Genomic DNA, 121,896 nt, shown 5'->3' on the forward strand with positions numbered 1-121,896 from the left:
CTTTCCCTCTAGACACACACACTTCAGAGGGTTTGAACCAACAAAAACCTGAGGTAAAATTAAACTGTTATTTGGGTGCCCCCCCCATACATGCACACAGTAAAGGCAGTCGAAGGGATAGTAGGCAGAAGGAGGGTGTGGAGTGTATTCACTGCCAGTAGCATGTTACATTCTGGAAACCATGCTCCATACAAGTCAAGCTGTAGAGGGGATGTCCAGAGCCATGGCATCAGCCTTGTAGTGTTCCTGACTTTACTGTAAAGAGGATTAGAGAGCCAGTGAGTGAGCGTTGATTAAAGGTCTCACTTCAGTTCAGTGGAATCTTACTAGATTAAAAGGTGCTTATATATTGAGAGTTGGGCTAAGAATGTGTTTATTTTTTGTCATAACATTGTAGATCATAGAGATTGTATCAAGACAAGGTGGGCAACAGTTAAAATGCTCATTTGCTGTTACTAATTTTTTTAAATCAATAAGTGTTAAGGATCTAGGCATGTGGAACTGAAAAGACAAAAATGGGCATTGGAGACTAAAAAAATTACCTAGGAAATAAAGATGTGGTGAGAGAAATAGTCCTATGAATTAAATTTTAGAAAAATGATTGGCATTCCTGATATGATGCTAAAGGTATGTATATAGTTATATATACAGTTGCATATATATAACTTTCTATAGGAGATGAGATGATAACTTAATATCTGAATTAAAATTCAAATTGGAGACAATAAAAGACAGATTTGACACTTCAGAAAGTGAATCAGTACTGTGGAAAACAATGAGTACCTCTCTCAGAGTGCGTGGAAAAAGGGAAAGTGATGGAGAAATGGGGGCAATCATAGACATGAAAAGCCAAAAATGTAAAGGCAATCTCCACATTCCACATGATATGAGGAAGAGACTAGAATAATCAGATCAGAGTCACCAATCAAACATAACTGGTGAAACATGTCCTGGGTTAATAATGCTGCTTGAAAGGAGCCTCTAAGTTCCAGGTGAAAATCAACACAAATAAATCTATAGGCAGGCACATCTTGGTGATTTTAAAAGAGTTTCAATCCCATTGCAAAATATTTAAAAAGAATTGAAGCCATAGAAAGCACCTTTTTTTGGTAACAAAATAAAAATCATGATGAAACAGATGGCTCCTCTGCAATATACAAGTATGTGCAGAAAGATAATAGAACAACGAATCTGTGCTAATTTTCTATAAAATTTAGAGGGAAAAAAGTTGTAACTCAAGGATTTTATATAAAACCAATTCTTCCATGAATAAAGACAGCAAAGATAATTTATACATAAGAAAATTCTCTGAAAATACATCACTCATATACTTTATAAAGTAACATGAAAATCAGCACTAGTGAAACAAAAGACAAACCAAAATTGAGAATTCAAAAATGACAGGGTCACATAAAAATATTTATGGTCCTGTGCTTAATTTTTTTGGACCTCAAATTTAGTAATTCCATGGAATTAAGTGTTTGCATGTGAATTTAGAATATAGGTTACCAGATTAGCTTTTCTACAATTCCCTTAGTTCTTCACAGTCCTTTCACAGTACCAAGAAATTGGAAGTGCTTACAATATTTATTGATAAGTAGTTTTAAAGGGCTGTCTTAACAACACAGCTTAACAACACTGAATAAAGCCAGCTTGTCTTGGTTAATCGAGTTTGGTTGCTAAAAATTTGTTTCCATGGAAAAGTTACTTTATCTGTGCCTTAGTTTACTTATCTGTAAAATGAGAATATTAATATCACCTATGTCACATAATTATAAGAAATAAATCAACATAACATTGATGTTAACTATTATTATTTCAGATTTTGAAACCATACTTCATAGTATATATTTTACATGTGTAAATTGGAGAAATAAATGAAAAACCAACATAACAATCTTCTCTGATGGGAAGAGAGTTTATTACTCTGTTTAAACTATATAACACAGATCAAACACAACTGATTGCCTTCTTGCCACCTTTTACAAGTGGAAATTTGCATGTTACTGAATCTCTCTGAGCCTCATTTTTTTTTTATTTGTAGAATAAGGCATATTGTATTTAATGAATAGATATGGTGACCAGTTCATTAGTGTTTTCTCTGGATGTTTTCAGATTTTGCACCTAAAGTCCCATATTCTATAAACCTATCGGTCCAGAAAAACTGGGACCAGTGGTCAATCTATTACAACGTTGTTAAAAAGATCAATTGCTTGACAGATGATCTTAAAACATAAGTGTTCAACAAATACTTTCTATTATTTACATTCTTTTTGTAATGTCCTCAAAATCTATTGTCTGTCTTACACTTAGCAGCACATAATTTATACTTACCACATTTCAAGAACTCAATAGCCACAAATGACTAGTCACTACAGCATTGGACTGCACAGCTTTAGACTGATGCTAGAATAATTTGAATAAGAGATAGGTACCTCCCCCAAACTGGTTCTTTTTCTATCTACCACAAAGATGACTTTTTTTCATTTTACTTCACATACTCACTCAAAATTTCCAAATCCATGACTCCTTTTGGGAAGTCAGATATTGTAGTTAGATGATGAAGTAAAAGGATGTTTATCTCATATTTAGAATTATACACAACAATGATCAATATCTTGATATGTGTGCAAGGTTTTATTCGATCAAAGCAGCCAGGACCAAAATGTGTAGGTTAAGAAAGCCTGTGGCTTATTCCATTTTATCACCCAGTTATTTTTAAATGGTATAAACTTAACCTATATTTACAAATAACGGGTTATAGAACAACTTTAAATCTTTAGTCATTCTCTTTTTATCTAAAAATGTTTGCTCAAGATATTGTTGATAATATACAAAATGGTGATAGCTAAAATTTAATGTTTCCAAAATTTTATATTAGTAGTTTACACCCCAGACAATTATAAGTAGGTCATAAGAGAGAGTTGTTTTGTGATCTTAATGGATATGAAAAATTTGTCAAACTTTTCCTTAGTGATTGCTAAATTTTAGACATATGGACTCTACATAGATTATATAGTTAATAATATTATATCTAGAAAATAAAATGAAAGCAATTCTTCCTATAATACTGAGTCCTGGTTAGAAAACAAAAGGAATATAGACTTTAAAAAGTTTCTTAATATCCTGTAATTTCTAATTATACCCATTTAATAAAACCAGGAGAATTAGCTTAAACTAGACTTTGTCTTTCTACATAATATTTCTGGACATTCAGTAAAAGCTAATGTTATATGACAATCCTAAATCTATTCTCTGGTTATTTTAGATAAAAACTAGGGGGAGATGCTGAAACCATCTGGCCCACGGTGACAAGTTACAATGTGTATGCCAACCCTAATTGATTATTAGTGGTTGTATGTAAAAATCTGCTAAGGAGGACCGTGAGGTCCAGTACATTTCTCTGTAAAAGATGAATCAAAGATGTCAGCAATGGCTGTGGGAAGTGGAAGCACGTATGCACATCCTTACCTCTCATTAATGGCAATCTTCAGAGAAAGGGAGAGCCTTGCCTAGGAGGGCAAAGGTGACAAAGGTGCAGTCATTATTTCAGCAGACCGTCTGGAGCTGCTGGCAGTGAAAAACTGGGTCAGCTGGATGCTAAGCCTAAAGAAAAATTCTCCTATTGGGATTTTGCAAAAAGAGGTAGAATACTGTGCAAATGCTCACAGGGGCCATTCTGAGGGAAACAGCTTTCCTGAGGGCACCGAAGTGCCAGAGCGTTTGTGAATGTGGAAACCAGTGGGCATTCGCAGAGTGTAGATTGACAGTGACAAGATTAATTTTCAAAAATGAAAAAAACCCCAGAACCTTTGAAAATATCATACATTTGTATGAGACCGTATTGAAATATTTTAAAATCAGTTTTATCAGCGTTTTAGTGGAGATTAAGTTATAATTAGATCTCCTTACAAAAAATAATCTTTACAATTATAGACTATGAGAACTTGTAGTAATTTCACTTATTTCAACTCACCATTTAACAAATAGACAAACACTCCAAGGAAGGTGGGTGAACTCCAGGGTCCAAGGCTTTGTGTGTCTCAGATCTCTGTCCAGAATAAGGTCTTCTGGCTCTAACAGGGTATGTGATTTCTGTAAGGGATCAGGATCTTAGTTTTATAGGCCTGCTAAAGGTTATCAGAGGACCCTTTAAGTGTTATTTATTTAATTATGCTTTCTATAAGTAGTAGTTTCTAAAATTATTTTTGACAGGTACCTTTTTATTGTCTTTAAAGACCCCTAGGATATTCTGTTATTTCTATCACTTAAATATAAAGGAAATAATTTTCCTTATCTGTTACCTAAATGTCTCCCACTTCACACTTTTCCTTGAAACACTATTTTTAAGGAAGGACATATATTAACATCTTTTATAAATAGATAAATAGTTTTAAGAGTCATATTTTATGTAAGGAAAATCTGTAACTAGTAAAAATTGTCCATTTGTAACATAATTTAGAAGTCTCTATATTCTATTGCATCTTAACTTCTAGTGACTAGATGACTCAGTCAAAAAAAGATCAACATTAATCAAATATTATGTTAAATCAGTTTTGGGAAAGCTATAAAATATGTTGATTTCAGTCAAAAGATAATATGTTTATTCATTCACTAAATATTTTAAGCACTATGTACTATACATGAGGTACAGCAAAAAATTAATAATGAAATTCCCATAAATACTCATATTTTGAGGGTAAAAGTGCACAAGTAAAACTTTAAAATGGTATATGTTATATACATAACAGATAAAATACCACTGGAGTACAGAAAACATAGTCCAGGAGGACTTCATGGATGAAATGTTTTTTGAGGCTTGCAGAGGATTCCTAAGGAAGGTAAGACATTGTAGAGAAAGGGCATAAACAAAAGCAAGGAGACGTAATGCTACATGCCATTGTACGTGTAGCAAGGAACAGTGAACATCTTGGTATGACTAAAGTACAGAGTATATGGGATGAAGTGACAGATTATTCTACAAAAGTGTATTGTATACTGGGAGTATAATCCTTAAAGATATTGGGACTATTTCCTTAAGACATGGACAGCACCAGAGGTTTTAAACAGGAAAGTGGTAGAATAAGATCTGTATTTACAAAAATAGCACTAATGCAGCATGGAGGGTGGGGTGGAGCGGAGAGAGAGGCTGCACACTGCACGGAACTTAAGCCAGGAAATTTAAGAAATGAGGCATTGCTCAGGGCCCCATGTTCTCTCATACTTGCTTCATTCTTTCTTATTCTTTTTTCGACTGATTCACTTTACTTATATAGCACCTCAATTCCTTAACACAGCTAATAAGGTTTGTCATGATCTGACCCCTGCCTGCCTTTCAAGGCTTAATCCACCCTAACCTTCTGATTCCCCCCTATACCGCAGCATGCTGTTCTTCCTTCTAATTTACTCTTGTTGCAAACTTCTTCCCATCCCAGAGATTTTACATATCTAGTATCTCCTGCCTAAACTGTTCATTCCCTCTCTTTTTGTATGGCCAACTAATTATTTTTTAAGCTCAAACTTGGAGTTGCTTCCTTGAAGGATCTCTTCCCTCTAAATACACAGGCATGTGTGCAAAAATACACCACCTTCCCTCCAGCCCTTTTATGTCCCTTAATAGTCCTCTCCTTTGGTGTGAGATCATAAAAAACAAAAGCATAGCCTAGACTTTTAAAATAAATGCTCATAAAATTGTTTTTTTTTTGTTATCATTCTTCTTCACTAGAAAATGTTTTGAATTTTGTGTGCTTTGTTTATTGCTTTCTATGCTCACTAGTTTTTTTTTAAAATAAATAAATGTGGTTACCAGTATAGGGGCTACACATTATTGCTCAACACTGGCTAGATGTAGTCTTTGTATCTGTGAGACAGAGGGAGAGAGAAAAGAAAGGTTTTGATTGATTTGGTTGTTCATGCATTACGTTTTCTTATCCTAAAATGGAGGTGTCAGGGTTACTGGGTGTGATGTTCAGCAGGAGTGACAATCACTCAGCAGATTGAGTGACACTCAGGGTGGCATGGCAGGTACCCCAGAGTATGTTTAACATGTTAGTAACCAGTTAAGAGGAGCTAAGAAATCTGGTAGATAGACATGGGACATTTAAGACAATAAGCAAACTATACAGATGGAGAATGACTGACCAGGTAAAAATATAGGCTCAAGATTAGCTGGGTGTTACACAGTGACTAACTGTGAATCAATAATATAAGGCCGTCATTTGAAATTTTAGTAACTGAACTGTTTTAATAGGAGATTATGTAACTACTTCACATAATCACTGTTACCATCGTGCATCTCTCCTAGGCTCTGCTCCTTTACCTTCAAATGGCAGGACAGAAAAATGATTGGTGTAGAGATGAATAAAAGAACTGTAGAGATGAATACAGTGAAAACTGGACTTATTAGAATAGTTTGTTAGAATAAATTGTACTTATTAAAAGAATGTTGAGGAGATGTAATCTTTTTTTGATTAAAAAAGTTATGAATAGAGTACCAATCCAACAATTGTCATTACTAATAAAGAACAAGAGGAAATAGGGTTAAATCATTATTATTATTAACACTGTCATAAGCATGTAGATAATTATCACATTCTGTATTCACTGTTCTTGCCAGAGATGATGTTGGGTTTTTGGTTTGTTTTGTTTAGGATAAGAAGAAAGATAGCCTTCCGAACACAACGAAGGCTAAATTTACATCTTCTGAAGTACTTACTACATTACCTTGTGATTTCATTTTACATGAGCTTCCCATGTTAGACACTGGCCACATATGTCAGAATCTATCTTCTTTACCTTAGCATCTGCTCAATACCTGCCATGTGATATGAATTGTACCATGATGTGTTAAATATTGATACCCTGGTGGTAGTTCTGTGGATGGATAGATGACGACATGATGATAGATATACATACAGAAATATATTACATTTGCAGGGTTTTTTAAGATAGTGCCTGGCCTGGGTTGCTATTACTTAACTGTGTATTTGAAACCCAAATTTCTTTTTTATATAATAGCTTTGAAAGTATTATCAGAATGAAATAGGCACTTAGAGAGCCTGAGAAGACCTCCTGATTGCACTTTGGGTATTCAGTAATGCAACACACTCCCCAGATCATTGTTCTCCGGGTCTTTATTCATCGGTTATACAACTGGGAGCTAACAGATCGAGTGGCCCAGCTGTGCTGTGGCCAAGCTCAAAGAACTCAGAATAATCATGATGGGAGACAGTTAAATATTTAAAGGTAATGAGAGGGACAAGGATTCGTATCGTAATAAAATGCCATTAAACTTACAAAAAATGAAGTCAGCATATTTCTGTGAAAGATTGGTTTATTTTACATCTTTTGATCTGTAGGATGAGATTTGTTTCTCATGGGAGAACACTTCACCAAGCATACCAGAGTTAATTGCATTTAGCTATTCTGGATTGTAAAATGAATGCACATTGAATATGAGACTGTTCCTACCACAGTCTCTTGCAGAAAGTGAAAAGCAAAAGGACATATTTCCACATATTTGTTTATATTTTAATTGCATTTTGAAGAAACCCAGAAGCCTGTTGCCAAGATTTGCCAGTATGAGAGTCTAGGTCATCATAGCAGTGCACTAATTCTATTCCTGGGACCATACAATGATGTTTACAAGAAATGATTTAAATATATTTTTCCTATTGCTTGGCAAGTCAACAAAAACATTTCAGATAATTATCATGCTAGATAAAATGGGCTAACCCTATTGATCATATTCTATGGTTTATTTCTTTTTGGTGCCTGCTTTGGTCTAGGTGGTTTATAAAACTTGTTTCGTGCATAATTGCTAGAGCTATTAATTGAAAATGGGGGCTTTGGAATCATTTCCCTTATATTACCCTGCAGAAAGCTTCCAGCTTTCTGCTTTATAGCAAACTAACCCAATTGAATTGACCATCATTATTTAATAAATATTTATGAGGCAGGAAGAGAACAAAATCAGTTTTCTTTCTTTTTGTGACCTATGTTAGACCGAACTGGACATGACCTATATTTTTATTATGTATTAGTTTTAAATATTTCTTTGCCTGTTTTTATTTATTCTTGCATAAATGCCACAGCAATGACAGGTGGGTGTGAATTTGGCCTGAGTCTCCTGTTTACTGGGTCAGATCTTTTTAGCAGGTAGCTAGACAAAGTTGCACTCATTTATTTAAAATATTTGAACTTGTATATGTCCCTTCACAGAGAATTTCAAAAAAAGCAGGGCACAATTAGCTAGCTAAATATATATTTTAAAAATTTTGTCAGAAAATTTTCTAATTTATACTGGTAATTTAATTTGAAAACTATTAAGCACCTACTATGTGACTGCCCTGTGCTAACACTAGGCTTACTAATATGAATAACAAGTATGCTTTACTTCCAAGGAAAGGCTGATGAAGTTAGAAATTTTATTTTTAGTTACTGAATTTTATAAATGAGAAATATGAGCTGTATAAATCCTAATGATTATAAAAGTTTGAAAATTTCTAGAGCCATATATCTAGATCTTATAGTTGAAGATTCAACAACCTAATACTTCTGTTTCTAGATAATAGAAATATATCTTGTAAGGAAATTTTGTAAAAATAACTTCATTATTTCTAGACTTTTTTTCTTCTGGTAATACCTTCTCACCTGGTAGCTTTTCATTGTTCTTGAAGGCAGACCTAGCTTAAAGTAAAAGAGAAAAACATTTTAAAGATGTCTGCTAGGGCCAGATGTTAAAGAAAGCCTTTTGTTGATAGAAGTCATCAAAAGTTGGCTTTGAGCAGAAGAAACACAGTCTTAAAGTTTTGAGGATTTACAGCCTCTTACTTTTAAGAACAATTACAGGAAACTTTCAAAAAGCTAGTCTTCCTAACTCTATACTAAATTCATTATACTCTTTAACACATTTAATCCTCAAACCCATAAGATATATGGCTGAGTTTAGGGATTACAAGCATACCCTGTGGAGCTAGTTAGTATGGGTTTGAATTTACCAGGATATCCTAATAATATCCCATATACATTTCCAAAATGGAATCTATTGCTTTCGCCCACTGGGATGCCCCATTACTTCTATTTGCTACATTGAACAATGGCACTTCCATTTTTATCCAGTCACCAGTTTTGCAATCTGTAACTCGTCATCGAGCCTTTGTTTCTTTATCTCCCAGTTTTTAATGCTGTTTATTCACAATCAATACTTCCTTCCTCCACTCTTGCCATTGCATTTATTGCAGTTTGCAACACTTTTATGCATGCACTTCCACTAACCTTGTCCCTTGTTTTCAATCTTGTCCAACTCCAATCTACAACTACAAAACCATCTCACAAATCGATTTATGTCCGTTCCAGCTCAATTATTTTTTACTTGTCCTTGCCTTCCATTCATTTCTTTTCTTTTTTATTTTTGAATTAGTCTTTATTGTGTTTTTTTCCCATTACCATTTAGTCCTCTTATATCCACTTTCCCCCAGCAATCACCACACTGTTGTCTATGTCCATGAGTCCTTTTTCCCTTTTTGCTCAATCCCTCCACCTTCTAACCTCCCCACTATGATAGCTGTAATCTGCTTTCCATCTATGAGTCTGTCTCTATTTTGCTTTCTAGTGCAGTTTGTTTATTAAATTTCACATATGAGTGAAATCGTATGGTATTTGTCATTTTCTGAGTGGCTTATTTCACTTAGCATAATGTTCTCTAGGTCCATTCATACTGTTGCAATGGGTAAAATTTTCTTCTTTTTTATGGCCAAGTAGTATTCATTGTGTAAATGCCCGATAGTTGTTTTATCCACTCATCTACTGATGAACACTTGGGCTGCTTCCATATCTTGAAGATTATAAATACTGCTTCAATAAACATAGGGGTGCTTATGTTCTTTCAAATTAGTGTTTTGGGTTCCTTTGGATGTACTCCTAGAAGTGGGATCATGGGTCAAAAGGGAGACCCATTTTTAATACTTTGAGGTATTTCCATACTGCTTTCCACAGTGGCTGAACCAGTTTGCATTCCCACCAACAGTGCAAAACAGTGCAAAACTTTCCCCTTTCTCCGCATCCTTGCCAGCACTTGGTGTTTGTTGATTTATTGATGATAGATAGCTATTCTGACAGGTGTGAGATGGTATCTCATTGTGGTTTTAATTTGCATTTCTCTGATGATTAGTGACATTGAGCTTCTTTTCATATATGTATTAGCCATCTGAATGTCCTCTTTGGAGAAGCGTTTATTCAGGTCCTTTGACCATTTTTTAATTGGGTTGTTGTTTTTTTGGTGTTGAGTTTTGTAAGTATCCAAAATGTATAAATTTTTAGCCCCTTATCAAATGTATAGGTGAATATGTTCTCCCATTCTGTGGGTTCTTTTTATTTTGTTGATGACATCTTTCGCTACACAAAAACTTTTTAGTTTGATATAGTCAAATTTGTTTATTGTTTTCTTTTGTTTCCTTTCTCTGGGGAGATATACTTGACAAAAAATTTCTATGGGTAATGTGTGAGATTTTGCTGTCTGTGTATTCTACTACAGTTTTTATGGTTTCAGGTCCAATATTTAAGTCTTTGATCCATTTTGAATTTATTGTTGTGTGTGGTGTATGGAGGTGGTCTAGTTTAATATTTCTGCATGTATCTGTCCAATTTTCCCAGCATCATTTATTGAATAAACTATCTTTAACCCATCACATGTGTTCGTTTCCTCTGTCAAATATCAATTGACTGTAAAGGTATGGGTTTATTTCTGGGCTCTCTATTCTGTTCTGTTGACCTATGTGTCTGTTCTTATGCCAGTACCAGGCTGTTTTGATTACTATGGCCCTGTAGTATAGTTTGATATTAGGTAACGTGATTCCTCTAAATTTTCTCTTTCTCAGGATCTCTGTTGCTATGTGGGGCCTTTTGTGGTTTCATATAAATTCTTGAAAGATTTATTCTAGTTCTGTAAAATATATCATTGGAACCTTAATAGAAATTGGATTGAATCTATAGATTGCTTTGGGTAGTATGGACACTTTAATGATGTTAATTCTTCCTATCCATGAACATGATATGTACTTCCAATTTTTTGTATCTTCCTCAATTTCTTTCTTTAGTGTCTTACAATTTTATGAGTACAAGTCTTTTACATCCTTGGTTAAGTTTATTTTTAGGTATTTTATTTTTTGAAACAGTTGTGAATGGGATTGTTTTCTTAATTTCCCTTTTTGTTCATTCATTGTTGGCATATAAAAATACAACTGATTTCTGGATATTAATTTTGTATCCTGCTACTTGGCTGAATTTATCAGCTCTAGTAGTTTCTTAATGTAATCTTTGGGATTCTCTATGTACAGTATCATGTCATCTGCAAATAAAGACAATTTTACTTTTTCCTTTCCAATTTGGATGCCTTTTTTTTCTTCTTCTTGTCTGATTGCTGTGGTTAGGACTTCCTGTACTACACTGAATAAGAGAGGTGAAAGCAGACACCCCTGTCTTGTTCCTGACCTTAAGAGGAGCACTTGTATTTTTTGCCCATTGAGTATGATGCTGGCAGTGGGTTAGTCATATATGGACTTTATTATATTTAGGTAGATTCCTTCTCTTCCCACTCTGCTGAAACTTCTATCATAAACAGTGCTGGGTTTTATCAAAAGCTTTTTCTGCATCTATTGATGTGATCATGTGTCTTCTATCCTTCATTTTGTTTATGTGATGAATCATATTTATTGATTTGTGAGCATTGTACCAACCTTGCATTTCCAGAGTAAATCCCACTTGATCATGGAGTATGATCTTTTTGATGCATTGCTGTATTCAGTTTGCTAATATTTTGTTGAGGATTTTAGCATCTATTTTTATCAGCGATATTGGCCTGTAAGTTTTGTAGTGTCTTTATCTGTTTTTGGAATTAGGATAATGCCTGCCTTGTAAAATGAGTTTGGGAGTCTTCCCTCCTCTTGAATTTTAAGAAATAGTTTGAGAAGGAGAATTGTTGTTCTCAGAATGTTTGGTAAAAATCACCTGTGAAGCCATCTGGACCAGGGCTTTTGATTGTTGGGAGTTTTTTGATTACTGCTTCAATTTCACCAGGTGTAATCTGTCTATTCAGATTCTCTGATTCTTCCTGTTTTAGGTTTGGAAGATTGTATTTTTCTAGAAATTTATCCATTTCATCCATATATCTGTCTAACAATGTAATATATGATTAAATTGATGTATCAAATCAACGGGGAAGGTAATGCTTATTCAACAAATAAGGTGCATGAACCTCTATTACTTGAAATAAAACAGATTCACAGAGCCCTATTTCACACATTGTACAAAAAATATTCAGAGTAGTTAAAAATCAATATGTAAAATTTAAGGAGTTTTAGGAGAAAATACTTTCCTTATATTTTTCTTACCCCAAAGTAACATATTCAAACTCAGAAGCTATGAAGTAAAATATTGACAATATGACTATATTAAACATTGAAGACTATATAGTAATATACATATAAAAAATTAAAGGACAAGTAATAGAATAGGAAAGTATGCGGAACACATCTAAAAAAAAGTTAAGTTTTTTTTAGGGAAAAAAATACAAACATTTAATCAAAAAATGGATAAAGAATACCAAAAGTCACTTAAAGCTTTTAAAAGATAATAGAAATAGGTAAGAAATATACAAAAACAGGCTTAGTTTCAACAAATAATAAAGGAACAATTAAATAACACATCATTGTCACAATCAGATTAATATGTATTAAAAATATTGGTAATATCAAGTATTGGTGACTCTGAAAGGAGGTGGGTATACATAGACTCATTTTATTCATCTTCTTAAAGTAGTCCCTTTAGCCATATCTTGCAATGCTACTTTGGTGGAAATGTATTCTCATAGCCTTCTTTTGTCTAGGATACTCCTTATTTCACCTATTTTAAGCCTTGCTGGGTAGAGCAGTCTTGGTTGTAGGTCTTTGTTTTTCATTACTTGGAATTATCCTTGCCATTCCCTTCTGGTTTGCAGTGTGTCTGTTGAGAAGTCAGCTGCTAGCCGTACCAGGGCTCCCTTTTATGCTACTATCTCTTTCCCTTGCTTCCTTTAGGATTCTCTGTCTTTGATATTTGCCATTTTAATTGTGATGTGCCTTGGAGTGGACCTCATTGGGTTCCCCTTGAATGGGACCCTTTGTGCTTCCTGAACTTGTGTGACTTTTTCTCTCCTCCAATGAGGGAAGTTTTCCATCATTACTTTTTCAGACAGGTTCTCTATCCCTTGCTCCTCCTCTTCTCCTTCTCGTGTCCGTAACATATGGGTATTATTTTGTTTCAGGTTGTCCTGTATTTCCCTCAATGCCTCTTCATTCTTTCTGAGTCTTTTTTCATCTTCTTGCTCTTTCTGGGAGCTCTTTTATACCTTGTCCTCTGGCTCTCATATTTGATCCTCTGTTTCATCTAGCCTGCTTTTGATTCCTTCTGTGGTGTTCCTCAATTCAGAAATTGTATTCTTCATTTCCTTTTGTCTCTTACTGATAGTTTCTATGCCCTTTTTCATGCTGATATATTTTGCAGTAAGTTCCTCGTAGATTCCCTGTAGTTTTTTGTAATTCTATCTGAGCTTAGTGAGCTCATTGAACTTCTTAGAATCATTGTTTTGAACTCAATATCTGATAGTTTACTTGCCTCTACTTCATTTAGTTCTCCTTCTGGGGATTTCTCCTTTCCCTGTGACTGGTGGGCGTTTCTTGGTCTTCCCATTATTGATGAAGCTCTTCCTTTTTTGCTTCTGTTTCTTAAATTGATATGTCTTGACTTCCCAACTTTGTGGTGTGAACTTCTGTGGTAGGAGACCATTGTTTTTTCTTTCTGGATCTGCCTCTGATGGTGTCAGATGTTGACCCTGTCTGACCTTAGGCAGTCTGTTCGAGACTTGCAGGAATCTACTGTCTGTGGCTGTCTCCTTCAGCTGTTAATCAAGTCACTCTGCACTCAGCAGGTGGCTTAGACACCACAGGGTGGGGCAGCGTCCCTCCTGGGGGCAGGGTTATTGGGCCCTATCACACTATTGCTGCTCAGGGGAGTGGTCTGCTTGAGCAAGATGGCTGCTGCCATAAGGGGGATGAGTCCTCACCAGGATCCTGCTGGCTACTCTTTCAGATCTCTCTCCAAAGCTTCCTTCCCCAGTCTCTCCACAGGCATCTTCTGCCCACTCTGTCCCCACATTTACCTGAGACTAGGGTAAGTCGCTGTAAATAAAAATTTATGCATTGGCCCTTTAAACTGCTCTTTGCGTCTCCAGCCACCTGTCTCTGGCAGAGAGCAACCCCGCTGTTTTTGCAACTGGCTGTAATCTCTACATTTTGGGCTCTGGTGCTGTAGGCTGGAGACCCGCACTTATGGTTTAGATCTTGCTCTTCTCAAGGGGATCCAACTGGCCGTTTCAATATCCTTCTGGTACTGCCACACGTGGGCACCCCACTCACCTTCTGTAGTCTCTGCCGCACTCCTTACCAGTAAGGTTGTGCTAAAGCTGATTCTTCTGTCTGTCTGAGGTTATAAGGCTCCTTTTTCACTATTGTTCAGTTGTTTGTTCCAGGAGATTTCTCCACAATTTAGCTGTAAGTGCAGATTGGTCCTGGGAGGAGGTCAGTGTGACTTCCACTCATTGCTCTGCCCTCTTGATTCTCTCCCCTCCTCCTTTGATTTTAAATGATAGCCTTAATGGGTAAAGTAGCCTTGTTTGTAGTTCCTTGCTTTCTATCACCTTGAAAATTTCACGTTACTCCCTTCTGGCCTGAAATGTTTCTGCTGAGTAATCAGATTCCAGCCTAATTGGTGCTCCCTTGCAGGTAACTACCTACTTTTCTCTTGGCTTTTAGGATTCTCTCCTTGTCTTTAAGTCTTATCATTTTAATTTCGATATGTCTCATGTAGGCTTCTTTTGGTCCAACTTGTTTGGAACTCTCTGAACTTTCTGGACTTGTATGTCTTTTTCTTTCACCAAATTATTGAAGTTTTTGGTCATTATGTCTTGAAATAGGTTCTTGATCTTTTGCTCGCTCTATTCTCCTTCTGGTATTCCCATGTTGTAGATGTTTTTATGCTTCTTGTCTAAAATTTTCTTAAGCTCTCCTCATTTTTTAAAAATTCTTTTTTCCTTTAGCTGCTCTACCTGGGTTGTTTTTTTTTTTCTACCTTGTCTTCCAAAATGCTGATTTATGCCTCCTGGTGTATTATTTATTTCGGATATTGCATCCTTTATTTCTGACTGGTCCTCTTTTTATAGTTTCTATGTCTTTTTTCATGCTGTTGAGTATCCTTGTAATCATTAAATTATATGATATACTGCTTGCCTCCATTTCTTTCTTTTAAATTATTTATATTTTAAGTATAATTGATGTTTAATATTATTTTAGTTTCAAGTGTATAACTTACAAAGTGTTTCCCCCACCCCCAATAAGTCTAGCACCCATCTGACACTGTACATAGTTATTACAATATTATATCCCCATGACTATTTTGTAACTGCCAATTTGTAGTTTTTCTTTTTAATATATATTTTATTGATTATACTATTACAGTTGTCCCATATTTTTCTCCCCTTTATTCCCCTTCACCCTGAATCCTCTCTCCCACCAGCATTCCCTCCACTTAGTTCATGTCCATGGATTGTACATATAAGTTCTTTGGCTTCTCCATTCCCTATACTATTCTTACCCTCCCCCTGTCTGTTTTGTACCTACTACATATGCTTCTTATTCCCTGTACCTTTTTCCCAATCACCGCCCTCCCCTTTCCTTTTGATCTCCATGTCTATGATTCTGTTCTTGTTTTAGTTGTTTGCTAAGTTTCTTTTTGTTTTTCTTTGTTTTTAGGTTCAGCTTCTTTTTCTTAAATAAGTAAGTGCCTTTAACATTTCATATAATAAGGGCTTGGTGATGATGAACTCCTTTAACTTTACCTTATGTGGGAAGCACTCTATCTGCCCTTCCATACTAAATGATAGCTTTGCTGGAGAGAGTAATCTTGGATGTAGACCCTTGCCTTTAATGACTTTGAATACTCTTCCCAGCCCCTGCTTGCCTTCAAAGTTTCTTTGGAAAAATCAGCCGATGGTCTTACGGGAACTGCCTTGCAGAGAACTGTCTCCTTTTCTCTTGCTGCTTTTAAGATTCTCTCCTTATCTTTAATCTTGGGTAATGTAATGATGGTGTGCCTTTGTGTGTGCTTCCTTTTGTCCAACTTCTTTGGACCTCTCTGAGCTTCCTGGACCTCCTGGAAGTCTATTTCCTTCACCAGATTGGGGAAGTTCTCCTCCATTATTTTTACTAATAAGTTTTCAATTTCTTGCTCTTCCTCTTCTCCTTCTGACACCTCTATGATTCAGATGTTGGAATATTTAAAGTTGTCCCAGTGGTTCTTAAGCCTCTCCTCACTTTTCTGAATTCTTGTTTCTTCATTTTGTTCTGGTTGACTGTTTATCTCTTCCTTCTGCTCCAGATAATTTATCTGAGTCCCAGTTTCCTTCCCATCACTTTTGGTTCCCTGTATGTTTTTCTTTATTTCACTTTGCATAACCTTCACTTTTTCCTCCATTTTGTTACCATACTCAACCATTTTTGTGCATGCTGATTACCACTGTTTTGAACTGTGCATCTGATAGGTTTGCTATCTGTTCATCACTTGGGCCATATTTCTTTGTCTTAGCATGCCTTTTATGTTGGAAGGAGTGGAGCCTTAGGCATTTACCAGGGCTAGGCAACCCAGGAAGCTGTGTTGTGACACTGTATGTGCAGGATGGATCTGTGAGGAAACAATGCTGCTTTGCTCTGCTCTCAACCAGCATTTCAGTTACTTCCCCTGGTACCCACAAGCAAATTGGGTCCTTCTGGTGCTGATTTCCAGGTGGATTGGTTTGTGTACGTTCTAGGACCCTGTGGGTCTTTCCTGTGTACTCTCCTGTGAAGCTGGGAGTTTCTCCCACTGCCACATCCCCCATAGAATTTTACAGCCAGAAGTTTTGAGGCTTTCTTTTCCCACACTGGAACCCTGGATTGCTTAGTCTGTCTCACTCCCCAGCTGTCCCTCCTGGTTTCTCAGCATGCAAATGTGGGATGGCAAGCTGCCATCTTGCCCACCAAGTCCTCCGGCTGTCACCTTGCTGCGTGTCCTCTCCTCCCCGGCTGCCCATACTCGCCCCTCCTACTGTTCTGGATGAATGTTTCTTTTTTAACTCCTTGGTTGTCAGACTTCCATAAAGTTTTATTTTGTGAAAGTTCAGGTTATTTTTTTGTTTTTAAATTTGTTGTTGTCCTTCTCTGGTTTGTGCGAGGAGGCAAAGTGTATCTACCTATGCCTCCATCTTGGCCGGAAGTCACCTGTCTCCATTTCAAGTCTGGAAAATTCACTTGTTCTTTCATTTGGGGCCTGTTTCTTTGTTTTCTCATTTTGGCTGCTGTTTGTATTTTCTACCTTAGTTCTTAATTTAATCAGCCATTGATCTGATCAGCTGTTAATCTAATCAAGTTGTAAATGGCAGCCGCCCTTTACCTCCACAGGGCAGGGCAGAGTAATTCTTGTGGGTGAGGATATTTTTTCCTCTTAAGCTGATGCCACTTGCAGAGGAGTGCTTTGCCTGAGAGAGATGACTCCTGCAGTATGGGGAATAATTCAGCACTTGGACTCTGGAAGCTGTTTCTTCAATTCTCTGCCCAGTGTCATCAACCCCAGACTCTCCTCAAGCATCTCTAGTCCACATTTCCCCTCCTTTGCCGGCACTCAAGGTAAGTGGCTGCAGAAGAAATTTTGTGCTTTCACCCTTTGAAAGGCTCTCTGCATCTCCAGCCATCTCTCCCTGGCTGACAGAACCCCTGCTGTTTTTCACAGCTGGATGTTATCTGGGTTCCCTTCTGGTTCTGGTGCTGTAGGCTGGGGAGAGCAGTCTGGGGTTTAGACTCCACTCTTCTCAGAGGGAACCCGCTGGCTGATGAAATATCCCCCTGGCATTTCGATGGCTCTCTGTGGGAGCCCAGCCTGCCCTCTTGCATCTCCTCTGCCCTCCCTACCAGGCTCGTTGTGGTGAAGTGGTTCCTTCTGTCTGTCTGTCTGTGGTTATAAAGTTTCTCTCCAGCTAGTGTTCAGTTGGTTATTCTGGATGATTTGTCTACAATTTAGTTTTAATTCCAGATTGGTCCTGGGGAGGTTACTGTAGCTTCCTCTTACTCCTCTGCCATCCTGGATCCTCACACCAATTCATTTATTAAAAAAACAAATACAAAAAAATTTTAAGTGGGTTCCTCTGTATCCCAGGTTAAGTTAGATGCTGAGCCATTGACACAGCTATAATTTACTATGATAAAAACATAAAATTACAACAATATAATGTGGTAAATGCAATCAACGGTGTGAATAATGTACAGAGGTAGCATATTGCTTATCTTTGAAGGCATTACACTTTAGAGGGATTTTATCCTGGGTATTCTAAGATCAGCTAGGGTTTACCAAAATGATGGGATCAGGGGCCAGAAGTATATACGACACAATGCACTAGGATGTGCAAATAAAATTTAGACTCCCTTCATAGCATTCCAAATTCTCGCTTTTAATAATCTCCCAACTTATTAAATATTTATTCTTCTGTGTAAACAGCATGAAACAAGTTTTCCCAGACAAGCTGTATTTTTTTCATTTTCTCAACATTGTTTTCCTATATCATGAACCACCTAACTACTACTATGCAACCAGTGATATTTCAAACTCAGTGGTTTTACTATTTTCACCACCCCTAGCCCCTACTCCCAAAATGAGTTATTTGTGTCCCCTCTCTCACTGTTAAGTTTTGCCCAAGAGTTAGTTCTTATGATCTTAAAGGGGCTACTTCACATGTGGTATCCTCCAGATGAGACTTCAAGAGCTGTGCTTGTTACTTGACCTGTCCACTCAAATAAGATAATTAAATCTCTCTCCTGGAAATGAGATAGTGTCGACTATGAGAGGCAGAGGCAGCTAATTCAAAGGGAGATCTACAAATTTCTGCTGTGGAGGCTATTCAGATGTCCTGACTTCTCTATTTTCTAAAGTTTGCTTTTTCAACACTTTTCAATTTTATAAGACACTTCACCATGCTTCTAATCAATACCCTTTTTTGCTTAAGCTTTCTTCGTTTGATTGTTATTTTTCACAAACAAACAAACAAAACAAACAAAAACTCCAAACTCTTAAATATGACACAAGCTGTATTACCTGAAATGGTTGATTGTCTTTTGTGGGTCCCTTATTTACCTATGAATTTACTGAATGATTTTAAAACCAATGTAATAGGCCTTCAATAAATGCTAGATGAACTAGAATGGACTACTTTTGGTTCAACTTCAGTTATCTAGGAACACACTAAAAACCAAATTCATCGATGAATTACAATGTATCTTTTAACTGAAACAATAAGTGGTCAAGAAATGCTGTAGTAGGTCTGTTGCAACACAGGCTTGTCATTCTCTGGCAGGTCAAATTGGTAGCACCTCAGTAACTCCTCTCTTCCAGTGTTCAGTAAGAGAGGGCCTTGGACTGGCTGCATGGTGAAGGCAAAAGAGAGCTTGTGTTACTGAGAAAATGAACCTGGCAAAGTCAGAGTAGACGATTTAGACTCTAGAGAAAAGATTCAGGAAAGATAATTTACCTGAGACTAAGGTGGAACACATGAGGAAAAAAATAAAAACAGCTAAAAAAGTGAACAATAGTGACAGAATATTTTTGAAAGATATTACATTTTTGGCCATGTTTGAAGTAACTTATGTAATATTCAGTGTTCTTAAACTACTATGTTATTTTTACTTTTTGATGTGATGTTTACAGAGCTGTAAAAGCATTCTGAAATATTATATTTCATTTTAACTGAATATATTTACATTAAATCTATCTTTATCTGAGCTCTGATTTAGTCTTAAATATACCTTCTTACCCCATCACTCTTCCACAGTCCTTACCCCAGTGAATCAAAGTGATGTTACTTTTCTAATTTTTGATAAAATTAAATATTTATCAATTTTATTTAAAATTAATATTTTTAATCAGTAAAGTTAGTCTTTGGGATTTTATTATTTCAGGTGTTACCTCCTTATATAATCTGAGTCATGTCATTATTAGAGTTATTTAACATTTCTAGGAAACCAAATTTAATTTGTAGTGTCTGTGTATATATGTGTAGGGGGAGTAGATGTGAAAGAAGGAGGAACTAACACAATATGAACTCAGAGAAACATTAGAGTTATATAGAGTAACATTGAAAAAATATTAATATGCAGTTCTTTTTGAGTACAAATCTAAACTACTTACTCATAAACAACATTCTTCCATTGGGGAAAAAAAGGGAAAACACTTTATAAATTAGTATAACTTGGCCTAAAGCCTTATGTTCTTTATGTAAGTACATGTACACATTTGAAACAGAGTTGGTGATATAGATATGGGAATTTTTAAGAAACATAAACTATTTAAAGGTATGTTTTGCCCCATATCTGTGAAAGTGCCATTAGTAAGATATATCTTTCACTTGCCAGAGGAAGTTAGGAAAAAACATTTAACATATTGTATTTTATATATTTTTGGAAACCAGCTGATATTCTTTATATAACCAGAAAAAAAACTGGTATCAAAGCATTTCCTACAAACCTTAGAGAAAGAAGACATACCTCCAGTAGCATTTGAATTAACATGCATATATGCATTCATAGTGGTATAACTGCATACACACTTGAAGTGTTAATTCTTTCCCCCCGGATTTACACAGAACTTGATAAAATGCTTTGTCAAAATGAGTCATGTAGTGACAATATGACTCTCTTCTCAGAGCACGGGAGCAACCGATTTCTGTGTTAGGAAAAGAGGGAATGTTTCATGAATGTGTGGGCTGTAAACAGAACAAAAGGGTTATCTGTAATTCAGATTAAAAATAAATTGCAGATTTAGCAACCGTATTCTCACCAAGGACCCTACTCCAGAAAAGCTTCAGATGAAAAATTTGTTTGAAAAATTTTTAAAGAAGAATTTAAGCATAACACAGAATAGCACCTTTTTTAATACCTTTCCTTATTTACTTGAGACTTTGTTTTTTCATTCAACTCAGGCCATTATTGATAGGCTTATTCTTGCCTCTCACTTAATAATAAGATTGTAAAAAGGTTCGAAGGATATTTTTACAGAACATTAAGTGTCAGAACTCAGGGAATAATAAATCCCCTCTCCAGTCAGGGACTAACAGTGACACCTTTTTTTAGAAGACATGCTGTCAACCCAAGAATGACATAGCTGTAAATGTGAAGTGGGGGTTTATCATCCAGCTTTCTTGCTTAGTGACAATAGGGTGCAACAACAGATAAAATGTGTATGTTAACATCTGATAACAAATGCATGACATAATGTGTGTTTCTGTGTATAAATATAAATTGTGAATTTCTTGTGTGTACTTAGAATTAAGAGCTTGTCATCCATCCATAAATAGCATTGTTAGATGCAACAATACAAAGCACTACTACAGGCGAGCCTCTGGTATAGGAACATCAGATCATTCTTCATTGAATACACTTGTAATTCCTCTTACGATGCCATCTGCCGATAATTTTCAATAGGTTTGTTTCTGATTCTGGGCCTACTTCTTTGCTGCCCTGGCCATGTGATCTCTTACTGCATAGTAAATGTATAATCAGACCAATGATTGTGTGTGTGTGGCATGGGAAGTGGTGTTTTCTTTTAGAGCTGGCGCTCATGCTTTCTGACCTCAGGACTCCTTTATAGTCTTACAAATTATTGAGAACCCTAATAAGTTTTTGTTTATGTGGGTTATATCTTTTGCTATTTACTGTATTGAAATTAAAACTAAGAAATTTTAAATATGTATTCATTTATTTTAAAATAACAAAGATAAAACCATTACAGGGTAAAATAACACATTTGTGTGTGTGTGTGTGTGAAAAACAACTCTAATTTTCAAAACAAAAGAATTTAGAGAGAAGAATGCACTGTTTTAAGTTTTTGCAAGTCTTTTTAATGCCTGAATAACAGAAGACAGAGAGGTTCCCATACCTACTTCTGTATTATTCAACTTATAGTAATATGTTATTGTGGATAAAGTGTATGAAGGGAACATGGCATCGTATAGATACATAATTGGAAAAGAAGTATTTTAATAGCTTTTCAGATAATTGTGGATATCATTCTTTAATACTTACTCTAAAACTGAACAAATGGGTATTTCTTTAAAGTTAGTTGCAATGTGGAATCTGAAACCAAATTAATGAACTTTAGATACTTCTAGGACATTTAAAATCTATTGACCTATCTTGCACTTCAAATGGATCTTAAATCCCACATGACTTTTCTTTTTATTTTTTTTTACTATCATGGATTGAACAACGGGAAAATATTGTTTCATTGAGTTACCAGATCCTCCCAATGTTAACATATTTCATTATACAATTCAAAAAATTACATTTGTTAGTACCATCAGAAAAGTGTTTAAGTATTGAAAAGCTGTCAAGTTCACTGATGCAGTTACAAATTTTCCAAAATTTTAGTTTTCTCTTGAAAGTTCAAATTTTATCACTGACAAAAATAGTGTCAGTTTTTCCACTTGAAGTGATATGCTTATTTTATTTATTTCCTGTCAAATACCTAAGTCTGAATAAACATAGCTTGCCTGTCCGTTGTTCTTTCAAGTAAAAATGGTGTTCCATGGGAAAGGCAGCTAGTTTAACTCCAAGTTCAACAGTAATTGCTTTTCCTTAGAATGGCAGGTATAAAGCAGAAAGGTCTGTTGTGCATTCCCATTTTGTTAACAATCCTCAAAGTATGTGTACACATGGTCAAAATTTTATAGTTAATAATTTTTACTGCTTTATCTATCACATTTTAAAGTAAAATTGTTTTTTGAAAAGAGCATGGCATTAAGAATATAATGACTATTCATATCGTTTACTGTCACTGCCTTTCAGCCTAAGATATCCCCAATCTTATCTATCAATCAGTGCAAATATCAACATAGTGAAAAAAGAAAATATTATCTTGTACTAGGTACAATGTAGAATTATTTTGAAAACAGTAGACCTCCTGCAGAAATCTTGTGTGCTACTGTCTGAATCCTGGCTTGACCACTTCATAACATTGTTCTTGTTATCTATGGCCATTTAATCACCAGCTCAAAAATTAGTTGCTTACACAACAATTTATTATTTCCTCTCATAATTCTGTGAACTGATCTAGTTCAGAAGGGCAGTTTTACTTAAGGTTTCCAATGCAGTTGAGGTCAACAGCTGAGACAGAGTCATCTAAAGGCTTCCTCCCTGTAACAGTCAGTGTGCCCCAGAGGAACCAGTGGCATATGAATAGATATAAATAAGATATTTACCATAGGAATTTGCCCCCATGGTTATGGAGGCTGAGAAGTCCCATGATCTGCCATCTGCAAACTGGAAAACCAGCAAATCAGTACTGTAATTCAGTTGGAGACCATGAAAATGGGAGGAGGTCAGGGGCTGTTGACACATGTTGTGGTCTCTGAGGCCGACAGGTCAAGAACCTAGAGCCTAGATGTCTGAGGGCAGGGGTAGAGGGATGTCTCAGCTCAAGCAAAAAGAGGGAATTCGCCTTTCCCTCATCTTTTCGCTCTATTCAAGCCCTGAATAAATTGAGGGATGCCACTCAAATTGGTGAGGGGATCTTCATTACTCAGTCTACTGCTTCAAATGCTAATCTCTTCCAGAGACACTCACAGCACAGACACACTGAGAAATAGTGTTCTACCAGCTATTTGGACACTCTGTCAAGTTGACACACAGAATTAACCATCACCCTGCCTCATGTGTCTGCCTGGGATGATAGGCCTGGGAGAGCTGAGGGATGACTGGGCATCTAACGATCATTTTGGCCTTTCCACTCTTCTGTACTGGGGCTATTACACAGCATGATGGTCTTGAGGTAGTCTGTTTTCTTACAAAACAGCTGGTTTTCTCCAGAGAGAGTTTCCTAAGAGACGGAAATGAGAACCCCAGTTTAGAAATTGGCATACTATCGCTTCTGCTGTAATCTATCAGCCTAAGCAGTCACGGAACCCAACCAGATTCAAAGGGAGAGAACACAGACTCACTTCTCTATCGGAGAAGTGAAAAGAATTTGCCACCATCTTTAATCTGTACAAAGTGTTATCTTGGAGACGTCACTTTCTTAGACTTCTCTGAATCTCATTTTCCTTGTATGTAAAATGCAAATCGCAATATCCTATCTTATAGGGTCTATAATGGTATTAGATATTATTATCATCTTTACTGTTATTGTTTTATACTATTATTTTAAAGTAGGCAAAAATTAGCCAACATTCCCTATGGTTTCAGTTCAGTTTATCCTTTTAGAATTTCACCAGTTTGAGCTTCTTGGGATTAAACTTTGTCTTTCTTTGCTTAGCTGTCATATTTATATTGGTTGTCTACACCAGTTATTCCAGTGAAGATACAGAAGAGCACTGTGGTTTTAGAGATGAGGCTTCTCTGCAGCCTGCGTTTCACCGGTAGTGACCTTGTATTGACATTCAGTAACAAATGAGTTTCAATCCAGGAACTGTGCCTGGGTCACATCTCAAATCTTAAACTCTGTATATATTGCTTCACTAGATGGCTAGAACTTGTGTGTGATGCCTCTTGCTCTCTTAGGACAACTTTCCCCAAAATGCCCTTGCCATATATATTTTTTTTAATCCTGACTTTATTTTACTTATTGGTATACCATTTCAAAATGTAGTGTTAACATACCACCTTCAGCAGTTCCCTTCTACTCTTTAAATTTTACTGCAGAGTTCCAAAGTCAAGTGTGAAAAAAAGTCTTGTACCACATGTGAATGACATTCAGACTGATAAAACATCTTTTCAAAACTGACAAACATAGGAAATGACCCATATAAATTTCCTTTCTAGATAAGCCATTTTTATAACTTTAACTGGTAGATTTGAATACTTCATTTCTAAGTATGGTAAGCTTATACATTTTTTTTCATGAAAAGACAAAGGTGGACATAAATGCTGACAAAATGTTTAAAACCAAGTTTGTAATTTATAGGCATTTAAGAACCTGTGTAGAATAGAAGTATATTGCTACTTTTTAAAAAATATGCTTCGTTGTAATTCCACTAACCTTGGTCTAAATGGTAGGGACTAGTGTGGCTTAACACGCACCATCCCCCTCAGATCTCATTCAATACTTACTCCCAGAGCTAAGATGTTTGACTTCTTGCCACCTGGCAAGAGAACACCCAGCCTCTACTTTAAAATTCTCTTTCCCAGAATACAATTTTAATGGAAATGTGATTTGTGTGTATTAGTAGCAATAAGTAGTTCTAATTTTCAAATTTGCCTCCATTTAGGTAGTAAGACAACGACAAAGTTAAGAAAACTTCCCCATCAGGTAAAGGGCCTTCTAAATGTGTTTCCAGAATATATAATCTTAGTTTCTTTTTAACAGTCTCACATTTATAATACTGTTTCCCACTGTTTAAAATGTAGCTAATCAATCTTTTCCTATTTAGTTACCCTCTTGATGTTCAGAATGAGCCAGGTGTGTATACCACTTCTGTTGCCATCTCACACTCTTGGGCACTTAAGTATTACCAAGAGGTCCCTCACACTCGGGAAGTTGTTGATTAGGATAAGAGAGGAAATGAACTTGGGCAAATGAAAGAATTCTATTAGAAGACTGGTTTCCACTTCCCTAGTAACATGGGGTGGATTTAGCTGCCTTTTAAAAATATAGTTTAGGGGGAGGAGGGATGGGAAAGTGGTGGCAGGAAGGTGGAGGCAAATGTATTTGAACAAAAAATAAAAATTAAAAAAAAATATATAGTTTGGCCTCCACTTAAAATATAAGCCTTTAAGTGACTTTATTTTCTAAAACTAAGTTCTAATAAACAACCAAGAGAAGAGTATTGTTTGGTTGACATAGTAACCTCATATGTATACTGTATATATAGGGATAATCTGAATAAACAAAATTAATCCAATCAAAATTTAAGTCTGTACAAATACTAAATTTTATCTTATTTTCCCCTTACAATTGTATTTGATTAGCACTATCTTAATATATATTCATTACTGCACAGAGATAAAAGTAGATGTTATCTTAGATAGCATAAACTCTGTACTTAGAAGGATACTTTGTTTTACTTTGTATCATGTTAAATTAGTTTTACAGCGTTATGAGAAAGCTGAAAATAAGTTTACTCTGGTTGTTAAAACCAACCATGGGCTCAGAAATCACCTGGGCTTAAATACCTGCCCTCTAGTGGTTATGTGACCTTGTTTTGTTTCTAACCCTAAGTCTCAGTCTAGATATCTGTGAAATGTTGATGAAAATAGTGCCTCTCTCATAAGGTTGGTGTGAGAATTAACTGACATAATTTATGCAAAGTGCCCACTATGGATTTTAGGCCTATAAATGGTAGCTATTCATACTTCAAAAATTAAACCACTAAGATATTTTGAAGTTGAAAGTGGAATACCTTCAATTCTATAAACTTATTGGGGATAATTTTTCCTTTCTTGTATATGATTACAATAATCATTGTCAAACAACAGGAATTTATATTACTTAATTTAACTAAAGCCACAAACTTAAGTATCCTGAGTATATTTCTTTAGCAAATTGTACATGATGATTCATCAAAATCAGCATGGATATTTGAATACACAATCTGTGAGTATGGTTTGAGGAGCCTCATTATTGAATTTTTTAAAAAAAGTATAAACATCAAAAAATAAAATGAAAAACCATTGTAAACTCATTGGTGCTAATAGTACCCCTGCCTTTTGAATCTGTACACATAAATCCCTTCCCATATATGTATGGGCCTATATGTGTTTCAATGACACAAAGGCATAAATTACTTGTGCATTTGTTTGCCAGACACTGATCACACAGTAATATTATTTTATATCCTGCCTTTTCATATTGAACAATATATATACTGCCAGGAAGTTATCCTACAGATGTCTTGAAAAAGAACATTACATATGTACGAGATTAATCATTGAGGTATCATTTGTAATAGGAGAAAGACAGCTAATTATTCTGAGTTTAAATATCAAAAGTAGAGTTAAAAAATACACAATACAATATACAGATGATGTTGCACAGAATTGTACACCTAAAACCTATATAATTTTCTTAATCAATGTCACCTCAATAAATTCAGTAAAAAACTTAAAAAGAAATTAAAAAGTAATCTTTTAGCAGCCTCTCCTCAAAATGAGCTCTTACACTGGCTTATCATTCTTCCTTTGGCTGGATTCAAGATTGTCTCCCTTTTTATTTGTTTATTTGGTCAGTTTGGTGAGTCACAAAATATTTATTTTACACTCTTTGCCAGGAATCTGCTGGGTCTCATGGTTTAAATGATCTGTTCCCTCAGGTGACTTACAGCCTTGATCGCTAGTTAACTCCTTTCTTTATTTCTCAGGTTCACTTAGATATCCCTTTGTATAAGAAAGTAGTGAAGACTGGATTAAGTACCACCCTTCTGTTCCCATAGCAGCTTGTATATTGCCCCCTTTTTTAACCTTATCTGTTTTTCTGTGCCCCTCACTAGTTGGTAAATTCCATGAGAGCAGAGAATATAATGTATCCTCAGCATTTAGCATAGTGCCAGGTGCAGTTGGTGCTCAATTAATATCTTAACTGAATCAATGATCTTCTTGCCTATATTTTGCTTTGACTTTCCACTGTCCCTATTTATTCTTTGCTTCATTTTTTAATGTCTGTGTTTAATTACTTCTTCTGTTTGTGTGTGCACACGCGTGTGTGCCGCCTGACCCTAACTGGGTGAGACGCTGCCTATTTCATCAATCTTTTTCCATGTCCAGAACAAAACACTTCATGTGATCAAGCCTTTAAACTCAGAACAACTTATTCTGAAATTAAATTATTTTAAGCTCAAGGGCAGGAACTACAGCATTTCTGTTTCTATTCTCTCACATCTTTTGATTCTCTACATAAAATGTTATTCAATAAATATTAAGTAATATCAAGTGCAATTTCAGAGAAAATATTGACTAAGCAGTGAAATAGCTGACATGTCTAATAGTTTTAGAGAGTCAATATATGGCATAGACATTGAATTTTAGCAGGTTTGGTATCAGTGACATATAAATTTGAATGTGGGCTCTGCCACTGACTTTGTGGTCCTGAGCGTCGGTTTCTTCATCTTTAAAATAGAATTAGTAAAACTTACCTCGTTGGGGTCTTATGTGATATAAATAGAATAAAATTTTATAAATACCAAGCACATAGTGTAATCATCTATAATTGTTGTTTTCCTATATTCTTTCTGACCAATGTACTGTCTTTATTAAAATAAAATAAGAGGTTCTTTACATTTGTATATTATACCTATATATTTATTGGCTTATTTTCTCCTACAAAAAAGATATTCTTAAATAAATTTAAAAGTCTCTGGGTCTTCATAATTCTGGGCATATAAGACTGCATGCAGTAAACAAAAGAATTTTGTGTTGCAGCTTCTAAAGATGGAGAAATCTGGAGACAGGACAAGAGTGTCAGGGGGTCTAATCTGCTCTGGATCTAATCTGCTTTCAATTAGCTGGCCACTAAAAAGTTCCAGTTCCAAAATGAGATGTAGAAAGTACTACTCAAGTGAAGAAGAGTCAACCACTGTAAACTGGAATGCAGGATATGATTGCTCCTGTGATACACTTTTCAAAGTACACTATTAAAATGGAAAATGAAATCATAAATATGTATTTTTATGTTTTAAAAGCACTATTAAAATAATGTTATTTGTTGTGGTGACCAGAGTGGAAATGAGCTACCTTAAAACCTGGACTTTGAACTCTGGAGTTTGAACTCTGCTGTTCTATTCTCTGTATGATAGCTACAAATTGAGAAATTAAATTGAAGCTGGATGAATTTCTTGAAGTAAAATTTGAAAATTAAGAGGAGGAAAATTATACACACACATATGTATATATTTGAGATTTGAGAGAGGCCAAATTTATTTTCCTCAATCACAAACAAAGCCAATTGCAAGCCTTCTTTGCTGGAGCCAAGCTAGCCTGCAATGCTCACTACATCTCTCTGCAGGCAGGGAGACCCTAAAATAGAACTCAGGAGGTGAAAGCCAAGTTCTCCTGGTTTCTTCCTCTAAAACTCCTATCAGGGACATTACTCCTCCATTGGGAGGTGTAAGTTGATGAACAGAAACTAAAGATATTCTTTCCACATTTTCCCCCATGGGAGAATGGGTTAGAAATTTCCTCTCTGAGAACATGAGTAGTGAGTGTGTGTGTGTACAGAAACACATGTATTTTATCCTGAAATCAAATATTCAAACCCAAAAGCTATAAAGTAAAATATTGACAATATGACTATATTAAACATTTAAGACTATATAGTAATATACATATCAAATAGTTAAAGGACAAGTAATAGAATAGGAAAGTATTTGCCACACATCTAAAATAAGGTTAGTTTTTTTTTAGTTTTTTTTTAGGTTTTTTTTTAGGGAAAAAAAATTCTACAAACTTCTAATCCTAAAACTCCTTAGATTCTACATATAGATGTTTAACTACCTGAGTATTTTTTGTGCAATGTGTGAAATAGGGCTCTATACTTTTTTTTATTTCAAGTAATTGTGGTCCATGAACCTTATTTGTTGAATAAGCCTTATTTTACCTATTGATGTGAAATATCAATTTAATCATTTATTACATTGTTAGACATATATACATATATATGTTTGTTTCTAGAATGCTCATTATATTTCATTGATCTACTTGATTATTTCTGTGCTGGTGGCATGTTGTTTTAATTGCTGAGACTTTATAACGGATTTAAATTTTTTAATATTTTATAATGCATTTTGACATTTGAAAAAATAAAACAATCTGCATTTAAGAAAGAAAGAAAGAAAGAAAGAAAAAAGACAGAAGGAACTCCTGCTTTTTGCAACAACATGGATGGAACTGCAGAATATTATACTAAGTGAAATAAACCAGTTGGTGAAAGACAAATACCATATAATCTCACCTATAAGTGGACTCTATTCAACAAAACAAGCTAACGAACAAAATAAACCACAGACATGGAGACGTGGAGCAGACTGAAAGTGATTAGAGGGGATGGGGAAAGAGGACAATGGTGGAAAGATGGGGAATGACCCACGGACATGGACAACAGAGTGGGAATTGACCGTGGGAGCGGGAGAGTGGAGGTGGGATGGATGGAGGGGGGTAAAGGAGGAAAAACTGAGACAATGTTTCCTTATTTAAAGGTCAAAAATTCCATCCATATTATCCATCATCTAAATTTTAAAAGAACGCATTGGGAACTTTAATGTTGATATAGAGTTCATGAGTAAGATATAAACCAAGACATTCACAGCATTTTTATATAAGGTCTTTAAAAAAAACTCCAGAAATATACTTGTGTTTATTTTCTTTTGGAGTTTTTTTAAAAATAAGGTTTTGGGTTTTTTTCTTTCTTTTTTTTTTTTTTTGATTTTATTTATTTATTTTTACAGAGAAGAGAAGGAACGGAGAGATGGAAACATCAATGTGTGGTTGCCCCTACCACGCCCCCTACTGGTGATGTGGCCCTCAATCCAGGCATTTGCCCTGACTGGGAATTGTACCGGCAACCTTTTGGTTACAATCAGTGCTCACTCCACTTAGCCACACCAGCCAGGACTCTTTTGGAATTTTTTTCAAGGAAAGTTGCTTGCAGCAATTAAATAATAAAAATAGTTTACTTGTAAACTTATTGCTTAATTTATAAATTTTTCATTTACATACTGCTTTTTCTTGTTTGCATTCTATTCTAAAGGATACAGGATGTCAACATAACTTAAGGAGGTAACCATAGATTTTCTAGACAAAGTAGCTGTGCTTTGAATTTAACAGGACTATAGACTAAAGGAAGAAATTCTATTTATACTTGTCCAGAAAATTGAAATAGAAAGAATATTATTAAATATCACTGACTCACATTTTCTGTGTCTAAATTTCAGTTGAATTAATTTGCTCCGTTTTATAATATAAATAAAGCATTTTTAGAAAATAGAAATTCTTTATAAGTACTAATAGATCCCATATTTCTATTTGTGCTTGTTTTAGACATTTTTAATATTAGGAAATTTGGTAGTTTGTGCTTATCTTTTTGTACACATTGCTTGTATTTAATGAAAGCTTCCCATACCTAAACTGGCATGTAACTGTTAAAAAATGTATATATTCTTGATACAACATTATTTATTCTTTCTACTAAAAACTATTGCTATTACATAGAAAGACTAAATTATATTGGAGCAGTAAGAGCCTTGTCTTTATTGAGCTTTAGAGGAAATAAATGGCTTTTCTTAAAACAGCTTTTTGATTTATTTAAATTTTAGCTAATTAAATAGATGATCAGAGTCTCCTTTAATATTGTGCTGTGTGTGGCGTGCGGGACGGGTTGTTTGTATTCTTTTTTCTTTTCTCACTTTCCACGTAGTAGGTCATTGTTTGACGTCCAGCGCCGCAGCGAAAGGGCTGACCATGTGCTCCGCTGTTTGCGCCACCAGCCCTGCCGTTTCTGCTCCCAGAGCAGAGGAGGAAGTCTCTCCTGTCTCCATAACAACCGAGTGTCCCCGGGAAAGCTGCAGCTAAAGACCTTCAGAGAGCTGGGGGAGGGGCCGTTTCCGAGGAAAATCTCACCTCATTTCCCCTCTTTCCAGTAAAATTTGCTTAACTGTGTCTGTTTTTTATTGTTTCTACACAATGCTGTTACCCCAAACCCGCAGACTCATATACAAAAAAAGCCACGTCACCAGGATTTTGTAGCATCTGGCACATAGTTTCTCATCCATCCCTATCCTTTTGTTAACTTTAACTTTGTCTCTAGTTCTAATCCCTGAAATGATTTAAATATTAATGATCACTGAAAACGCAAACACTGCCTTAACCTGGGAATATTGTTGCTGTGCATTACGAATATTTCAAAGGAATAAAATTTCTTTCCTTTCTTTTTGTTTAATCAGACTTACTATTACAATTTAAAATTACACCCCCCACCAAATAACGTTTTATCTTTGGGCACCTTAGATGTATGCCATATATATTGATAATTTATACAAACCTAAATTTCCCAAGTTAATTCATTTGGGGTGAGCATTTGATTTAACCTTTATCACAAATTCTAGGCCATATAAATACATATATTACATATGTATTTATTCCTTTATACAACCTCTATTATCAGAAAATACATATATTTTTGCCTTGTGGCTATACCTGGTGATGGTAGTGGGCTAGTACAGTAATCTTCCTTCTATTCTTCATACTTTTTTGCAAGGCCATGTCTTCCAGACTTGTGGATTCAAGTAGCATCCTGAACCAAATGAATTACAATTTGTGTCAAGGATGTCTGGGGCCCTGGACCTTTTCTTAACCTGGAGTGGTAGCCTATGTGGAATGAATTTAGATAAGCTGGAACTATATTTCCCAGAAATCCTTTTGACTATGGCTTCTGTTTAGCATTGCTGCTTGTGGAAGCAGCCGCCATGTTATTTTATGTTCTGAGTTATGCTTGTGGCTCCAAGCAATGTGCTAAATTGTGCCTGTTGCTTTTCATCTTGAGGGGTTAGTTAGGGCAACATTGACCCTGCCACTCCTCCACCGCCATAGTTCATCTCCTTCACCTTCTCTAAGTCCTAGATCAGGCATTGCTAGGAACCAGCTTCTACCGCAGGTCACCCTCTGGGTCTACTCTTTTGGCTTCTCTGACTTCTGGCCTAGGTGCATATGCAGCCGAGAGTTGACTAAATTTAAAGGAGAAATAGACAAATCCACAATTACATAGGAGATTTTTAACACACTTTTCTCAGTGACTAACAGAATAAGCAGACAAAAATTCAGTAAGTACAGAGATGCTGAAACATTAAATATGTAGATTACTGTACTCACAATTGCAGAATAGACATTGTTTTGAAATGTATACATACCATTTCCTGACAAAGCATGTCATCTATGAAGTACATCCAGATAATATTTTGTTGCATTTATTTTTAAAATCTTATTTTATAGTGGTAAGAACACTCAACATGAGATTTACTCTCAACAAGTTTAAATGCATAATACATTATTGTTGCCTATAGGTACAATGCTGCACAGCAGCAGGTCTTTAGAGCTTATTTATGTTGCTTAAGGAAACGTGATGCTTGTTCATTCGTGACCCTCCCATTTTTTCCTTCCCCAGACCCTGACAACCACCATTTCAATGTTTGAGTCTATGATCGACTGTTTTAGATATCTGGTATAGGTAGAATTATACAGTATTTGTCTTTCTGTGTCCTCAAGTGTCATCTATGTTGTCTCAAATTGCAGAACTTCTCTCCTGAATAATATTCCTTTGTGTGTACTTCCCAGCTCTCTTTATCCATTCATTGTAGATAGACTTTTAGGTTGTTTCCACATCTTGTTTGTTTTGACTAGGGCTGCGGTGAAAATGGGAATGTTGATATCTCTTTGAGATCCTGATTTCAGTTTTGGATACATAACTAGAAGTGGGATTGGTGGATCTTATAGTAGTTCTTTCTGAAATTTTTTGAGGAATCTTTGTACTGTTTTCCATAGCAGCTGCACTATTTTTATTTTGCACTCCTGCCAATAACGTGCAAGAATTTCATTCTCTCCATATGCTTGCCAACACTTGTCTTCTTGGATGTGCAGATTAATGTTTTTCATAAAATTTGGGAAGTTTTTAGCCATTATTTCTTCAAATGTTCTTTCTTTTTCTTCCTCTTCTCTCATTTTGGTACTGCCATTACACATATGTTCATATGCTTAATGCTGTCTCACATTTTTCTGAGGCAGTTTGTCTTTATCTTTTCTCTTTCTGTTCTTCAGATAGTGTAAACTCTATCAGTCAGCCTCTTCTCAATTTTGCTGACTTTTTGTTCTACCAGCTCAAATTCACTGTTGAACTCCTCTAAAGAATTTTTCACTGTAGTTATTGTAGTTTTCAACTCTAAAGTTTCTGATGTTACCTCCTTTCCAAGATTATTATTGTTAGCTTGTTTTTTTTTAAAAAAAAATATTTGTTTAGTGTTTTGGCTGAACTAATTTGGTTAGTTCAAATTAGTGTCTCTATAGTGTTTAGCCTCTGATTTCCCTACTCAGATTGTTTTCATTTTTTTTTTTTTTCTCTTTAAGGCTGGATGCCCTTGGGTCAGCATTGGCCACTTAATGGTTAGTGGTCGTGCTTAAGCCCCCTTCTGAAGTTAGATTTATACATTTTTGCCATTGGATGTTTGTGTGACTTGGAGGTCATTATCATGGTCCAGGGTGTTGGGTTTTGGGCCCTAGGTCCACCCAGGGACTAGTAGCTTTGAATTTTCTTTACTCCTGAAGGAGTACAACCTTGGACGTGTACAAAATCTTTCACACTGCCAGAAATGACTCTGAACTTATTTTTAATCCTGGCCTCCTAAGAGTCACTCCTGGATTAGAAGAGTTGGTTATTTTGTCAGTGTTTGGCAGAAGTCATGTTTAAGCCTCTTACGCAAGTGAGCCTCAAGCCATTCTATGTGATAGGTTTGTGTGCTTTTGGGAAGTGTGTTCATGTCTGCCCCTTGTCTTTTTCTGAATTCTCCTGAGTGAATGAAGGCTAGTCCATGAATTGGCTGTGACCTTGAGAGGGCTCTTTTTGGTTTTCTCTCTCCTTGGTTCACTCCATTAGACCTCTGGCTGCTATGTTGTTTTGCTTGTAGCATGGAGCTACGAGCTTCCTCTTAATGTCTACCAAAATCTTTGTTGTTTTAGACATGGAGTTCTATACTTTCTGTTCCAAATCAAGTCAGTCACCTCAAGAACCGCTCTAAAGCTCTTTGTCTGTATCCACAATTAGAACTAAGATTCCAAAGATATTCCAAAAAGTTTGATTTTTAATTTAATTACATTCAAATCAGAGAATATGGTATGGTACACATGGATACCAGTTCTTTGAAATTTTTTGACGCATGCTTTTTGGTCTGTCATTTAATGCATTTTAATAAATGTGACATGTGCATTTGAAAAAAATCATGATACTTTTTCAAATGTTGCTGCAGAGTTCTTTATGTGTCTAGTAGGTGAAACTTAATTATAATAAAACAACACATGTCCTTTTAGGTTTTTCTGTCTAGACGTTACATTTTGGCTATTGTTAATTTTCACCAGGTTATTTTGTACTTTTATTTATGTTAATTTTCTATTTTACTTTTCCTTCTTGTGCTTTTGAATTTATTAAATATTAAATTATTTAATTTTATTTTTTGTATGTCTTAACATTTTTATTTAATTTTCTATTCTTTGTATATCTTTGAAATTCAAACAAGCATTTTAAGCAAAATTTAAAGTTATTATTTTTATCATCCTCCTGAACAATACAAAGACTTTTAAGTTGAACTCCAACACCTCTCCTAGCTTACATGAAAATATTTTACTCTTTTATCCCTATTTTTTTAGTTTTAACAATAGAAGTAAAAATTATTATTGCTTTTTGCTATCAGTGTTTTTTAACTTTATCCTTTTAATCACACGTTTTGTTTTGTTTTGTTTTTGTCTCAACATTCCTTTCTGCACCTTAGAACTTTCTGAAGAAAAAATTTTTCTTCTTCTTGAAGTATATCTTTTAGACGTTTGTTTGTGAAAATATATTGATAATAAAATATATCCATTTTTGCTTATCTGAAAATTTTTTAATTTGCTCTTTATTCTTGATAGTTTTCTTGTGTATAAAATATCAACTTAACAGGCATTGACTTGTAATATTTTTATTGGTGCTGTTATATTCAAACTGTTCTGTTTTTCTTTTCTTTTTACCTTGAAGATTTTCTTTTGGTCTTTATTGTTGTGAAATTTATTAAGCTGTGCCTGAGTATGGCTCTCTTTTGTTTATCCTGATTAGGACTTTTTGTGATTCCTGAATGTTAGGATTTTTGTCTATTATCAATAGTGGTCATTATGTAATCATATATTGGATTCCCTTATATTTTAATTTTCCTTTTGGAATTCCAATTATGTTATACCTTGTCACGACTTGCTTAATTTCTCTCAAGGCTTTTTATATATTTTATACCTTTGCCTCTGCTATTTTGTTTGTAATTTTTTCAGATTCTAATTCACTATTTCTCTCTTTACTCCCATGTAAAGTGCTATTTAAATTTTCCATTTTGTTTTAATTTCAATTATTATATTCTTTATTTCTAGAAGTGGCATAGTATTCTTCAAGTGTGTCTCATAATTTTTATCCCATTATTCGTATTTTAATTCCTCATTTTTAATACTGTTAAACATACCTATGTCTCTTTTCTGAAGATTGTAGGTATACTCTCCTGCTCTCATTCTGCTGGTTTGTTTTCTCATTGTTTACTTTGTTATTTCTCTTATTATGAGTTCATGTTTCTAGAACTTTATTTGTGGGATATCTTTGAGGCCTGGGCTGAGCTGTAGTCTTTCAGAAAGGATTTCAGTGTTTTTCTACCAGGAGCCTTGAACCACTAGCAACTATTGTCTACTTTAAATTGAATTTTTACCTTGCAGTATTTTGTACTAGGCCAAAAGTATGAATTTAAGCCAAATCCAGGTGATTTCTGGGCCTCTGATTATGACTTTCAAGAGATTTCCTCCTCATAAACCCAGAGATTAGATTATACACAGAAGTTTGCTTGTCAAGTTGCTTTTCTATCTGCTTTTGCAAGGTTTTTAAAATTTTTTTCGTTAACTGTGTGGCTTTTTGTGAGTCTTGAATTTATTCAAGATTTCTGAACTTAATTGGATCCAAATAAAATATTTGTCTTCTACTCCCTGTACACAGGTAATTAAAACCAAGCTATAGGTCACTGGGAGCCATAGAAACCCTAAGAGCTCAGTGCTTGTTTACCTTTCTCTAACAGCCCTAGGGAATTTCCTCTGCTTTCTTGTAAGTCCAACCATACATTAAAAATGGCCTTTTAAAAGTATTTTATTGTTTTTATATATTTTATGATAGGAATATTTTAAGATGGTTGTCTAAAGTATACTCGTAAATTATCAATAGTGAATAATATCTACATGATTAAGGTACTGAAATATATGTTTTTATGCATGCAACATATTTCTGATAGAAGACAACTCAATAAAACTATTCTTTCACCCAGAAAATTAATGAAATGAAGTTTTTGTTTTAGTAGTGTTTGTTAGGGAATAGGTATTACTTGTAAACCACACTTAAAGGATAGTATTTCCAATATATTTGTATATATTTAATTAATTATAAAGATGGGTTATCCAAATTTAGATGCCAATAAATTTGAGAATCATCCTCAGTTGGGACTGAAAAAAAATGTACTGGTATTATTGTTTGGCACTTAAATATTTTTGTGTGTTTGTGCAAGAATCAATTATACTAGTAATATATCTGAATACTGATAGTCACTGAATCTCTTCTAGTCACTGCTGATAAAGGGAAGATGGGTAAAAAAATTAATGAGATATGCCCCATACCTTGGAAATATACAATCTATTAGAAAAGATAAATGCAAAGGAGATAATACAACACATTATGATATACACCATCACTGATGCACATTAGGAAGTCTGAGGAGAAGTTACATATTCTACTTCAGGAAATCTGAGAAAGGGTTCCTAAAATATGATGATATTTGAGCCAGTCTTGAAAGATGAACAGTGATTTACCAGGGGAAAAAAGAGAGAGAAAGGCACTTGAGGCAAAGAGAATAGCATATGCCGAGACAGGAGAGATACCAAAACATTGTGTAATGTGACTCCGGAGGGGAGAGAGCATGAGCTGTGGAGTGGTGGCCAATGATAGATGATAGTAGTGGGATATGGGAGAGGAAGGTTATCCAGATATTTTTTTGTTACTCCATAATAACAAGGGAAAATTGATCTCTCAGTAATGGGGTGCTGTCTGGTTTAGAAGGTTTCAGATATGTGATCCAGTACGTTAACTGGCATATTTACAGAGCTGGAGATTGTGGAGAGTGGAGGAGATACACTGCCAACAAAAGTGAGGAGAGAGTAACAGCAAATGTTTGGATGCATCAAATCATGAATGCTTTTCTCTATGAAAAGAATAAAACATTTAGATATTATAGGAGAACTATGTACATTTTTTATCTTTTGTGATTAAAATGAATACTTTAGGAATACAAAACTTAAGCCTGACTTAAATTTTGTGACAAATGTTAATCATTGATCAAGAAGTAACTTGGTTCCAGACGATTTTACAAATGACTAATGATATCTTTGTTTTTATCTCTTTGGTTATAGATTGGGTGTTATCTTTTAGAAATTTGTAAGGTCACAAAGAAGAAATAATAGCCATCCTTTGAATTATTTGAAACATTCTTCAACTTTGTGCTATAAAATATTTGAGAGCAAGAAGACTTTTAATGGGGCTAAAGTCAAGGCCAAATGTCATGTTTTTGTCTATTTAAAGTTGAGTAATGTTTTAGAATATATATTGACCCTTCTGACTATTTTGGAAGATGATCATTTAGATATAATTCATATCAATTAATAGATTGCTTGGCTAATTACAAAATAAGATACATAAAAATGCTATGGATTTTGCAAAGTAATATTTTGCGTGGCTTCGGCAAGATCTGAAAATTGAACAGAAAGAAGCCAATGAATTTCAATTATCTCCTTATGTAATTTATGTTGGAGTTAGGGTTAAACATGAAATACATACTTAAATCTAATTTATCTTTAAAAGTATACATTATAACTGAAGTTTTCCATTGAGGTTAAATATTTGGTTTTGACATGACATTAATCCAAGGGACCTGAAAAAAAAAGTTAATATAAATCCTTAATCAACTGCATCATTAATACTTTAAATAGGAGTTCATAAAATGCATTTAATAACAAAGCATGTAAGATTTATCAACTACCAAGAAATTTGGAGATGGTATCAGTTACACTGAGAGGAGTTGAGATTAAAATAGGTTTAGCCAAGGGTATTAATTGTGGTTGATAATCATAGAGGGCTACTATTATTGTTATGGTACCTAAGCTAGAATCATGTGCATTTGACCCTTTGCACACAAAAAGCTCACAAAACTGCTTTTAATAATCTTTATTTTGTAGAACTGCTTGGTGGATGATGCACTAGGTTGTTATCAAATTTATGTGAATTTTTATGTATACAGATGTCGGATCAAGTACAGGTTTTATTAATATATATTTTAAACTTCCAACAATAAAAAAAGAGGCCAAGAAATTAAATACAATAAAAAATGAAATATTTATTCTTTTGGCTCAATAATGACATAGCTCACCATTCTTTTTAGTAATAGCAATTCCCTGCATGCAGTTCATCAATACACTACAAGTAAATAGTTTTGTAAAATGAGTTAACATTAAATTTTTGGTTTGTGCAAAAAGATTATATCATTTTAGGTAATTGCACAACTTTGCCACTTTGTTTATGGCTAGAAAAGACACAACCCAAGTTATATCTCTAATAGCTTTAGTGCAGCAGGAATTAAAAAAATAAGACTAGTCTGCATAAGCAAATACTACAAAAGTTGAGTAAAAAAAACCTTCCATGAATAAAGGGTTATATTGAGCAACCATAGTTGGTAGAAAATGATCTAGGATTGAGTTTTTGACCAATGTATCTACTATTGGTATGGTAGAAAATATATTATAACAAAGAAATTCACAAAACCCAGTGTCTAACTTTTATCTTAGGAAATTATCCTTTGAAAAGTCTTATGAATTCAAAAGTTTGGAGTTGTGATTAAAAATAAAAAGCAAAAGCATAAAGTAAAATAAATTGCCATGTCATCAACCTGAAAATAATTTTCTTATGTACAAAATGTGACAAATAAAATTGATCATATTTTTACATTATTTATATTTAAACAAGTTTTGGACATATTTTTAGCAAAATATGAAATATAGGTTTTGACACTAGGCAGGATGTCGTGTGTTTCCTTGAAATTTAGAGAGGTACCACACAACACTCAAGTTAAATTAAAGATGCAAAAGTAAAAGTGCTTTTTAATAACTGCAAGCTATTCTGCTAGACAGAGAGCTCGTGGAATTCACTCTACCACCAACATATGACTTCTTCTTACCAAGACTTATGAAGAATGGATTGAGTAAAATAGAGCAGCATAGGCAATATTAACATGCATCAGTGATAGTCTTCAAACTATTTATGTTTAATGAATGGTACAGAATACATCCCTGTTGGAAGCTCGCAAAAGACACATACACTGTGGTACATATTTGGTTTAATAGAAGATTTTTTATCAGGCTGTATATATACATACATACATATATATATATATATATATATATATATATATATGTATATATTTATATTTGCCCAAACATGCACCACAGGAAAAAGTAACTATTTACATAACAGAGGGTATTTAATTGACATAAAATGTCAGCTTTGCTAAGAGCAGCGGATGGCAAAGCAATACTTCAGCAGAAAATGGAACAACTATTCTAAAACAATACTTTAGATATTCTATACCTTTCTAGAACAGATTATTAGATTACTTTTTTTGAAAGCATTTAACCGAAATTAAATATAGAGCTCTGGAACTTGGAATAAAATTTGCACTTGCTGAAACAGAGTACTTTACATAAAAATAATCCTTTAAAATTAGAGGAGAATTTACAGGCACATAACTGTTCAAATATAAACAAACATAGGCTGAAACACTTTTAAAATTAAAGTCATCTAAAAAATAATAGAAATACCTGAAATGGTTGACATTAGAATTTTGTTTCTGGTTTTGAGCTAGAATTTCATTTTTCAGACAAAACACTTTTGGCTGATTATTTGAGAAACTTTTGGGACAGGAACACAAGGATTATATACTTTCTTCTCAACTCAAACCTCATTTACAAAAATAGTGACATAGTATTATGAATAAACTATGAATTAGGGACCAGGGACAAATTTTGTAAAAATATGGCAGATATGGAAGTTAAAAATAGAGTGGATGCAAGTACTGTACTAAAGGTGTTTGGTGTAGTTACAATGATCACTTTGCACAACTATCCCTACAGTCTAGGTAGCCATTGAGTTTCTCCTCAGCAGTGTCAGCTGGTAATGAGAACAGCAACCTTTTGTCAATGTTGATACCCTGACTCACAGAGTTGTAGTGACAGAGCGGCCACTGTCTTGTTATAGGCACTGACCATGGGTATTTAGTCAGTTTGGCATAGACCTCCTCTGGGAGTGCAGTTGACACATAGACTTTACCTTCATAGGCTGTAAACAATTGATTACAAAGATAATTCTTTGTTTCTTTTTACTTTTGATTTTCTCTGACCTCTCTCCCTTTGCTTTCTTTTTCTGGTTTGTCTTTCTCAAACTTTTCTTTGTCCGGCTTTGTTACACTATCATAGGAAGGAGGAGAGGTGGTAGAGGAATTTCCATCTGTTTTTTCTGGGGTGGAGTTCCCATTTAATTTGTCCATAATCATGTCTTCTTTTATAGGTAAGTCAACTCTCCCTTTGATTGCCTCTTTATTATATTTACTTGATACTTTTTTTAACCTTTGCTTTAAAAGATAACATCTGAAATTACGCTGAATGATAGCAGCAGACACCTCCTCTTGTTTGCGTTTCAAAGTGGTTGTGATGGGCTCATAGGAGACTTTGGATGGGTTCGATGCCATGAACCGGTCTTCCATCTGTATTCGAAGGGCATCCATCTCTCCACTCTCACCCAAAACACGCTTTGTAAAGGCAAATAAAATGTCGAGGCAGTGGATCCGGTCTCCACTGACCATGGGCAGATCCATGGCAATGAGCTGGACTTTGTTTGGTTTTGCTATGAGAAGAGGAGGATCCAGGGCAGCTGCAAAATCAGAGAGCTTGGAGAACTCTATAAACTGGGTGGCATCGGGATCAAACTTCTCCCAAACCTCATAGAACATCTCAAAGTCGTCCTCACTCAGGGGCTCTGCGCTTTCCTCAGTAGCAACACTGAAGTTCTCCAGGATGACAGCGATGTACATGTTCACCACAACCAGAAAGGATATGATGATGTAACTGACAAAAAAGAAAATCCCAACAGAGGGGTTCCCACAGTCTCCCTTTACTGAGCTTCCAGGGTGAATTGCATCAGGGTCACAGTCAGGAGGTGCACTGTTGAGGATAGGTGCTAGCAACCCGTCCCAGCCGGCAGAGGTGGTAATCTGGAACAGGCAGATCATGCTGTTGCCAAAAGTTTCAAAGTTGAACATGTCATCAATTCCAGCTTCCTTTTTTACATAGGCAAAGTTGGACATTCCAAAGATGGCGTAGATGAACATGACCAGGAAGAGCAGGAGGCCGATGTTAAACAACGCAGGAAGGGACATCATCAGAGCAAAGAGCAGCGTGCGGATCCCCTTGGCCCCTTTGATCAGCCGTAGGATTCGGCCAATCCTGGCAAGACGGATCACTCGGAACAGGGTCGGGGACACGAAATATTTTTCTATCATCTCAGCCAGAAACATGCCTATGGAAAAATACAGAAAACAGCTAAACAGTGAATATCTTACGCTTACATGAATACTTTATCTTTGCAAGGTCTGTGAAAACAATAAATTTGTTATGAATATAAACTTTTGCTAAATATTTGGATCTACTCCTTAATTTAGCAATTAAAGATTATAGTTTTATACAATTCTTCCAAAATGTTGTAAGCCAATATGGATTTTTGCAAAATCCAATGAATTAAATAATCTCAGATAGTGATATGGCAATTTAAGTTTGTACACACACAACTGCTATGAACAGGTATCCTCATGTATGAAATGTACCAGTTGCAAGGATTGTTTCTGAAAACCCCAAATACATTGTTTTCTATTTTTGAATACCAACATTTTTCAGTTAGAGGAAAATGAACAAGATTGTTAAACTTTAGATCTACACACATTATAATTCTCAGATCTGATTTCCATATTACATAGCTCTCAGGCCTTGAGGGACCTTCTTACAACAGCACTGTCTCTGTAATGAAAGCATTCTTACCTACAATGGAGAGAATAACCACCACAAAATCAAAGATGTTCCAGCCTATGGTGAAGTAGTAGTATCTGAGGGAGATGAGCTTTAGTACAAATTCTCCAGTGAACAGGATAATGAACACAAGGTTGATTCGGTACAAAACTTGAGTCATGTATTTGCTTTGATCATCAGTCTCCACCATCATGGTGACCATGTTCAGGCAGATGAGGATCATGATACTGATGTCAAAGACTTGTCTGGTTACAAAATCGAAGACCATTCCTTGGAATTTGTTCTAGAAAAAGAGAGAGGAGAGAAAAGGTTAATATGCATATTCATAAATGATCTAGTAAATTTGCAGTGGAAGGTCTTCCACAAGATGTGTACCCTTCTCACATACCCCAAACAATTCTGTGTGTTCCATTTCTCTTTGTGTTTAAAAAAGAGAAAGAAATAAAAAAAAATTCATATGAGGAGAAAAAGAAAGCATAATTGGTTTATTTAGTTTCTATGGGAAAATAAAGCTGAATACACCATAAACTGGTAGCAGTTCTCTGATAATATGTATGGGCTTTGCTTGACTTTAAAAATTATGATTATTTCTACAAATATAATGATAACTAGTAATGATGATTTAAAAAGTAGGTTAATATAGACAGACTTGTAAATGAATGAATACCCCAGTTCATTTTTCAGTACTTTAGGCCTGATAGTATCTTCTTTCCATCTATCCCGCAAAATATGTCAATCCTTTTCTATTTAATTCTACCTCTTCTAACTGCGATATTTAAATGACCTTCAGTAAAGCAGGATCATGCCCTTTTGTATGCCAAGTATCTCCTCCTTTCATCTCCTATTCAGCTGTAACTACTCTTAAAACATGAAGTGAAGTCATTTATAGGATTCGTGAGAACTTGTCAAGTTCTAGAAATGATAGGTTTTATGATTTTGGGTATCATATTTACCTTCTTTGGGCCTCAGTTTTCCTACTACTTATTCATCTAAGAGGATAGAAGAGTACAGTTCTGTGAACATAATACATCATTATTATGCCTTCCTATAATTACAAAGCTCTACAAAGTATGCATTCAAATATGTCCTTTTTTGTGTATTTCATGAAACTATTTTGATGACATCTTTTTCCTTTCCAAAAAAGTCAAGTACATTTTAGTCATGAAAATAAAGAGAAGGGTCATGGGTGTCAGGTGGGAAATCTGAAAAACTCCATCTACTTAAAAGGCCAAGCAGGTACCTATAAAAATATCAGAGGAGCAGGCCCCGGCACATTATTGGCGGTAGGTGGGAGGGGTTGCAGGAGCATTAAGCCTGCTTGGGAAGCAGTTATAGGGAACCCTTAGAGGCTTTCAACTGACAAACTGCAGAAAATATTCCCCCATTTTAAAGAACTTAGCAATTCTTATTGAGCGTATTGAGTACGGCAGTTGTGAATTGTGTTATACAATATGGACTTCACAATTAAGCCATATTACGTTATTGGTGATACCACACAATATGTTCTCATCCAGAGCACTGGCCAGTTTCATCATATGGAAATAAAGCTTTGGAATGTTAAAGGAAATGAGTCATTCTTACTGCTGGCCGAGGTATGGGTTTTTGAGGTTTCTTAGACCCAAGTTTCTTCATTGCATTGTAGTATTTTTTCTGTTCCTCTGTCATAAAAATGTCCTGACCTCCAAAGTGAAGACATAGAATAAAATTGGTTACAATCTCAACACATGTTACAGCACACTTTTACCACAATATTCCTGGGTCTTTCTTTGAATCCTTTCTCAGTTTTTAAATGGATTATAATTCTGTTTCATACAGATTTATTCTACTTTTTCCACTTATGTGAAATTCTGAGTACTTTAATATGATGTAAAACCCGTAAATCACATAAAACTCTGATTAGTATAGGATCTTAATTTGATTATATTATGTTTAGAAGGAGCATCAGAGATCTCAAATATATTTTCATGAAGGAAAATGTTTTCTTAGACCATTTCACTGGTGAGAGTTTTACTTCTTTATTCAACAGTTTTTAAGTGTCTCTTGTGTGCTAGACAGTGTATCTGGTGCCAGAATTACATAACTATGTAAGACACAGTGTCTAAATGCAAAAACAAAAGCAAAAAACAAACAAAGAAACAGTGTAGGCACTGCAGAGATAATACATTCCAAGGCTCAGAAACGGACTTTATGTAGGAGGCTACCCTTAAGCTAGACCTTAAAGGATGGTTAAGGTTTTGCTAAACAAAGCACTCTGGGAAGAGAAAATATTCTGTGTAAACTCAGGAAGGTAGAAGAGCATGACTGGCTCAACAAAGGGCAGAAAATCCATGCAGCCGTGTATGTAGCAAGTGATAATGTTGATGGTGGGTGGACAGTGACTAAAGAGTAGGGAAGTGGATATACGTGTTATGGGAGTAAAGGAAGCTGAAAAAGTAGGTGGAGATAATCCCTGACAGGCGCCAGAAGCACGGGTAAAGCACTGGAGGCCCACTGGACGTTTTGAAGTTGAGGTTACACTTTTTTGGTCAGAAAGACACTATGACAGATTTGCAGAGGATGAACCTGGAGAGAAGGCACTGATTAGAGCTGGAATCCTCTGCAGCTGAACTGACAATATAGTGAATGGAAAAGAATATCAAAATGATCTAAGTCTATCATGACTATGAGTGTCCAGATATAACAGACCCTTAGATTGGAGAAAGGTGAGAGTTGAGGAATACTTATCTTCTTTTTCTGTTGGTTGAAGTTATCTATGATGACACCAATGAATAGATTCAGAGTGAAGAATGACCCAAAGATGATAAAGATGACAAAGTATAAATACATATACAGATTTTCTTCATATACAGGCTGAAGTTGAACCTAAATAATATGGAAAATATTAAATATTTAAAAACACAAAAAAATGCTTAAACTAAAATGACAATTTAGTGAGTGTTGTTATTTAAGATAGAGCTATTTTTTACCTTGCACTCAGAGAGTATTCTGCAAAAACAATTCTTTTTTTCAAATTTGTATGATGTAGTATAATGAAAGTTTGTAATTTTTATGATTGTTTTTATATCTGTTTTCCCATTGTGGCTTATTCGTACATGTTATTTAGTACGAGTAAATCACAGTCATACAAATAAGGAAAACATTTTGAGCCTATTATTAGTCATATATATTTTTTTCAGTAAATTTTCAATTTGGGTTTAGAAATACTGTCTCTTGGAGATATGGCTTTAGTAACAGAACATCAACTTCTACACAGAAAATTGAGCATAAACAAATATGTTCTGAGGAATTATTTTTATTCCTATTTTTAAAATTGAGTTTCCCTGAAACTTGCTTGCTTTTATGATGGTATTTTTAGAAGCTGCTTCCCAGGCTCTGGTTTATCATATTCTCCAGGGATAGAGAGAGACAAGTTACTTCCCCACTGAGCATCTTTCTTAATCTTATGAGTTTCATTTACTGGATCAATTTTATGTCTTCTCATTTATGCAATGAGATAATTTTTCATGTTAGATATATATTATACAATAGACAGGTCAACAAAAAATTATCTATATTAAAGTGTATTGTCTTATAAAGATCATTTCTACAATTGTAAGCATTCTGATAACATCTAAGATAAAATTCTGGACATTTCAGTTAAATTAGCATGAGTGTTCACCCTGAAAACTCTAGTAGCTCTAAATAGCATTTGAGTGATACTTACATCTCGTGAGTCAACAGCTGCATACATAATGTCCATCCAGCCTTTAAATGTGGCCTGTAAACAACATATATTTGAATTCTGTATAGAAACTTAAATCAAAGAATGTGCATTATAGTATGTGAAAATATGATAGTGTTATTATAAATAACTTTTTGTACAATATTATGAAATGTTCTATAAAGAAATTGAAGTGAATTGAATGAATAAATGAAACTGAAATAGAACAAGATTTTATTTTGAGTCTGGAACTGTTTTCATTGTTTTTCTTGGAAAGTTTTCCTTTTTTTCTACACTAAAATTGAACTAGATGCTTGACTCATAAAACTCCTATCTCAGTCTCAAATCCCTTTCATGCCAAAAGGCAAACTCTATGACTCAAACCTATGGCATGTTTAAACACAACTCAGTCATTTTCATTAATAATTATTGATTACTGTCAATTAAGTCAAAATTATGAAACATTATACATGTTGAAATTCATTCCATAAAATTTTCATTTCCACACATTTTAGAACCATGCTCTTTAGAGGTTGGTATAATTAATTACATAGCTAATAATCCATGCATTTAATTCACTACGATAATACACACATTATATTTTAATACATTAAATTGCTCCTTTGACAATGATTTCTGCAAAAAACTAGAAATGCTAATATCACAGTAGTGCTCAATAATATAACAAGAAAAAACAAGACGCAGAAATATAAAACTACATTAAAACATACTAAAACCAGAATACTGCGGAAAATACATTATAAAATAACTGCAAAACATCTTCCTTACAGTTGAATCAAGCTTATGGTATAGGTGTTAATCAACCACTTTTGTCACATACTAATCATTCAAACAAAAGAACATCAGAGAAATGATCTTACTTGAAACATTTTGAAAATGCTTTCAAATCTCATGCAGTAGCCACTTACCACTTGAAGCAATGCAAGATATCCAGCACCAACATTATCAAAGTTTACTTTCACATTTTTCCACCGAGCTTGTTTGCCAAGAGCCTGGCAGTCGCTCAAATTGTTGACCTCACTAACTTCAAACATGTTACCCGTAGTTGTGTTAACACAATGGTAGAACTTGCCAGCAAACAAATTCACACCCATGATGCTAAAGATCAACCAGAAGATGAGACAAACCAACAGCACGTTCATGATAGAGGGAATTGCTCCAACAAGAGCATTCACAACCACCTAGAAGAGGAAATGAGAATAAGAAAGCTTACAAATCATTAAAACAGAAAGCATTCCTTTCATTTATTTAGTACTAAAATGGGTGTGAAAAGAGTTTAAAAAAATCTACGTGGACAAGTTGTGTCCTCTGCTCTTTTCTATGACGTATTTGTAAGGGAAAACAAATAGTCATACAACAAAAAAGCTAGTTAAGAAAAGCAATATATGTCAAAGCATGAAAAGAAAGAAACAAAACCTGGCAAAGTAAGATGGAGTCAGAAAATATTTGTATGCTGGGGAAAAAAGGAAAAAAAAGATACATTAAATATCCACAGAAGAAATAATCATCATTCAGTGACACTCTTTTCAAGTGTTAATGAATCATTGATGATTTGAAAATGTGATTAAACAAACCCTTTAAAAATAAGCAAATTATTAATAATGTATTAAGTCTGTATCCTCAGAACAAGTTAAGTTTTCATGGTTATGAGAAAAGGATTATGAGTTTGCAAGGTCCTTTTTTGTCCCTATTAGTAAATCTCAATTTTAGAAGTATATTAAGTTAGGAAAGGAGATGGAATTTATCTCTGGACATAAAAGTACTGCATATGACCACATTATTATTATTCTAACTCTTTTAAATGTTCATTTTGGAGCACACATTATTTCTCCGGCCCCACCTATTTCATTAAGGAGAAATTAAGTCACATTTCCTTTAATTAAATTCAGAAGAGATTAAGATGCATTTTGAAATATCTAGGACTGTCAGCAGTATCTCTTCTTATCTAACTGAATCTGGTTTATATTGTACTACTTTGTTAAGAATTTATACTAAATGAAACTATTTATTTTAAAATATTCAAATATTAGTCAAATATTATTTTAGAAATCAACACCAAGGAATTTTAAATGGAAATCACAACCTGAAATCTAAAATGCTAAGAATTTCTTGGGTTACTTAAATTTTATTTTTTTTAGAAATTTGGTAAAATGTATTATACTTAAGTCAGGTTTTTTGCTACTAAAATTTTTTTAAAGATTTTATTTATTTATTTTAAAGAGACAGAAGAGAGGGAGAGAAACATCGATGTGTGAGAGATATATTGGTTGCCTCTCACACGTCCTGAGCCAGGGACCTGGCCTGTAACTCAAGCATGTACCCTAATCAGGAAGTGAACCAGTGACCTTTCGGTCCACAGGCCAGGGCTCAATCCACATGCCAGCCAGGGTGCCACTAACATATTTATTAAATGACCTTCACAAGTTCTCTTGACATCAAATAAATTCATGACACATTTTACCATATTTTATAGCTGGAATGTTAATTCTGCCGTATGACTAAACTGAAAATGACAGAATATTTTTTCAGATTAGAACAAATATGCTTTTTGTTTTGTTTAATTGCTGTATCCCCTCAAAAAGAAATTATTAATTTGAAACCATATAACCAGATGACGGCTTAAGTAATATCAGCAATGGTAAAAAGTCGGTGTGAAAAGAACCTGAAATTTTGTAATTTTATACGTTTCATCTTGTGACATTATCAACTAGCAGTGGAATAAAATTACGATGTAAAACCAAGTATTTCTTCACTTGCAGTGATTTGAAAAGTCTGGAGAGTGGTTTCATTCTCCCTCATGAATAGATCTCAAAGCCAAGGCTGAAGTGTTTTTATTGCCCAAACTACCTCCTAAGATAAAAGAAAACCCTATGACCTACAACAAATTCAATAGCCATGTTCATTTGCAAGCTGGATTAAACAAAGCTGACCTTTGTGCTAAATAGTATTTTGAGGGCTGTTGCAAGTCAGTATGTGTAGAAGTGTGTATTTTATGTTTAGATTCATAAAATACACACTAACGAAGGGACCTGGAGAGGAAAAATACAAGTGCTATAAAAAAAGCGAACCTCATTCAGAATGCTCACCTAAAAGGGAGGTCCATAAAACAGGGGTTGCCTGCAGTGTTTAATTACCTTAACCCCTTACTTTGTTTGCTTAAGAAAAATAGATTTTGTCAGAGGCTACAATTTAGTGTTATTTTCTTGTACAACAGCTATTTTTGTGATATTAATTGGAGAAGTAAAAGCACATAAAAACCATTTTACTTTCATTCATTACAAGTAAACTTTGAAGGATCAAACTACCTATTGAAGAAGGAAAAAAAAAACCCTCTAGAACAAATGTCACTCGTAAACAGTCATTTCAAAGTGTATAAGCAATGAGAAGAAAGAAATAGTGGCACACAGTTTATGGATGTTGTGGAAACATCCTTGAACTTGCATCAGAAGACCTGAACTCCAGTCCTCGCTCTGCCACAACTTTCTGAATGCTTGTTTCAATTTCAGAAGGCTAGGTTTAGTGATGTCTGAGAGTTCTTCTCTGGAATTTTGTAATTCTATGAAATAAATTTCAAGAGTATGGCATCCCTCTGTATCTAAATCATTACCTACATTTAATTTTCATATGAATCATCAGAGAGTTTTTATTCTTCTTACCCTCATGCCTTCAAACCGAGATAAAGCTCTTAGCGGTCTCAAAGCTCTTAGTGTCCGGAGGGATTTGATGGCACCAAGTTCTGAGTAGCCCAGAGCAGTGGCTACCAAGCTAACCAAAGAAACCTACAAAAAAAAATAATTAATTAGTCTAACAAGAAGTAAACTGTTGACTGAAGGCATAGGGTATGGCGTTTAGTCTTTAATGACAACCATATAAAACTTCAGACATATCTTGACAGTTTTCATCTTCCACATAGTGGGGTCGTCTCACATGGGGAGCCTCATCTCATACTATTGCTTTTCTTACCAGTGAAACAGGAGTCCTTGTCCACATTTATAAACATTTTGTAAACTTCTCCAGTTAGATATTTCACCCATGCAGCCCTTTTTAACCTGTGTATTTAGACCACTAATGATTCAGGATTTGGTTCAAAAGCCATATCGTCCAGGTGCCATAGATCTGTGCTTAATATCATTGATTAGAAATCATGCTTCTCTCCTGAATTTATGCAGTATCTTGGTTTTGCATAGTGGAGACATTTGCCGTGTATGAGAGTCAATACATCCATTGGATGGCTTAAGGGCTTAACTTCTTCAGAAATGGGCTGTTGAAAATGGAGCTAAGTGATTCCTCCCCAACAATCTTTTGAGAGCGGATGAAAAAAATGATCTACTCAAGAACACATGGCATAAAGGGTGACACCCAAACCAGAAGAGACGCTTTAAAGGCAATTGGAGCCACTGTCCCCTCATTTTTTTGGATTCATCTCATTTATTGAGCTATTCATTTCCACCTAGCGTTTTCTGTCACAGGAGACTGGAAAGATAGGAAATGTTATTAGAGAACACACAGGCTTCTATATCCTGGCCTCCTTTGCCTTGGGAGGCATTAACAACTTCTTTATATTTCTGAAGCTTCTTACTGAAGACTTTCCTCATCCTCCCAACCAAGTCCTTTATTTAAATTTAAATGGCTGCAAATTTTCAAGACCTTAAAGTAAGGAGGTTCATGCTTTTAATGGGAAAGAAAAAGATAATGGCCAGAGCCCGAAGGTGCTGGCAGGTTAGGAAGTCATGGGTCCAAAGGCTACGAGGCACCCACCGCTTGCATATACCTACCTCAAACTGAGTGACTGTGATGTTGCCAGAGAAACTGGGCATTACTGAGTTTCCCTTTTTGCAGTGGACCTCACGTCATTTTGCGCAGTTCAAAAACTCATTTTATTGAGTTAACTATTGTGAAAACTTAATATTCTTTAAAGGCAAGTTTGAAGTAAATAATTTTAATGGCTTGCAATATAATTAAAATTTGAAAATAATGTCTGCTATGGGTAGCATGCTTTAGAGCTTGCAATGCTGTATTTCACTCATTTTCTCTGTCTCAAAGAAGTCAAATAACTAGTTCAAGAAAAGGTAGCAAGGGGCAAGATCATAACTGGAATTTAGGTCTTTTGTTTTCAAGTTCAGTGTTTTCCACATCAGCAACTTTGTCTCCAGTCTTTCAATACATAGTGTTTTAACCTTCATCTCTTTTGTGCGAAGCATAAAAGGTACTCTTGGTAATATATACAAAGTGTAACAGAAACCCTATGCCAAAAACTGAATTTTTAGTACAAATTTACATGATTTTAGGTACATCACTACACAGAAAATACTGTGTAAAACTGTCTGTGCTAGGTGTTTCAAGGATGGTTTAGTTGGCATCCACATTTTTTTACATTCTTATGAAGCTAAGCTGAGAAGGAAGAAGTAACACAGGAAGGATTGATGGTTCTGAAGAAGATGCTGGAGGTTGTGTGATTGGTTAATGAAACAAATGATATGAATTAAATTTATTTATTTGGAGGAGGGCAAAGGGGGAAAAATTGAGACAACTGTAATAGAATAAGCATGATTTTAAAGAAAAGAACTCTTACAAATCAGCGATAAAAAGGTCATTAAACAAATGTGCAGACTTTTAAACTTTCATTTTAATCTGTGTTTGAACAATACATTTAAACTCCCTATTGAAATTCAACTTGAATGCAAGCAAAGGAATACAAAAATGTGAGAACAAAGAGGAGAGTTAAAAAAATTATGGATATTAATATTCGAAATACGTAAAGAACTTATACAACTCAACAAGCAAATAACTGTCCAATTAAAAAATGTGCAGAAGAGCTGAACAGACATATCTCCCAAGAAGACATACAAATGGTCAAGAGATTTTGAAAAGATGCTCAACTTCATTAGCTATTAGGGAACTGCAAATCAAAAATACAATGAAATATCACTTCACACTTGTTAAAGTGGCTATTATCAACAAAACAAGTAATAGGTGTTGGAGAGGTTGTGGAGAAAAATGAACCCTCATTCACTGCTGGTGAGACTGTAAACTGGTACAGACACTGTGGAGAACAATATGGAGGTTCCCCAACCCCAAAGAATTAAGAATAAAGTTACCACCTGACCCAGCAATCCCTCTTCTGGATATTTTTCCCCAAAACTTGAAAACATTTATTCACAAAGGCATACGCACTCCTGAGTTCATAGAAGCATTATTCATGGTGGCCAAGACACGGACACAACCCAAGTGTCTTTTGATGGCTGATTGGATAAAGATGTGGTAATTTATACAAGGGAATACTACCCAACCATAGAAAGGAAGAAATACTGCCATTTGCAACAGCATGGATGGACCCTAAGACTATCATGTTAAGCAAAATCAGTCAGTGAGAAAAAGCTAAGAACCATGTGATTTCACTCATATATGGTATAGAAAAGTGAACCTCATAAACACAGACAACAGTATGGTGGTTACCAGAGGGAAGTGGGGGTGGGGAGTTAGTAAGGGTAAAGGGGGTCAAATATATGGTGACAGAAGATAATTTGACCTTAGGTGGTGGGCTCACAATGCAACATATGGGTCAGGCATTATAGAAATGTACACTTGAAACCTATATAATCTTAGTAATGCACTCCAATAAATTTAATAAAATAAAAATAACAAAATTCTGGACTATGAAGAGCAGAGGAATGATTACTTTCTCAGCCATGTAGAAACCTAAGTGCCTTCAGAAGTTAAATTGTGCCAATGGACTCTCAAAGGGCTATGGACCTAGAGGCACCAGTTTCCTCTCATAGAGGGAGGTAATGGATGGCACTGGAAACAACTGATTGAAAGTCTCTCTACAGGAAAGCTGGACACTCCCGAGCCCCCCATCCACTTCTCTTCAGCTCTGCAGGAGAGTAGGATGGAATAATACACCTTCACAACTTACAGAGTAAAACTTGTTTCTGCAATAGAAGTCAGAGCATAGAGGCAATAATCTACATTGTGAGACCACAAAAGCCTCTTCAATATATAATGAAATTGAGGGGTTTCTTTTATTAATAGTACCATAGGGTTTAAATAACATGTGGACCAATGCAATATTTCTTAGAGCAATAAATATTTCTTAGGGCACCTGGAACTTGAGATTGCTAGATGCACACCTCCTCCCTCCCACTCCGGAACAGTCCTGTTTCCTACCTGCTAGGCAGCAGCTGAAATGGGGTGCAGATAGTGATGAGGGCCAGGTACAAAGCTGCCATTGAAGTGGTGGCAAAGGGCTGTTGGTGAAGATGGGAGGTGGGGGATTCTGGAGATGGTAGGATTTGGTCAGCTGGATGGGTAAGGTTTATGGCAGGAATGGTGTGAAGGATATCTAGTGTCTGTGAGAAGTAAAGAACAATTCCTATGTAATGTCAGTCAGGAATGAGAGCTCCTTTTTATGTAAGGGGAGGTTGTAACTCAGGGGCTGCCTCTGCATTTGACATCCCTTCTTCTTCTACCTTAAGCTTTTAACAGTTTCTCTGTCTCTAACTTTGTACATGATCAGAGAATCCACAATGCTCACAAGCTATATTAAAAGAAATATCTTGGTCATTATACCTTTTGTTTGTTTGTTTTGTGGCAGTAGGAAGCTGGAGAAAACCTACATGTTCATCCCTGGGGAAAGATGAGTAAATTCTGGAAGTGCATTATTGTAGACTGCTGAATGGCACTCAGGGCCATGGGTTCCACAGGGACTTCATTTAAATAGTGCAAACACAATTGCTTAATAAATAAGGATTTTCTAAGTTTACTTCCTTGTCTGAAGTTCTATAATTCAGTCATTTCAAGATGGCTAGGTAAAAATAGCATTATATGCTATTCATGCTGAAGAGACAAACCATAGTATTTTTGCTTATGAATGTATCATCAATCAAATACAGTACTGGAATATACTTCTGTTTATGGGGTATGTAACTATGAGTCTATCCTTAGGTTTAATAATTTGGGGGTTGGAGAATAGGAATTGTTTTTGTCATTTTACATAGTGATTTTCTTCATCTACAAAATTGGGATCATTAGAGTAGATGCCTCAATGGTGGTTGTGAAGATTAAATGAATAAAAACAGAGGTTACTTATTATTAATATCATACAAGAGAACCCTCATCTGCCTTTAATGGCACTGTTTAGAATCCTAGCTGATGAGCTTGTTTGGCATCTCTCAGGAAGGGCTTTAAGAAGAGAAAGAGCCATGAACATCTTTTTTTCTTTCTTTTTTTGTGGTTACCTGAAGACTTTTTCTTTTCATTGTTTTTAGAGAGAGGAAAGGAGAGGGAGAAACATCAATGTGAGAGAGGTACATTGATTGCTTGCCTTCCATACATGTCAGCATGGGGGATCATGCACACCCAGACTGGGGATCGAACCTGCAACCTCTCAGTTCTGGGACAACGCTCTAACCAACTGAGCCACACAGGCCAGGGAGCCATGGGCATCCTACTACAGGGGGTATTCGATGAAAGTATAACTGGAAGTAGGAAGAACATTTAATAAGCCATTGTTTGTCCAGTTATAAGATGTTAGTGTTAAAGGGGAGGCCCCAGGGCTGCAATTCATATTTTAGTTGGTAACGTGGAGAAATTGCTAATTGATTGGTTGTGAAGAGTGATAGAGAAGGAAAGGCTGAAGAAGACATTTGGTTTAGTTTTATTGATATACCCCCATCATACCAAACAGGGAATTCAGGGAAAAATACATAATTGGAGGGGAAAGGTAATGAAGGTACTCATGCAGGAGGGATAAAAGTAGGCATTTCCTGGGAAGCATTTAGAAATGTGGGTTGTGGTTTTAGGAAAGACTAGAATTAAAAACTTAAAATCTCTGTGCTAAAAGTCATGATATTTTTAAAGAATGGAATATAGAATTTTATACTGGTAAATTAATAAGATTATCTCTTTAAACCTGGTCAGTGAGAAAGGTTTTTTTTTTTTAAATTAATGATGTTAAAAGAGAATTAAATCCTTCCCCCACAAAAAGAACAAAGCTAATCATTCCCACTAAGAGACATTTACAGAAAAAGCCAAAGCACATACTAGACTGTTTGCACAGAAGTATGTCTGGAGAGAGATCAGAAATTGATATAAAATGACAATAATTTGTACTTATTCCATTCCTTTGGAAATTCTTTAAAGATAATCTAATTCTTTACACAGAAGGTCCAGCTGAACAAGTCAGGTATGTACATAACAAGGCATTTTATTGTTTTCATTCACCAGCGTGGAGTGTAATGTGGGAACTCTTTGACTAGTGCAAAAACATATTTCAAACAGATCTGTGCTCTACTGCAAAATATGGGCCACAGATCACAGTGCTAGAGAGAGGTAGATCTGCCACTTACTAGATGTATGACATCTCCAAACCCCATTTTTTCAGTAGCAAAATAGAGTAAGACCTACATCACAGGATTGTTAATAGGATTAATAACTAATTTATAATTAAAAAGAGATATTGGTAATAAGTTCTGTATTGTAGTGGTTAGGAACACAGTCATTAAAGTCAGACTACTTGGGTACAAAATCCATCTTAGCATCTCATTAGCTATGTTTACTTGGGCAAGTAATCTTTCTTTGCTTTAGTTTCTCCACCTGTAAAAAGAGAGTGGTTATGGTTTCTAACTAATAGAGTTTTGAAGATTAAATGAATTAACATATGTAAAGTGCTATTAGCAGTAGCTTTACACAGTAAGCCATTTCCACAGTAAGTGCTTAGGAAGCACGTTATTGTGATACAACTAATAATTCTAGTTTCATTATTGAGGATGCCACTATGTCAAGAATCAATGTAACACAGGGACCGCTAGATTCTAGAGGCTGCTGGTGAATGGAAATACATATAAGGTGCAGAAAGTGGTCATATTCTGCTTCAGTTCACCTCTGTAGAGCATGTGGTGAGGGTTCTGAGGAGCCCTTGAACAATCAGGAAAACAGTTCATGAGTAGCAAACATCATCAAATATCTTATTTCAACCATATCAGCAACCTGTGCTGTCTGGAAAGTGGCTATTACTTGTGAGCAATAAATATTTAATGATGATTGAATCTTTTACTAAGAGTATGTTTGATACATCAGCACCTTAGCAAAATTTGGAACCAAATTTGAAGTTGTCATGAAAGACACTCACATGAATTTTCTTGGAGATGACAATTATGCAAAAATCCTTACAGACCACAAGAAATCTTATATTTTAAAAAAATGATCAGGTATTTAACTTTATTGTGGCATCAGTGACAACATCTATAGTATAGCTTGTGTAGTTATAGTATAGGATACTTGGTTTTTACATGAAGATAGTATTTTTTTGACTTTTGGATAGAGAGACATAAATATCACAGATAATCAGAAAAAGTGTTCCATCTAGTGGAGTATTCCAGCAGACGAAGTCATGGGTTAAGTTGTCCTACTTGATTTTAACCTGAATTACCATACTTGCTGTCTCTATCTCTTCATCTCTACTCTTTCCTCAATCTTTCCAATATTTCTGTACTTCATCCTCATCATTCCCACGTGACAAGTCTTATCCATGACAACAATGACCTCTATGTTGCTAAATATGTCCTTTCTCAGTACTCATGTCACTTGACCTCCTTATAGCCTTTGACAAAATTGATCACTCCTTCTCTGGAAAAACCCAAACATCTTCTCTGGGCTTCTGTGACAATATCATATGTATGGTTTTTCATCTAACTGCTACTTTATGTATGCCATGAGATTATTAAAAAAAAGTTGAAAATCGCTGCCATAGAGTATAAACTCTAACAGAGCTTAATCTGTCTTATTTATATCTCCTTTCTCTAAAATAATATGTGACCTTTAAGATATTCAAAATATGTATTGGATAAATGAATGAATGTTCGGATGTTGGACTGATAGCCTATTATAGTCTACTTTTTATTTTAGGTAGGGAATTAAAAAGAGTAATTTTTCTTTAACATGAATAAATTTATCAAGGTTTGAAAGTATTTTTTTTCTGGTATGAGGTACTCTACTTATGCCTCAGATTTTTCTTTTTTGTTTTTTGTTTTTAGTGTTGTGTGGCTGTTTAGTTTTGTTATTGCAAAATACCTGATGGATTGCAAATGCCTTTTAAGTACTGCATATTTTACTTGTACTTTCAAAAACTGTTTTAACTCTACATTTATGTTAGCCTAGTAGTCTGAGAACAGGTTGCTGTCTGAGATCACAGTAATTCATGTATTTCATTCCTGGCTTTAGACCCATTTAAGATAATATCTTACCCAAAGAGAGAGGGCTTTAAGTACCAAGTTCTAATTTCTACTCTACTAGTTCATTCTCACTAAAAGGGAAGTAATTTTTTAGACATCATTCTTTGTTATTAATTAATTTTTTACATTATTTAATAGACATCTAAATGTCTATATCAGGTGTCTAAGGATACAAACATGATACAACATCTCTAGTCTTGAGAGATTTTGCATCATATTCATATCTTCTATATAGGGAAATACATGGAAATACTTAAAGTGCAATGTGAAATATATTTCAGAGAATGTAAGTTTTTCAATAAATGTAAGTAATCAGTAAATTTCAGAGTTTTCTGGAGTCCTATCCCACTTATAAATGACCTTAATGCATGCTAAAATCTTTTCAAACCAGAGAAGATTCTTAAAAGTATTTAATGTTTCATCATTTCAGGCAGAAGCTAAAGATTATAAAAGGTAAATTCCAAAGCCAGTCTGAAAAAATATATTACATTTATACCAGTTAGAAAATAACTCTGTGGGATAAAGGAGCATTCAATTGAGAATTAGGAAATTTGACACTAATCTCAGCATTGCTAGGACAATTCTTTAAAGTGAGGCTTCAGTTAAGAATAAACACTAGAAAACTGTCTAGAATAAAGTCTAGATATTCTTTAAGGTCCATTCCAGGTGCAGAATATGAAAATATTAAACTTCCTCTTATGTATAGCTTTTCAAACAATATAATATTGAGCTTCATCCCTATTATTCATTCAAGACCAGCCATGGAAATTGGAAGTTGTTTCTGGTCTATTAAAGGTGGCTTGGTGGCAGATTTCTTCTAAACTCATGGGATTAAACATAATTTGGTTATAGAATTATGAGTATGTATATGTGGGAGAAAGAGGAGTAGAATTTAGGTAAGCCCATACATGTCACAAATTATAAAAGAATGAATGCACACATACAATAATCATTGATTCACAGTGGCTAGTGTTAGAGCTAAAAATAAAGTGGTTATGATTGCTAGGAAACAGCTAGAGGTGCTTAGAGCACCATGTGTTGTTGGGAGGTTGTGAAGCCTTGTACAATGGAATATACAGGTTACAAAAAACCAGGTGACTATCATTTTGCCCCAGTTCCTCTACATTGCTTGGAGTTAAAAAAAGAAAAAAAGGCTACAAGTTAGATTACATTATTGCCATGTTCCTATGACTACTCACCCCAGGGTAATCAGTTTCAGAGCAGGGCTCCTGCACCTGTTTGCACGGTAAATATCTGATTAGCTACTTGACTGTCTAACCACTGATTTAAGATTAGAAATACATTTCATTCTCTCCATGCATATGTAAATGGATGAATAAAGTATAGGTTATTTTAACATTACTTAATACTGTGTCCTCTAGTTAAGTGATTAAAGAGCAGTTCTCACAATTCCTGGCCCCAAATCCCTATTGATTTTACTTCCTTGAGATCTCTTTTTTTATTAAATTGCTAATAAGATAAATCTTTAGATTTGTCAACTAACAGAATATTTTAGCTATTCCTGCATTTGAGGTTCTTAACTTTCAGAAAAGGAAGAGCTCTCTACTTACGGCATGGAACACGTCTCTCTGTGTTTTACCACTGTCTTCATTTTTAGGACCTTTTCTGTTTTCATGGGACTTTTCTCATTTTTGCATTTATTATATATTTTTAAAAAGATAACTGCATAATTGTGTCAATGTTCGTGAAACAAGGCTCTCAAAAGTCAGGGTTTCAATTATAGAAATATATTAATTGTCAAACTTATCTCTTTAAAAATAATTTTATAAAAATTACGCAGTATACTTACATCAACGATCAAGAAATCTAGCCAGCACCAGGCATTAGTGAAATAGGTTTGAAATCCATAAGCTACCCATTTGAGAAGCATTTCCAGAATGAATATATAAGTGAAGACCTTGTCAGCATATTCTAGCATGGTTTTGATAGTCTTTCGTTGTTCAATATATATATCTTCAAAAGCCTGTGAATGAAGAATGCTTTTATTTACTTGAATGGCTTGCTTCTCCAAATATTTGATAAAATTGCTTAGTGTAATACTGGTCGCACAACACTAATTTGATAAGTATTAGCTAATATTAAAGAAGCATCAAACATCAGAAAAAAATTAAAAAAAATAAAACTAACACACAATGTTGGGGAGTATGTATCTTTACTGATTTAGTATGGGCTTTCTTCCTTGTCTCTCACACCAAATCTTTATTTTAATGACTGCTCCATAGGCTTGTTTTTAGAGAAGTAATATAAATTCATAAAAATAACTAGAAGTTTTGTCAATGAGGGAGAGACTTCGCCTATTCGAACCTTACCTTGAATGTTTTCCTGAATGATCTGGTTTATTTTAAAAGAATAAATTGATTAGACATAAAGAAAACAAGATGTACATTTACTTCTTGAATGTTAATGTGATTATTAGGGAGAATTGGATGGTATTTGATATGGAAGGTAACATAGTTACAGAATGTATCTGTAAATGGTTGTCTCAGAGAGAACATCTGTTAGATAAACACCAGATGAGAAATTCCATCTGGCTCTTCATGGTTCTGATTTATGAGGTCTGTCCAGAAAGAGTCCAACCATTGCTAACATAACAAGAATAGTTTGTGTAACGTTGATGTAACTTGGCCGCCAAAGAGAGTGGACTGGAATGCATATGTGTGAACAATGATGACTTTGCTGTACTAGTCAGTAGGGACAGGAGATGTCATTGAGTGAACATGTGTACTGTGTGGCCATTGCATTCGAAATAACTGAGTGAGTGGAAAACCAGATTTGCATCAAATATTGTGTTAGGCTTGAACATCCCTCCATGGAAACTATTACGATGATTCAGAAGGCTGCAGCCAAGGGCAACTGGTGATTGGCAGGTTCATCACAACGACGTGCCTGCTCATGCATCATGTCTCGTGCAATTTTTTGGTGAAACATCAAACCACCCAGGTGACTGAGTCCTTGTTCAGCCCAGATTTGGTGCCTTGTGGCTCTGGCTTTTCCCAAAACTATAACCTGAAAGAGATTTCAGACTACCGAAGAATTTCAGGAAAATACCATGGGCAGCTGATCACGATTGGGGGAACTGTGTAAGGTCCTAAGGTGCCTAGTTTGAAGGAGACTGAGGAATCATTGTCCTATGTACAATGTTTCTTGTATCTTGCATCTTCTTCAGTAAATGTCTCTACTTTTCATAGCACATGACTGGATATATTCTGGAACAGACCTCATATTCTGCACTGAATTTTGTGTAGATAAACCTTGGGTGCCAGGCTCTGCAAGGCATAGATATACCTCCTCTTTTGCCTCTTAAATGCGGAATATGCCTTTGGTGTTTTTGGAGAATAAGCTACTTTACTAGAACCAGATTTTTGCCAATATTCATTTCACTTACCAAAGCAGCACTACTAACAAGGATCATGAAGACAATGAAAGTCTCAAACCAGTTGTGTTCAACAATGCTGTAGCAAGTTTTCCGAAGATTCCACCAGACTTTTCCTTTGCCTTCTTCTATACTTACTTGACAGAATGGAAACTTTTTTATACATCCTAAAAGATAAAAGGAAATGTAGTAAATTAGAAAAATATATTCCAATCAGGCAAAAATAAACTTTGTTGATCTCTCCCCATCCCAGTCTCAGATCATCATTTCAGAGGGTAATGGTTACTCAGTTCCCTAGTTATCTGCAGCAATCTGCTATACAATGAATCATTTTCAGATTTAGGTATTGAGCCAGCTACCTAGAATTCAAGGAGTTACTTTACCAAAAGTTGTTTAAGTATAAATCGTTTCATTCTTTTACACTAGTTAGGATCTTTTTTTGCCACAAGGCCATTGATGAAAATAGTGTCTAAGAACACTACTCAAGGGTAGGGAAAAGCCACATGTTCAAATTGTTTATTCATTTTTTTATGTGGTCCTGGATTTTCACTTCCTTCTTTTCATGCACAGAAAATGCCCCTATCTTCCCAGGTATCAGCCACTGTCAGTTTCCCCAGGCGAATTTATTTTCAGCCTCAGTGCTTTTCTTAGCCACACCCATGACTCATTTTGTCAGTCAGTATCTCTATTCCTTTGCCTTCCCCCTCTTGCTTTCATGTTATTTCTAATTTCCATCTACTCTTCTACTCTATACTCTGAGCTTCCACTCATCAGATTAAATTCAGTCACATTGAATCAGCAAACCTTTATTGATTTGTATTCAAGACACTGCAGTGGTTGCTGTGAAAACAACGGTTCTCCCTGCCAAAGCTCTACAACACATCTACATTCCCAAATAGCTCTGGTCACAGCACAAATTAACCACTTGTGAAACTGTAAGGGATGGGGTGTAATTACTATAGCAACTATAAATCAAACCACATTGACAGTGAAGTCTGCAGGGATTTCTGAATCAATGAGATGACATTCCAGAATGCCATTTATCTCATAAGGTTAACTTCACATTCTGGAGAAATAAAACACATGACAAGTCATCTTAATTATTCAGGCAAAGTCACTGCTATAGTATAATCTGAAAACACAGATAAATGAACTTTTGGAAGAAGAGAGGAAAGCAAATATAAATATGCTGCACCATTTCTTTGAAATATTTCTTTCAAATGAGGCAGATTCAGCCTTTGTAAGGAAAGAAAAGAGATTACATTTAATCAGGTTAGAGCTTCTTTACCTTCAGTAAAACAAGCTTCTGGTTTAAGGTCTTCCTCTGGTTCAGTTTCAGCTTGTTCACCTTCTCGGGGTGGAGCAACATCAACTGTGCTTCCTTCAGATGAGCTGGTGGCATTTAATTTCTGGAAACAAAACCCCATTGCAAAGATGTAATTTTTTTCTTCACTTCTATTCAGTTAATTTGGAAATGCTCTGTCATGGTGTGAAAAAATGGTAGTGACAGCATTTGACTCTATTAACATTACTGATAATTATGTACTAATAATTTAACATAATTGATATCCTACTGTTCAAAACAATGTAAGTACTGACCTGATTCAGGCAATAAAAAATTTAGACATTATTCAATGTGGGAGATTTGGAAAGGGTGGATCATACTGATTAACTTGTTCTATGATTTATAGTTATTATGAATGCCATATGAAAATCATTTATTATATTACTACTCAGGTCAACTCAAGAATAGGTTGATAAAAGTTTATTATGCAGGCATCCACTACTGATTATGTTAATTAAAATGCATCAAATCAAATTGTAATTTCCACCTCTTCCAATGGAAATTTTCAGAGGGCAAAGAACATTACCAGTTGCCTGTAACTACTGTGCATGTTTCTGTAATTTTAGAAAAGGAGAATGGCTCATTAATATTAGTCACAGTCTTTATACTTCAATTTTGAGCTATATTTTTCCTCTGGCTTACATAATTTTCTTCTTACTTTACTACCAGAAAAATGATGGATCTCTCTCTCTTTCTGACCCCCCTCCCTCTCTCCCTCCCTCCCAACTGTTTAAATGAATTCAATACTTGCCAAAGATTCTAAATGGAAATTTCTTCATAAATGGCATTGTCCAGAATCTGTGTAGACTTATTAGGAGCACATTCTTAATTCAACATGTGATCAGGCCGTGGATTTTTCCATTAAATAAATCACTGTGACATGCCACATGGCTGGGAAGAGCCACTTTGTTACAAGGATAGATATCTAATAAGTACTCTGAGATCACTTGGGAAGACATTATGGATGTGTAATGCTTTATGAAAGCTGATGCAAAGACACAACATATAGCACAACCTAGGCAATGTAAAGCTTTTAGAATGAAAGAACAGTGCGTGGACATATAAATGGTTTAAAAACCTCTATTAACTTTAGTAGCTAAGCGGAAGGATCACTGTGCCCTAGTCTTCTGATAGAGTTAACGTGTTATTAAAAAAATTCCTGAATGACTCCCTAAACAGGCTTAAAATTTTAAACAGGTTTAAAATGGCTATTTACACACCCATCTGCGCCTCTTTAAGAGATGCCTCACATTCAGATTCACAAAAAACAGGACCGAAGAGTCATTTTAAATTAAATATTGGAAGAAATTTTGCTCAAAATTCTTGATTTATTGAAATTATAATGCAAATGTATTTTATAATGTGAGCTAATTGAATAGTAATATCTAGATGATGCTTTTTATGATGTTACTTTGAGGGTGAGGTTAATCAGGTGCAGCTAAATAGATTATGGAAATTACTTTAAATCAAAAAATAATTCTATAATAAAATACCTCTTAGCCCAGAGTATGCTACAGAGAGAAGCTCGACCACCATTTTGGGTTGACAGTTCATAGGATCATTATAGTACTAGAATTTTACCATTAAATTTTTCTACTTTTTGGAGAGGGGGCAAGCCATGACATATTTTCTTTATCCAGGACTATTTTTTCTTTTGGTAGCCAGGATATCTTTATTACTTAAAAAAAAAAATCCCAGGGAAGCTACTGCTAGATAGAATTGCAGCAGACTCAGCAACTAACTCCTACCAATTTCACTTGTTTTATGGGTTGGACACTATGACATTTAATGAGTGGCAACAATAATATCACAATATGATAACATCATAACTACATATATAACATCAGTAAGGAAACAATTTCTTTTGAGATTACTTATAAAAAGTTTTATGTTTCTTCTTCCTCTTGGTCAATCCAAGCTCAATAATTTCTTTTGAGCCTGGTCATGGTTCACTTCCCATGAAACCTTTATTTCCTGCATGATTTCTCCACACAAAATGTTATAGAATGGTTAGTCCATTATACTTGTTTGTTTTGAGCAAATATCCTCATAAGTATACACAAATTATGATACATAAAATTATATATTTCTGTACATATACATAAACACATATACCAAAAATGGACACACATATGCCAAATGGTCCAAGCATAGAATAGACACTAGTGTTGTTGAGTTTATGAAGAGTGAATAGATGAATGATTGCATTTCTTTATTACTCTTATGGAGAGAATTACAGTATTTAGAGAATTTCATCTCTCCATTTTGATATACAACTCAATTATGGTAGTGACAGTTTAATTGTGTTAAGAAATGCATTTCCTTCATAAATAGGAACTATTTAATTAATAATATTTTAGTGATAAAAACACATGACATTTCCAAAATGTTTCTCTAAAATATTGGCAGACATTTGATAAAGAAATATGAGGGGAAAATTAATAAGTATAGATGTATGTACACAAACAAATACACATATACTTTCCCATTTAAAAACTTTAGAAAATATACTCACCCTTCACTTTTCATTTTACCACTGTTAATATAAGTGTAAGATGTTTATTGTTTTGCATTATAACTGTCTGCCATATATTATACAGGTGTCATATATTTAAATACAAATATTTATTTAAAGCAAACCTTTCATAGCACAAGTAACTGTAGCTGTTAATTTGAAAGACAACTGAATCTACTGTTTACTAAATATTGTATATATTTTTATATTGATACTATCTTTAGGTTATAAACATTGGTGAATGTGGTTAATGTTTGGATATAAATAATTTTAATTTTCTACATAGCTGTGGAGACTATGCATTCAAAAATTGTAAAGAGAGTCAGTAGTGCATTAATTCACATCTATCTGCTTGGCATGATGAGGCATAACATGTGTTTTGAAAACAAGCGAGGAAAGAACTCTGCACATCTGTTCTCAAACAATCAGAACCCATTTTACATGGAGCATTGCCTCACTGTTACCAAGTTTCCTGATTATAAGGATAAACTCTTTAAAATTACACTCTGTAAAGCTCCTTAAGGAATGTTCAGACAGAGACTTGTAAAAGATAGTAGGTAGGCTAATATTCATTTCACTAAAAAGTGTTTTGTGGGAGGTTCCTTTCCCTATGGAGGTTGACATAAAGTTAATTCTTCTCAAATTAAGAATCAGGCTTATTTACATTATAATCTTCATGGGCCACAATTTTGTCATAAGAAGGTTATAAAAATACTGTATCAACTACACAAAAATTTTAAAAGTTTTTATATTTACCTACATTTATAAATTAATGTTTAGACTGACATTAAATTATAACAGTTTACCAATTAAAATATACTTCCTTATTGTTTTAATCACTGGATCCATACAGAATTTTGCTGCTGTATTTTTAAATCATTAATTTATACCATAGGAAACTACTTAAGCATTTAAAATTCTACACATTAATAAAATACTATCTACATAATCTAAACATTTTCTAAGTTCAACACTTTGACATTCATACTCTGGTAGTGTATACTTTGTGATACATTTTATCATAGCCATACCAAAATGACTTATTTAAAAGCACGTAACTGGTTTAAAAACAAGTGACTGGTGATAAATACAAAAAAATAACTTACTTTCTTTATATTGCCATAGCTGTGATACTACAACGATATAAAAAAAGGCGAAGAAAACCTTAAATGAGTCTTTTTTCATGTTAAGGAACTTGATGACTATACTGAATAACTAAAATTAATAATTGTTCTGAAGTAATTAGAAAGAATATATTTCGCTATATAGGCATAACAATACAAAGCTTTCATATTAAATAAACCACATAGTACAAGCTCAGACTTGTTTTCTTGTACTATTTTCTTCCTACCCCTCCAATATTGTATAGCACTTAAGGATAGACTCTTCCATCCCTTGTAGAAACTACTGACTCTACAGAGGGATGATGGCTTATGCTCCACAAATGCACACCGGAAAGCAGGTTTTAAGATGCAACATTCTCCAGGCCGAATTCAGCCGCAGAACACATGCCTGGCTGTAGCAGAAGCCTGGCGCAATGCCGTGGAAGCTGCACGCTGATCCAAGAACCATGCTCTCAAAGACATGGTCTCTGAATGTGAAGTTTTCAAGGTTAACAGCAAACACCACTCATAAGAAATGACAGAGTCAGCACCAAAGTTTTCCCCCTAAAAGCATGAACTTACACAGAAATTCCCCGTTATGATGAAAATTGCACTTGATTTTTATCCAATTAAATAATGAAATTTAACTTTCAGACATAGAAGAGAATGTTAGCAACTGGCCTACTTCCACTGAAATGCGCTCACATTTCATTTGTTTTCAGTCAGCTATCAAATGTTTGGCTCTCACAAATTGCCGAATTAAGAGGCAAAAATAAAAGATTCAGCCATTACAGATTGCCTTAAAAATCTACTCATTGATCCCAAAGCTTCTGGGTTTTGTCTTGCAAGTAGAAGAGGAGAATCTTTTGGTCATACATACTATCAGGGCCTTAGTCTGATCTTTTGGATATGCATATCCATATCTTGACTTATGATCATTCACTTGAGCCACACTGGGAGACCATTCAGTTGCTTGTGCAAGGCAGGAAGTACACGATTAAAACCAACAGTTCTCTTTTCTGGATCACTTATTGCATGATCAAAAACACAAACCAACTGTATTTGGTGTGGCCTGGACATATTTTAGATGTGCAATACCACCCAGTGCTCCTTTTATTTTAAAGTAGCCTTAATAAGGACTTAATAGATGAAACTGAAAATAATTATGTGGCAGTTGAAGAGTAACATAAAGGTGCATCTAGAGGACTTAAAAAAAAAGCTAGTTTATTTTGATAAGGTATAGAAAGATTGCCATCTAAGCCAGCCTTCACTGAGTTTTATTTCAGCTGAAGCATGCTGAAGCACCCAAACAGCTCCCTACAGTTGAGATGGGTTTAAAATGGCTATTTACACACCCACCTGTGCCTCTTTAAGAGATGCCTCACATTCAGATTCACAAAAAATGACTGAAGAGTCATTTTAAAATAAAAATTACATCAATCACCAGAGAGCGTATTTGTTCTATTTTTCATTAATAATCTTATTTCTGAATTTGTTGCATTCTACAGCTAATTCTCAGTTATTCCTAAAGAATAAGAGAGTATGTGTAAATTAAACCTAGAGACAACCCCAAATCTACCTGGATATTCTTTTTTCACCAAAAGCTTTGAAAATCGCCCATGTTCACGTACTTTTCACTTTTGCTTTGTAATTTCCCTCCCAGAACACTTAGTCAGGCTGAGAGGCCAATAAGCAATGATATCAACAGGAGAAAGTTGAGCCAAGAGAATAAACTAGAGATTTAGTTAATCCACAAACCTACAATAAAGATGCCCTTTACTCCTCAAAACAGCTATAATTAATAATCAAAAGTAGTAAATTTTCCAAGTCTCTTTTATGCCTGCTCAGTTGTGGGCAGAACATTTTAGGGAAAAATTAATGTAGATCAGGGAAACTTTTACAAATAGGTGCACTAGACCAATTACTTAATGACCAAGACACAAGGAACTTTTTTTATACCATAATGTGATGCTTCTCTTCTTTTAATTATTTTACAATGATCACTTAGGGTTTTGCAGACACATGATTTAACAACTTTCCTAAACTGCATGAGAATCCAAGATATGTAGTGCCCAAATGCATACAGACTATGGCCCTTCATATCCAAATATTTGTGATCACCCTACTCTCCTTTTAACAGAGCCTTTCCCAAAAGACATGAAAGCAAACATTTCCATCTGGAGCACATGAATTGGATGGGTTGAAAATTATATTCACAGATCTGAATATAATGATCTGAAAATGGAAGCACTATTTAAAAAAACATCTGAGGCTCATTTTGGTAATACAGTTTACTTATAAGGGCTGAATCAGTAAGAGAAGAAGTTGTTGACTTATTTTAATGAAATAAAAGCAGAAAAATAAAAAAATGCATGCTCTCAAGTTTTTGACTATATTGAGCTTTAAACATTCCTGTCATGTTTTAAAATAGATATAAATCCTATGAGCATGCAATTATTGCTTTTAAAAGTACAAAAAGACTACACTGGAAAACTTATTAGCAGAATCAGATACGATGTTGGGACTGCCCATCTTGCCTGACCATGCTGCAATGTGTCACACGATTCAGCAGAGAGCAGCTGGGCATGTCTAGCAGTTCCTTGCCATGGCAGCGGAAGGAACATAGCTGAGTAGCATGCAGTCAAAATTCATTTAGAAAGTGATTGTCCATGTACAACTTGCTTGGGTAACCTGGGTAAAAGTGGTGGCACGAATCTCTGGCTGGTTAAAAAAACACCAGAGCTGCATTCTTGATGGCTCCAGCTTGATTTTACCCCTGTGAGAAGTAAGAATGGTAAGCAGTGAAGGTCACAGTATGATAATGCTAGATTGTGCTTTGGAATTCAACTTCAAATACGATTCTTAAGAGCACTTACTCTGTATCCTTTACCTAGGAAGACAATGAAATTTTTTAAGAACTAAATAGTCAAAATCCAAAGTCATATAAAAATTCCAAGAAATCATGATTATGGGAATGTTAAAACTATAAAAACAAACAAAATTCTAGATTATATCTTGTCACAAGACTTGTATAATTCTAAGTTATTCCAAAATAAGATTAATATTGATATTTTGAAATCAATACTTTCAATTCTCTTACTTTTTTTCTTGTATAGCTTTATATTTGTTTCCATATCAGCCTATTTATGTTAGTGGTCCATATATATAGATACAATACATACATATATAATAAATATTATATAATGTATAAACCCGCAATTTACATTTTTATCTCCAAAAACTTCTGGGGATTATTTCCTGTGTTGCAACAGGATATAGTTTATTATGAAAGTGAATGGAAAGAATAAGCTAGGTAGATTTCAGACACCACCTAAATTTATGATTAATTTACTACCTATTCTTAAAGCAGAAATGTATTGAAAATTTTCCCTTCCTTTCTTCCTCTCTCTTCCTTCCTTCCTTCCTCCCTTCCTTCCTTCCTTCTTTCCTTCCTCCCTCCCTCCCTCCCTCCCTCTTTCCCTCCCTCTCTCCATTCTTTCCTCCTTTTCCTCTCTGTCTCTGTCTCTTTCTCTCTCTCTCTGAAAAATGTATCACTCTGCTGGGTTTAGCTTGTATGTTTTTCCATTTCGGCAGCAAAAAGATAGCATATTCTGTGCTTTCCAAAGCATGGCTCAATGTTCTATTCTGCCTTGTGATAAAAAAAAAAAAAAAACTAAGAAGCATGAACCAAAATGTCACTTTATGGGTATGTTTTTTTAATTGTGTGTGTCTGTGTGCATGCATGTAGTTAACTACTAAAAAAGAATAAAACAGCCAACATGAATCTGCATCTGAAAAGTTTTTAATTTCAGCAGTTTTCAAAAGTTTCAGATCAAAATTGAACTTTGCTGAAATTTATCTAAATTTTCTCTATACTCTTAGAACATGCTACTTTTTACTTTTAAAAAGAACAATGTATTTTTAATCTTTGTGTGATCATATATGAGAGTTGCCTTGCTACTTTTCCAGTATTTTTTTTTTGGTACTATTTTTAAAAACGATTTACATAAACCGTATTGTTCAGTTTAATTTTACAGCACAAAATAATTTGAAATTTTATGCTAGAAAAGTATTTAATTTCATATTTACTTCATACTTCATAAATACTTTGATTTATTTTCCCACAATATTATCTGTACATTTTGAAAAATTTCATTACATTTTGTAATTAGATTCCATGTATCCAAAATTAGCTTGAAAAAGATAGAATGCTTATATAAAAAGTCACCCAATAAGGAATTTTTGTTCAGATAAAATATTTTATAGGACTTGATAGTGAAGACATGGTGTCTCATTATTCCAAATTTATTACTTTTTAGCCATTAAAAAGACATGACAGTGAGGTGGTATTCTTCTAAGCAATCAAATATCTGTAGACATTGCTGCGTTTCTGAAGTATTCTGGAAACCAACTGTTTCCGGTATTTTGTTTCCATAGAGCCAGTGTGATAAAACCTATGATATCAATGTAGGAAAAGTTTCTCTACCTCTTTGGCTTTTCTGCCTCTTCTCAACTCCAAGCTAGTCTTGTCCCTGGTCTTCCCTTAATTCTTCTTTATAATTACTTCTTTAATCACCTACCCTAGTTCAAGAGAGCTGATAATTATGAAATCTGCCTTACTGACGCGATTTCCAAACCCTGACCTCTCACCCAGCCCCTGGGTCCAGACACTGTCACTTCTACTTCAGTATATCGCACGTAAATGGAATTCTTCCCATTCCCATGGAAACTTTGTAATCATTTCTAAAACATTTTAAGACAGTGGCATTACCACTTTTCCAATTTTCCAGATCGTTTCCTGGGTTTGTCAAATGGACACTTGGTCAGTTCTCATACTTGTTACCCTAGTCCAGAAGTTCCTCACTTCATTGCTATCAAATGATTGTTACTACATTCCCCACCACGCACCCACCTATCCCTTACTTTAAACTGTTTTATTCATTGATATCGAATAAATTTTCCTAAAATATCATTTTTTCTGTTGGTTTTCCCCTGCTTCAGGACAGTCAGCTCCTAACTGAGTATGCAGCCAATTCCAAACTTTCTGACTTAGTTCAGAGACTGTACAATTTGCAACTGTAATAAGTCACTCATCTAAACCTATTTTTGCTGATATCTTCTCAGCCAGTGCTTTATTCATGCTGACTGTTTCACTGTCTCACCTTTATTTAGTAGATTTTTGCTTTTACCTTTTTTTGGCCTACACTTTGAGGCTTATTTTAATTTTATCTCTTCCATTTAGCAACTTGTTATGTTCTTGCTATTCTCAATACCTATAACCTTATATTCAGTACTGTGGGATTAAACTTTTTAATGTCTTTAGTGATTTTGTGAGTTAGTGATAGCTTCCTCAAAGGTGTTGAGATTTCCCTGAAGGGTTTTGCTATGGTGTTAAACTCTTCCTTTGTCTTAGTATTCAGCAGAATGTGAAGTTAATAAAAGTGTTCAATGTTTATTAATTGGCATCTCCTCTTATATAAATCTACATCAGGAGATGGAAAATAAAATTAGAAGTGAATTCTTATTTTACTAGAATGGATAACATATAGATTAGAATTAAACTCACTAAGTAGACTTTGAGTGGAATTCAGAATAATAATCATATCATTTTGTATGTATTTTTACCTTTCCCAAAATATTTTCAAATTTACTATTATAATATATTTCAGCAGCTCTGAAATGCCTGAGAAGCAATCATGAGACTATGATTTTGTGATATTGTCAACTACTTATTACTTATACAAATTCTGCTGATACTGTTACTAAAAAAAAAATGGTTCCAAAATATGCTCACAAAATGAGGCATCATTGGTCTGATTCTTTGGGTGTCAGTACTGTACCCTCAAATTAAAACTTTCTTTTATAATTCCATGCTAGACATTTCTGACTGGTATGTTGGAAGTCCACAAATAAGTAATAGTAAAAATTTTAGTCCTGTTCTCCACAAGTATTGCAGAATTAATTCCATTAAGCTACTATTAGGAGGTCTAATCAATTCTTATACTGTAGGAACGATTCCTTTCTTTCTTTTCTTTTAAATAACTAGTAGCATGACAGTAAGAGCTGCTTTTCAGTCTACAATTTAACTGTAATCCTCAAGCAGAGCTTATCTAAGTACTTCTTAGTACTTCCAAATTCATCTGGAAGACCTTATAGATTAGTTCATCACTGACTGGGCAAAATATAATCAGTGCTATTTGTAGTTTTCTAATATATATAACACTTTAATAAATAAATAATACACTATCATAGTCAATAAGACTTTCAGAAGTGAACAAAAACTACATAAAACTTTCACATTAAAACAAATTATAACAAAGCCTTATATATTATAGAAAGTAAGGAGATGACACTCCCACAATGATCAATAAAATATGGTTCATCGACTTTTCTAAAAAGAATAATGTAGTTTAGAATAGAACATATTAAATAACATCTCTTTTTTGGAAAGCCATATTTTTTAATTGGACTTTCAAACTATCAAGAAAATGAATATACTAATTATTCAAAATAAAGATCTCTTATGGAAAGTTGGAATTTTGTTGAATGAGTTTCCCAATAAAGAATATCTCATACTTTTCTAATATTACCATTGATATACTTTCAATATACTTTTAAATAACAAACACAATAAAAATGCCAAATAACCATATTGTGCGGTTATTAAAAAAATACAACACAAAGTTTAAAAACAGTCTTACCTCTTTGCTTTCTTCTAGTTCTGACTCACTGCTGAACTCTTCAGTATTTAAGTTTTCGAAGTCAGACTCTCCAACAGCAATTGGCACTGTTACAGTGAGGCTGGGGTTGTTTATGAATGACATGTCATTTTCATCGATTACATACTTTTCAACACTGCTGCCAGTACCTACACCACTGGTGGTTCCGTTCCTATCTTTTAGATAATTAAGCTCTTTGCTTATTTCGATTCCAGTGTTATTAGATGTGCAGCTGTCTATTTTGTTGCCTTCCTGGATTTCTATAACTTTTGGCTTTCTGAAAAATGTTTTAAGGAAACAATCCCGTATCTTATTTTTCACATAATCAATTCCCTTCTGCATCCTTCCTATTGCAATCTGGAGATTGTTCATTTCATTATCATCATCAGTAGCAGCAAGATTGTCAGAGCTAAATGAACTTAACAATAAGGCCAGAAAAAGGTTCAGAACCTAAAACAGAAAAGAAAATTTGCTACGTTAATATTGATGTATGCATAAATATATAATAGCTTTAGAAATAAACTCATAGAGAAAGAGAGGGAGAGAAACATCAATGTGAGAGAGAAACATCAAATCAGCTGCGTCTCATACCTACCGCGACCTGGGACTGAACGTGCAACCCAGGCACGTGCCCTGCCTGGGAAGTGAACCGGCAAACTTGGGGTTTGCGTGACAATGCCCAACAAACTGAGGCACACCAGTCAGGCCGTCTTAAAAATTCATAGATATTTGCTAAAATTAATTCCCTGAAGGGTTTTGCTATGGTGTTAAACTCTTCCTTTGTCTTAGTATTCAGCAGAATGTGAAGTTAATAAAAGTGTTCAATGTTTATTAATTGGCATCTCCTCTTATATAAATCTACATCAGGAGATGGAAAATAAAATTAGAAGTGAATTCTTATTTTACTAGAATGGATAACATATAGATTAGAATTAAACTCACTAAGTAGACTTTGAGTGGAATTCAGAATAATAATCATATCATTTTGTATGTATTTTTACCTTTCCCAAAATATTTTGGGAAAGGTAAATGCTTCATTGCTTATTGTATTTCAGACACCATGTCTCAATTACACACTAATAAGGGACCTGCTATCTTCTACCTGCTTTAAAAGCAAAATGGAAAAACAAACTTCTTCTCCTTCCTACTGAGGACAGTGGGAAACCAGAGCTTCTAAGATTTAAATTGTGTCTACTCAGGGTTAGTAGTGAAAGATAAAATCCCAGTTTTATGGGTTTGGCCAATAACAAAAATTATTTTTTCACTTTAGTCATTTTACCAGTTTGTCTAGGGAATGTCTAGCTTTGTGTTTATTTTATTTTTTAGGATATTATTTATTTATTTTTAGAGAGAGGGGAAGGAAGGGAGAAAGAGAGGGAAAGAAACACTGATCAGCTGCTTTGCAAATGCATCTCACCTGGGGACTGAACTCGCAACCCAGGTATACGCCTTGACCTGGGGTTGAACTGACAACCTTTTGCCTTGTGGGATGATGCCCAGCCATCTAAGCCACACCAGTCAGGGATAGCTTTGTGTTTAAATAATTAATTAATTTCTTGAAATAGCCCAGTAATATGTTATAACAATATACTTGAAATATAAATTCCTTTGTCCAATGGACACAAACTTTTATAACAGCAGAAATTTCTAAATTTATATAACATTAAACTTATAACCAATTATATAGCACATTTCCCATCAATATGCTTTGAAATTTATGTGTCCAAATAGTTCAACAGATGGAGAAAAATCCAAAATTATTCCTAGGCTTATACTAGACCCATAAAATGCAAATTACTTTTCTCTTTCCTCTTTTTATACAGAAACTATGAGGAAATCTTAACCCTCAGAGTATCACTGGGATGCATGGGGGAAACTATCTAATTAACTAATAAATTATGACTAATACAGGAATAATTAATCATAGCTGATGCAAAAGGAAATTTATTTATAAGAATATTTTTAGCTTGAAATGTAGTTATTGAGTTTTTAAAAACACTGTAGGAAGATACATGCAAATAAAAAAACCCAGTTTGTTTCCTTATTTTGGTATAAGATTTTTGTTCAGAATCTAGAGCTTCTTAATTTACTATTCTCAAAAAATAATTGCTTTTCCACAGATATTCCACAATATTCTTTTAAGCATTCTTATTTGGAATGTATCTCTCAAAGTAAAAGTCTAGTATGATAATATAAAGAAATGCTTTGTCTACACACGATTGAAAAATTTAAAATTAAAACATAAATATACAAACTATGCTTTTACCTTAGTGTTTTTAAATAACACCTAAAAGTCTTTTAAATCTAATCAATGTCTATACATATGAATAACTTAAACTATAATAATTTATTTTTCTTTAAGAAGGCAAATGCAGGAAAGAATATATTCAGTCCTTTTCCAAGTTATTTGAATAATTACAACATATAGTTCGAAATTTGCCTTCAAAATTTGGTAATATGCCACCTTACTCTTTGAGTAAGGAAGCAATATGAACTCTGAATTTATAAAGAGTATCTTCAACATAGGATAGATAATTGTATTTTTAGATTTATTGGAGATTATTATTTTATCAAAATAATAGAAGGATAAAAATAATTCAGGCTATATAATATTATAATACAGTTAGTTTTGATTATAACAACATTTCTTTGAAGGAAGAAAAACTAACATGTTTTCCCCCAAACTTTCAGATAGACCTCACTTAATCATCACATCAACCACAATATTTCAGTTTCGTTATTCTAGTTTCAGAGTTTGGAAATTTGAGATGTAAAGTAACTGGCCCATGCTTAGAGTGCCAGCACTGGGATTTGAGTTTAGATAATTGATGATAAACCAGAGATACGTCACCTGTGTCAGGCTGCTTCTATCTACTGTCTGATCTTGTTCTTAATTATGAATATTTGTAATACGTACGTACCACGAGGTTTCCAATGACCATGACCAACATGAAAACAATAAGGCACATGGTTTGGCCAGCGACCTCCATGCAGTCCCACATGGTCTCTATCCACTCTCCACACAGCACGCGGAACACAATCAGGAAGGAGTGGAAGAAGTCATTCATGTGCCAACGCGGGAGCTTACAGTCGCTGTCAATCTTGCAGACACATTCTTTGTAGCTTTTACCGAAGAGCTGCATGCCGACCACGGCAAAAATGAAGACGATGATGGCCAGCACCAAGGTGAGGTTTCCCAGGGCCCCCACGGAATTACCGATGATCTTAATTAGCATGTTCAGGGTGGGCCAGGATTTTGCCAATTTGAAAACTCGGAGCTGTAATCAAGTAAAAAGGTTCTCTTAGTATTAATCATGATTTTATTTTGGAAGTTAGTTAGACATCATTTTATTAGTACATCATATTAGTACCATCCTCCGAGAGATATAAAATTGGATACAAAAATCTCAAAACATACTAAACAAACTTAAATGCAGAAAAAAATGATGTTATTGCGATTATAATTCAAATCATGATAATATTTAAACCCAAAAATAAAACAGATAAAATATTTTAGATGTGAAAAAACATTTCTGATTTCTGAGGTATCAACAGATACATCTATGAAAACAAATCAATATTTCAATTAGAGATATTGTGAACTTAGCCAACTAATATCACCCTCACACTATATTTTGAGAATAGAAAATAAAATTTAAAATATGAGTTACATATTTTAATGCACATTTTAAAAATAAAGGTAAAATACTCTAATAAAAACTTATATAAGGCTTTCTTTCAACTTGAAAAAATACACATTTTACTTAATTTCCAATAAAATTTTACATATTTTTTAATAAATTTTTTTGTAGCACTCAAAAAAGTTTTTTTTATCACTAAAGTGCTGATGGTATTAAATATTTTCTACATGTACCTCTGAAATAGCTTCCATGAATATAAGATTGATACAAAGCTAAGATTAACTGGGGCCTAAAATTTTTATTGGCATTTCTTTATAGACTTTAAAAGGAAAAAAGTTAATGAATTTAAAACATAATTTCATAATCACATAAGTATTTTTAAATGTGTCCTATATAGCTAATCATTACGAAGAATTTCAACCATTTTTATCATTCTTAGAAAATAGTCACACAACTTTAAGGAGAACATTTATACATTTTCTTAGAATACTACATATGTTGGTATAAACTTAAAAAATCTTTAAAAGTAAGTTATTATGTAAATACATATCGATTCACTTTCAGAATAAATGTTCTCTTAACAAAAGACAAAAATATAAACGTTCTATGCAGATACCAGTCTGAATGATCTCAGTACAGACAATCCCTCCACTTTGGACAGGCCAAGCTCCATCAAACTGAGACTGACAATAATTCCATCAAAGATATTCCAGCCCTCTTGGAAATAATAATATGGATCCATGGCAATGATCTTGAGAACCATTTCTGCTGTGAAGATCCCAGTGAAGACCTAAAATAAAGAAATGTGACAAATTGTTATAAGTTTAGTATTTCATTTTAGGGAAGTATTCTAGGTAGATTTGTTTTATTTAATGAATCTAATAGATATCCAGGAAAATGTTGAATTTCAAATATTTCATTGCCCTAGCCAGGTAGCTCAATTGGTTAAAGTGTCATCCCAATATACCAAGGCTGAGGGTTTGATCCTTGGCGAGGATACATACAGAAATCGACCAATGAATGCCTCAATGAGTGGAACAACAAATAGATGTCTCTTTCTCTCTTTCTCTCTCTCTCTCCTTTCTTCTCTCTCTCTAAACTCAATAAATAAAAAAATTTCATGATCTACATTTTAAATTTGTTAAAACCAAAGGGGAAGAGCTGAGGGAGGGAAGGTGGGAGGGGGCAAGGGAAAGAGGGGGAAGGCAGAGACAAATGTATTTAAAAAGTAAATAAATTAATAAAAAAAAAAAAAATAAATAAATTTGTTACTACATAATAACTACTGAATCAGTGCCCTTTTTGGTACACTATGCATACTTCTACTATAAGCACAATATTGTTTTTTTACCATTGTTTTATTAGGAAGAAATCTATATGCTATTGGAAGTTACACAAAAAATATTTTAAATTTAGTAAAAACCATATTTTGTTCCTGATTTTTGTTTTTTAAAGAGACATCATCTTACTTCTGTGACTGTAAATATTCCTGATAGAAGAGTGAATTTGCCACAAATATTTTATAGTAATGATCTGTGGATGCATGCCTCAAAATTAAGGTTAACAGATTAATTGAGCAAGGCACTGCAGATTTAATTGAAAACAGCTGAAGAACATCCTCAGTATACATACATCGTAATTAAGATTAATAAATTATTTGAGTGATTGGGTGAATGTCTATTTGACAATAAAATGAAAAACAATGAGGCCCTGGCCAGGTAGTTCAGTTGGTGAGAGCATCGACCCTATATGCCAAGGTTGCAGGTTCTATCTCCTGTCAGGGTGCATACAAGAGGCAACCAATGAATGCATAAGTAAGTGGAACAACAAATCAATGTTTCTCTTTCTCTCTTCTTCTCTCTCTAAAAATCAGTAAAAAACTTTTAAAAATTAAAAAATGTTAGAAAACAATGAAACATACAAAATTTGTTTTTTAAATTCAAAACCACAGGCAAAGAGACCCAAAGACATGAAGGGTTATGAAATTACTCTGGCAAAAAAAAAATTCTTTTAAAGCAGTTCTCATGTTTAAGTATAATTAAGAGCTGCATTTTATGACTGTAAAGTCAAACTTACCATTTACCAAGGTAAATCAGCCTTTACCTTGGTGGAACTCTGTCAAAGTAACAGTATCAAAATTATTTGGTTTCCTAAAACATTATATTAATTTACAAACTTTGACACACTTTTACTAATATGTAAATGCAGCTAACCCTTCATTTTCCCAATCACAGAAAGGCCTTAGGGAAATACTTATCCAGAAAAAAAAATCTTCAGTTCATCATTTATTCACTCAAATGGAAATAAAAGATATTTCGAGCAAGTGTGGTACATGAAAATCCAGATATATTGTGGAATGCACAATGAAAAATGATTTTTTAATTTTATAGAATGACTCACTGTGGGTTTTTTCCCCTGGTGAATGTAAAATAAGTTCTGATTTATACAACTATTTCTTATGTAAAGTTTCAGAAGCAGCCACTCTTTGAAATAGGTAGCTTAATTATAGAAATATATTAAATTAAACTATCCATAAAAGAGAAAATATTCAAGGAAAGAAAAATCTCAAGGATTGAGGGTGGGAGGTGGGGGGATGGGGCAGGGGAAAATGGAGGTGGGAAGGTGGAGACAACTGTACTTGAACAAGACTAAAAATAAATAAATTAAAAAAATTTAATCTCAGCATGGCACTTCTCTTTAATAATAACATTTTATTTACAATTGGGAATTTAAAATCATAGCCATTTATAGCTTTAAATGTTTTCCATTTAGACCTAAAAACCAATAGGATTGTTCATGGTACATTTTAATCTAGGTTTAGCATTGTCAGTAAGTAAAAATTTTTAGAAAGTCTTCTTCATTCAAGCTCAGGTCAACCAAGAATACTGAATATGATGTCATTTATGTACTTTTAAAAGTCCATCAAAAAAATGCTAACAGCCTTGACTGGTGTGGCTCAGTGGGATGGGTGTGGTACCGAAAACTAAAAGGTTCTGTTCCCAGTGAAGGCACATGCCTGGATTGTAGGTAAGGTCCCTGGTTGGGGGTTTGTGAGAGGCAACCGATCCATGATTCTCTGGCACATCAATCTTTCTCTCCTCTCCCTCTCCCTTCCTTCCCTCTCTCTAACAATACATAAATAAAATCTTTTAAAAATGCTAACAACAGAAAGAACTGGCAGCCTCTGGATACATATAGTATTACATATATAACACCCATATGTGGTTTATAAATAATGCTAATGTATGGGTCATAAGCATACATTTTCTGTATAAAAAAATAATTAAGACCCAGGCAATTAACAAAAAAAAATAATAGAATGTGTATTATTTGGACTCTGTCTAATTATATCTTGTCTACTCCACACATTTTTTTGTCTTTTGAAACTTTGGATGATGTTGTTCTGTAGCCATTTATTCATTCATTCATAAAAAGTTTCTGAGCATCTAATAAATGGTAGATATGCTAGCTATAAAAATACAATAGTAATTAAGGCATACAAACCTGAAATTGCATAAGACAAGTTCATTTAGGCTGATGCATTTCTTACGGCCAGTGAATATATAGGCTTTCTAAAACCAACTTCTTTAAGGAGGAGATAAGTTTAGTGAAAAGTTCCTAATCTATTTTATGTGATGATATATGACGGTAAAAATGCAATTGCTAAGGATGAGAATGAGAATCTCTTGTGAGTCTGGACATTTTGGAGTTGTTTAGGGGGGACACAGGGATGGGGATGATCAAATGTTAGGGGTTAAGTTCTCAATTCAAGGATGGAAAGCTTAATAGGTTGAATACCATGGAGTATTTACTTGGACAGAGTGGAAAGTTCTGTTGATTTACATTAAAAAGAAATGTTTATTCAAAAGGCTGAAGTTCTCATATTGATCAGTTTGCTCTACGGAGCCTCTCCTTGCTCACACTGATGTTCCATTCCTTTGTGCTGTGTTTTGTGTAATTATAGCCTTTTGCTCCATTATTACTAGCCTCTGTTTTTAATGGTTTTAGCTTTATTATTCCCATGCCTTTTGAATATGCATATTTGCATATTCATTGTTGATTTATTTTTCATTTTGGATGAAGTTGAAATATAATTAAAAATGATGATAAATTATTTTATATTTGTGAGTTTCATATCCCTCATCTGTCAAACAATACTTATTGAGATGATTTATCAGGTCTGTGTCTAAAATTCCTAGACTTCTATCAGTGTTGTATCACTTAGCAAATTTTATTCAGAATTTGGTATACACATGATTATTGTTACATAAGTGTTTTATTGCAAATTGATAGTTTGGAAATGACAAGAGAATATTATTATTTTATTATACCAGGGAAGGAGTTAGAAGCAAAATAGCACTCCATTAATGCAAGGGGCATCCCAGGTGAATTCTACGATTGGGCTCCCAAGTGTTTTATCATTCAATAAATGAGTCATTATTTTTCTTTCAAAGAGTTATCATATTTCTGATATTTAAAAAAAAGTCCTATACCACATCATTTAATTAAAATAATTTAGCTAATTTTGTTACTTTAGGCTTTTATTTCCTAATAGACTGTAAGATCCTTAGAACAAGGACCATGTTCTGAGTTCCATTCTGGGTTTAGCAGAATAAGGACATATCATGGACCCTTAATCACTGGTTACAATGAGGGTTATAATAAGAAAAGTAACTAGTTTGTAGGAGCTTCAAATCTTTGTCTATATTCCTTGAAGAAAGAGTTTCAAGTTAGTTGGAAATGTTTGTGTGATGAAGAGGTTGTCTAACCTACTATGATGATTTGGAGGATTCCTTGCTTAGACAATCCCTAAGGTGGGTACTTGGGTTTTATAATGGTCAAAACAGGATCAAAAACAAAAACAGAACAGAACATTTTAGAGAAACTCAATAAAAATCTGAGGTCTCTTGACACATATTTATTCAATCTAATCAACAGAGAAGTGATGTAATTTTTATATGCACAAGAAACAGAATGCAAAAGGGACACATTAATCTAAGTAAAGACTGAAAGTTATGGCAACTATTTTATGGGACATTTTTTGCTAATCAGTTCAACCTCTATGATCTTATTTATAAGGCAATATGCAGTTATTTGAACAGTAATAAACTAGTCCACAGAAATTCTAAACTTGTTTTAATGAATAAACTATAAACCACAAAATTTGAAATGCATATGCTAAGCGAAATAAGCCAGGGGGCGAAAGACAAATACCATATGATCTCACCTATAAGTGGAACCTAACCAACAATACAAAGATGCAGGGAAAATAAGACCAACAACACTGAAAGGAAAAGAAATCAACAGAGACAAGAGGGAAGGAGGGAAGCGGGGTGGGGAAAAGGAAGGGAAGGGGAAAGTCAAGGAACATATAGCAAGGACTCATGGACAAAACCAAAGAAGAAGAGCTGAGGGAGGGAAGGAAGGAGGGGGCAAGGGAAAGTGGTGGGGGGTGGGCAGAGACAAATGTATTTGAAAAAGAAATTTAAAAAAAATTTGAAATGCAACCATCCAAGATATATAATATAATCAAAGTCAGCTAAGTACCCATGATATAAGGAATATATTATTTATACATCTAAATATATATTTTATAAGATGTTTATATGTGAAATACATAGTATTTTTCATATATAAACATTTATTATAAAGTTGTTTATATCAAATAATATATGATATGAGAAATTAAACTTTAAAATGCTTTAGAAATATAAGACATTATTATTAATAATAATAAAGAGCTATCAACCAATAGGAACAGTCAGTTTATACATCTTCCTACTCTTATGGTTAAAAATAGTTAATTCAAATCTGTTCCCTGTCATGTATGTCCTCCATCTTGATGAGCTTTGTTTCCCCATCACTGATATCAATTTACCAATGGTTCTATCAGCCATCAGGCTTCCACCTAACTTCCCTACATCATTATCTTTGTTGCTCCTCCTAAAGTTATAGAATTTCAGAACTGGAGGGGAATTTACCAGAACATGAAAAGTTATCTAGTCCAACAATTGTATTCATGAGAAAACAAACCCAGAAATCTAAGTGACTTTTTCAGGACCACCCAGATGTTTAGCATTGACACAGGATTTGGACCCAGATTTGGTGCTTTGGTCTAGTGCTTTTCCATTTGATTATCCTATAATCCAGCCTCTCTTATCCTGTGCTTCTATACTCAATTTCTTCAACATTGGAATTCTATAAAACCTCAATTTCCTGCTTCACTCAGATAAATATTTTCCTTTGTTTGTTCAACTTCCCTAACACCCCAACATCCTGCGAAAAATAAAGGAGCTAGAGCAGAACTATTTTCCATCAGTATTTCAAAGAGAGGTTAATAGCATATATATGAGGAAGGAAATTGTTTATTAAGCACAAGCTAGATGCCAGATATAGTGCTAAGTGTTTTCACATTACCTCACTCGACCTTCACAACTAACCTGGGAGGTAGGTATTATTATATCCGTTTCAATAACAAAAAACAAAGACTCAGATGTTTTATCAGACATTTCCAGATGCTACATTATTAGTAAGCATTGGCAATGAGTTCAAATACAGTTCCACCTGACTGTAAATCTCATGCTCTTTCACAAAAACTTGTTACCTGAAGCAGCCCTTTTGGATAGGAACCAATGAGTTGGTTATTTATTGAGCAAGAACCATGTACACACTGTTGGAGTTACCAAAAAAATGAAATATGACCTTAGCCATCAAGTAATTTACAATGGATTTGAAAATCAAGAATTATGAAACAACAAAGATACAAGAAAGTGTTTAATATTCAATCATGTTTTATTCACAAATTCATTTGCATTTAAGTGTTTAATTTCACTAAGTGTCATTAGAGGAGATGGGGCTAGAACTGAACTTTAAAGAATATAAAGAATTAAGATGAGGTGACTTGAGTCAGAATACTCTAAGTGTGAATGTGGGCAACAATGAGATATTTTTCTATATGTCACTATATGAAAATGTGCTTGGTATATGTGTGGTACAGTGACAAGGCTATTCTGATGGGGCTGATGGGGCTGATGGCGACTGATTAAGAAACAATGGACAATAAGATGGTATGTAAGAAGGATGGGCTCAGATGGGGTGTGGGAAGTCTTGATACCAGAAAAGAGTGTTGACCCACCAATATAGACAATAGATACTTTAGCAAGGTAATAGCATATTGAATACAGAGAACTAGAAATATTATAGTTATAAGATTAAAAAAGACATATCTTGAAAGAAGTAGTAATGGGCCTTCATATCAATTTATATACAATAAATAAGGGGAAAGCAAGCCAAAATAGCTCTAAGATTCCTACCTTTGAGGTTGGAAGGGCACTAGTTGAGGTATCACAAAAGTGAAATGACATGTGTTAGGACTTTCAATAAATTCAGGGAAAGATGATATTTCAGCTATCGCATATTGTGTTTAAAGTTGTCCTTGAGCAATGATCTATAACAGTTGGAAATATAGGACTGGAACACAGCTTATATCACAACAGTAAATAATTGCTAGAGTTACTGAATACATAAAAATATGGAGTGAAAAACATAGGTGTCATAAGCATAAGAAAAGAAGTTCAGAAAAGGAAGTAGAGTTGGACTGGTTGGAAAAACCAAGGAACCATTAGGAAAAAAAAATCAATGTTACAGGTGCCAAAGATGAAGAAGATCTTAAGAATCTGGTGGAGTTCTGCTGAGTCTAATGATGCACTGAAGTTGAAACCACTTATTGAGGTAGATGTTTATGCAGTTTAATACAACTGTCTGCCCAGAATTTCTTTTCTATTTTCTATTGGGGTTTGGTTCCTTAAGACTGTCATGCTTTCATATGACTCCGTAAATCAAAAGTAAGCATCTAATCCAAACTATGTCAAACAAAGTTCTCCTATCATCAGAGTATTTGAACTGAAACTGAAAAAGAGAGCCAGTCCTTTTTCAGTGCAGATGTTACAAGATATAAAACCAGTGAGCTATGGCTAAGCATTTTTCCTGAACTAGAAATAAAAGATGCAATGATCATTTCAACTACATCGAAGCCCTTGGTTAAAGCAATATCCTGGAGCCCAACTACAAAATTACCCTTTATGTGGTTTGGTAGTTTATCTTTCCTTTCTATTCCACATGTCAGGTTTTTCCTCCTCTTAAGTTAGTTTCAGTTTATTTTTGTCTTGGGCCAAAAAGATAGGCCTTGATTAATAAACTATGCAAATACTTCCCTTACTTGTTTTTCCATTCCAATTACTTATATAATTTAGGAAGAAATGCACATGTCAGCACATACGTATATAGATGCCTGCTCTAGTAATTTGAACAAAAAGTATGGCTAAATTACAAATGCATTTTTACCAACTATTTCTCTGTGTATACACAACTGGAGTATTTTATTAGATTAGCAACGTTCAACATGTGTGCCACAAGAATTTTAAAACATGCAATACAGGCACTGACCTCTTTCCCCTTAGATTGTCAAATAAAAAAATGACAACAGCCAAAACAACAATAACCGTCCTGTGTAAATGAATCAAAATTATATCTATTTTTGGTCAGATCGGCAAGAAAATATAATGTATTTTTTGGTGTGCTGCAGAATTTTAGTAATTAGGTTTTGTGTGCCATGAGATGAAAAAGGTTGAAAATCGCTGTATTAGATAATTCGATTTAAAACTACTATGCCATCTTCCTTATAGAAATCAACCTGTATATTCCTCTCAGTAGACATGATATTTTCAGAGTCTATGTGCATTAAAACTCAATGTTTGTGGAGGAAGATTTACATTTCATGGTTTCTTTAGATCTATATTTCCAGCAAGAAGGACACTAAGGCCCTGGCTGGGTAGCTCAGCTGGTTAAAGCATCATCAAGATGCACCAAGGTTGCTGATTCAGTCCCTGGTCAGGACACGGAAAAGCATCAACTGATGAGTACACAAATAAGTGGAACAACAAATCTATGTGTTTTTTAAAAATATCCCTATCTCCCCCTCTAAAATCAATTTTAAAAAAAAGAATGGCAATAAAAATTTTAACAAGTTTACCACTGTTGAGATACCATTATAGATCAGCCTGGATGTTGGTCCAAACAATCAGCATTCCAGCTAGCTGAATATTAGACCTTATCACTGATATTCTCTGAATTTTTTTTAGACTTTTTCCTATGAAAAAAGAGGATATGATTTTTGTTTCACTGCAGCACAGGTGGATTTCTTTTTTGGTCTATATGTCCCACTCCTGCCCAGGGAAATAAGTAAACTTCAAATAAACTTACCAGGTTTCCTACAGTCAATATACTACTGAATTGACCCGTCATTGGATAGTGCTCCATGGCCATAAAGAGGGTGTTTAAGACAATGCAAACAGTGATGGCAAGATCAACAAATGGATCCATAACGATTAAATTCACAAGATGCTTCACTTTTAACCATGCATCACAGCAGTCCCAGATCAAGAACACATTGGCAAATCTATACCAGCATGGTGGACATTTCTGTCTAGATTCTTCAAGTTCTGAAGGAAAAATAAAGAGGAAAAGCAGTAGATAACATTTAAAATGAATTATTATTGTTGTAGATTATACATTATTTGATAAAATTGATGCTTCTATTTGGGGAATAGAAGTTTATATAATAACTTAAACTTGAAAAGACAACCTCACTAAATATGTTCATACAATGTTCATTAAAATGTCAAAATTATTTATCCTTTAATTAAATTACAAAAACACTTTGAATTTAATATTTTGTTTCAAACTAATTTCATTACCTAATAATTTAAATACAGATTAAATTGCTATATTCTCTGTATCAAAGCAGAATTTTTTACCAGCTTTACAGAAATATTAAACATATCAAACAATTATTGTTTATTTTGAAAATACCTTTTTAAGAACACTGTCTAAAGCTGTGATCCTTATTAATATGTGTGACTTATTCTCTCCTCTGTCTCCACATCAGCATTGATCTTGCACACAATGAGGATATATGCATTTTTTTAGTATAGATTCAGACCTCTATCTACTTCTGTTACATTTTCTTGTTGTTTCATAATTTTAGCCTAATATATAAAAAATTACTAGCAATTTTAATGGATGAAGACTGTTACAAAATAATTATGTGATTCTTCATATATCTAATACAACAACAGAACAAGATACAAAATATAATTGATGCTTTCTAAAGAACAGATATGACTTATTTAATTGACTTACACATTGCAGTACTCATGTAATATCCTTCTTAACTTCAAGTGGGGACTTATTTAATGAATGAACAGGGAGTGATAGTAACTGCCTATTCCCCTGTGTCAGAATCAATAAGCATTGTGTCAACTCTCTTTGTAGCAATGTAATGGTTTCTGTGAATGTGCAGATGGAGGAGAGATCTTTTTTTAGGGTCCCTGTTGAAGTGTAGCACATATTTTGATTTATTCCAACTCATTCATATGCTTCTCGAACTCCATCACTACCTCCTTTCCTGGAAAACAGACTGAAGATTGAAAGAGATGTTTCTTGGTTCTTCTTCACACCAGTACTTTGAAAAGGAAGTATTTAATTGCTTAAGGATAATGTAACATAATGATAAGTAATCACTGATATAATATCAAGTGCGGACATACCATTCTGCAGAGAAGATAAGGACCCAAGTCAAAAAGAAATAAGGACAATATTAGTTTTTATAATTAATGTAAACATAATATACTGTGTCCATATATCATCTACTTAGGTCTATTATACAATCCTCATCCGAGGTAATTTGACTGTGGTAATTCAAAGAGAACACCTAGTTCCACAAAGCATTGGATTATAAATAGCTGCCTGTCTTACACACTACTCCTTACCCTCCATTGTGTTGGTCAGGATGCTGGCAATGCTCATGGCTCTTTGCCTTCCAGAGGAATCCTCCAGCAGTTCCATAGAAATCTGGTAAGAACTTAGCCTTCTCTTTCTGACTTCTGTTTCAGTGGTGGTGCCCTGCAAACCAAATACTGATGGCTCAAACCACCCTTTTCAATGAATAATACAACATCACATAGCATTTCTTTGGAAAATCATGCTACATGCAATTTTTCCAAGCAACAATTTACAAGCAATAATAAAATATTGAATTTGTTTTTAAATTATAAACAGTTTTTTAAAAATTATCACAGTTGATACCCTTTAATAAGAATTTGTCAGAATGCAACTGTACAGGGCAATTACAGAACCTGCTTGCATTTTCAGGGAAATTTTCATAAGCAGGCCAATGTCATTTATTGTTTCATTTTATTCAAATTCAAATTCTTTTACTGCTTATTTCAATGATTAATGATCAGATCAACCTCCCCCTCCCCCCACCCAAATAAGGATTATGTAGTCCCAAGGCTACAGTGTTTTACTTGAGGCAGTATTGACAATATTGACATACATGGGCCAATTTTATTCATGCACAAACACAGATGTACAATGAAATGTGTGTGCTTTCCTGAGATTTCCTTAATCATTTCTATATGCCATTTTATGAGAAGTAATATTTTATAGTCATTTTACTAGACATAAAAACATTTTCGAGTCACTGCAATATTGATAGTTGTATAAAACTGCCTATTTATTGCTCATTCCAATATTTAAATTTAAGTATATAAAATTTCAAGAATATGAATAATTAACTTTACAATTCTGGGTGAACGTATATCTATAATGATTTGGTTGTTAAAATATTCATTATTTTCTGTTGGTAGGTCTACTGGATTTGTAGATAAGCGTTTCATCCCAGGTTGTAAAAACTGGACTCTTAACCTAAAGTATTTGAAAGATTATAGTCCCATACATTTCAATTGGTCTAAAAAGTCTGTTGTTTTGGATTCAATAAATAATGTTATTTTTAAGGACTCTCATTTTGGGGAAGCAGGATGGTATAAGAGTCTAAACCACCTAGGTCTTGATTATTTCAAATTGGCGTATAATATCAGTAGTAGCTAACTTATTATCTATTATCACCTCTGGCAGTTGTCCAGTAGGTGAGGTTAGAGCTGATGGTCCACCCACCAAGGAAACCACACCATTGCAATCCACAGTGCTGTGCATCTTCCCATTGGCTGGAAGCCCTGGCACCATCCTGGATGACATACTGGCCTGACTAACGTTACTGTTGCGTCGCTCTCCATGTCTGTGGGGCACAAACAGTGAGTCTCTCCTGCTCTCGCTGTCTTCAAATGTACTGTGCTCATCATCAGCAAAGTCATTTTCAGAACCGACATCCTTCGTCCGACCTCTGAAGCTGAAAATACTTGTTTTGCTATTGCGTCGTGGGGAAAACAGGGAGCCACGGATACTTAACAGAGACTGAGGAGAGAGCAAGGAAGAAAGGAATGGGGGGACACACAGAATTATTTAATAAAAGTACTAATATTGCAGAATCTATTGGCTTTTGGATTTAGAATCATCTTGCTCTTAAACACGGGTAATCAAGTTTATGCAGAACATGTATTTTGGTATATTCGTTATGGATCACAATGCAAATTTAAGTATAAAGTGTTTCTTTGTTATTAAGAATCCTGATTTGCAATTTACTAAGTGCACAGCCTTCATTTAATCCTCATCTAGTACTGTGAGGTGGACTTTTAAATCATAATGTTACAGGGCTGGAACTTCATGCTAGAGCATAAGTGATTTTTTGGGGGGGCGGGGGTGGGAGTGGTGGTTAAACAAGTAGTAGGTGGCTTTCATTACCAAATACTATGGTCTGAAAGGGCATACAGCTTGGAAAATTATTTATGGCTCAACTGAGACTGTTGGCTAAGATTTCGAATAGTTGCATTAATAGCAAGTATTTTACTTTCAGATAATGGTTAAAAACAAAACTATTATTTCTTCAATTGCTTTTTTGGGTTCTAAAAGGAAATTATTCTTTTTCTGGGCCTGTTTGTCTTAATCCACATGGGAATAAACATCACAAAATTTATCTATGATGCTGTCGTCCAAATTTGCTAATGGTTTCCCAAATGGCTAATCATGATTCACATTATTTGAGAGAATATATGTCATAGTAATGACAACAGAGAATATTTCTAAATTGCTATATAAATTATTGTCTTATTTAACATTTAACAGTAGCTTTAAAAAGTAAGGCATATGGTATATACTTAACATAAAGGGTGATATAGAAGACAGTTTATTCTTCTGATCTCACTTTAATTTTATTAAAAGAAATTGGATGATTCAAAAACTTTTTGTATGACATGTACTCATGAATAAGTCAAACTAACAGTTTCTGGTACAAGAAAATGAGGATTTAGCAGGAAATCCCTTCTCTAACTTTTTGGATAGATTTTAAACTAGCAGCAGGAAATAATTCTGTATTTGTTCTAGCCTTGATGATAGTTTGCAAAAACGTCTTTACTCAGTCTGCAGGACCTTTGTTTCCTCCCTTCCTCCTTAACTGTGACTTCCCCTCCTGCCCCCTTGGCTTTGTCTCTCACGACCTTTCCTACCCCTCTGCATAGCCAGGGTAGTATGTATACATACATAAAGATACCCATGCATAAACAGCCCTATGCCAGCATAAATATGCCTGGACCTTTGCTTTCTTTCTCCAAGCTTCATTGGAAAACCAAATAAAATAATTTCAGTGGAAAAAACATAGGAAAAGCAGGCTCCATCAAATTTATTTTTGGTCTCTCTGCCTAATTAGGTCATGCTGATTTTTTTAGGCCCCATTGGTAGCTTTATTTTATGGCTTTTCCCAGACTACAAAGCACTAGAATAATCTTTGTTGTCCTCTGTCACAACGCTGTTCTGGGAAGATACTATTCATTACAAAATGTGCTTTTGCTTTGGATTTGGTTAAGATAGCCCCTGGAATTACTGACTGCCTCATCTGTCCTACCTGCAACTGTGTTTATGCCACACAGTTTGTGCAGCAGGTTGGTCTGTCTACCCACTGGCAGCAATGAGAATGACTTTCCATTCATCAGACTGATCAACAAATTAGAGATTGCGAAGACGTTAATGCAGCAACCCGCCTAAAAATTTTAATATTTTTAATCCTTTCAGACCCAATTAAAATTATCAGTGTAACATTGGTTATGTTGATACTTATTTTTGAAACTTTAGTGTCTATTTTTAGGTCTTTGCCTTTGGAATTGGCTCAATAAGCAGAGGGTAGGACTCTGGAATCTAAATATTCACTACACATTCCAGTTGGTTCTATGCAAGTGGATTTCACCCTACCCTCAGAGGAAACTAACTTTGTCTTACATTAATCCATAGGATGGTTCAGTGTAATCATTTTAACATACTTATGTGCAAAGATTGCCTTTGGAAACTGAAATTCTGTATACATGATATTGGTTGGGAGTATGCAATATGTGGTATGTTCATAATGTATCCTGTACATGACTTTAATTGGCATGTTTTTTTGTCAGGGTGTCTTCAAAGGCATTCCAGATCTTTGAATTTATTTGAAATTCCTATTCACTCTTTGGAAAGTATAATAATGGGTGTGAGCACAACTTTCAAGGCAATAGAGACTGAAAAAGAAGAGAACAAAAATAGTATTCAGAGAAAAGAAACCAAAAATAACGCACTAAATGATACAGCAGAGTGGAGGGAATACCCGCGGCTGTCACAGTCCTTTTTCTGGGGAAAACAAGCTTTTGTGCTTCAAGGACTGAAAGATCATCTTTCTTTGCCTCAGGCATGCCAAAATATAAATCCCTGGATTTTATATTACCGTGGTCCGAGAAGGTAAATCTGAGCTCTTTTTCTGAACTTGCAGTAACAAAAGGGAGAATAGAAGAAATTCAGTCTGTAGAACACAATCCTGCATGTAGGACTGAACTAGAAATGAATTGGGAGAAGTCAAGATGGAAGGCCATGCAGGGAATTTAAAGATGTTCAGTAAACACATGTGAAGTCAGTATTTGTTAGAAATACCCCCTTAATAGCATTTCAAGTTAAATATATGGACCTTATTAGTGTTTTCAAATAGTCAACAATTATACCTTAGCTACAAAGCTTCTGGTTTAAAATCAATTGTCTCAGTGTGTTCAAACAACATAGGTGAAATCTTTGGGGAGATTTACTTTGCATTGTACATCTTTAAACACTTTTTCCATTTTGTATTATGAACATGTATTATCTATTCAAAAATAAAATAATGTAAAGGTCTTCTGGTTTGAACACTATACCCTATCTTCTCCTTCTTGTCCCCATTACCTTCACTGATTCCCTTTCCCAACAGAATGAGTCCTTTTTTGTTGTTATTTACAAAACAAGAAACTGTAATATCTTTCTGGTGTATTTTTGCTTGTGAGTTGAGTTAGCGCTCTCTGTGTCTTTTACTGAGGTATGTAAATATCAATACTGCTAGGCTTTTTCTTTTAATTTTTAAATATCTCCTATCTACCTGTCTGTCTGTCTTTCTATCTACCTACCTATGTCTCTACCTACCTACCTACCTACCTACCTACCTATCGACCTACCAATCTACCTACTTCACTGTCTCTATCTACAAATATAAAATGAACTACATATAGTATATGTTTATTCTGATTCTGCTTTTACTATTTAAACTCTGGCTGTCAACTAACTTCCCTCTGCTATGCCCTCCACCAATGGCTCACTCAACACAGGCCTCCCAGCTGCGCATTGAGCATTTTTGGCACATCCGGGGCTTAACACTTGCTGGAAGAGCCTTGAATGCTCTTCCATGAGGTAGCCTTTTCCGTTGCCACCTTTACATTTTGCTGAAATGTCTCTTTTACAGTGAAGTTTTTCCAAACCACCCTATTTAAAATGTTTTCCTCCAGGTAGTGACCCTGATCCCCTTTCCTGCTTTTATTTATTCCCAGAGCACTTATTACATTCTAGCAGAGTCTATAACTGATTTATCTTAATTATTGTCTGTCTCCACCTTTAATATAAAGTTCCATAAGGTCAGTAAATTGTACCATGTAACTTTTGTTCATTGAGGTATTTTCAGCATCTAGACATATTTCTGTCACATAGTAAGTGATCAATACCATAAATATTTGTTAGTTGGCTAAATAAACTAACCCACAAGTTTTTATTTAAGCACCATGATGAGACAAAGGTGGACAAATAGTGTTTTCAAAACACTAAGATATACTTATGTAAATGTGGCTACTGTGCATAAACATTTGTGAGTAATTGAAACTACTCAAATGTCTAGTTTTCCTCATTTGGAATTCATATACCCATTTTAATTTAACAAGAGCTTTACTATTTTTCACATAGTTATTCCATATATTGCTTAGTCTCCCATAGCTATTTAGGGTGGATGTTATTATCCCATTTTACAGAAATTTCACCAAGTAAAACTGGCTCAACCTGGGTCACAGAACTAATTTGGAATTGAAATACGAACACAAGCTTTGCAACATCAATCATTATGTTATGGTGTCAAATACCACTAATCTTAATAATCTTAACAATGCTAAGATATATCAAGGATGACAGTTGAAGCCAAAAAAAAATATGGTCCTACAGAGGCTGAAGTTAAACCCAAACGTGTTATACTGATGTACTTCCATACTTTGTATTATGCAAGATTGTTGTTGGATCTCGATATCAGCATTACCTATAGGAAAATGGCTTTCATCTTATAACTATTCATGTGTGCATAACTATTTGTCTTAATATGAAAATTCAAGTTATAAATTATTAATATAGGATGCAATTAAAAATTATTTACATATTCAGTACAAATTATATATTAAACACTCATTGATAACTTGTATATGCCTTTTCCTCCCAACCAAAGTTTAAACAATTAATTTTTGTATTTATCACTCCAATTTTTAAAATAGTTTTTGTTTTTTGTAAGAAGGACATCATAGTACATTGTTGATGTACATTTTTTTCATTTAACTTAATCTTAATTATATAGAGTGTCCCTCAAAACATTATTTAGGGAATAATTATGACCCAGATTAATATGATTGTAATATTTAATAATTCATAGCACATGAAATTTTAATGGCATTAAATAGTGTTTAAAGTCATAACTGTACTTATAAATTTTATAATTTCCTTTTTTACATTATATAACAGCAAAAACTTACAGAAGGAGAAAATTTGAAACCCTTTTCTCTTTAAGTAGAAAATATGCTGAAGAGTTGGTTAGCTGGTATTAAATCAGAGCAAAAATATACCATCTACCATTTAGTTCTCTTCAAGAGCATTTAGGTCATAATTCCATTCTAATAGCATAGCATAGCATAGCATGACACCGTGTCAGGGTAATGGAGACTCACAACCGTGCAGTTGTCACATCAGAAGTTGAAGACTTCTGATCCAGAATCCAGAGATTTTTTTTCAAGATTTATACATATGTTGCAATCAAGACCACAGATAATAAAGGCAGAAACCCAGAAAAAAAGAAAAATTCATTTGATGTCTCAGAAATGAAAAGGTAAACAAAATATTGCAAAACTATCTCTCTGAAAAGTATGGTAGATGGTGTTCACCCCCTCCTCTCTTAACCCCCCAAAAAGCAGATGAAGAAACATTGTCTCAAATAGGGCAACACTTAAAGCTGATTACCTTAAATTAAAAGTTAATGGTTTAATAAGAGTCTCATTTAAAGATAATTTATGTTACAAATTTAAACAACTATATTGAATGTTATTTTCCTGTTCCTCATATAAATCAGGTATTACAAGAATATAGTAAAACAAAATAAAGCAACTAAAAAGCAATAGCAATGGCACAATAAATTGGAGCAATTAATAGAAAACCATACCTGATGAGGGGAGTAGAATTTCTTGTCACTGGTCAGTCGGTTTCCATCCATGGAGAAAAGGAAGCTCCTTCTTTTGACACTGTCTTCAGATTCAGATTTGGGAAACCTGTCTCCCTCTCCTTTGCCGTGTCCTTCAAGATGTTCCTTCTGTCTTCTCTTCTTCCTTCTGTTCCTCCACTCCTTAGCACTTTTGGAGCTTAACTTTGATGCTTCTGAAGAACTTTCCAAGAGCTCTCCTAAACCGCCTATTCCACTGAAATCTCTCGAAGCAGCTGATGCTGCTGCAACTGCCTGTTTCAAACAAAGCGAGGCACTATTAAAACATAAGTGAGATGGTACAAATGTTGCCATCTAAGACTATTAACTCTGTGAAACTGATGTCTTCTGGTCATTTCCTTGTGCTTTACTACAAAAGAATTCCCTTAGTAAGGACACAATTTTGCATACTATAAAGCAATATGCTAGCCTATGCATTAAGGCAAAAAAAGTCTGGTTTGGCACATCTCCTGGAAAGTCCTTTAAAAAAAATAAAAAGGTCTGTTGAGATTAACTTCATTTCCAAGGACAGTTCTCTCTGAAAAATATCTTCTACATTTGAAAGGCAAATGTTTCTTAGTGGTGGTTCCTGGTCTGGTTACTATTCCAATTCCATCCGTAGGATTGTTTCTTCCACATGTGATTGAGAATAACTAAGTGGTAATTTTTTCCTTCTAAATCTAGAGCAAAATACTTCTTTTCTGTGTGAACTCAAAGCACTTAAGGTGTTTACTATTTTACCTATTTTAGTAGTGGGGATGTATTGGCTAGTTTATTCTCTTATTTCACTTAAATTATATTTATTATTATAGTTCACATTTTTGGGATCATGTTAATTCTAGGGATTAACATGATTAATTTACTACATAGCACTTTTGGTTTTTTTTAGTGTTATAAGTTATTATAACATTAAGTGTATTCCTGTTTTTAAACATAACCAAGGAAGTAGAAATGATTAAATTATGAGAATATCGGTTCAACTTTTTACATGTGCCATTACTAAGTACAAACAACTTTAACTTATATATCATTTTGTTCAATCTTTTCCTCTAGACTATATATATATATTAGATAGAAATTTTGCCATATGTTTCTGTGCCCATTGCCTAGAATGCCACCTGACTTTTTTTTTTAAGGGCTCAGTTACTGTTTGGTGAAGAAAGATGAAAGAAAGGCATCATGCTATCACTTGTCTCAGACAACGAGGTGGGGTTGGAAGGAGTACAAGACATACTTAGACTTCAGTTTTCAAGATCTCATAAAAGACTATGTATCTGAATAATCTATATAACAGAAACATGTTTTAGGAAAGAATGAAGGTCAAACTCATTTCTAATGCTTTGACATGTTGTGCTTTATGTTTCTTCCTTCCTGAGGAGAAACAAACCCTCCTAAATAGCTTCATTTCTGAATTGCATCTCACCTTAAAAAAAATTTATAGTCTCTGGGATCAGCATGATCCCCATGATGGGAACCATAATACTATATATAGTACTAAATATATGTGTTGAACTATGTGTTGAGCCAAGCAATACATAAAATGTAATACAGGTATTTGTTTATATTGAATACTATATTCATAATGGAAACCCAGATCCAATACTCAGCATATGACAATGTCTGTCATTTCCATGAAACATTAATTCAGAATTTGGATATTTATAAAATTGCATATAGCAATTTTTAAAAAGTCAGACAGCCCAACTTTTATTGATTTCTTGATCATCAATATCACTTCTAACATGATCAGTGATAAAAGATGAGAAATATTAAAATAAAAATAAAATAAAATAAAAGTAAGTTTAATATAAATATATGTGAAATAAAGTGAATAAATGAAGCACTTATCTGTAGCAAGTTATAGTTGATTGCGCTTGATACATAAGATATACATAATGTACAGTTGAAAGAATAAATATACATGTATTCCTCTTTATCCAAATAAAGTCCTTAATTCACCTTTCCACATTGTATAGACAGATGCATGCAACACACAGTGCTAATCATTTACCGACATGCTTGTCATTAGAAACAAAGGAAGTGGTGGTAATATTTCCTCGCCATGATCCTAAAAGTCATGTTCATTTAAATCACTTCCGGAATTTGTTTTGCATAAGACATGATTTCCCTACCTATTTTGGGTTACAGTTCAAATAACTCAGAGCCAAAACAGATTTCTAAGGCAACAACAGTAACCTTCCAACACAACACATTTTCTGTGTCACTCATCAGCGTAAATCTGTCACTCGTTCCATTTCCATTGATTTGACAATCCCTCAGAGGCAGGTGTTTCCTGTCAGCTCCCATGTCTGTGTGCCTGCTTTATACCTAGCTCTGTGACATGGCAGAGTCCTGCTTCTTTAGACTAATAGTGCTACTTTCACAACTGGCTTACTGAATTTCTCTTGTAGTATATAATAAATAAGTCCTGAAAAATTACACGGAAAATAACACTCTCTTCTTATCACTTTGCTGTATGATTCGGTGTAGGCTCTGTAACTCATTGTATCTGTGTTTTTTAAAAAATAAAACCACATGACTGCTGGTAACTATACTTCATTTTAACATAAACATCCATTTAAAAATCCCACTATATCTGTTTCAGCTCTACCCCTAATTATATTAGATATCTTAAATACCACTCTTTTTAATGTTGTCCTAAAGCTTAGTCCTACATTTTTTTCTATCAGATCATTATATACTGCTATGGGATATGTTACACTTGGCAGTATTAGACATTTAGAGGTCACAAATTAAATGCCAACGCAATTATGATGATCTAGGACAACATTTTTTCTTTGTTGGGTCTTGTCTATCTCTGTCTTTTAAAGCTGCATTTGATTTATGAGTCCACTGAGCTGAATATGTCTTTTTTTTATGTCTAAACAATGACTAGGACTAGGAGATCCTTCAACAGATACTAAATAAAAATGGAAATGATGTTAGGCTTCATGAAGTCACTGACTAGATAGTAACTTTTGAAGAGTCTCAGGTGCTTAACCGAATCAAGTTATACTGGAGCATCAGTTGTTGCTAACCTTCCCTGTCTCTCTGACTGTAACCCGCTCCTCTTCTTCATCATTGGCTACTTACTGGTATTGCTACCTGTGTTGTTAGTGAGAAATAAGAATTGCTTTGGTACTGTGCCATCCATCTCAGTATTAAAACGCTGGTATCAGCTACTCTGCGACCAGTTTAAATTTTTGTATGTATGAAGCTGAAGCTAAGTCAAATCATGATCTGACTGCTGGAATCTAAAAACTAACTTTAAATGAAAAGAAGGTATATATATTAACTGACCTAATCAGTATATAGACAATCAGGTTCCTTAAACTTCTATTAGATATAGTGTACTTTTACTTCTTTAAAGATTATACTCTTTTAGTTGATGTCATATTTTACCTTGCCTTAAAGTGGCTGAATTTTGGAATATATTCTTACTCCTGTATTGTACAGTATGTCTATGCAGCATTTTCAAGCACATTGCTGTTTGTTTAAATAAGTGATAATAGAGTAATTCGATGTTTTAAAAGAAAATTATATCTAATTTGTAAATATTATTTCTTATAATATTTATTTAAAATTTTGAAATAAATTCTTTGCTTTATATATGGCTATTTGATTTTGTTATCTTACATATGTGTTTTATATGTAGTGCTCTGAAATGAACTCTTAAATGCAGTAGAGCTGTCTGGCAAGAATGAGGTTCACTTGATAAGATTTCCAAGTATCATCAACTTTGTTTATAGCTTTCCTTATAACATCAATAAATACAACCATGTTACCACTCTGTATCCAATGGTAAGATGAAGACAGCAAAGCCAATGTGGTTAAGCTGCGTAACCAGCTAAGCAATTCATTGTTAAATGAGTATCTCACCAAAAAATGCCTGAAAAAAGGTCCTAATGTTATACGTTGTGCATCTACGAAGTCGCTTAGTATTACTTAAAAAGTTAAATTTTGAAACTATAAATATTCCAAAGATATGCTGTCATTCAAATAATGATTCAATATCTGGAACCATTTATCTGAAAAAAAAATCACTATATATCAAAAAGTCACTATGTACAAAAGTTCTTGTGTACTTCTGTTTCTGGACAAAAAATAAGAACAGTGATCATATTTGCTCTCTCCTGAAACAACCAATAAAATAGACTGAATACACGTAATAATGGTTTTTAAGACACTGAATGAATGAGATATTGGGTAGAATATTCGGAAGGATCTTCACTAAATAATAGGGAATAAATCATCTTAAACTAAATGATGCCCTAGTTCTACCTAATGAATCTCCAAAGGTTTGAAGATGCAAAAGGATCAAACAATTGATAAGTAATGTAATTATGTCCCCAAAAAAGGATCAAGAATTTTTAAAGGAGTACAAAAATCTTTGAGCTTACAAAAGGGTAAAATTAACAGTTTCTGAAATGCAGTTGAAGATTTTCAGGAATGTAAAAAAGTCAAGTATATATGACCAAGAATGAAGAAAAGAATTAATTAAAACCAATATATGTCATAGATATTACAATTACCAGGTAAGGACTTTATTAAACAGTTATTATAGCTGTATTGTGTATGTTTAAATTGTTAGAAACAAGAGAGATATAAACAAGATTCAGATCAACCTTTTAGGGATGAAAACTAGTGTCTGAGATGGAAAATACACTCAATGGAATAAATGGAAGAAAGGAGACTGTAGGAGAAAATATGATGAAGATAATAGCAATAGAAGCTATCCAAACTGAAATTAACAAGCTGATTCTAAAGCTCACCTGAAACTACAAAATACCTAGAATAATCAAAACAGCTTTGGAAAAGAAAAATGAAGTTGGAAAACTACCACTATCTGATTTCAAGACTTATCAAACAGCTGCAGTAATTAAGAGAGTGTGGTATTGGTGTAAACAGAGACAAAAGAATCAATTTAACAGAATAAAATCCAGAAATCGATCCACTCACAAATGGATGACTGATTTTTGAAAAAGTTTCAAAAACAATTTAGTGGAAGAAGGATATTTTGTTCAACAAATAGTGCTGAAATAATTACTTATCTATATATAAAACAATATCAATACATAAATAACATTTCACACAAAAATTACATTAAAATAGGCCATTGACCTAAATATAAAGCACAAAACTATAAACATTATAGAAGAAAAAATAAGGGAAAATCTTTGTAATGTTGGTGTGGATAAATAAATTTAGATACAACACCAAAAGCATGATCAAACAAAAAAATGTTTCCGTAAATTGTCCTTCATCATAATTAAAAACTTTTATTTTAAAAAAATGTTGTTAGACCCTGACTGGTATAGCTCAGTGGGTTGGTCATCATCCCGCAAACTGAAAGGTCACCAGTTTGATTCCTGGTCAGGGCACATGCCTGGGTTGCAGGCCAGGTCCCTAATTTGTAAGAGGCAACTGATTGATGTTTCTCTCCCTCTCTCTCCCTCCCTCTAAAAATAAGTAAAATCTTTTTTTTAATGTTGTTAGGAGGAAAAAAGTACAAGTTACAGACTGGGAGAAAATATTTGCGAAGTCTATATATCATAACGGACTGAAAGACTCATTCCCAAAATATATAGACTACTCAGAACTTAATAATAAGAAAACGCACAGCTCAGTAATACAATGGCAAAAGGTCTGAACATGCACTTCTCAATAGAAGCTATACATATAGAAGATAAGAACATGAAAAAGTTTTTCAGCATCATTAGTCATTAAGAACATGCAGAACAAAACAGCTATGAGATACTTAGAATAATGGTAAATAAGCCTTACCACGCCAAATGTTGGCAGGTATATTTGAGGCTTGTGACTCTGACATGAATTAGATTTCACTATGTCTTTCCATGATATTTACCTTTCAAATTTTTTTAAAAAAAAATCTGTTATTCTGTCTCTTCTGAAAACGCAAGTGCCCCATTCGCTGTGCACCTAGTCCAAAGAGCCTTTATTATTAATGAGAATTTAAAGTTGGAATATAATAGCAGATGCCTTCCTGGCAGCCTTGTAAGGGATGCAGAACACATCTTTTGTGTTGTAGAAACCCCAAAGGATGTTTAAGAGAAGGTATACATGAAGTTTTCTTGTTAACAGATTAATTAACTTCAGAAAAAAACCTCAAATGTTTTAAGTAATACAACACATTGGTTGGAAATTTCAGTTATGTATCTTTTTCACATTAAACTGAAAATAAGATTCCCCCTCAGGTTTCATGAGACAATTGCATTATTAACCTGATCCCAAATATATTTGCTAACCCCAGCTAATTTTCTTAAATGTAAGGTCTAAAAAGTTCTTTGACTCCAACTTCAGAAACAATTTTAGCTTTCTGGTTTCTAATGAGCATGCCTGTATACCAAGTGATAATCCAGTTTCAATATGACAGAAATATTCTGACTTAAAAATTTACTACTACTGCTACAACTTTGTTATTACTCAGTACCTGAGCTTCTTCCTGTTGCTTTTTAAGCTGTTCAAGCATCTGCTGAAATTCGGCCTCTTTCTGCTCTGCCTCTTCCAAGGTGGACTGATTCTGCTCCTCGTAGGCCATGGCCACCACAGCCAGGATCAGATTCACCAGATAAAAGGAGCCCAAGAAAATCACCAGGACAAAAAATATCATGTACGTTTTTCCAGCAGCACGTAATGTCTGGGAGGAAACAAGGATCATCTCATGAGTATTTTATAAAATGTCAGTAAAGATCTGATTTCCATCATTAGATAGGCAGAAGGTGAATGCTTTTTAACATCCAATGTATTTTGACCAAGATGTTTTGGTGTTCAAATGTGCATGCACAAATACACATACATGAAATAATGAGGCTTGACTGTAGTGCCATTAGATATAAACACACGCATTTCAAATGAGTATATGTTGGATATATATTTGAGCCTCACTAAAATGCTTTTCTTAGAGTTCATAATACAGGGTAATTTACAAGTGAGAGCACTATTTTTCATCCCTTTCAGTGGAGTTCCACTTCCGTTGCAGCCTACTCTCCATACCATCTAGAAATAACATTGTTCTTCCCTCCTCCTCTAGTCCCAATTAATTATAGGTCTAATTTAAAATTTTTATGTAATTGATTTTAAAATCACTTCACATGCCCTTTTTATATCTACAGCTAGATTATAAACTTAAAGTTCTAAACATTCTTTGCATCTTGATATGTTCTAGCAGAATGCCTTTCATACAAGAAACGCTCAATATACATAGGTACTGACTGAATGAACATTTGAGATCCTAGACATACTTGCTTTAAATAGGACCATCCTTATAAAAAAAGCCCCCAGAGAGACCCCTAGTTCCCTTCCCCCAGGTGATGACACAGTGAGAAGGTGTCAGTTATGCACCAGAAAGAAGGTTCTGGCTAGGATGGAGAATGTTGGTGTCTTGATTTTGTACTTAGACTCCAAAACTGTAAGCAATAAATTTCTGTTATTTATAAGATACCCAGGTGTGTTATTTTGTTATGTCGGCCCTGATGAACCTAGACACTTACCAACTGGTAAAGATTCTCCCAGTAGTCTTGAGTCATGAGTCGAAACAGAGATAAGAAAGCCCAGCTAAAGGTGTCAAAGCTTGTGTAGCCATAGTTGGGGTTTCGACCGGCCTTCACACAGATGTAGCCTTCTGGACACTGGCTGTAAGAGAGAGAAGTGAAGCTAGGGTCAGTATAGCAATTACTGCTATTTCAATCAACGTTGCTGTCTGTGGTTAGTTTTCTTGCCTTTCATTTCCAGAAATCCTCAGATAATTGCTCACAGTGAAACTCTTATCAGATGAAATTCATTAAGAAAACCAATAGAAAATTTAGCTTCAAGGGAGTCAGATTAACAGCCATTTACAATGGCAGAGAGGCAGCAGACACACACTTTTGTCTCGGACACCATCGATACCCTGCTGTTTACAAAATGGCAAGGATCAACAATTAAAAAATGAAAAGCCAGAAAACAACCAAAGGGTTGGGAACTACTTAATGAGCTTCCTCGTTAACCCCTTTTGTAGAATTTTCTAAGACAAAATTTATAGTTTAATACAATTTTAGATTTGTAGAAAAATTGCAAAGAAAGTATGGAGGCTTCTTATATATCCCATGCCCAGTTTTCCATATTATTAACATTTTATGGTACATTTCAGTCCATGTTGATACATTATTATTAACCAAAGTCCATACTTTATTAAGATTCCCTCAAGTTTTTCCTTAATATCTTTTTTTATGTTCCAAGGTTCCATCCTGGATACCACAGTACATTGAGTTATTATGTCTCTTTAGGCTCCTCTTGGCTGTGACAATCTCTCACCCTTTCCTTGTGTTTGATTACCTTGACAGTTTTGAGGTGTACCAGACTGGTATTTTGAAGAATGTCCTTTAATTGAGTGTGTGTGTGTATGTATGTGAGAGAGAGACAGAGAGAGAGAGAGAGAGAGATTAGATTAAGTTATGGATTTTGGGGAGGACGACCAGAGAGGTAAAATATTACTTTCACTTCACATAAAGACTACAAACTGTTAATATGACATCACTTTTAATACTAACTTTCATCACTTGAGTTGAGGTAGTGTTTTATCAGGCTTCTTCACTGTTCATTTCTTCTTCTTCTTTTTCCATGCTGCACTTTTTGGGATAAAATCATTATGTGCAGCTCACACATAAGGAACAGGGAGTCATGGTCCACCTTCTTAAGAGCACAGTTATGCACATAAAATATTTGGAATTCTTCTACATGAGAGATTTGTTTATTATCTCTCATTTATTTATATATCTATCAATATTAATTCATTTATTTATATGAGCATGTACCATGGAAATTCATTTTCTACTTTGAATAATAATCCAATTATTTATTTATTCATTTATTGATTGATTGCTAAAATTGTTTCAGTTTGGGCCATTGGGAACCTTCAGTTGATTCCTGTATCTCCTTGACATCACCCCATGACTGTGTGTAGGTTTTTGTTGTCCTTTTTGTTTTTGTTTCTTAGCACTTTCTTACCTTCTGAAACTATAAGATGCCACATGATCATGCCTTATATTTCTTACTCCAGTACGTGAATCAGCCATTCCTCCAAGGACTGCTTGTTCTTTTATTGGAGAATAGTATTAGAAACCAAGACAAATGTGTGTATATGTATGTGTATACACATATGTCTCCTTGCTCCATCAGCTGAGGGCCTAGATGCTATGTCACCACCTTTGCAACAAACACACTTAGCACCCAGATGTCGGTTTCTAATAACATGTATACACACACATACATGTATGTGTGTATATATGTATATAAATGCATGTATACAATCATATGTGTATATACATGTATGTATATATGTGTGTGTTCATATACGTGTGTGTGTGTATATTTCCATATGGAATCATCTGTGCCTACATTAACCTAAACATGAGGTCATATTCAACGTTCCAACTCTATTTTATTATCACAGGATCTTTATAACTTTTTTTTTAATCTTTAACTTCTCATTCTAAAAGCTAGAAGCCTGGCTTCTATCATCTGCTATCCATATACTTAATATGTATGCATAATTATTTCAGGGTTGTTAATTTATACTACCACGAGAAACAACTTTATCAACTAGAGTACAGTTCCTTCTGCCTTTAGTCTTACAGTATCTACTCATTTCCAGTTTTTTAGATTAGCACCTCTTCATGCACCTCCTTCAGTGAGGTTATTTTATACAGTTTAAGCATATTTAGGCAATTTTGTCACTTTCTGCATTTTAACCCGGGGTCCTCCAACCTCACAAATGATATTTTAAATTTGCATGCATTGTTCATTCTTCATGCTGTAAAGTTCTACAAATTTTAATAAAAACTTAATGTTCACTATTCTAGAATCACATAAAATAGTTATTCCACCCTAAAAAATCCCCTATGCATAACCAGATCAGCTACCCTGGATCCTTGAAAAACACTGATTGTTTTTTTTACCATACCTATTGTTTATCTTTTTCAGAATGTCAAGTAATTGGAATCACACATCATATTGTTTTCTCAGATTGACTCTCTTTGACATGTAGTAATATGAATGTAAGGTTCATCACTGTTTTTTGCAGTTTGATAACTTGTTTTTTTGATCACTGAATAATATTTCATACTATGAGTGTACAAAAATTTATTTATCCACTCATATATCAAAGGACATCTTGATTGTTTCCAGTTTCTGGTGATTATGAATACAGTTGTTATAAATACTCACATGCAAGTATTTGTTTGGACATGAATTTTCAAATAAATTGGCTAAATACCTAGTAGGGAAAATTGCTGGACTGTATGATAAAACTATTTTCATTTTGTAAGAAACTGCCGAATTGTCTTCCAAAGTGACTGTATCATTTTGCATTGCCACCAGCAATGAATGAAAATTCCCATTGTCTTACATCTTCATTAGCAGTTGGTATTGCAAGGTCTTTTTCTTTTCTTTTCCTTTCTTTTTTTTTGGATTTCAGCCATTTTAATAGGTAGAGTAACTCATTGCTGTTTTAATTTCAAAATCATAACAAAAAATGATCTTGACAATTTTCTGTATTCATCTGAGCCACTGAATATATTCTTCTGTAATGCTTTCGGATTTTTTTTTGCCCATTTTTAAATTGACTTATTTTCTTGTTGTTGAGCTTTGAGTGCTTTTTATATTTTGGATACAAGTCTTTTGTCTGATATGTGTTTTGCAAATATTTTCTCACAATCAACAGCTTTTCTTTTTATTCCGTTACAGTGTCTTTGAAGATCAGGCGTTTTTAATTATAATAAAATATAACTTTTTTCCCTTCATGGATTGTGCTCTGTTACATTTAAAAACTCATTATCAAATCCAAAGTCATGTAGATTTTATTCTTTATTTTTTTAAAGAAGTATTATCATTTTGTATTTTACATTTAAGTTTATGATTAATTTTGAGTTAATTTTTGTGTAAGGTGTAAGGCCTGTATCTATCTAGCTTTATTTCTTTGCATATGCATCTCCAATTGTTTCAGCGCCATTTGTTGAGAAAATGTTCTGTCTCCATTGAGTTGCATTTTCTTCTTTGTCAAAAATTATCTGACTACGTTTGTGTGAGTCTATTTTTTTTCTTTCTGTTCTATTTCATTAATCTATATGCTTATTATTTCCCAGTACCATACTATCTTAGTTACTGTAGCCTTATAGGAAGTCTTAATATTGGGTGTATATCTTTAGAATTTTATTTGACATTTAACAATAGAGTAGCTATCAACTTAGCCATGTAAATTAGCTAACTCATACTAGGTGCTCAATAAAAGTGAGTGATTATTATCATTTAATTGGAATCAAGTACGCATTAACCAATCTTACCCAAAACTTTATCAAGTCTTTTACATTAACTACAATAATAAAGCATAATAGGTAACATGCAATAAATGCTTATGATGGATCAGATGCTAGTTCAAGTGCTTTCTGTGTATTATGTTCTCACCATAACAACCCTAAGGGAGAGGCGATATTACTCTCCCCATTTTAGAAAAAAAGTAAACAGAGAGTTTAGGACATTTTTCCAAGGTCAAAGAGTTTGTAAATGGTGGAGTTAGGATTTGAACCCAGGTATATATGAACTCTAAAAGTTACACTCTTATTTACTACACTCTACCAACAAAGATTGGGGAAACTATCAGAAAAAAAATTCTCCTAATCTTCATCTCTATGGCTGGTATATGTTTTCAATAACACACTTAAATCTCTATGGCTAAACCAGTTTTCAATTTTTCTAAGATGATTCAAAAAACGTTTTGTAATTCTGTGCTCTAAGAGTACTCTTGCTATCCCTTGGCCTCTAAAAAATTTACTCTCTACCCTGACTTAAAATTAATTTACAGTACTCTCAGGAAAATATGTTAAGTATGAGAGATTAGCAGGATGACTAAGATATTGCAGCATCTGTTATTGTAGACTGACCAAAAAGAACTGGTAAGTATGGAGATTCAGACTTGAGCATGCCCTTGACATACATCTGTCTCTTGGCTTCTTTGCATGCACAGTTTTATGCTATTTCAAGAATATTAAGTCTCTTTTTTTTTTTTTTGGAGTATTTAATTCATTTTATTTTATTTTTTTTATTTTTTATTTTTTTAAATTAATTTATTTACTTTTTAAATACATTTGTCTCTGCCTTCCCCCCACCTCTTTCCCTTGCCCCCTCCCACCTTCCCTCCCTCAGCTCTTCCCCTTTGGTTTTGTCCATGAGTCCTTGCTATATGTTCCTTGACTTTCCCCTTCCCTTCCCTTTCCCTGCCCCCCCCTTCCCTCTTGTCTCTGTTGATTTCTTTTCCTTTCAGTGTTGCTGGTCATATTTTCCTTGCTTCTTTGCATTGTTGGTTAGGTTCCGCTTATAGGTGAGATCATATGGTATTTGTCTTTCGCCAAAAGAATATTAAGTCTCTTAAAGCAATTTTCCAACTGGGCTTGAACCCTGAACACCATTTCATGTAGTCTGGATCTTTTCCCACATCAAAACTTATTCCATCAACATATATTGCCCTGGCTGGTGTGGCTCTGTGGATTGAGTGCCAGCATGCAAACCCAAGAGTTGCCAGTTCGATTCCCAGTCAGAGCACATGCTTGGGTTGCAAGCCAGGTCCCCAGCTGGGGGCACACAAAAGGCAACTGCACATTGTCGTTTCTCTCCCTCTGTTTCTCCCTTCCCCTCTCTCTAAAAATAAATAAAATATTAAAAAATATATATATACCCTCACCAAGCTGCCCATCTTGTGTTTCCCTCCCTGTATTTCTTAAATTGCTTTCAAATGTTTATTAAAAAGACAGGCTATGGGCCTTCACACTTTTGAGCAATAATGCAAGTACATCTTGACTGTGAAACTTTGCAGAAAAGCTCTTCACCCAAAGGGATAGTTTTAATGCCTCTGAGTTTAGAACTGATAGCTATTCAGTGGGACAGAGAAGGTACTTCCTGGGTAGGTAGCCCCGTTCTTTATTATATACATGCAACACTACCCTTATAATTTTTCCTCATCTGCTTTTTTTCCAAAGTGTTCTATATCTTTAAAAATCAGTTGTTCCTTACCCTGCATCTGAGCCATTTCCACAGAGTAAAGGGTCTTTCTGTCCATCCAAAACATAAAAGTGACCTGTTGATATAAAGAATAAACTTTTATTTTACATCAATCCTATTGACATTAAGAATAATGAGAGTTTGACTATCTCCGTTATTTCTAAAATGGACACCAATATTTACAAAAATGGCTTCATGCCCGGAGCCTCAACTATTTATAGCTGAAAACTCATTCAGCAACAGCTAAGGTTAATAATGTAGCAATATTTCTTACTGTCATCTTCAATGTAATCCTTCCAGTTAAATGTGCTCATTGTTACATTAACAAATGTCCCATTTGAATCCATTGTGCCAGTAAAGAAGGAAGTGGTGTTGCTTTCAAAAGCAAAATCGCTTGGGGGCCATTGCAAGCATTTATTCCGCAGGTTGCCCATGAACAGTTGCAGACCAATTAGAGCAAACACACTCAGACAGAACACAGTCAGGATCATGACGTCAGAAAGCTTCTTCACCGACTGGATCAAGGCCCCTACAATGGTCTTTAAACCTGAGGAGAGAGAACGAGGAGGCAGCTGAGGAGAAGGGCCATCCCCACAATGTCCTCCTAATAAGTCACATACATTCTCTTTCCCCACAAACACTTGTTTGGCTGTTTAGACATCCAAGCTTTATGGGCAACTAGATGGTTTGAGAAGTGAATGAAGAGCAGATTTTACTTATGAACAGTGTGCTTTCCAGAGTTTAAAAATGAAAGTGTAAGTATCTAGGCTGTAAGTTTTATGTGTATGGTTTTGCATGCTTCCAAGGACATGAAAAGACAAACTTACAATTATTTTTTATTTCAGATTTTGTGCTTTATGAGGCTATTTCTCCCCAACCCATTTGTTATACTAACTTCCAAATAGCGATGATTTAGGGAAGAAACAAATTTTAAAATGATAAAAGTAGCCATGTGCATGCTGTTTAATAATAATCTTCCCTCTAAAAAGGAGGTCCATTTTCAAAACAAATCTGCAATGAATGGTAACATCCAGATCAGTTAGCAAAGCCATGGTAGCAAAGCTATTTTATGAATGTAAAAGAGAACATTTTACATCATAAATGCAAGAGAGAGAAAAAGCAAAACTAGTATTTTTTTAAATAGGTATCTCATGCAATTCTCTGTTAAACGCAAAGGCTGACTTGATAAACAAGCATGTAATTTCTAAAATTTTAGCAACTGAACTGCATTGAAAAATCATTTAGCATTCTTGAAGTTGACAACTAAGAATAATAAGCAACAAGGCTAATGTTGTAAGTATGATTTCAGCTTCACTAATGTTACAGGATATTCAGTCAGCCTCGGTGTTTAACCCAGCTCTCACCTGGAATGACTGAAATTGTTTTCAGGGCTCGGAGAACTCTGAACGTTCTCAATGCTGAGACATTGCCCAGGTCCACAAACTCTGTCACATATCTGTAATAGGGAGTTCACACACAAACACAACAACACACAAGAAAAGTTGAAGATATAAGGGGCCTACCCTCTTACACCAGTTTCTTCTTACCTGGAATTACAGAAATAGTTTTCAGAGCTCTCAAGACTCTGAAAGTTCGAAGAGCTGAAACATTGCCTAGGCTTACAAATTCTGTTACATACCTGTAGAATTAAATCAGAGTTACTAATAGTTTTGGCAAAGTTTATACTAAATAAAGAATGAAAGCTGGGTTTGGCATATAAAGCCTCTTGAGTTTAATAAACACAATTTCTGTAGAGCTCAAGGTGCTATATGCTAAAAGTTACTCCTAAAGAATAAAATTTTGTTGCTCTATTTCAATGTAATTTTTAGTAGTGTGAACATATTTGTTTGCAAAACTAATTAAAGTAGAGTTGGTGGTATTTAATTATAGTCACTGAATAACTTCATTCTGATGAAGTGAAAGACTATATGACATGAAAATAATTCCATTTTTTTTTGCTCATTTACCAGATAAATATATCTTATAATATGTATTCTCAAAACATATGGAGCATAGCCCTGACTGATATGGCTCACTTGGTTGGGCATCATCCTACAAAATGGAAGGTCACTGGTTCGATTCCCAGTCAGAGCATATGCCTGGTTTGTAGGCCAAGGCGTCATTATGGGGCGCTTGAGAGGCAACCACAGATTGATGTTTCCCTCTCTATCGTCCTCCTTTCCTCTTTCTAAAAATAAATAAATAAAATGTTTTAAAAATAAAATAAAATATGTCATAACAACCTGATTTATGCTGCAACTATTTTTATTTCTTTGAACTTGACAATTTTTCAAAAATACTCACGCCATCACAATGACACTGAAATCCAACCAGTTCCATGGATCACGAAGGAATGTAAAATCTTCTAAGCAAAATCCTCTTGCCAAGATTTTTATAAGTGACTCAAAGGTATAGATTCCAGTGAATGTGTACCTAGGAAAAGTATACAAACAAAAATTAACAATTTTGTTTGAACTGTTAATATAGATATTTTCAATTACAGCAAATCTTAGATTTCTGTGTTTTTTCAGTCCACTAAAATTTTGTTATTTTCACTTACCAAAAATGATCTATTAGTTTAATTAATCTTACAAAACTGAGTGAAGTATTAAACTAAAGAGAGAATATTTTCCCCAAGGAATATGATCTTGTTTACTGCTTAAGTTTTAAAATAATAGTTTCAACCCTGGGTGGTGAGCCTCAGTGGAGAGAATGCCCGCCTGTGAACCAAAGGGTTACTGGTTCAATCCCAGTCAGGGCACATGACTGGGTTATAGGCCAGGGCCCCCAGTGGGTGACAGACAGGCACACATTGCTGTTTCTTTCCCTCTCCTTCTCATTCCTTTCCCCTCTCTCTAAAAATAAATAAATAAAAATCTTTAAAAAAATAAGTTTCATGTGTTTTATAAATCATCAAACTTGATTGAAACATAATACAAGCTATGTAATGTAGTTTTCAAATTCCTAGTAGCCAAATATAAAAGGAACAAGTGAACTTAATTTTTATTATATTTTAATTAAACTAATATATTTAAAATATTATCAGTCTAATCATTAAGACTAGCCAAATTTCAAGTTTCAATAGCCATATAATGGTTGGTGTTTCCCTCATTGGACAATACAGCCCCATAGGTAATATTTCTTGGGATTGTTTATTTATAATAAAAGATTCCATTCAAATTTCTTAATGATCAGAATTATTTTAAAAAATATTTTATACCTTTAATCTAGAAAATAGAGTTAAGAGTCAGGCATAGAGTTATAAAACTGCTTTTTTCTCTCTTTATACATGTTTATGTATACATATATATTATGACAATAAACTTTTCAATTCATTAGTGGTTAAGTGTGTGTACATAATAACAAAATTTCAGAGATAAAATTCCTGAATCTAGCCTTGAACCAGCTACTATTTCTATGTAATTGGGCCTAATCACTTAAACATGCTCAATTTAAAGTCAGCCTACAAAATGGTGACAGACTTTCCCATTTGTTGCGTGCTGTAGTCATTTCTGGCCCTTCCTTTTTCTGTTGACAATATAAGTTATTTCTGTTTCTTCCAAAAATAGTGGAAATACTTGTTTTTTTTAACATTCTGTTCTTTTTAAAAAGTGAAATTTAAGTATACTCTTCAGATTATTTCACTCAAGCCATAAAGACTTGATTTACTTTTATTAAAAATCATTCTATTTTCCAGCCTACCAGAATTTAATATATGAAAAGAAAGTTAAAACTTTCTCATATGAAGAACAAAGAAATCAGAGAAAAGTTTGTGTAGAGATCATCACATCTAGATTTCCTAAGAGTATTCCACCCCCTTTTTCAACCAATTTAGTTGACTTCATAAGGAACATGTTTAATTGCTATCTTTACTGAACAAGCGCTGACTTTATTAGGAAGAGATAGAATTTTCAATGCCAAGCTTATATTTACTTGTGTTTTAGTTTTAATTCTTTGTGTGTTACACAAAATCATCAAGACATTTCTGTGTAGGGAGACAACCAGCCTTGGAAAAGGCCAGAAGAGATAGTTCATCTGTACGTTGTATTTATCATTTTAATAGTTAGTGCCTTATGGGTTATACTTACACAATCCTAATTAATCTGCAGTTACTAGGAATAAGATTAAAGTTCCTACTTCCTTTCCTTTTTTTTTGAAAAGTAAGAAATTTTGTTGGGATATTTGGAATTTATGGTGAGGGTTGATAGCTATTTAAAGAAGAGACTCCTGGAGCTTAACATCGGAAAGAGATTGCACAGAACAGGTGTTTGCCTATTAGCAAACTGGATCGAACAGGTAAGTGAGAATCAAGGAAACCTTGATTTTTTTTCTTGGTTCTGTGCCACTAGGTTCCTAATCATCCTATTGACTCTGTCCAGATCTTTTTTTCCCCCATGTAATCACGATGTCTTTAGAAGCCTTGTCTTACATAATATGAATTTCACTATACAACATGGTCCTCAGGCCATGTCTGTGTATTGCCACCTCTTTGTACAGAGACTGTTTCTGCAGCATGACTTCTGTTTTCATCTCAGAATAGAGTTGTCTTCTTTTCATTGGGCTTTGGGTTTTGTGGGATTGTTTTTTCTGTAACCACTAATATTTTGATTGTTTTCCTACTAGAGATAATTGGTCAGGAAAGCTGTGAAAACTTTTCCAAATAAAAGATGTAAGTCAAAAACATTCATAAGGCTAAGACTATTTTAATAATGGATATAGTCAGCTCTAAAAATGACTTCAAAGAGAGACCTGCATATTCAAGTGATAATATTCAGGTGTCATCTCTACCTATCTTTTAATAATGTTATATGAAAATGAGTTATATACATGTTTAAATGCTTTAATAATTTCTGTTGAGAAAAGTACACACAGAATACTTTTTTATAGATACGTTCATTTGTTAATCTCCAAGTCACAAATGGTAACTGAGAATTTGGTTAAATGGCTTGCCTCAGTAAAACTGGATTTTTCTACTAACGTGATTTCTACGAACGTGATTGTTAAACTATTATAAAGAATCTTTAATTTGTTAAATCACTAGCAAATGATGACTTAGAATTATACAATAAATATTCATAGAAACAAAAGGAGCAGCATTTATCATAATAGCGTATCTCCTATTGGACGTTACTTAAAAGCTGTAACAATAAAAGTCATACTAAAACTTTTTTAATAAACCAAACATCTAATTATTGTCATACTATACATGAGTAGCTTCTATAATCTAAACATTCTGTTTCACTAAAAGAAAACATGCTTTTTATCATGAATAACATCATATGTGAGAGAAATTGGGGAATAATGTTGCTCTAATGCAGAAATTGTGTTATTTAATGCACAATTTTCTCTGGCATACTGATGTGTTGAAACAACCAGGGGCATCTTTTCCTCATCCTTAAATAGAACATCCTGAGCAATAAAAGACATTAATACTAAAACAGAAAATTGACGGAAGTGCCTTCTTTAGTGCAAGCAGGGGATAATTTAACTTGCCCAAGAACTATTATGCCTCTTAAAATATTCAATCAAATGTCTTATTTTGATGATATTTTCCAAACGTCTCCAGGGTCTCCCTCTCAAGGGAGAAAGGATGAGACTCAGGGACTGAGATTGCAAAGGAGCTGCTGGCTGTGCTTTTTGGTACAAATGTCTATAGAGAGTTAACTGGACCAGTATGCTTTCATTGGGATTATTATTGTTTTTATTAGTGTTCTAATTACAAAGTTTCATAAGTTTTGAGTGAACTTCTCCCTTTATCTTCTTTTCCTCTTAAGCCCTTCCATTTTTCGAGCATGCTTTTGCAGACATTTTCCTTTTTTAATGGAGCACATCTACTGTGTTTTAGCATTCATGCTGTGTCAAAGTAAACTACATATTTGAAATATGAATAAACATCTAAGTAATTTAAATAACCAAATGTATTTTTCTTAAATAACAGACAAAGTGCCTAATATAATAATATAGAGCTAAATACCTAAGCCTGTTTTATCATAATATATCAATAATAGCTCTGATTGGTGTGGGTCAGTGAATTGGCCATTGTCCTACAAACCAAAAGGTCGTTGGTTCGATTCCCAGTCAGAACACATGCCTGGGTTGCGGGCCAGGTCCCCAATTAGGGGTGTGCAAGAGGTAACCAATTGATTTTTCTCTCTTTCTCACACTGATGTTTCTCTCCCTCTCTTTCTCCCTCCCTTCCCTTCTAAAAGTAAAATAAAATAAATATTACAAAAATAGTATTATACTGGAATAAAATCATTTTATTCATCAAATCACTCAAATGGTCATTGTATTTTATCTAAAATATATAACTATGATTGAGTATTAACTTTCCTACTGAATTATTGATTTTGTTTAGTAGCTAGTGTATATTATTTATAACCTGTCTCAAACAGATACTATCTTGAACTTTTGGGAAAAATATACTTACCTCACAGAAGAAAAACTCCCCCAAAGAACTTCCCTTATCTTCTTTCATTTTATGGAAATAATTTTTTTCTTAGAAGTGCTTAGCCTGACTTCAAAAAGTGGAAACCGTAAGTCAGACCATAACCATAAGGAGATTGCTAGAGAATTTGAGTGTGTATTTCTCATTGCAAGAAGTCACTCCTACTTACTCTACATTCTTTGTCCAGTCTGGAGGGTTACTCAAGGTCATAAATACACAGTTGGTCAAAATAGTGCACATGATAAGCATGCTGAATAAAGTAGATTAGTTAAGGATTAATGCTAATACATTATCATGGTCATTTACAATGATCCAACACACACAAAAAAATCAACACAAATTACCTGTGAAATTAATCTTATTTATTATTTGTTTTAAAACAATGTCAAAAATAATAAGAAACTTTAAATCTTCTCATATATTCTTGGTCTGATCTTTTTACACTTTACATCATTTCTTCACAAAACTGAATTTAATAAAAATAGGTCTTTATTCGAAATAAATGGGAATTTTGCATTCCAATCAGCTGTGTAAAATTGTACTGCATGAAGAAATGACCATTCTTCAGTGAGTTTAAGTATAATGCTATGTAAAAGTTGTGGTTCAGACATAATTTAAAATATCCACTGAACAACAAAATGTTAGTGAACACAATATAAAAAGCCTATGAATGGATAGTCTGGTATAGTCAAGGATTACATTGATTGAGAATTCTACCATAACGTGGTACTCCAGTAATCTTATAGTCACTAAGCAGATAAACACTATTTTGAAATCTTCCTGAGAATTAATGTAATAATTTCTCTTTGTTTCTCAATCCAGACTTCACTCTAAGGCAGCTTATAGTTATTTTGAGGTAGATCTTTTATTTTTATATTTTGCCGTGTATAATGCATACCCACATTTTTGTGCGCATTATGCATGGGATTATTATATCCATTATTAAGCCCCTGGTATGTACTCATTATGCCCTTGTATAGTGAGCATCCTTATTTTCACCTCAAAAATTTGGGCAAAAAGTGTACATTATACATGGCACAATAGGGTAAATACTTTCCAATATTAACCCATAGAATGAGAGAATTTAAATGTACCTCAAAATGTTATCAGTTCTATTTGTACTATGTCTAGGGTAACCAGTCTTTTGTTTCTCTTTTTGTTTTAATATAAACCTATTTGGAATCTGCCTATATGAGGTGCCTATTCTTGGAACTGCCTCAGAGGAGCATGTTTCTATTTTATCATTACTTTTTTGAAAATTTTCTTGAAATCGACATCTATTGTGTTTTTTTACATATGCTTTTTTGACTATCGTTGTAACTAGTTCAGATACATAGACAAGAGTAGTCTAAAAATATTTACAGGAGGAAGGAAGGGAGGGAGGAAAGGAGGGAAGGAGGGAGAGGACAGCTGGACCTAAGAGCTGAAGATATAGAGCCAATTAAAGCCAAAAAGAGTTGAACATTTAATAATATAGATTATAATATAATAGTCTGTTTCTGTGGCAATGGTTATATATGGTTTAACTGAGGTTGATTAAGATGTGAAGGAGGTTTGTTGTTGTTCCATTTACACATTCACTATCATAGTTGCAATTTTACTTCTAGAATCATTCTATAATACAATAGTCATTTTATAATACAATAGTCATTCTATAATATAATAGTCTATAAATATAATAGTTATTCTATGATTTTTATAAATAGTGGAAAACAATGAGAACAGGTTAAACAACAATTTACCATTAATCTCAAAGAAATGTTATATATATATTTAAAGAAAGAATGACATTTTTTAAAAAGTCAACCACTAGAAGCAACAGTTAGACAATTCACATGAAAAGGATATGAATGTACCAAAATCTTAATAGCAATTTTTCTAACAGGGTTTAGAGGAGTTAAAATATACAAGGCAGAGGTGGCACTGAATCGGAAAATTGCCTTCCCTTTATTCAATACTATAAAAGTCTGAAAAAGAAAATAGGAAAGAAATTAATAGATTAGAAATGTGGCTTATTTGAGGAGCTTACACACATGAAGAAACTTTTACTTGATTTTTTTTTTGTTCAAATGTGTTTGTTTAAACCAGTTGGTATATTATAACCATAAACATGGTACGCGTTTGCCCCCTAAAATAATATATAGGTACAAGTAAAAATATGTCTTAACATCTCATCTGTCACTAAGATTCCAACTTTATGATACAGATTAATATCCTACACAAAATTTTTACCAAGTTATAAGGTAACTTTACAGACTCCAATTCTATTTAAAGCTTACCATCTGTCTACAGCTTTGGTAACTTTTCAGTTTATTCTCTACATGTTGCTATTAAAATAATCTTTTATAAATATTTTAATTACATCAAGTCTTTTAATTCCAACTTTTATGAGGGCTCTATTTTTCTTATGGCAGTTGTCCTACTTTAAATAGAGTTCAAAACCTGGTTTTACTGATTCTAGGGATCTGCTGGTAACGCTGATAAGGGACAGCTACATTGAAAATTGGGCCAAAATACATGATTTCAAAGAGCATTCTATAATTAAAATCCTATAATCTGAAACCTATAATCAGTACTTTTGCATTTAAGTTATGTTACCCAGTGATTACCTCCTATGTCTCTCTAGGATCATCTTTGATTTTTTTCCATCAAGGTAGCCCTGCTCCAGCCGATTCAACCCACTTGTCAGTCCCACTCACAACCTGTCGACTTCTCCCTCTGACTCTTAAAAACAGTGTCATAGACTCCTGGGGCCTTGAGAGGTCATCAGTGGAAACTTGCTTCCATTCCAGGTCTGCTGCAGACCTGACAAGAAGATTCCACCTAACATGCCCCACTGTTGAAAGGTTCTTAGTCCTGTCTGCATATTAGAACCTTTTTGGGTGATTTTAAAACTTCCAAAATACTGAGGGATGGGTACAGACATGGTTATGTTTTAAAATTTTCTCAGATGATTCTAATATTCAGCAAGGGTTGAAAATCCCTACTCTCTGAGAATGTCCTCAGCTATCAAAGTCAAATCTTTCATATCTTTCCAAATAAACTGCATTGCCTTCTGATCACTCCCTAATTGTTTTCTTTACCAGTTAAGTCTTTGTATATTATTTTCCACACATAGCAGGTTGCTTGTAATTATAGTCAAGTAGCAATTTACATGTAGGGCTCATTCCACCTAGGACTAGTTTAGCAATTATCATAAACCATTGAACATAAAAAGTATGAGATCTTTTCCTTCATATTTTTCACAGTATTTAATAGTGTTATTTGCATATAATTACTTGTTTTAATTTCATGAGTGTTTACCTTTAAGATGTCATTTACAGCCCTAACTGGTGTGGCTCAGTGGATTGAGCACCAGCCAGTGAATCAAAGTGTCGCTGGTTCAATTCCCAGTCAGGGCACATGTCTGGGTTGCAGGCCAGGTCCCCAGTAGGGGGCATGTGAGACACAACACATTGATGTTTCCCTCTCTTTCTCCCTTCCTTCCCCTCTCTAAAAGTAAATAAATAAAATATTTTTTTAAAAAGATGTCATTTATCTTTAAGCCATCTATTCTACATACTCATTTACTTAAGATGTTTTACCCTTTAAGTAAGGGCTGTATCCTATACATCCATGTTCACTAAGAACATGCTCTGTTTGAACAGGTAGTCAGGAACATTTATATGTGACTATAAAGGCAAAGAAAACAATTTCTCTGCACATTTGTATTTAAGGCCATGGAGACAACAATAACCTAACCAGCCATTTTTTTAATGAACTGCACTCTATGAATGTGAACAATTCTATGAAGAGGGCAAGTAAACTATTTTTTATTAACATTGAGATTATCCAGAAGGGACAGTGAACTTTGGGAAGACAACCCTTGAAAAACAAATACATTATAGGATTTTCTGGAACTCCCTGGATTAGATCTCTAATATAGTCAAACAGTCTGGGTCCATTTAGGTAGTCGATGACAGCAGTAACCTGTAAAGCTCAACATAATTCACAGTGGATCTGCTTATTCTGTTCTGAAACAACTTCCCTGAAAAAGCAATTGTCACTTGTAACAATAAAAGAAGATTTTATTTTGAAAAATATCCAAAAACAAAGTGAATGGAAACTGTTTAAACATAGAATCCTTTGCTTCTTCTGCAAGGTTAACCAATGTGGTACTAATGGGATTAAAAAGCGACATGCCAAAGGCATCTTCATTAAATTTACAGGTTCTGTAACAGAGCAGGCCTGAAGAACAAAATGCCAGCTTATTCCGGGAAAAAGAACACCTAACACAAAGAAAGCCTTGAATTCTGAGATGCGAGGAATAAAATACTAATGTCCTATATAGTAAAGGAGAGTTATTTAGAGATGGGCCTAACCTGAAAATAGTTGAGAAAATGACGTAATTGGAGGGGGGATAAAGAGCATCACCTCTAAAATATGATCTTCAGGTAATAAGTGATGAGGTGATTAAAAAGTATAAGACTATACATTTCTACTAAGGTGATGAATATTATAGCTGGGAGAATATTCCACTGGTCCTTGTCCATTCTGAAATGCTGCTTGCTCTTTTTTCTTTCTTTCTTTCTTTCTTTCTTTCTTTCTTTCTTTCTTTCTTTGGGTAAATACACATCTTATATTGCTTTACAAAAGCTTTTACTCCTTGGTGCAAGATTGAGCTTTACATTTGTGAGTAGAAAGGACCACACCAATCAGCAAATTCAAAAAAAAATTATACAACTAATGTTTTAACATCTTATTTTATTATATTAATAAACATGTATAGTTTTGCTTAGCGGTTAAGAGCTCTGGGTCTGGAGCTTCACTACCCGGGTTCAAATCCTGAATTCACCACTTAAACACGTGATCTTAGACAAGTTACTTAACCTCTCTGCCTTCTCTTTTCATGAGTAAAATACTAACATAGGACTGACTCTCTGAATATCAAATGAGCTAGGTTTGAATTCTACTCAAACAGTGCCTGACGAAGCATGTGCACAACAAATGTTAGCTATTATCACTGTCCCTATTTTTAAGTTATTTCCTTGTGAACTTAAATGACATTAAAATACATTGTGATGTTGCTCATCTGGTTAAATTAGGTATGTGAATGTATCTTTAATGGCTGCAAGCAGTTACATAATGCTTTACAATTTTAAAATGATTTTCACCTATTTTATTTCATAATTGATGTAAGCTTCATACCATATTTTAAAATTCCAGAACTTTTCCATTAGCTTCTTACATGAGTCCCACCTATCCTAAGAATCACAAACTACATTTTTCTTCAACAGCACTTCAATCTTCATCTTTATGGACATTTCATAAAAGAAAGCAGTGTAGCCAACAGTAATGAGAAAACAGTCTAGATGTCTCTCAAAATGGGTCACGGCCACTATGAATAAATCAAGGTCCAAGTCTGGATTTCTGAGACAGGGAGGCAATAAAAACTGACTCTGTTAGCATGGAGAGAACAACTCTGTTTCCAAGCAGCAGACTCACATTAACCAAGCTTCGAAGCTTGACATATAAAATCATAATGCCAACCTCTTTATTTACAATGAATTATATGACTCTCACATGGACTAAATAATTGCAATAGTATAACCAGCACAATCTTTCCTTCTAAGCCGATCTATGGGAAGATAAATTATAAGAGGTTGAGGTTGGAGTCTAAATATACCAAATGAAATGACTCAGAATGTTTGATATCTCTGTTAGGTGGACCAATGTAGCCCCTTATTTTGGGAGGAGAATAAGTGGCATTCATTTTAGGAGGAAAATGCTTTCAGAATACTACTAAGCATCTATCTCCCTTGGAAAATGCTAATGTTAATCCTTAGTATTCTCTTTTTTCCCCCTATTAATTTTTCCAGTTCCCTTTCTTAAAAACACTTCCTTTAAGTAACAAATACATTTAATTATGTCAGGGTAAGTGATACCTCTGTCTCTTAAAGGTATCTTTGCAAAAATATACTTTTCAGGGGAGAATCATCTTCTGGTTTCTTGGGGGGTGTCTCACTCTCATCATTGTGTGTAACAGTACAGTAACTAAACTTCAAAATTTTCTTTATCAGTTCTACAGAAAAGTGCTGGAATAAATTACTTTTAGAAATATATGAGTATATACTAATTGCTACCTTTTGTGAAACTTGTTTAAAAGAAAAAAAGAAATTGTTTAACTATTTAATTTTGCATTATGGCTTCAAATGAAGCATTTTAAAACTTGCTGCTCAAAGTGTGGCCCAGGTACGAGCAGGATGAGTCCTTCTCGGAGGGTTGTGAGGAATGGAGGCTCTCTGGCCCCACCCAGATCTACGGAATCAGAATTTGCATTTTAACAGTATGCTCAGGTATTAGTATGTACATGCAAGTTTGAGAAGCGCTCCTTTAGAGCAATAAGATAGTTCCATATCTGAATGGTTGATTGTCAGTTTCTTTAGCCATCATTTACCTTGTAAAGTTGAATTGTATACTGACTAAAGAGTGCATTTTCATTAGCCATTTCTTTTAAAGGGGCTGACTTCAACTAATAAATGTACTCAATATCTTCTTTAATTTGTAACCCAATCAACTCATGGTGATATTAAGTTATCTTTAGTTCTACATTAAACTTGTTTTTATGCTTGTGAATATGAAATAAAAATTGTGTTACACAATACCAAAGGATTCAATTAGAAAGCATAGAATCTATCATCATTTAAAAAAATATATCCTATAAAATACTGCACAGCTGGTTTAACTTAAAAAAACTAGCTAATTCTGAAAAAAAAATTATGTGGTTATCCCAGCACCAGAAATACCAAGCCAAATAAGAACTAAAAAATAAGAGCATCTTTTGTCCATAACTCCTCTTTTGCCTGATGACAGTTCTGTTGTACACCCTGTGCTTAAAGATGACAGCAATATCAGACATATTGCTTTGTTAATGTCAATTTTAATTCTCTTTCAATTTCTGTGAAACTGCAGAAATGGTCTATCTCTTCATATTTCTTCACTGTAGCCAAACCTTGACTATTTCTTATACATGTTTCTGCTTATTTTAAAATAAAATTTTAACAGAAAATTGTGATGCAGTATGTATATGAGCCTGTGAAGATATATTAATGTTAAATGTTTAAAGACTTTACTTTGGGAGTATAACTGGACTTTCAGAAGTATGAAATCAACACCCACTTTCTTACTGATGTAGTAGGGGTCCAGGTCCTCCAGCGGCTCGGACACCATTTCTGGAGGGATGTCTCCATAAATAAATGGAAGGTTCTTTCCAGCTTCCAAGTCACTATTTGGCTTTGGTTTGTTCTCATCATCATTATCTTGTTCTCTCTTGGGGTTCTTGGCTTTCTCTTCTGCGGCACGTTTTTCGATAGCAGCGAGAGATTCCCTAGTAAAAAGGCGGAAGCTTTCAGGTCCCGGGGGTACCAGCAGTGCCTGTGCCATCTTTTCATCCTGCACATTTACTCACGTTTAGCTCCTTGCATAAGAATTGCCTACAACAAGAAATGGGTGAGAGTTAGGAAAGCAAGTGAATGAGGGATTAAGAAAATCAACAAAGATGTTATTTGATGTTTCTTGTAGTAATTTTTTAGAAGTATAAACATTAAGCAGCACTTTTAGTGCTGCACAACAAGTGTTAACTTGGAAACATCATCCTTCAATCTAATTTTCAATAAGCTATCTTTATAAATTTATCAAAACTCTGTCCTGAGGCATTCGAGCCAAGACATATTATAGCATGATTTTGGTAAAAAGAGCAATAAAGCCAGTAATGCTTGTCAACATACTTAAGGGCTCTTATTTCCTTCTCCCCTTCTTTTGTCACATCTTACTCTCCAAATAAAGAAATATTGACAACATGACAATATTATGGACCAACTCATAACATCTCAGGCTAGGAAAGAAGTTTTGTGTACCCCAAACGTTGTTCTGGGTATCACCACCATTGATCACTGGCTCTCTAC

At 34.3% G+C, this 121,896-nt stretch overlaps 1 protein-coding gene across 9 annotated transcripts; it reads right to left on the reverse strand.

Annotated features, from left to right (window-relative positions):
* Positions 1–41,317: 41,317 nt before the first annotated feature.
* Positions 41,318–121,375, reverse strand: LOC129061743 (sodium channel protein type 3 subunit alpha). Of its 9 annotated transcripts, none has more exons than XM_054562509.1 (26): positions 121,112–121,375; positions 115,802–115,920; positions 114,123–114,212; positions 109,810–109,938; positions 108,870–108,961; positions 107,780–108,052; positions 107,518–107,581; positions 101,967–102,108; positions 100,907–101,113; positions 94,420–94,710; positions 88,797–88,997; positions 87,515–87,647; positions 85,947–86,185; positions 77,302–77,475; positions 75,966–76,322; positions 73,027–73,494; positions 62,651–62,771; positions 61,375–61,529; positions 59,779–59,952; positions 50,394–50,516; positions 47,646–47,918; positions 46,720–46,773; positions 45,741–45,878; positions 44,598–44,702; positions 43,029–43,299; positions 41,318–42,513 (listed from the first exon to the last, which is right to left on the reverse strand). In XM_054562509.1, the coding sequence occupies exons 1-26, from the start codon at positions 121,373–121,375 to the stop codon at positions 41,318–41,320; spliced, it is 5,853 nt and encodes a 1,950-aa protein (XP_054418484.1). The 9 variants fall into 9 exon arrangements, with proteins under 9 accessions (XP_054418484.1, XP_054418482.1, XP_054418477.1 ...); XM_054562507.1 differs by having other exon boundaries at positions 88,701–88,997; XM_054562502.1 differs by having other exon boundaries at positions 88,653–88,997.
* Between the last annotated feature and the right edge of the window lie 521 nt (positions 121,376–121,896).

This window comes from Pteronotus mesoamericanus, unplaced genomic scaffold, assembly GCF_021234165.1.
Source record: "Pteronotus mesoamericanus isolate MK-2021 breed Mesoamerican mustached bat unplaced genomic scaffold, CSHL_Meso_final scaffold_651, whole genome shotgun sequence".
In the NCBI taxonomy this organism is placed as follows: Eukaryota; Metazoa; Chordata; class Mammalia; order Chiroptera; family Mormoopidae; genus Pteronotus; species Pteronotus mesoamericanus.

Bases quoted from the DNA above. Each gene is read 5' to 3' on its own strand.
- LOC129061743 (XM_054562501.1), bottom strand. From the start codon at position 121,375: ATGGCACAGGCACTGCTGGTACCCCCGGGACCTGAAAGCTTCCGCCTT. The intron at 107,582-107,779 runs GTAAGAAATATT...TTATATCAACAG, and splicing joins GGATTACATTGAAGATGACA to GTCACTTTTATGTTTTGGAT. The intron at 50,517-59,778 runs GTAAGTATACTG...TTTTTTTTGTAG, and splicing joins TAGATTTCTTGATCGTTGAT to GTTTCTTTGGTTAGCTTGGT.